Here is a 144,179-nt window from a genome sequence, read left to right on the forward strand (position 1 = left end):
CCAGGACAGCGGCATCGGCCTTCTGGCTCCTGGCTGTGCTTGGTGGACTGTGAAGTTCTAAGCAAGCAGGTCGGCACCATTGGTTCCAGAGGTACGGAAGCCTGGCGTAAGTGTCCCATGCACTTTCACCCAAGTCCAGCTAGTTTGGGACCCTTGCTGGGCCCTGGCCAGGGAACCTTTTGGCTTCTGGGTGCACTGGAGCAGCACAGCAGGACTGGGGAGCCAGCATCGGCCTCCCAGTTCCTGGATGTGCTGGGCGGACTGTGGAGTGCTAAGCAAGCAGGTGGGCACCATCAGTTAAAGAGGCCGGGCTTGACCTGGCCTGTTCCACCCCCAGTGACCCTCTATCAATCCAGGGAACTGGATGCCAGAGTCCTAGGAGCTGAGGGCATAGAAGATGATTTCCAACAGAACCTGGGGAAGCCTTAGAATAACACTCAAAACACTTGAAACACAGAAATATAGGAAAATGACAAAACGAAAGACCAAATTACAATCTCAAACCTCCAGCCTATCCAAAGAAACCTTAGGAATGATGTACATAGAAGAAAATATATGTCATATACCTGAAATATCGCACATAACAGCAACTGAAATAAAGAAGCAACACCAGGAAGTTTTAAAGGAATTCAAGCTAGAAATAATCTCCCAGGTAAAAGAAGAAATGATAAAAGAAATGAAAGAGATGCTGAATATATCTGAAGAAGACACAGTTTAAAAATTGGAGGAACTAAACAAGATAGAATCCATGGATGAACAGTATAAGAAACAAACAGAATACATAAAGCAGATGCACAGAGATATACAGGAAATCAGAAGTTCCACTGAAAGCTGTAAAATCACCCCAGTGAAAGTGAGGACAGAGTTTCAGACCTTGAAAACAAGATTTCAGCTAGTGAACAGAAAAGGAAAGATATTTTAAAAATAACAAGGAATCAGGAAATAACAATTTAACAACTGCAAGATGACACAAAATAAAATAACATAAGATTGATAAAGATTAATGAAAAAGAAGGGGACAATATAAAGTACATCAACAGGATATTTAGGGAAATAATAGCTGAAAATTTCCCAAACATGAGATAGGAAATGGACAACAGGATCAGTGAATCATATAGAACTCCAAACAGTCATAACCAAAATAAAACTACACCCAGACATATATTAATCACCATCCCAGAAATCCAACATAAGAATAGAATATTAAAAGCTGTCAGAGAGAAAAGACAGATCACTTAAAAAGGAAAACCTATCAGAATCACAACAGACTACTGAGCACAAACAATAAAGTCAAGAAGAGCATGGAGTGAAGTATTCCAGATCTGAAAGGAAAATGATTTCCAACCTAGATGGATGTACCCTGAAAAACTGTCCTGCAAAAGAGATGGTGAAATAAGATACTTCCATGACAAAGAACAGCTGAAGAACTTCATGATCACCAAGCCAACCCTGCAAAAAGTATTAAAAGATAGTTTAGATACACTTAGGAAAAAACAACTAATCAAAACAGACAAACAGAACAAAGAGATAAAGGTGCAACAGTGAACGATAACATGTCAACAATAAACCAACATATAATAGTTATAACCATTAATGTAAATGGTCTCAATGAATCAATTAAAAGAAACAGACTGGCAGAATGGATCAAGAAACAAAACTCAGCTGTACGCTGTCTACAAGAAACCCATCTAACCCAAAAGAATACTCACAGACTGAAAGTCAAAGGATGAAAAACAATACTTCATGCAACAGAACCCCCCCAAAAGCAGTAGTAGCCATTCTGTTTACAGACAATGTGAACTTTAAACTAAGAATGATCAGAAGAGATAAAGAAGGTCACTACATACTGTTTAGGGAAAAACTTCAAGAGGAAGATATAACTATCTTAAATATATATGCACCAAATTCCAGAGCACCTAGTTATATAAAACAAGTATTACAGAAATAAAAAATCAAATTATCAGTAACATCCTTGTAACAGGAGACTTTAACACACCATTGACACTGAGGGACAGATCAACCAGACAGAAAATCAGCAAAGAAATAAAAGAACTGAATCACACCTGTGAACAAATAGACTTGATAGACATATACTGAGAGTTCCATCCAACAACATCAGAATACACATTCTTCTCAAGAGTACAGGGGTCTAAAATATACTATATATTAGCTCACAAAACATACTTAAATAAGTGCAAAAGAGTTGAAATTATCCCTTGCATGTTATCAGACCATGGCAATTTGAAATTAGAAATTAATGATAAAAGATACTGTAAAAATTCCACAAACACATGGAAACTGAATAACACATTCTTGAATAATCAGTGGGTCACAGGGGAAATTAAAGAAGAAATTAAACAATATCTACAAGAAAATGAAAATACAGATACAACTTACCAGAATCTGTGGGATGCAATGAAAGGTGTCCTCAGAGGAAAATTTATTCCACTGAGTTCCCACATCAGGAAAAAGAATGAATACAAACAAATAACCTAGTGTTACACCTCAAATATCTAGAAAAAGGAGAGCAAATCAAGCTCAAAGCCAAAAGAAGAGAGGAAATTATAAAAATCAGAGCAGAAATCAATGCAATAGAGACTAAGAAAACAATCCAAAGAATCAATGAATCAAAGAGTTGGTTCTTTGAAAGAATAAATAAAATTCATAGGCCCCTAGCCAATCTTATTTTTAAAAAGGGAAGAAAAAGCTCAAATTCATGCAATAAGAAATGAAAAAGTGAAATCACTACAGACTCTATAGAAATATAGAAGATCATCAGCACCTATTTAGAAAATCTTTACTCTCAAAAGTTTGATAACACAGAAGAAATAGATTCCTAGAAAAATATGAAGTACCAAAGCTAGGTAAAGAATATGTAAAACTGCTGAATAACCTAATTTCTATTAATGAAATTGAAAATGTAATTAAGTCTTTACTTACAAAGAGCCCAGGTCCCGATAAATTCCCTGTGGAATTCTACAAGAAATACAAAAAAGACTTAATGCCGACACTCCTCAAACTCTTCAATGAAATTGATGGGAATCAATCCTTCCTAAATCATCCCTGGAAGCACATATTACTCTAGTACCAAAACCTGAGAAAGACCCAACTAAAAAAGAGAACTATAGACCAATCTCCCTAATGAACACATGTACAAAAATCCTCAATAACATATTGGCAAATGGGATACAGGAAATCATCAAGAAGATTACACATCATGACCAAGAGGGACTCCCCAGGCACGCAGGGATGGTTCAACATACGTAAATCAATAAATGTAATCCACCATATCAATAAAGCCAAAAGTAAGAATCACACAATCATTTCTATAGATGCAAAAAAAAAAAAAAAAAAAAAAAAGCTTTAGCTAAGGTCCAACATTCATTCATGATAAGAACTTTACAGAAAATTGTAATAGATGGTCTTTACCTCAATATAATAAACGCCATCTACGACAAACCAACAGCCAATAATGTACTAAATGGCCAAAAACTGAAGGCCTTTACTTTAAAATCAGACACAAGACAAGAATGTCCTTTATCACCACTCCTGTTTAATATAGTACTGGAAATACGAGCCAGAGCAATTAGACAAGAGAGAGAAATAAAAGAGGTAAAGATAGGAAAAGAAGTTAAATTATCATTGTTTGCAGATGACATGATATTCTACATAGAAGACTCCCAAAACTCCATTGAAAGACTCTTAGATATAATAAATGAATTCAGTAATGTAGCTGGATACAAAATCAATACTCAAAAATCAATAGCATTCCTATACACTAACAACAAAATCACAGAGAAATAAGAGAAGCCGCATCCTTCACTCTAGCAACCAAAAAAATGAAATATTTAGTAATTACTCTCGTGAAAGAAGTGAAAGATCTATACCAGTAAAATTATGATACACTGAAAAAAGAAATTGAAGATCATCTCAGAAAATGGAAAGACTTTCCTTGCTCAAGGATAGGAAGAATAAATATTTTGAAAATGGTGATTCTCCCAAAACTCTTATACCAATTCATGCAATCTCAATAAAAGTACCATCAACATACCTCACAGATCTCACGAAATCACTCCTAAAATTCATCTGGAGTGAGAAGAGACCTATGAGAAGAAACCTAGAATAGCAAAAACAGTTCTAAGCAACAAAGGCAAGGCAGGAGGCATCACGATCCCTGACTTGAAGTTATACTACAAAGCAACCATAGTAAAAACAACATGGTACGGGAATCAAAACAGAAGATCAATGGAATACATTAAAAGATACAACCACAACTACAAACACACTCAACCACCTTATCTTTGATAAAAGGGCCAAACAGGTTCACTGGAAGAATGACGGTCTCTTTAATAAATGGTGTTGGAAAAACTGGCTCTCCATATGCCAAAAACTAAAACTAGATCCATGTCTATCACCATGTACTAAATTAAAATCTAAATGGATCAAAGATCTGAATATTAAAAGAGAAACACTAAATCAAGGAAGACAAATTGGGTAAAAACCTTGAAGACACAGGGGTAGGTAAAGAATTCATGAACAGCACTCACACTGCATGGGAAATACCTCCCAGAATCAATAACTAGGATTATATCTTATTAAAAAGTTTCTGCATATCAAAAGAAATATCCAGTGTAGTGAAAAGAAAACCCACAAACTGGGAAAAAATCTTAGTGAACTCTCCCTCAGACAAAGGACTTCCGTCTAAAACATACAAAGAATTATAAAAAATCAAACTCCCAAAATTTAAAGATCCAATCCAAAAATGGGCATCTGAGATGAATACACATTTCTCAGATGAAGAAATACAAATGGCAAGTAAATACATGAAAAAATGTTCATCATCATTGGTCATTAGAGGAACTGCAAATTAAAACCACACTGAGATTTCATCTCACTCCTGAAAGAATGGCCAGGATCAAGAAAACCACCAACTACAAATGCTGGAGAGGCTATGGGGAAAAGGAAGTCTCCTGCATGGTTGGTGGGAGTGTAGACTGGTGCAACCCTTGTGGAGGTCAGTCTGGAGATTTCTCAAAAAGCTGGGATTGGAAGTCCCATTTGTTCCAGCCATCCCACTTCTAGGCATATTCCCAGAAGAACTGAAAGCATCTTACCACAGTGATATATGTGCACCTATGTTTATAGCAGTACAATTTGTAATCGTCAGATCTTGGAAACAACCTAATTGTCCATCAACTGAGGAATGGATAAAAAAAGTTGTGGCATTTTAATACAATGGATTACTACTCAACCATAAAGAAGGATCACATTGAGATATTTATAAATAAATGGATGCAGCTTGAGACCATACTCATCAGTGAAATAAATCAATCTCACGTGTATGAATATCAAATAGTTTCCCTATTGTAAAAAAATGATTCAAATATATAAAAGTATATGGTAATCATGATTCCCATTATTTGGCTTTGAAGCCTTGTAAATTTTTCACTCATTAATTGGAATGTTTTTTTTCTGGGCTATTTGATATTGTTGTCTGTGATGATATGAATAACTATTTTGAAGAAAACAAGACGTCATAATAGCTAGTGCTGATTTTATATCATCTTGTTTTGAAGTCCCACCAAACTGTTGTTCCTCTGTCTCCACTGGTTTTATCATGTTGTATCTTGCTGGATTTTATTATATGTGATAGTATAAACAAAAATTTTTATAGGCAAAGAGGTAACATAGAAACTATTATTTGTTTTCTGTTAGCTGGTTCTAAATACCCAATAATACTTTCATCCTCTTGAATAGTTTCACACTGGCTTGATATGTTTGATGGTATAGTATACAAAGTTATACTCACTTTATTTCAAGGAAAGACACACTATGATAACTACTATTAAGTCGGGTTATGTTGTGCTGAAACACTATGTTGCTGAAATTGTTCTGCTTTGACTTGTTATGTTGTTATGTCCTCTTTTATCTCAATATCGCCCTTTTTAAAAACATTTATTTATTGATTTATTATTATTATTTTTTAATTAAGGGAAAAAATCCAAAAAATTAGCAAGATATATTATAGTAACTTTTTTGATTTCCTATTAACTTGATTTGAAACCCTGTATTGCCCTTACCACCTTGTTTTGACTGATTTTACTCTATGCTGTTCTGTTTGATAGTATCAAGTTTGAGGGTATAAGCAGCTACTTTGAAGGCAATAAGATCCACTATGAAGGCTGTTATGGACAAAGAACTGGTGGTCAACTTAATGCCAGCGGGATTACATCAGCATGGTATTGAGCGAAGATGCTCCACCTGAGGAAAGTTGCCAGGATAAATAGGTGGAGAAGAAGGGAGGAATTGAGGATTGAGGCATTAAGGAGGCATTGTGGGTTCTACTATCAGTTGCTGTCTGAGCTGTTGGTTCTCCTGGAGAAGCTTTGGTCCTCACATCAAGCATTGGTTCCTGTCTCTGGAGGGGAAGACATGTGCTGCTTGGTCTCCAGGATGAACTCTTCACACTGCTTCCTGGCATGTACCCAACTCTGCTTGTCATCAGAGGAGCTTGGGGCCTCCCTGTCACTGGGGACGGCTGTGGTGCCTTTCAGGAGAGCCCCAGTCTTTGTTTTGCATGTGACTTCTCGGCTCCAGCGTAGAACCCTCATCACACTAGCACAGCTGCTTCACCCTGCTGGCATAGACTTTCTGGCTTCCACCGCTGACCCTTGGGACTTCCTGGCATGGATCCGTAAAAGAGACTGGCATGAGTCCTTCTTGTGGGCTCCGGGCTTCCAGTTGGATTCCTGGGAGGTACTTTCCTGAACTCTGGGTTTTTATCTGGACTCATGTGGGACATGTGCTGTGGGGTTTAGGCTCTTGACTAAATAATCTATGTCTTTGGTGTTGTGGATAGATTTTCTGCATTTTCCTGTGTTAACTTCCAGTGACCATTATAAAAATATTTTAAACTCCATGTCCTAATCCTAATTGTTCTCTGTGTCCTACCCCTGACTACAACACCCATTCTGGTTTGACTATTATCTTCTTTCGAAGTCCAGTAATGTCTCCAATGTTTAGGTTTTATTGGTCTTGTTCTGTACTATTTTCTTCAATTTTATTATACCTAATGATATAGGCAATTAGTTTTAAGGTAGCAAGAGGCATTATGGTAATGATTGTTGATTACCTTGCATTCGGTTTTTACCTTATGTACTATGTCCATCCTTTGTTTTGACTGACTGCTTTGTTTTGTCATATTGTATGTCATGATTGTATTCTCTTCCAAAAAAAGTAATAAGAACTATGGGAGTAATAAAACCCAAAATGTGTAAATATTATTGTAAAAAAGAGAGGAAAAGAAAGTGCTCTAAAGGATACAACTGCAAGTTTGTTTAGGTGTGTAAGATAGATGACTATATTACTAAGTTTTTGTTGGATCATTGAACACAACTGTTTGCAATCTCACTGTTTGAATGCCCACTTTGTATGCTTTAATCCTGTAACTTGAACAACTATTTCTAAGATGACAATGTTATCTATTAACTAGTGATTTCTTACTGTGTTTTTAAAATTCTATATTACTTGGTACCCTTATACTGTTTTTTTTTTCTTTAAATAAAATTTTTAAAAAAGAATGTCTTTGTGTGTAAAACAAAAGGAATAGGAGGTTTTTGGTGGTTCCTCTAGTTAGCATCATATCTTATGCTGTGGAGTGTGCCAAGATCTTTCCATTTCAGATTGACTCAAATAATAAAAATACCAAGGAAAATGATGCACATATTTTCATAACAATATATACAATTCCAAGATAGTTTCTTTTCTTAAAAATGAGTTAAATAAATGTTACATTTTTTATCATTAGGACTACACAATACTGATAAATAGAATTATACTTCTTTTCCTTCAACTAAATTCCTTCCTTAATTACCATAAATTTCCTGGCATGTAAATACAGGCTTTTATATGCAAATATAAAATGATTAAAGTAGTCATTTAACACTATTTAGACCAGTGGGGATGAGGAAGAACCTCTGGCACCCATGTTATCTAATTTTCTTTTAAGACAAAAGATGTTAGGGCTGGGAATTTAGCTTAAATGGCACAAACATCTGCCTACCAAATGCAAGATCATGAGTTGAATCCTTAGTACAAAAAAAAAAAAATAGATTTGGAAAAGATGTTAAGATACAAGTTTTTTTTTTTTTTTTTTTTTTTTTTTTTTTTTCCTAAACTAAACCTTAGTATTCTGGTTTAATTGCAGCGCTGGTACTTTGTGATAAATAAGTGAGTCTGGGTACCTGTCTCTAAATTGTCCACCATCACTCACTTGGACTATGCAGCATTACTTTTTCAGGTTTACACTCTCTTCCAGGTACTAGACTCTTGTACAGGAGCACTCTTCCCATATCTCACCATCAACATGTGCCAAAATGACCTTCGTACTTTTTCTATTTTGGCTCTGCTGATTTTCCACATGTTGTTTGTCATTCATACACTTATCCTACCACATGCTTGGAAATTATCCCCTGATTCTTCTTCCTCACATTTCATAGTGATAGTTCTTGAAAAGATTTGAAGTATTTGTGATATTTATCTGTTTATGTAGATTTTGAGCATTGTTTTTTTTTTTGTTTGTTTTGGTTTTTTTTTGTTTTGTTTTGTTTTGTTTTTGAGCAGGGTATCCCTAGGCAGTTCAGGCTGACTTTGAGCTCACTGTGTAACCCAAACTGGCCTCAATCTCATGACAGTTCTTCTGTCTCAGGCTCCCAAGTGCTAGGATTATAGGCTTGTGCCACCATGCCTGACTGATTTTGAGCATTTTGAGTGTAACAATTCTACCTTATTCTCCCTATAGTTCTCAATAGGATGTTTAAAACTAAGCAATGCACTTTGTGTTTGTATATTAATGTATACTTATATTATTCATTGATATATAACGGTCTCAATTAGGGATCCTAACCTCCTTGTATATTTTTTTCCAATAAACATAAGCTTAATATACAATCTTTATAGGGGACCTGGACAATATCCCCAATCTTCCAAATGAGTATACAGCAAAGACTTGAAATAAATGAAACAAGGGGTACGATTTTAGGGATCCAGGAGGATCAAAACCCCCTAGAACAGTATGAGATTCTGGGAGCAAAGACAAAGCATATCTCTGCGTGGCCCATATTTATTTAGTTTTCAAACAAGTAAGGGGTTAGAGTGGAAAATACAGAAAACCTGAGCAGTGCCTTGGGAGTGGTTCAAGACTTTTCCAACTAACAGACTATGTTAATTTAGGAGAACTATCCTAGGAGAAAGTCTCCAGGTTGACTTTCACTGCAGCAGTGAAATACCTTTCTGCAGCTACAATCTCTGTATTATTAATTGAGGTTGGATCCAGAAGTCCTAGATGTAACTTATCTTGCCCTTTGAGATGTCACATTGTTCTCAGTTCAGCCATGTCTTGGCCATGCCACAGCCCTGCATGTGTATTCAGCTTCAACAACACTGGACAAATCTTCAGTGAGTTGGTACTTCTATGGTCTGCTCAACCAATATCTATAAGTAGTTACGATGTTTTGAATAGCATAAAATATTAAGATTTTCACAAAAAAAGATACTGGTAACCATTGAACTAATCATTGATTATTTCTAATTCTACTATTAAATAATAATAGTAGCTATTCACAATCTACCAAACCTTTGACCAAATACAAAGTTATCCTTTTGATGCTATATACAAGTGTTATTGTTTCTTTTTCTTCCTCTTTTTTTTGTTAGTACATGATTTTAGTACATAATGATTATATTCATTGTGGGACCTTAGTTCTTGTGTACAACATGGCTTAATTCTCTGTCATTCCTATTTCCTTGTGTTTTGAATACAGGTTGTATGTATTTGTTTACCATTTAAATATGAAATTGTAGGATCCATGGAATATGATAATTTTCAAGCTTAAAGGCATTTTTATGTTAGTCGGACAAAACTAGGCCAGGTACAATTGTTTGTGAAAAGCACAAAAGGAACAACTACCAAACTACTGCACATTCAGAGAGACAAAGAGGTCCATAAAGCATTACTGTATGATTTGCTTCAGAGATGCAAAAGCACCATGGCCAAATTCTCTCAGAGCTTGGATCTTTCTTTCCAATGGGCCTCTGCTCTCTGCTTTCTCTTCATTGAATGGAAATATATGTATCCCTCATGGGCAGTAGTGAAGGCAGTAAGGCCCCATGTGATTGGCCCACTGCTCTTGGATAGACTTTCACCTATCAGTCAGTATTACATGGGGGAAAAAAGACCCTCAGCATCTTGGTGATGGTTACCTGAATTTTAATTTCAACAACATGAAAGTGGAACAGTGGTAGATGAGGAATGCTGGTGGCCTCTTTCCTAAGGAGTTGCCACATACCCTAGCTGGAAGTGGAGGGTCACTCATCCCTTTGGATCTGCCCCTTGGTGGAGCTTTAAACCTAAGCAGTGCACTTTGTGTTTGTATATTAATGTATATTTATATTATTTATTGATATATAACAGTCTCAATTAGGGATCCTAACCTCCTTGTATACTTTTTTTCCCAATAAACATAAGCTTAATATACAATTTTTATAGGGGACCCACTATCCCTTTGAGTTTCATATAATCATCATGCCAATTACTTTGGTATAATTAAAAATAATGAAACTTTCATAATTACTTTGTCACCTATGATCTTAAGAATAATAGACTTGTCTAAAAAGTGTAAATAGTTACATCAATTTTTGACTGTAATCTTCATAACATTGCTACATTAATAAGAGCATAGAAGTTGTCTATTTCTTTGGTGTTTATGAACCCTAACCCATGCCAACTGTGACAATATCCCCAATCTTCCAAATGGGTATACAGCAAAGACTTGAAATAAATGAAACAAGTGGTATCATTTTAGGGATCCAGGAAGATAAAAACCCCTAGAGCTTCCATCAGGCTGAGCTAGGGATGGGATAGAGGCACAAGGCTGTGCCCAAGTGGACTAGGTATTCTGATTGATAGTGTGTATTTTTGGTAACATTGGGAATTAAATTACTTGGATTGAGTTACATCACCAGATTTTTGCTATTTTATTTTGTAAGAAGGTCTTGCTAAATTGATAATTTGCCCAGACTGACCTCAAACTTGTGACCCTCACAACTTAACTTTCCAGAGTGCTGGAATTATAGGTGTTCACCAACAGGACCAGGTAGTAGAGGTCTTCGAATATACATTTCTTTGTTTGTTGTACATTGTTAGAAATTTGTTTTTTATGTAAAGTTTTACCACTGTGATGGTTTCACTAGGAAGGGGTTTGGAGCTCCCCGGGCAACAGTTCTACAAGGAACCATCACCCTCTGATCATTTTGCTGTCTGTTTATACCTTTGCTTAGATAATGTATATTAAAACACTGTCAAGTTCAAAGTCCTTTTTTGGCTGCAGTGTAAATCCAGAAAAACACTTGGAAGTGGTTTTCATTCCTCCCTTGACATATCTATCTTTAATACACACTTTCTTTCTTTTTGTCATCTTTTTATTTTCCTTTGAAGTGCTGAGAATTGAATCCAGGCCTTTGTCCACCAATTGAACTATACTCTTTCTCTTGACTTGTTCCTTCCTTAGCTATACTAGGTGAAATCCATTTATATTTGGTAACCATTCAAGGAAATTTTTCAACTAAAATATTCATCTCTTATGCAAATATGGTAACAGTGTGTCATTTGCTCTGCTGGGAACTTTAAGTTTCATATAATCATCATGCCAATTACTTTGGTATAATTAAAAATAATGAAACTTTCATAATTACTTTGTCACCTATGATCTTCAGAATAATAGGCTTGTCTAAAAAGTGTAAATAGTTACATCAATTTTTGACTGTAATCTACATAACACTGCTACATTAATAAGAGCATAGAAGTTGTCTATTTCTTTGGTGTTTATGAACCCTAACCCATGCCAACTGTGATCGGCAGGAATGTTGAACATCAGATCAAATCAATTATAAAATTACTTTTCAAGCAGTATGAACCACACATGACCTAACTGTTAAATTTTCTAAAGTATTTAATAAATGTATGGCAAATCAGCCGAGTTCCCCCAATCCTTTGATAGTTTGCAAGTATTCCTAAATTTCTACATTTAAAAAGAAAATAGAATATAACTCTTGCAGGGAGAATAATTTTTGTTCTTTTATTTTGTTTCTCATCCACAAGGATAAATGATCTAAAGACTAAATTACTTCTCAGAAATTACTGTTGGTTTTTAATAAAGATAAATAGCTATAATTTTAATAACGCATCTGCATGAAATCAGGAAAATCTACAAAGTTTATGTGGGTAATACCGAGAGTGGGTAAGTAAATCTTAAGAAAGACTCCAGAATTTAGAAAGGAATAATTTAGAATTAGGAATCCATGACCTTGTACTTAACTTATCAAGCCTATTTCAACTTAAATGTTTTATTTCATGTAAACCACCACTTTGATTTATGTCATGTTTATATTTCTGTTTTTTACTTACATATTCTGGACATAAAATTAATTATTGGATTTTTCTCCTCAAATATGAATTTCTTGTAGTGCTTTGAAAGTAAGTATCAATGGATTTGCAACACTTCTAAATTAGATTCCCTATTTTTTCATCTTCTATTTTCATGTGACATGGTCATTTTTCTGCAGCAGATTCCTAAGTATCATTTATAATCCTTTCTTTTAATAATTTTTAAAATGATAAAGGGAATAATAAACATCCTTCCATTTTCTATTTGTATTATATGCTCTTGATCTTATAGAGTTCTCTTGTAGTGTGTTTAATTTCTATTATCTGTTATTCTTCAACTTCTCAGCTTCTCTTATATGTACATTATGATATTAAGATTGATAATATTAATATTATATTCTGTTCTCATGCACAAATACACTAATTAGAAGTTGACTGGAATTAGAAGTTGATTTTAGAAGCAACGTAAGATAGAACATTTGCCTTATATTGACATAAATATAATATTCAATGAGTAAGACAGCCATTGCATCTAATAAGCAACCATAAAATGTAAATGAACTGCAAAAGTATTCTTTTCTTTTTCCAATTGTCAGGTCAGCTTGAGGCCAATAGAATAATAATCAGCCATGTGATGGATAAGGCCAGGAAAATGTTAACTATAGAGCAAAAGAAAAATTTAAGATGGGTTAAAAATAAAGTCACTTTTAATTAGCAATATATGTGTGCAAGATAGATAACTATATTACTAATTATCTGTTAATTTATCAAAAAGAACAGTATTTGCTTTCATTGTTTGATTGATCATTTCTTATGCATATATTTTGTAACCTGAAAAACTACTTCTAAGATAACAATATGCTGTATATTAACATTGATTTTTTACTGTTTTTTTAAAATTCTGTATTATATCTAACTTTTTTTTTTCATTTTATTAAATAAAAAGAAGGAAAAGATAAAAAAGAGCTCCATATCATTCAGGACATAGATAACAATTCACAGAAATGCATTCAGTTAGGTATTTTCTATATTAATTATAAATAATATAAAATTTAAAGTAGTAAGTTTGTTGTGAAGCTTATGCATAAAACTTTTCAAAGAAAACATGATGTTAGAATGTGTTTATTAACAACTTAATTCATTATACAATTGTTTAGAAATAGTTGTCCTCATAAATATTTATATAACATCTGCTTTTAGTTTTGATAAAAATATAAATTCTTTGGGTGTTCAGTAAATACACTAAATACTCATATACTGTAATTGAACTTTTAACACATAATAATCTTAACTTGAGATTAATATCCTATTGTGAAGTAAAAATAAATTTATATTAGATTTTCTTTTGTTTATTTTAATTCTTTTTAAAATCTCATGCAATTTTTGATATAGAGTCAGAGGTAGTCTGTTTGAACTTTTACTTCTCAGAGAATGGAAATGCTAAAAGATTATATTAAATTTTTAAAATATGAAGCTGTGAAATTTAAAAAAAATCAACTGATATGAAATTTAACCTAGATAAAGGTTAAATCTTTTCTGTGCCTATAATCAGAGTCAGATATCAGATTAAGTTCCCAATAAAATTACACTTAAAAGCCTTGAAATCAGGTTTGTCATATAATATGAACACAGTTTAACAGGCAAATAAGAAAACAAGATTTGAATAATCTAAAAATATTCACCGCAAAATATTTGTGAACAAAAAAGGAAAGACAGTATCATAGTAGATAAGCTTTGCAGTAATAATAAAGAATTGATCAAAATCATCATCGCAAGTAATATATAGCAGAATCATAAAACTTGAAGCACTAAGGATGATATAGCATTTTTATAATTTTGAAAAGAATAAATTTGTTCTGTTATGTAAAAACACCATTAAAAACTGGAGAAAATTTTAGCAAAATAATCAGTGTGTTTTGAATATGTCAAGCTGATAGTGACTCAAGAAATAGTATGAGTATTGGAAGATTGAGAAGAAAATAATCAAACATTCTGTATGGAATTCTAAATAATATATTGGAAAGAGATAAAAATAGCAATGAAAAAACAACATTTCTTTGGGCAGAAATGGTTGAGAGTATGTACTATTCCTGATAATTATATAAAATTATTATATCAGATATTAATCTTGGCAGAAACTAGGAATAGAATATATCAATGTCGTCTTATTATATTTATCATTTTACTTTAGTCTGTGTGTAGTTATTTTTTTAATGTATGGGTTAGAAATGGAGAATAGGGCCTATTTTTCCAGAATAGATAAAAGGAATGAGATTGATTATCAAGAATAATAGGCAATTCTTTTGGGGTGATGGAATTAGCTTTGTATTTTGATTGAGGTGGTGGTTGCATAACTGTATTTGCATATATAAAAAATGAACATAACTTTTTCCAAAATGTGAAAAGCAAATGTACAAAAGAAAAACAGCAAATAATTTCAAAAAATATTTACAATAAAACTATGACAATAATGAAAAATAAAGTCTCCAAAAGCAGTACAATACATACAGAGCAATTAACTTATCATCCTTAAGTACAGATAAGGTAGAAAAAAAAAGCAAAAAAGAAACTCAAATTTTTAAATTTACATCAGCAATGCTGTTTAAGTTATTTCTTTGATCTAAATACTTTCCTTGGGTTTCAGTGACAACGCGAATGCTTATTTTGGTAGCCCATTAACCTACATATGAACTCAAACCCTTGAATCTAAAAACAGCACATCCATAGCAAATTATGCTTAGTACAGATTAGTAGACTCTTTCCATGCACCATTTGGACTGCTTTTATTATAACAATCATCTTCTGGAATTATTTTTACTGAGAAGAAAAATGTTCTGTCTTTCTTTACAGAGACAGCCACACTCTTTAAGCAGTATTTGATGGGTGCTGGTAGATTTGAAGCTTAGCTTGGCTTACAGATGAAAATCTTAAGATTTGGTAGTGTGTCACTGTGTGTGAACTTTCCAGTACATATACTTTTAAAGTTGATGTATACATAAATGGAAACTCATGGTATTATCTCCAATGCTTGTTGTTCAGTGATTTATGGTGAGTTAGTTCATGTTGGTTGATAAAATAAAAGTAAGGATGACTTTAATATTGGTAACATTTCACATAGATTGTTGGATAATCAAGGTATTCTTTTCTTAAAATTTGTTTCATAGATTTTATGTCCATAAGCTTCTGTAAAAAACAACAGTCTTTTCTCAAGTTGCCAAGAAGAATAACCAGGAAGCTCTGTTTCCAAGACCCCTTAAAATCAAGAGCTTTTTTTCTTCTTCTTATATTTCTAATAAATACTTCTTCTTTAACCACCTTCCTGCCTGAAATTTCATTCTTTAATCTTGTATGTCTGTGAGATCAGACTGTATGACAATAGTTGTTCTAGTGCTATAGTAAAATGAAAAATTCTCAGTGCTTATTTTATTCCATACTACATGGAAAATATCATAAATTATTAGAGACTTTAGAAGGAGCATGGAAAAAATACCAAACTAAATTAATATAGCACCACTTCGTTGTACCTATGAGGTTAAAAAACGAAATTGAAACATGAAAAAGGAAAGCAACAAATGCATGTACATAATCAATTTATATTTTTATTTGGAGTTTAATATTTTAACTTTAAATACCTTGGAATCTATGCTTTTCTCACACAACAGATAAACATATAATTACTTATAACTATTTATATCAACTTAGCCCTAAAAATTGAAATTATATAACATATTACAAATTATGATACTTTATGGAATAAAATTATATTGTGCTTTATTTTCACAAGTTTTCATATAAAGTTTCACAACCACACTTTAGCTAAACATTTCATTGTAATGATAACAAAATACCATTCCTAAAAGTAAACACAAATATTTTTAAATAAACTACAAGGAAAACACTAGCCCTTGGCATTAGAAAGGATATATATCAAGTGATATTTTCAACTAGCTCGAAAATCATTCCACCAAAAAATTAGCTATCCTGTCTCACCTCCAGTAACAGAATATTATTGTTTTTGGCTTTATTGAGTTGGAGCTCAGTTCCTGGCCAGTACATGCATTTATACACAGAAGATATAATTACTTCATCAGAATTAATGAAGGATATTCTGCAGTGTTTCTTAATGTAGTTTGTTTTGCAGTGTTAGCCATTAAATGATTGCACACATTCACACAGACAAACAGTCACACACACACACACAACACACACCACACACACACACACACACACACACACACACACACACACACACACACACACATACTCCACTGGATTCTTCATATCTGTTAGTGCCGATTGCTTTAATGGAATCATAGATTCTTTAACATTTGTTCTACTCTACAATTGTTCAGCACATACTTTGAGTGGCATCGATATCCATTTCATAGTTGATTTTCAAAAGACCACTTGAAACATTTTGGATGATTCTATGCATTCTACGCTATCATCAAATGATTTATATAACCCATGCAAATGAGAAGGGCTATGACAGTGTATGACACAATGCTAGTCACAGAAAGTAATTCAGATTTAATTCAATGCATTGGAATTTTAGAAAATTTACTAGAGTTTTCTTCCTTTGTGATGCAAATTGAAATTTGAAGTTAGGATATATTATATTCTTTATGGGTGATACATACTTTGCAAATGAAGAAAAGAAAAAAAAATAGGGAAAATTAGATAACAAGAACAGAAAGGAAATGAATAATAATTCTGATTAAAGAAATAAGTGATTGAAGGAAGATTTCAGTATCTTTTGTTATTTCAATTTCTTTCAGTTGAAATATTATTTTGCCTAATGTTGAAAGCTATAATTTCATGAAACTCAAAATTTTATTATTTTTAATATAAACAAATATATGATTATCTAAGAACACTATTTCCTTCATCTTCTTAAAATATCTATTTGATTTATAAAATTTTTCTTGATTTAGAACAGAAGTTGAATATAACATTAAAAGTTGAATTTCATTTCCTCAACTGTTAATGAGTATAAAGTTTTCCTCAACAAAATAATACTTATTGATAATTTATATTAGTAAACACTATAGGAAGTTCAAAGTTGTCTGAGATGAATTTAGTTTTCATGTTGTTTAATCTATCTGAAGAAAAATGTGATTATATCCTTAAAGAGAAAGTATCCATTAATGTGATGAATATCCAATTCACAAATTCTTTATTGTTTTCCCTGTATCTATAGGTGCATGATGATATTTGTATATATATTCTAATATATTTTTATGAATGCTATCTATTATGAAAGATATTATATTACATATAATTTGCTATAATTAAAAAAATACATGAAATCATTCACCATTTAGTTTGTTTTCTTAAAAGTAAAGCTAGTATAAATATAACCATAATCTAGTCACTATTATTTATGTTAAATAAAGCTTCTCTAAATCAGAATTTCTCAAACCAGAGTAACAAAAACTATAAAATGTTTAGAGAAATTTAGTATTTTTTAGTTCTATATTTTATTGCTTCAATTGCTTCAAGCTAGAGGAAATATTTGGTAAAAATAAAAACAGTAAAGTGTGCATAACTACTTCACATAAAGCATTGTACCACAGTGTTATTCACTTACATGAAATGATGTAGAGATATTCATAATCCTCTGTAAAATTGAACTTTAAAAGATTCACAGTTCTTCATTTGAAAACCAAACTGTTTGCATAAATATTTAAATATTTTTTACGTTCTACTCACGCATTAACATTTGCATTTCAGTCAATATGTTGAACGTTGAAGTATTTATGTTATTTAAGTAAAAATCAATAAACAAATGGTTTGTATCCATTTGACTTCTACAGTCTCATCCTCTCTCCCTCATTTCTGCTTATTTGGAATAAGCTAGAGAAAGATGACTGAAACAAAAATCAATATTGTTCTTAGTCAATCACTTGCTCCATTTCTTCTATGACACAGACATTCTCTGGTGGTTTATTTGTGCAGCACAAACATAATCATCTTTAAGTTGATCTAAATGAGTTCTCTGCTCAGCATAATTCATTCAATTACTGAAGAAGCTACAAAGATACTGAATTTAATATCTAAAACAGGTTTCAAATTTTGTTAGTATCGTGGTAACTGACTGTGTTTCGATGTTATAATTGGGTTTTCCCATTTGTTTTATCATGACATTATTAATTTCTATTAGTAAAAATTTCATTCAACATTTATCAAATATTGGTCAGAGTGAAACAAAATACAATCTCTATTTTTAAAAGATTTCCCTGCTGGGATGCTATGATTTCTTTATTTTTTAAAAATTTTTTTTTATTGTTGGTACCGGGGATCAAACTCACGACCCCATGCTTGCCAGGCAGGCACTTAGGCCACTGAGCTAAATTCCCAGCCCTTATTTCTTTATTTTTTTATATTTATTTTTATCTTATTTATTTTTCATTTTTACTGTTATTAGTAAATTTATTGTTACTATATAGATATACAAAATGATAAAATTAGTTATAGAAAATTTGTACCTGTACATGATACATCTTGATTCCTTTTTCCCCATCTCCCTCCCCTCCCTTCAATTTTTCTTCCCCTCTTCTTATGTACAAAGCTTTGTTTCCATTTTATCTTTCTTTTTTCATATTTTCTTTTCCCTTTCTTTCTTTCCCACAGCCTCTCTCTCTAGTTCCCCTTTATTTTGGAACAATTTCTTCCTGTTTCACAATATCTATTATATATTTTGTTTGTTTTTTTTTTTTTTTTTTTTTTTTTTTTTTTTTTTTTTTTTTTACTGAGGATTGAACTCATGACCTTGCATTTGCCAAGCAGGTGCTTCTGCCGCTGAGCTAAATACCTGGACCTACATTTTGGTTCTTATTTACACTTTCAGTTTCTGACAGAGAGGCAGTATCATATTTACATGTGTGTCCAATTTATCCCACTTAACAGTGTGATCTCAAGGTCCATCAATTTAGTTATAAATGCCTGACATTTGTCCTTTTTTATAGCTGAATACTCCTTTCTATGAAAATAAACCACATCTTTTTTATCCATTCATCAGTGGATAGGTATTTTGGTTGTTTCCATGGTTTAGCTATTACAAACTGTGCTGCTATAAACTTGGGTGGATACACATTAGTGTGGTATGATGTTCTTAATTTCGGGGGGGAGATATCAGGAATGAGAATAGCTGGGTCAACTGAGATCTCTAGTCCTAGTTTTTTGGAGGAAATTCCACACTGATTTCCACAGTGGTTGCACCAGGCTACACTTCCACCAACAGTGAAAAAGGGTTTCTCTTACCTGAAGCCCTGCACAATTTGCTTCTCGTTGATTTGTTGAGTTGCCATTCTTTCTGAACTAGATGGAATCTCAGCATTATTTTTATTTGCATCTCTGGAATGACCAGTAGTGATGCTACTTACTTTTTATATATTTATTTGCGAGTCTACTTCTTCATCTGAGAATCGTGTATTTATCTCAGATGCCCATTTTTGGACTGGGTCTTTAAATCTGGGGAGTCTGATTCTTTTCAATTATTCATATGTTCTAGATATTAGACCTTTGTTTAGAGAACAACTGGTTAAGATTTTTTCCCACTCTGTGGGATGTCTTTTAACTCTCTTGATGATTGCTTTTGTTGTGCAAGGGCTTTCAATAAGATGAGTTCACAGTTGTTTAATTTTTGTAGTATTTTTTGTGCAGCTGTGGTTTTGTTCATGAAATTTTTGCTTACACTTGTCTTCAAGAGTTCTACCTAATTTATCTTCCAGCAGATTTAGTGTTTCTGTTTCAATATTTAGATCTTTGATCAATTTTCACTTTGGTTTAGTGCATGGTGATAGATATGGGTCTAGTTCTAGTCTTAGGCAGGTGGAAAGTGAATTTTTCTAGCATTATTTATTAAAAAGGCTGTCTTTTTCCCAGTGAATATGTTTGAGCCCTTTGTCAAATATAAGGTGATTGAATTTCTTTTTGCATCTTCTAATTTGTTATACTGATTTTCAGGTCTTTTTTCGTGTCAGTCTTTGTTTTTTGATCATGGCTATGACCCATTTATAAATGTATGATCATTAATTATAAAAATCCTGGTCTAGAGTTATTTGTCAATTTATTCTCATATTCTTCTTGCCTTCAACCCTGTTAGACAATCTATCATCCCTCTCTGTTTACATATTTTCTATACTGTAAATGTTATAATATGCCTATGGAAACAAAATACATTAAACTTTCAAAAATTCTGAATGTATATTTTATAAATACATATTTATATATTATTATTAAATAGTTACATATAACATATAACATGGCTTCAGTTACATAATGAAGAAGATATTGTCCTCTAACTGAAGATTTGGCTTAATTTTTGTTAGTGGTATTAATATATGCATCATGTAGTAAATATTTATTGAACACCTAATATGTAATCTGTCTGTGCTAGCTGCAAGCAATTTAATTTACAGTTCAAGATTTTCTTTAAAATCTCACTAGAAAATGAAATACATACTTTTGGAAAATGAATTATTATATAGATATTGACTTGCTCTACAGAGGAGTCCATTTGCCTTATTCAAATATTTTATACAGGATTGGAAGGTCTTATCTTGGTAAAAGCATATGTATTGCATATTTTCCCTCTGCTTTAAATATATTCTTTGGGATTTTCTGAATAAGTTTAGAAGTTCATTGAAATAATGCACATTTAAAAACTTGCATTTTTCCTTCCATGGTTGCTATATACAGTATTTTTTTACAAATGAGCTTACTTCTCAGAGTAGTTTTATATTCTCAGCAAAACAAAGTATAAAGTACAAAGATTTCCAAATACTCTTTTTCTCAACCCTTGATTAATCTCCCCTATTATTAATTACTCCAGTATTTGCATTTCCTACAATGACTGATGAGTTTATGCAGAAACATCACAATAGCTCAAATATCATAGTTTTCATTTGAATTCCGTTTTGATATTTTATTTTCTGGATTTGAGCAAATGCATAATCTCATATACCTACTATCATAGTATTATACTTAATAATTTGACTGCCTTAAATCCTTCTGTGCTCAATTTATTTAGTCTTCCCTCTAATCATCTCCTGAAACATTGATCTTTTAAGTGGCTTCATAATTTCAACTTTTTCAGAATGTCATTTAATTCTACATTAACCTGAATTAAGTTTCTTCCATTTCTTTTCATGGATTGAAAGCTGTTGGCCTTTTAGTACTGAATCATCATTTTCTTGATGTATCAGTTTCCTTATTCATTCACTTACTGAAGGGATCTTGGTTGCTTCCAAATCTGGACAAGTATGAAGAAAGTCAGTAAAATGAGTGTAAATTTCTATGTGGACATACATTGTCAACTGCTTCGAGCCAATCACAAGGATCATCATTGTTGGGTCACATAACAATATATTTGATTTTTAAAGAAGGTGCCAAATAATCCTCCAAAATTGTTGTAATTGTTTTCATTCCTACCAGCAACAAATGTAAGTTTCTGTCAGCATTCTGGATTTAATTTTTTTCCAGTGTAGAATGTGTAAACACACTTGTTAATGTATTGAAAGTATTGTTTTACATCGTCAAAATAATATCCCAATATTTATATTTGATATTATACTTTTAAATATTTATATGTATTTTGCATATGTGGGTTTCAATTTTTAATTCACTTTTGCATCAGTTACTCTTTAGCTTGTCTTTGGTATTGAATTGCTTTTATTTACTCTAAAATCTAAATATTCATAATCCTTCTCATTTTTATTTCCATCTATAGGTTCTGTTTTATAAAGACATGTTTAGTTTTATAAACTGTTTTACATGAAATGAACTCAGCTGAAGTAGTTAGTAAATCTCACGCTATGAGATAGGACTCTCATTCTCCATCTCTTTAATAGTACAAACAACCTAAATTGATCTTAAAATATGCAAACCTTCCCTGACAGTCTAATATTTTTTTATGGTTTCTGCACCTTCTCTGATTTCACAGAATACTCTCTGTAAACCTACTGAAATAATTTCCAAGTTCCAACCTTATCATCTTCTTTCTTTATTAAATTTATTGTGTAGTTAAGGAATGACTATGACTACTTCCATTTATTGCTAATTTGGAAATTTTAAGATTTGTTAGCAGATTTAAAAAGCACATTTGATCTGGTTGGTCATAGGGGCATGACCTTGAAAACTATCTGGTTCCTGGGTCTTTACTTTCTAGATATTTTCTACTTCTTGGTAGTCATAAAATAAACATCTTTGCTCCACAATAACGCTCAACCATTGTTTCTTCCTGTAGCCATCTTATAAGTACTGAACTCTTTAACATAGTGAGTGAAATGCAGGTATTGGTATGTTCTATTGACAATGGGAAAGCTGGCTAATGCACCAACATTGATTTCAAATGGTGTGGAAAATGCACTTATTTATGTAAGACATAGTATTTTAGGTATTATATGGAGAGAAAAAATACAAGAAGCATGGTCTTTAGCAGGCTACTATCTGGAAAGGCAAAAACAGCTTTTGTCATTCAGACATATTTACACACTGACTCTCATGCACAAACATTCAGGAAAACTGTAAGTAAAGACAGGAGAAGATCTATTCTTTAAAATTTAGCATTCATTAAGCTGTAGAAAGAACACTCCACTCCTTGTCCCCATGGTTAGATTTTCATTTTGCTGTGTCTTTGATTCTCTTTTTCTTTCTTATGTGGCACAAATAATGTGACAATTATGCCCATTCTAGTTCAATATTGCTTCATCTTAACTTGTTTACACTTACAATGATCTTACTTTCAGAAAAGTACATGGTCACAGATACTGAGAATTGAATTTCTTTATGGAGGGCAGAATTTAACCTATAACAGTATGTAATTATGTTTCCCAGGAATAAAAATTTTGGTAATTGTCCAATTCATTCAGTATCGAGAATGCCCATTGTGTTCCCTATCCATTTCTAATACTGAGCATAAAACCTGGCACACAATTAATGCTCAGTTGACATCCTTGTAAAGTTAATAAAAGAATCAGAATCTAAGATGAAGCTTTTTAAAAATTTCTTACTAACTTTAGAATATCTCCAGGGAACTGTGCATATTACTTAGTCTACTACTCAGGTTAGCCACCAGCATGAAGTTTGATGAAGAAGTAGATATTACCCTTTATTCCCTTTTGCTAGAAATCTCAATAACTGCTTATAAAAATTTTAAATCCTCAGTTGTGCTTACAAATAATGAAAAATATAAAAGACATCTCCCAGAGCAAGATAAAGATTGAACTGGAAATCAAATCAACTCACATGTACTAATGAGGTAACAGTTCAGAAGAAATGGGAGTCAATGTTCTTCCAGTTGTATGTGATTTTTAACTAAATGTCATAGAATTTACATAAAGGAACTGCATAGATCTTAAGTATACTTTTTAAAGAGCTTTGCAGATTTAAAAAATAGGATTTAAATTGTCCCTCACTTTTTAAGCAAACCCTTTGTAAATATCGACTTTGTGCTGGCCCTGAGATTCAATCAACCAAAGATTATTACAACCTGAGGTTCAAGTAGAAGCTTTAGAGAATGATTTCACTTGGAACTTATTTGTTTGCTTGCTTCTTTTGAGAATCTTGAAACTATGATTGAAAGACAAAAGGAAGGCTGGCCTGTCAGATGTTGATCAACATATAGGCAAGTCATTTCCTTTGCTCAGTTTGAAAGCTAGCATAACATGGGTATTTCATTGTAGTCATTTTAAACATATAGATCAAGCAAGTACTTAATCTGAGTTTAGGTAATGGCTCTTATGACCAATACAGAAGAATCTCCAAAGAAATAGATGGCTTTATGGCCACATACCTACATGGAACTCTAAGGCCAAATATTTACATTTTTCATGTTTGGAGTCTAAAAAATCTAAGATTCTTATTTTAAAATTTATTGTAATTTTAGCCAGGCACCATATTGCATGCCTTTAATCCAAAAACTGGGAAGGATGAGACAAGAGGATCCTTGCAAATTTAAAATCAGTCTGGGCTACAAAGCGAGCCTAAGTCCAGCCTGAACTGCATACCTAGACCTTGTCTTAAAAATATTCATTGTAATTTTATATTTGAGCTTGTAATTTGCAAATGAAGTTCTATGGATCGATGAATATTGCCCTAAAAGGTTAAATCCTTTTCTCAGTTGGTGTGCTGCTTGCTTCCTATACTGTCTCTGCATTGGAGAAGCAATCTAGGCAGCTACTTAGCTTTCATTGGGTGGTCTAGGGTCCTGTCTGATGCTCCTTCCCTTACTAGAAACTTGCCTTCATGGTCCTGAGGTACAAGCTCTGACAAGGTCAAGTCGTTGCTAGTGTACCTCCTCATTTTTCCACAAGGCATGGCTGCAGTTGTTGCTGCCCTAGGGTGAGTTGTTAGGGTATTTCTGCAGGCACTTCAGCTGGAGCAAACCTCTAGCCTTTTCTTAATCTGCTTATAAACACATCTCTACATGGAGCTTGCCATCCTCTAAAGGTCACCGCTTTAGATGGAGTAGTTATAGTAATCCCATGTGTTGGGGACATTATCCCCCCTTAACTTCCTGAGCAAGCTGTACATTTCTCTGATAGCTGGTAGGTGGCAGCTGGGAGCATGGGAAGGACTTTGTAGAATCTACGAGGCCCACATTTGCTAGTAAAAATCCACTGAGCAAGAAGGGTGCCACTCACTAACAACAATGACAGCACTACTACAGGTTGGGAGAGAAGGAAAATGTATATATACAGTTTGTCTTTAACAGAAAATTTCCTCACAAAAACCACTATTTTCAGATATAGTGTACTGAAGTTACAGCTGTAAGTGTGCTTTTCATAAATACATAATTTCCACTGAATTAGCAGTGCAATCATGCTATGCAACATTCTCATCATCACAAAGAAAGCTCTTACATTCAATTTCATTCTAAGTTACCCTGGCTTGTTTTTTTCTTTTTATAAGTAAGATGAGTTTTTTTTTTTTTTTTTTTTTTTTTTTTTTTTTTTAACTAGAGAACAGTATTTTTGAAATTCAGCCATGCTTTCATTCTTTTGCTTTGTTTTGTTTTGTTTTCAGCTGTTCTTTTGAATTTGACAAATTTTACCTTACTAGCATGACTCAACAATAACTCCACTCTCCTTGTTCTTTTCTACTGTAATGTTGGTGCTCCTTAATCAATTGGTAAACTGTATTTCCACATATTCTTGAATCTGGGTCAGTTTTGTGACTACTTTTATCAACAGAATACAATGTAAGTGACAAGTGACTTTTCCAATGATCTCTCTTAGCTGGTCAAAAAAACTCTTGCTTTTTCTCTGTGGAAAATACTTAACATTGCCTGAATTTGAGAAAGTTGTGATATGCAATAACTTGTTCAGTCTTTATCAATTGACCAAGTATATATGTGAGAAATTTCATTTTAAAAATTTCATTTAAAATGTTTCTTCCCATATTTGAGAACTTTATTATTTTCCTTTACCTATTTGTGTGAGCGTAAAACAGCAGAATATTATATCAATTGCTGTAGCTTTATTGTGATATTTGGTACCAATTTGAATATATTCAATTGTTCTTTTCTTTTTAGAGCTGTCAATACAAAATGATTTCTATGTGTTTTCCATTTTAATCATTGGATCTTTTTATTTATAAAATAGAAAAGTTTTCAAGGATTTTTATAGGATTCTGTTTCAATTTATATTGTTTTATCATGAACTGACATCTTAACAGTATTGGGTCTTCTAATAAATGAATATAGTATTTTTGCCAATTTTTAAAGTATTTCATTTATCTAAGTCAAGTTTATAATTTTCAAAATAGAAATCATACTTGAACACAAAAGAAAGGACAATTTAAAAATTACTCTCTACTTTTGCTGCTTTGAGTCCTCACTGTTATACTGGAAGACAATTTACATTGTATATAATCTTTGTATCTGAAATTTTATTAATTTATTTTACTTTCTGAATTTCTCAGGAATTTCTACCCACATAAACATGCTACCAAAAAAGCATACGTTTCTCGTTAATCAATATATCTTTACAGTATGTATAATGTTAGGTTTAAAACACTGAGAATTTAAAATAATAAAACTGACAGCATTAAAAGTGTTACTGTACACTGGAAAGTCATACAATAAAATGGAACTAGAGCAAAGCACAAGGCCTATCTCGTAGAAAGTATGAGCCTCTGGGGGGAAAACTCTTAAATAAAATTTCTACAAAAAAAAAAAAAAGAAATAAGTGATTAAGAATTGTTGATGAGTGAAATGAAACATCAGCTGTAAGGAAGACATAAAATAGACACAAAAATTATGGAATATAGAATTCATAAATGATCAGTTAAAAAAATGGAAAGTCTAAGAAAATTCCTTAAGAGGTGAAAGAGAGGACAGTTGTATTAAGGAACCTCAAATAAGCAAATAAGTCTGACAGTCTTTATAGTCAGCATCCATACACACACATGCAGTTTCAACATGTCGGTATATGAAACATAATTCCCAAATATTGAAATCTTTTCCATATTTAAATGTCTCTACTCCCTCTTTGTAAAGCAAAGGAAATTTTGCTTTCAGTTTTTAGTTTGTCAGAAGATAAAAATGATTTTAAAGATTTTTTTCCCTCTTTTGTCTCCTTTTTAATTTGCAGCAATTCTATCATCTTTCTTCCTTTTACCAAGTAGTTTCCTTGAGGGAAAATAGATCAGTGGTGTTTTAGAGCATGTATGTTTTATGTTATGAATCTGTCTAGTTAAATCTTTACGTGCAATTTACTTGTTCTGTTATCACTATTTCTTGAAAACTGGTACTTTTTAAGGCTCAATAAGGTGCAGATTAAGCACATTAGCAAGAAAAGATGACAAACAACGTTTTTTATTTTATAATGTAGATCATCAGGGCAGGTGAGATTTATTTTTCTGCTACTTATAAAGCTAAATGTAACATTCTGACTAGGTGATACTTTGTCTCATTAACAGTCAATAAACATACTAATGTAATATATACATATATATATATATATATGTATATGTATATATGAAATAATACAGAAATGAATAAAGTGAATAATTTTAGGAAAAACAAGAATGTGAGAAAGGAGGAAACTTCCCATACTACTGCTGTGTAAATAAATTACCATAAGCATTTGGGAAAATTGCAATTATTTGACAATTCCACTGACAAATGATATGTGTTCATGAGCCTTAAAATAGCAGTGTCAGTCTGTAAGCACTCCTGGCTGCTCATTTTTTTAATGAGGGAGTAAAAACATGTAAACATGTTCATTTGACATGGTTCATAATCCAACTAAGAAACCACACACATGTCCATCAACATTCTGATTTGAAAAATAACGACATGTTTTTATAACGGGATGCAATGTGGGTGATAAAGGCTCTCCTCCTTAACCCCACCTAATGGGAGTACTGTTCAGGAGATGCATGACAGCCTCATTTCATAAACAATGGTAGAGAAAGGAAGTCACTTACAAAGCAGCATTGTATTCTGTGTAAAAACATTAAAAATTTAAAAGCTATTTAATCTAGCAAATTTACAGGTCAAGTAAGATTTGGGGATGAGAGTAGAAGCCTGGGTTTTAGGGAATGGAAAATACTTTTAATTTCTCAACACTATTTCCTGAATGAATTTTCAGATACATAGGTGATTTCACTTTAAGAGAATATTTGGATTACCTATAAAAACATTAAAATATGAATGGCTATTCATCAGGAATTTTGAAAAATATCTGATATCCTAGAAAAATGTTAGCAAAATCTACTGTAAAACTACTTGAAAATTTTATTAGCTTGATGAAATTGCAGAAGTATGGTTAAAATTCTATTTTGTAGTAATACTAATACCGGATCATCTTATACAATTTTTCTGCTATTCAATAGCGCAATAATTGGGCCAGGGATATAACTCAGCAGCATCTGACCTACTTGGCAAGCTCGAGGTTGTGAGTTTGATTCCTGGTAGAAAAAAAAAAAAAGTATAATTCAAAGGAAAATAGATGGAGAGGAGGGACACACCAGGGAATTCCTATATGCCTATTATTTTATTTCAATACAAAACAAATATAAATTCACCCATATAATAATATTTTCTATAGTCCAAATTTGTACTTAATTTTATTAGTACATATTCACAGTACACAATGATTTCATTTATGATGTGGATTTGTACATGGGCTAAAATATATTAATTCTTATTATTTTTTACCCCTACTATCCCTCTCTGCTCCTCCAACTTTAATTCTCTTTCTCATTTGCAAAAACTGTACTTCAGCTTGTGACATATAACATTAAATATCCTGTGGATTCACCCATGAGAAATACAAAGTATAAATCAAGATAGATAATAGGAAGTAGGTTAATGGCTTTCAAATGGAAAGAGAAACAAAAAAGAGAGGGAGGGGAGAGGAAGGAAGGGACAGATTATTTCTGGCTCTGTGATAATCTGCAGAAACACAATGAGTGTGAGATTGCATAGTTTGAATAAGATAGATTGATCAGGGTAAGTGGATATGAATTAATATATAAAGTATATTCCAATATACAACCATAACTTGAATATTGTTTTGATAAGACTTCCATTCACAGACAGTCTGAAATGCAACTTTTTTTAAACATTGAAGAAAGCAGTGGGTTCTATATTTCTGTTTTCAATCACTGAACTATTGATAGGCTTCTGGTTTATTTTTTTATGTCATTACAAGCATTAGAAGTAAATACTCTAGTTAGAAAATCTTTTCAATCTATTCCTGGTTAGGTTAATTTTTCAATGTGTAATATGTATATATTTTTACATTTTTAAACATTTTTGATTTTACCTATGCACATTTCTTTTAATGTGTTTTTTTAATAATTTTTAACTCAGTTTAATTGAGGGAAAATGTATTTTCCAGTTTTTTATATCAAGTGATTCTGAATAATTTTCAAATTTTTATTGTATATAAATATTTCCTCAGTTAGAATTTTCTTTCAAAACAAACTAAAAAGGGGCCAGGGATTTAGCTCGGTGGCATAAGTGCCTGCCTTGCAAGCCCATGGTCGTGAGTTTGATCCCCAGGACAAAAAAAAATCTTTAAAAAAAGATGGTAAACATATTTCTGATGATACAAAGTCTTTGAAGTATTATGTTTATATTAATCATTTAACTTTCCACTTTTACTGATGATTTTGTGGTTTGTGATAGAAATATCTATTGCTGCTGTTCCATCTAAAATAATCTAAAATTATTTCATTCATGCTGCTCTAAATGCTACACTTTAAAAGATTTTTAGAGGCTGGAGATGTAACTTAGAGGCTTAGTTTAAAACAGGTCTTGTGCTCAATACTCAATACCAAAACAGAGGAAAAAGGAAAATATTTTTTATTCTTGTAATAAGTTTTTACTATTAATATTACATCTTACTTTTCTTCTTAAATATTTAATGAATTTATATTATATTGGAATATGTAGCATACTTGTAAAAGATTTCATCACTTAATAATATTCAATAAGGTTTTTTGTATTTGTAAATTTAATGCTATTTTTATGGTTCTGTTTTTAAATATATATTTAATTTCTTTCTATATTCTCTCATATTCAATTTATCTGCCTAATCTGCATATATGATGACTGTATATAAATTTCAACTTATATTTAAATTTTTTAAACATTAAAAAGATTTTCCTTTCTTTAAATAAGAGTAACTTAAAGATTTTTTTCTAGTTATAAAAAATGTCTATATTCTTTTATGTAGGACATAATATATTCTGATGGGGAACTAGATAGCCCAAGTTTTGTTTTACTTTTATTTCTAATATTTTAAAACATTTAACATTCTTTTTTTGTATTGTTGCACATTTTGTTAAAATTTGTGCTTAGTACAATTCAATCTCTGAATGGATTAAAATTGCTATATTTATTATGACAAATCACCTTCATGAACTTTGTTAACACATTTAATTATACTATCTAAATGCATTTAAAAATACTATCTAAATTTACTTTCTGATAGTTTGCTTCTTATCTTCCTGATTTCAACTACTATTTATGAAATTCTTGTTAAGTAATTCATCCACAGACCAATACAACAGTGTTTATACTACAATGGGCTTTGACAAATGCAGAAATCTAGGTAACATCACAGGCTCACTATCAATGTTTTCTTTATCAAGAAGCCAAGGCAATGTATATACTAATATCTAAGCAGACTGTGTTAGACAAAGCCACCAAAATAAATGTTGATTACACAAAAGGGTTATACCAGAATTTGTTTGTTTTTCAGGTGTAACATCTTTTGAGAAAGACTTGGTTAATATTTCATTATGGAACACTGCACTCAGCAATGTATGAGTCCGATCTTTAAAATTTATGTGAAATGAATTACTTGTAAGTTGGAATGCATTTTTTCTTCCAACTATTGTTATTATCATAGAGCAAGAAAAGTTTTAAACATTACATATTGATTTTTAGACATAATGATAAGATTTCTTAAAATTATGTCTTTCTTCTACAAATATAAGCTGTTTATCTTTTCAGTTGATAAGGATAATGTTAAATTTAGTGCATTTGAAATGAAGTTAGTATTTTACAATTAATTTCAAAGAACTACAAAAATATTTAGAGCCAGTGTACATAATGTTTGCACATAGTTCATGTAAGATATTGATAAATACATAATCATTTATATTTTTCCTTATGATGGTCACCTATGACTCATATTTAGGAATTTATGCCAGATCACCTAAAATAAATGCCATTTCATCTTATAATATAATCACTATAGTTTACTGTAAATGTACCTTCACTTGTAGAGTCAGAAACACAAATCAGAATGATTGCTGAATGTGACAAAACCTGTGGAAAAGAAAATCATGAATGACTATGGATATTTGTTATTTGATCACCGCCATGGTGGTTTCCTGCTGATTAGGTCTCAAGTGCTTTACAGTACTTTATGACTAGTAAATATTTTTCTAAACAAAGGGGATAAAGTGGAAGACAGTGACTTTTTACAGGATTAATTGTGTCAGAACTTGAAAAAACAAGCAAACATAAAAGTATTCTAAACTATCCCCAAATTCTCTCATATGGAAAGGGAGGAACCTACAAAAAATGCCACCACCTTACTATAAAAAACCTGCATGAATATATGTTCAAAGGAATAGGCAATTCTGGTTTTGGAAATCAAATGATTAGTTGTATAACTGCAAAGTTTACTTACATTTTTGAGAATTAAGACACTGAAAGAGAGTAGATCACATGGAGAGAAACTAGTGAACCATGAGTAGAGCATAAATAATATTTACTTTTCTGAGACACAGATAATTTTCAATAACTTTTTGATATATGACATATCATCAGATTCAGAAAAATATGTTTTAATTACAAAATTTGAATTCAAGCAGAGAACATAAATTGAATGTGAACTAAAGCAGGAGAAATACTGATAAAGAATAGAGCAAACACTATACTGTAGATGACAAAGAACAGTCAACAGAAAGTGTAGTGTAAGTTTTAGAAAAGGAGAAAATACTATGTCCATAAAAGTAAAGTAAAAAAAAAAAAAAATCATCCATGAGAAAATTTCCATAAATTCAGTATACAATATGGATAAAATTAAACTTGACATTTAAACACTTACAATATGATTGTAGAAATATATGCCAATGGACTTGTACATTAGTGGCAGTTTATGTCAATATATTTTTTAAAGGAATGAAAATAATCACTGTGTACTGTTTTAGTGGTGATGAGTGAAGTCTAGTTTTATACCATACTTATACTGAGGGCATTAGGGAAGGTACACAATTATCACAAAAGGCAAATACCAGGAGCAAGTATTAACCTTGACTTTTATATAGTGTCAAATAGTTTTTTTCTTCTGTTGACCTTTATTACTGATAAGAATCACAAAGTTGACAAGCCAACATGGCTTATTCAGTTTTAACTGTTACACAAAAGGAACAAATGAGCTAAAACAACATGTACTTTAAGTCTAAAGTGAAATAGTTAAATAATTTATGAGTTCATAATTTCAAATAAATGATATGAAATAATAATATCTACTATTGAACAATCATCTTTTTGGTGACAGTATTTTACAGACAAGTTACCATATAATATGCTTCCAAGTTTTCTATGAATTCATTTGTGTATTTGAATTCAGAAGACAAAGACTCAGAGAGACGTTAAATTATAACAATTAAAAAAATAAAAAAATGTGATACTGGTGATACCTAACTTAACAATTTGTACAGTTGATTAATTAATTAACAATCAACGGCTGATCAACCAAAGGCTGAAAAATTTCTTGTATATGCTGTCCCATAACATTTCAGCAGTCAGTGCTATGAAAATTGTTTCCAAATCTCCCTCTCTTTTTTAAATTTATTCAAGGAAAAAAAAGCAGAAAAAGGATACAAGTTATACAGAATTTCAGAAAAAATATACAGTAGGAAATCACTAGTTAATAGATTACATATTGTTATCTTAGAAATAGTTGTTCAAGTTACAAGATTAAAGCATATAAAGTGGACTTTCAAACAGTGAGACTGCAAACAGTTATGTTCAATGATCCAACAAAACCCAGGAATATGGTTATCTATCTTATACATTAATATATATATATATATATATATATATATATATATATATATATATGCAGTTATATCCTTTAGAGCATTTTCTTTTACTTTCTTTTGTACAATGACAAACATTTTGGGTTTTATTACTCCCACAGTTCTTATTACTTTTTTTTGAAGAGAGTAAAGCCAAATGTGACATAATAGAACAGAGTCAGTCAAATCAAAAGGATGGACATAATAGATAATGTAAAAAAAAAAATACTAGGTGATCAACAATGGTTACCTTACTGCCTCTTAAAAAGAATTGCCTATATCATCAGTTATAATGAAATTGAACAAAACAGTAAATAATAAAACCAAAACAGTGGATATATTACAGGACATTAAAAGAAGATAATAGTCAACCAGAATGGGCGTCATAATGAATCTTATTGTCTTCACAGTTGTTGCCTATTCTTTCGAACTTGGTACAATCAAGCAAAGCAGAATAGAGGAAAATCAGACAAAACAAGATAGTGAGGGCAATACAGGGTTTCAAATCAAGTTAACAGGAAATCAAAGTGGGTTACTATAATGTATCCTGCTATTTTTTATTTTTTCCTTAATTAAAAAATAAAAATAAAAAATAAATAATTTTAAAAAAAGAGATTGAGATAAAAGAGGGCCTAACAACAAAACAGCTCAGGTGAAAGCATAACCATTTAAGCAAAATAGTGTTTCACCACACGATATTCTGACATAAAAGTAGTTACCATAGTATCTCTTTTCCTTGAAATATTTGAGTATAACTTCGTATACTGTAGCACCAAACATATCAAGACAATGTAAAACCATTCAAGAGAATGACACTATTACAGGGTATTTAGAATCAACTATCAGGAAATGAACAATGGTTTCTGTATAATCTCCTTGTCTATAAAAGTCTATTATACCACATATAATAAAATCCAATAAGATACAACCTGTTAAGACAGATGGAGACAAGAATGAAAGCTTGATGGGACTTCAAAACAAGATGATACTAAATCCACACTAGCTATTATGATGTCTTGTTTTCTCCAAAATAGCTGTTCCTACCATCCAATCTTCTCTGCCTCATTTCTGTTGAGCTCTTTTTCTGTCATTAGTTGACAGTTTGTCTTCTTCATTTAGCTTTCTGCTCCATTCATTGTGGCCAACTGCCACTTTTTCTGGAATTTGGTGTTTTCCTTTTGTAGAGTGTCCTGCAGTATTCTCTGTAGAGTTGAATTAGTGGTTGCAAATTCCCCTAGTTCCTCTTTATCCTGGAAGCACCTTGTTTTTCCATCAATTTCTAGGGACAGTTGTGCAGGATATATCAATCTTGGCTGGAGGTTGTTATCATTCAAAGCTTGAATTATTTCGTCCCACGCTCTTTGTGATTTGATGGTTTGTGCCAAGAAGTCTGCTGTAATTCTGATGGGTGTTCCCTTATAAGTGATCTGTTTCTTGTCTCTGATGGCTTTTAATATTCTGTTCTTATATTGGATTTCTGGAATTTTGATTATTATATGCCTGGGTGTAGCTCTGTTTGGTTTGTAGGTGGCTGGGGTCCTGTATGCCTCATACATCTGAGTATCTTTACCTTTTGCTAAATTAGGGAAATTCTCTTCGATTATTTCTGTGAATAGCTTTTGTCATCCATTTGTTTGTGTCCCTACTTCTTCTTTTATGTTCTTAATTCTTAAGTTATAGATCCTCTATCATCTTCTAGCCTTTGCATTATTGCTGTTTGTTTTCTTATTATTTTTAAGAAGTTTTTCATTTCATTCTCCCACATCACAAATCTGTCTTCCAGTTCAGATAATCTATCCTTAGTTTCTTTCAAGCTGTTATGCCAGTTTTTGATAGGGTTTTTAGTTTCCTGGTAATCTCTTTGAACCTGCTTCACATATTCTATATTTTCTCTATTTTCTCCATCAAACAATTCTCCCCCTTTTTCTGTTCTTCCATTCAACCATCTATTTTTTCTTGGGTGGTGCGTAGCATTTCTCTAACTATTCTACTTATTTCTTGCTTTATTTCATTAAATACTTCACTTTTAAACTCATCTATGAGGCTCTGGAGATACCGCTTTATGTCTATTGGTGCTGTGTCTGATATTGCATGTTTTCTGTCTTCCTTTGCATTTCCCTTTCCTGGATCAGTGTTCTCAGGATTGGGGACTGAGGGTCCTTTCTTGTTGCTTCCTCTTCCCATACTTTTTGTTCCTCCAGGAGAACATGGCAGATTAAATAGCAGTAGCTATGGAGGCTCTCTGAGATACCCAGCTTAGAATCCAGAAATGGTGCGGTACAAGGAGTCCTAAGCAAGGGGAGATATACCCTGCCGACCCAGGAGTGAACTAAGCTAAGAGAAACCAACTGGAAATTCAATCCTGGTGCTATAACAGGAGCAGATAAAATCTCAGCATGGAAGCTGGAACCCTCGCCCCTGGAAGTCATGATTTGAATTTCCTGCTGCCATGGCTGCTTCCAAATCAGCACAGCAGGGAGAGAGACACACAAAAGCTCTGAGAGTGGGAATTGGTGAACGCAGCTGAGAGCGGGACTGGCAGGGAACCCTGCATCGACCTGTGTTGAGTGAGAGGAATGGGGACCCTTCCATAGAGTTGGAGGCTCCAGCAAGGGACATACTGGGACTAGGCAGACTTGCCAGAACAGGATGCTGCAGTGACTTTAGTCGCATAATCCCCTCTCAAGCGGGATTAGTGGGGAGTGCCTGGCCTGGGTGACGCCGCTGACTAAAACCCACTAGGCTAGCCCAAACTGGGTCCCAGCGCCTGGAGGTGCACCCTAGTGGTGAAGCCTCTGGTAGGTTGACCTGGAGGGGTGGGCCCAGAGGAGGCTGCCCAGGTCTGTGTCTTCCTAGTACACATTAGTGGGTGGGAACACCTAGCTGGAGCAATTCAAACAAACTGTAATGGACAAAGAGAAAAACAAAACAACAACAACAAAAAAAAACTGGGCTTCCTATATTCGCTTGTATGGAAGGAACAAATCTGTCTTATTGAAAATAATATCTTTACAGATTTGGATATGGATTCTTGGTAAAAAATAATTAACAACATTGTTTTCAGATTGACTGTCCAGACAATTAAGTAGATGGAAAAAATTTGAGAAGTAATTCGAATAACATACTCATCTCACTGACAAAACTAGCTGATAGAATAGAATATTTTAAACAGATTGAAATTCATCAGCAGAGGAGCATTGAAACACTTTTACTGGTATAAGATTATCTCCTAGAGTACTTTTCACTATACATTATTAAGCTGGAAAAATAAGAAGGCTATATAACGCATAATGTAGGGAATTTTGTTTGTTTTTTATTATTTCAGCAGCAACAAAGGAAAATACAATTAAAAGAAGTATAATCATTTAAAAAATCTTATGTGATTTTAAAAAATCAGGGTTACATGATTGCAAATGTTGCAGTCATGACTCAAACAGTCGCACATTTTTCTTCTTCTTCAACTCTGCCATGTTTGTATGCTGGCAGTGACGTGCTTGTCTACATGATGGTTTCAGGACATAACAGTTTTATAGCTACACAAACTTAAACATAGGAGAACAGTAAGGGAATGTGGTCTGACTTTTAATGATTAATTTGCTCTGACAAGTTTTTGAAACTGTCTAACTGTCCAAAAATAACGCAGGAAAACTAATGCAGGCATTTACTTCCACTTGTTTCCCTTCTCTGTGAAATATAAGTGCTTGATTAGTGTGGTTTTCATTATCTCCCACCTCAAAACCCTGAAAATAACATAAAAAAAAATTACATTTGCCATACAAAATAAAATTAATTAGTGCAGAGATCAGTGTGTGAAAGGGACCATTATCTTGAGGAGCCATGATATGCATTAGTAATTCTGAGATAATGCTGTGTTTTAGTGTAGCATGTTTTGTAATAGCCAAACTTGGAAACAACCATAATACCCATCAACTGGTGAATGAATAAAGAAGATATACTTTTTATGCAGTGGAGCACTACTCTGCCATAAAGAAGTACACTCCTGAGACATTTCTAGGAAAAAGCATACACGCTGAGTTCATACTCTTAAGTGAAATAAATCAAATACGCATGTGTAAATACTGCATTGCTTCTCTGGTGTGACTAACAGAAGCTGTAAATAAGGACCAAAATGTATTGTTGAAGCAGGAGGAAACTGTTCAAGTGGGAAAGGGAATACAAAGAATGCAGGGAAAGGAAAGAAGGGAAAGTTTAAAAAAATAAAAAAAAAGAAGGAAAACACAGAAACAAGGTTTGTAAATGGAGAAAGGAGAAGCTGTTAAAAGAGGTGGCAGGGGAATAGGGAAAAAAACAAGTCAGATACAGCTCTAATTCTCTATGATGCATGCGATTGTTCTCTGTATCAAAAATGTACCAGTGAAATCTAATCTAAAGCAAAGCTCAATAGCACCAATCATAAAGAAGTGCTAATCAAATACACGATGAGGAAACACCTGTCAAAATACTTATTTTTTAAAAAAAGATAACAGAAGACACCTTTTGTTGTGACTACCCAGTACACCACTGGTGGGAATGTAAATTAGTACTGCCTCTACAAAACAATACAGAAATTTCTTCAAAATCCAAAAATAGAACTACTTTAAATCCAACAATCACACTTCTAAGTACAGTATATATGGAAAGAATTGAAAATCATTATGCCCGGGAGACATTTGTGGCAGGGTCACTGAACCCATAATTGCATTGCCAAGATACAGAATCAACCTAACTGCCCATCAGTTCATGAATGGTCTACAAACATGAACTCTGCACAATGTGATATTATTTAGAGTTCAAAATGAAAAAAAATGTCATTTACAATAATTGAGATGAACATTGAGGGTCATACACCTAGTTAAACAATCCAAGCACATATACTGCATGATCTCATTTATGTGTAAGTCCTAAAAGAGTCAAACTCATGGAAGAGTAAAATGGTTGATAGAACAGGCTGGAAATGGTGTGGAAAGGAAAAAAGTGGAAGGCATTTGTTAAAGAACATGAAGTATTGGGGAGATAGGAAGAATGAGTTTTGTGAAATAGTTTGCACACCAGCATGACTACAGTTGATAATAGTATATATTTCAATACTGCCGAGAGATAATTCCAGTTTCATCATAAAAAGAGAGTAAGCAAAGAAAATGGACTGTGTTTGATTTAATAATTTTACCTGGTATACAGATATGAAAATATCAAGATTGACCAATATAGCATCCTTTGTTGTGCGATTAGTAAATTGTGTTTTCTCTTTAAGTCACTGCTGTGAGAGCTTTGTACATTTTATTTATTATTTCATGAATACTATTTTGCTTCATATGTGTTTGTTTTCTGTCTTATTTATGTGTGTGCTAACTTACAATAGTTCTTTGTTTTTGATATTCATGACTTTATACTTTTATTTTTTAAAATTTCTAATGTAAACAGGTAACTGGATTTATCACTTAATGCTATGAGCTTTATCTAACCATTCATTACCCATAATCGACAAAATATAAAGTGTTCGCAGGTGTTGTAATTGTTCTTTCTGGTTTTTTACTATAACTTGTGTTAATCAGAGGTTTGTAGATTTACTATCAAATGTGTATGGTCTATAAAACATTATTTTTATTCTTATCTAATTTATGTTAAGACAGAGTTAATTTACTCTATGGAGTTCAATATTTTTAAGTTTTTACTTAATATTTCAGCATTCAGACTAAGTTAATAACTCCTTATATATACAACAAGAAAGAATATTCAGAATTGTTAATCATAGTGCTGAGAAATGGTAACATGGACAAGGAGTAAACACAGTTCCTCATATCATCTATCCATTCACTTAACATTACCTAAAGGTTCAAAAATAAGAATCTTATCATCTACCAGCCAGGAGCAGAACTTCCTCTGGGACCCAAACTTGGAATTAATCCGAGACCTGCCACTCTCAGAACTATGATCCTTTCTGTAATATTTAACTACTTAAATCTGAGAAAGTTAAAATATATTTAAGCAAATTTGTATACTATTAGACTTAATCATTTTTACAATGTATTTATTTATCCCACATATTGATGCTTCTTATGTTTCCTTTCCCCTAGCTAATTATGGGTAGACATAATAATTTCTTTCTATTGTTTTTTCTCCATTGGTTTTCAGTTGTATTTGACAGTTTTGTCTAATGTTTTGTATTATACATCCAAAATTGTCCTGCTGCCACTTACCTTTAGTCTGAAAAATATTCCGTTATTATTCCTGCTGCTAACAGATTATCTCAATTTTTACCTAATTGATAATACCTTTTCAGCAAATAAAAATACTGTTTTGTTGACAAGAAGGCCTGCATTATTTCTAAGAGTTACTTGTCATTTGTATGGTTGATTTCCCTTATATAATAAGTGTAAATTTTTTTCTCGTGATTTCAATACTGTTACTTTTTAAAATTTAACAATCTAGCTACATCATTCATAAGCGTGTTTTGTAATTAATCACACATTTGTTGATCTTGGCATTATAAATTTAGACTTCCAATCAATGTTAAGTTTTATACTGATTCAGATTTCCATGGTTTGTACATCAACACTTTTTCCTACTGTAGCTCCAAACATCTAAATGGTATACAATGCGATATTTTCCCGTAGGTTACTACCTTATTGTAATCTATTCTTTTTTCTGTTTATTAGATAGTTGGTATTAATTTATATTCTAGTTTATCAACATTCTTTACCTTTCAAACCTGTTGTTAAATTCATTCGTTGAAATTTTCACTTTAGATGCAATTTTCACATTAATAACTTTTACTTGTTTTTATTTATTTTCCCTTTCAGTCTTTGTTTTTTTTCCATCTGTTATTCATAATGGTATTTTACTTCAGGTCCTTGGAGACTTTTATGATACTGCTTGAAAGTCGTTTTCTGCTAATTCTGAAATTTGTCTCTTTTTGGTCAACTAATATTGATTTAATTTTTTTTTGTCTACAATTCCAAAATTTCAAATACATATCTATCTATCTATCTATCTATCTATCTATCTATCTATCTATCTATCTATAGATATAGATATATATTTGTAATTTCACCATCTACTCTATTAATCATACACAGAAGGGTACCTAAATCCACCATCTTTTTTGAAGAATTTCGATGATCATCTTAGAATATCTGTTAGTGCTGCACTTTCCTTATGGGGAGACCACAGCTAAAACTTCCGCTCATCACTTTTTTGTGTGTGTCTTTTTCCTTTTTATCGGTACCGGGGATTGAACTCACAACTGCCTGCTTGCAAGGCAGGCACTTTATGCTGCTGAGCTAAATCCTCAGCCCCTTTCTTTTGCTCATCACTTTTAGTGCCTCCAGCTGCTTTCTTTTCAGACCCAACATTTTAAATTACTACACTTTTTCCCATCTTTGTCTCTCCCTCCAAGTTCCATAAGCTGTGCTACCCTAAAATATATCCACTAACGCTGGCTAATCATAGCTTTGTATAAATTTCAGCACAATAAGCTATGTGTTTCTATTATAACTAGATCACGCTGTATAGATCAGAAAATGCCCTCAGGTATTGCAAAATGCTACATAAAGGGCGAATATCTCTCAGTACAGTTTCATTTCTTTCATGAGTTCAGTCGTCAGTGCAAGTTTTGGTGGATTAGTCTGTTTTTAATCTGAGATGTGTACAACTTGCTTTACTAGTGGCACTTGGGCTTCTGTTTTTCTGGTTTTGCTTGCAGCCTTCATTTCCTTTCACTTGCAGGAAGCTGATATGCTCATCTGTAAATAAACCAATCAGGATGGTAATGGACTGCCAGACCACATCAAGTCTGAGCTCCGTGTTATGAATTGACGTTCAACTTTCTCTGTGCTCTTTGGAATGTAGAAGGCGGCCAAAGCTAATGTGGAGAAAGAAGAATGAAAAGACTTTTATTGTAATAACCTAATTTGCCATGAACTTGACCCAAGGAAATAAATAGTGGAGCTGAATCTATCAAGTTTTCCTTTTCAAACTAGGGTTGAATATATTTCTAGGATATCTGTTTACTTAAAAGATTCAAAAATACCAAATTATTCATTTTAGAATAGTCTATTATTATCTGACTGCATTTAAAAATTAAACATTACTGTGAAGTTAATCCTTGAAGCAGAATGAATATTGAATTAAAATACATACCTTCACACTGATTTAGTAGTTACTTTGAAACACATTGACCCTTGATATACATCATGAATTAATAATAGCTAACTTTCCAATAATGTCAAATATTGTACATACAGGTATCTGTATTTCTTTAAAGCAAACTAAATGGATTTGTTTTAAAATAAAATAAAATTTTCAAGTGGGCCGAGCTCCATTAAATGATTTAAAATACTTTATATTGTATTAAGATATTTTGAAGATTTTTTTCTGCTTTTCAAACAGACTATGCTGCCTGATTTAGACAGTGGTTTTTTTTTTTTTTTTCTATTTTACCTATCCCTTTCATAACGTCTAACCCTAGTGTTCTTTAATGGTGTCCATTATTAATACTGACAGGCATTTAGACAAATATAAATCTGATACTCATGTGGAAGATAAATTAGTTAAGTCAAATGATCATTATTTCGTAATTTATTACCTGGGTAAAATTCTGTCAAAAGACAGCTGGTTGATCCTTTGTAACATAGCATTAATTATCAGATACTAGTTACATGAATGAGTTTTTGAGTTATCAAGAAACTATATTGTTGACGGATAAAATGTAGAACACAGAAATAGTTTCATTGCAGCAAATGTCTGGGCTATATAAAAGTGAGGCAACTCGTGATAACTTTTGCTGATTCATTGTCTGCTGTGATCAAAGACCTAAGTGTTGTGATTTACTGAAGGAATGTATTAGAGAGACAATGCTTCCATTTTTCTCCTGGCAAACATTGGTTGCTGATAGGCTCACTAAAGCACATTTATCAATTTCTCCTCTGCTTTTGGAGAATTTCTTTGAATTACAAAGTATGCACAGATTCACTATGAATACTAGATTCACAGACACAGGATTTACTTAAACTGTAGTCTGTGTATTTCAGATTCCTCTTATTTACTTTTCTTTATTCCACTTTTTTTTTTCTGCACTTGGACTTCATGCCAAAGCAACTCTTGACTCCTCCACCTTGTAGTGTAAATATATGTACCATGATGCTCGGCCCAAGTACCTAGGATTATGCTTTACAATGTTTAGTGACCTTTCATCAATGTTAAGAGAATATTTTTTGCTTAATTCCAAAATTTTTTATTTCATCATTTACCTTCAATTTTACTTTCCAAATTTTAAGATAAGCACACATCTGTTTTGTCAATTTTAATAAAAAGAATTAAATGCATATTTTTGAGTTCTGTTTAGAGATTTTTTTTAAAGTTGGAAGCCCCTGTTTCTTTGTTGCAAACACATTTATCTAACCCCAATCAACTCATTTTATTCAGCCAGTGCCTTTTTGTGGTGAGCTATTTTTTTGTAGTTATTGGTGGTGGTAAATATAGATAATATAAAAGTTACCATTTGAACTCATGGTAGTGGCTATAGAATATTCAACTGAATGTGGTCATTTACCTTAGTGCTGCTTTAATACTTGATAATTAGTTTTGCCCATTTTTTTTAGTTCAGAAATGCCTACTATGCAGAAGACCTGAATTCTATCCCCATTACTGAAAAAATCAGAAAATAAAAGAAAGGAAGTACAAAATCAATACTGAGTATAGAACTTCTTATGTATTCAAAATTGTAGCTTTAATTAAGAGAGAAGAAATTTCATAAAAAATCCAACTTCATTGGATTAAAGTTCCTTGTCTTTCTATCCTTCCTTATACACATCAGAAAACCAGGTCACTTTCTAAAAGTAGGGATTGTTCACCAACTTTCCTTTTTTTCATAATAGGGATTGAACCCATGTTTGAGCTACAATGCTAGACTCTTGCATCTTTTGAAACAAATTTTGATTACAAATATTAAATTTCCCAGACTGGGCTCAAATCTTCCTGTAATCTTCCTGTCTTGTCCACCTAGAATGCTGGGACTACAGATAACAATATTTTTTTAACCCTTAATATATATGTTTAACCCTGCCAACTTACTAAATAGAAAATACATCTAATTTTAAATATACATTGTTTTGTTCATTTATGCTATTTTTAATTTTTTCATACTCAATTTTTCTTTTCTTTTGTGAAGTTACTCATTCCCTATATATAACCTGAGGTATTATTTGCTTTCTTTTTATTTAATGATATATTAAGAATTTCTACTATGTGTCACCTAATCTGTCAAGATATTTTACCTATCCTACGGTCTCAAGTTCCCAGAGTACTGAGATTATAGGCGTGTACCATCATACCTGGATTTATAATAATAATTTTGAGTTGGCAGGTGAGTTTGAACATCTCATGCTGGTAAGTTCAAACAGCTCACACTATTTCTAAGTAGTGTATTTTGTTCCTTATAGTACATGCACTTCTGTGATAATTCTGAAAGGGATTTCATTGTCTACATTTCAGTTCAGAGCAGAATCCAGAGGCTTTTGTTGGGGGATATATTTTTCTCACTGTTGCCTTTACTAATCTGAGCTCAATGTGGTTTATTACATTTTAATCAAATTTATTAGTCGTGATTAATGTATCAAAACCAGAATGCTATGAGTTGAATGATACCTGTTATTGTCAAAGACAATTACCATATTAGGACAATATGCTAGTAAAAGTAAAAGTGAGATATTATGTATATTTGACACGTTGGTGGAAATTCAGGACTCTGACCATAAGTTATCTTGGATAAATATGGCAGTCACAAGTGACACTGGTGAGTATTATCTGGACAGATGACAAATGGATACAATTCGGTGACATTACGTTCATTCATAGTATTGTGAAGTTATCAAAATCATCCATCCACAAATCATTTTCTTGATTCCAGACTGAACCTATGAGAACTGTAGAATAATACCTTACCTCTTTTTCCTCCCATCCCTTATTAATGGTCATTATTTTCATTAATTAGTCTAGGTAACTACATAAGTAAGATGACTGTATTTGTTCTTTCATTCTGAATTATTTCACTAGGCAAAATGTTAAAGTTTACACATGTTGTAGTATATCCCCAAACTTTATTTTAAAGGAAATAGTATTATATTTTTATACCAATTAGTGTCTCAAATTTTATCTGTCTGTGGATGTTTCATTTGTTTCCACTTTTCTCTATTGTAAATAATGCTTAGGATTCCGTTTGAGTTCTTGTTTCTAGTTGGTTATGCCGGCAATTTAAATTGCTATGTGATGTGGCAACTCTGTGCTTAAATTTATTAGGAAACACCCTAACATCTTCTGCAAAATCTATAGCATTTTATATTCCACTGGCAATGCACAACTCTTTCAATTTTTCTGCATTTTTGCCAATGTTTTTCTTGCTTGTTTTCTGTCTTTTCTTTTTTGAGACAGGTCTTGTAGTTCAGACTGTACTTGAATGACTAGAAAGCCCAGGCCAACTTTGAATTCTTTGCAGTCAGTCCTCCTGCCTCAGCTTGCAGGGCTGGAATTACAGATGTTTGCCACCACACCCAGTTCCCTCCACATTTTTAAAACAGGTATTTTCATGTGAAATGGTATCTCATTCCCAGTTTGATCCATATTCCTCAGTGAGTGGTCATCACTCATTCTAACTAATCATTGCTCAGGGTTTTACAGCTTAACACCTTATGTGGCATTTTAAACATTATTATTCTTCCTTGGTAATTTTCTGTATAAATTATGATTATTTTTAAGGATAAAACCAAGTATACTTAACAACTACTTCAAAGTTAATAATTTCAAAACATATTTCTTCCTTTCATTAAGGAAAATATGTCACACTATGAAAAGTTTAATTTGGTCATCATTAATAAATACAGTAGAATTATAAGAGGTTTTTGGTACCAATTGTATGTTAAAATAGCCCTCTGACATTTCCTAAATATAAAGAAAAAGGGAAATTATTTAATCACTTTACTATTGCTTTATTCTTTTGAAAATCAATGATTTGCAAAGTTTAAGACTGTTTAAAGCAGAAATTCTTTGAATAAATTGAAGTACTTTCAGTAAATATTACACACTTTCTTTTTCTTTTAGGTGGACTGTGCTTCTCCTCCTCACTAGTTCTGAACTGGAGATCCTTTGCCTAATGGGTTTTTTCTTTGTTTTTTAGACAGGGTCTGCCTATGCAGCTCACACTAGCCTTGAATTCACTTTGCAGTCACTTTGTAGGAAGAATGCATAGCAGGGTCAACAGGAGAATAATTGCAATGATCATGAGGTTTCCTGGAGAGATAATGCAGAGGAGCAGATAAAAAAAAAATATATATATATATATATATATATAACCAAATATGAAGAAAGTGATTGTAAGAAATCAACAAAAGAAACCATAAAAATGAAGTATGGAGGATGGATAAAACAAAATAGAGATATAGTTAAAAAATCCTAAGATAAATATTATCCCAAAAGGAGCTACTGTGAGGCAAATTAAGATTGGACATAGAAACAATTGAATTATTATGAAATGAAACTATTTTTTATCTTTTTGTTAGAGTCATTGCTGGGAAGATGGAAAAGAGAAAAGAAAGAACGAAAAAGATTTTATATATATATATATATATATATATATTATATTTTTATAAATTAAATATATATCATATATTAAATTAATTTATATCATATTGTATTATATGAAATATATATAATGTATCTTACATTATATAATATAAAATACATAATACTCAACATAAAACATGTTATCTATTTTTATATTACATATTAAATATATAAATGCATATTAAATATGCATACTTTATGTAAGTATATATATATATATATATATGTGCAAAGTAGATAATTCTACTAATCTCTTTTAGTTCATTAAAAAGAACAGCTTGGTTTGATTTTATTGTCTGTGAGGGTATGAACAACTATTTTGAAGAAAACAAGACACTATGGTAACTAGTGCTGGTTTAATATCATCTTGTTTTAAAGTTCCACCAAGCTTTTGTTCTTCTGTCTCCATCGGTTTTTATCATGTTGTATCTTTTTGGATTTTATTATATGTGATAGTATAAACAAAATTTTTTATAGACAAGGACATAACATAGTAACCGTTGTTCATTTTCTGTTAGTTGGTTCTGAATACCCTATAATATTTTATTCTCTTGAATGGTTTTATACCGCTTTGTTATGTTTGATACTATAGTGCATGAAGATATACTCAAATATTTCAAGGAAAGAGGCATTATGGTAGCTACTGTTATGTCGGGTTGTCTTGTGGGTAAACACTACATTGCTTAAATTATTCTGTTTGGACCTGTTTTGTTATGTCCTCTTTTATCTTAATCTTTTTTTAAAATAAAAGTAAAAAATAAATAAATAAAAAGAATAGTTTGTGCTTTCATGTTTTATCATTTCTTTCATGACTATAACTTGGAATCTGAGCAATTACTTTGAGGATAACAATATGCAATATATTAACCACTGTTAATTTCGTATTATGTTGCTTTGAAATTGTGTCATTGTTTTTGTTCATTTTCCACTTGAAAATGAAAAAAAAAGAGCTAAAATGCATAAAAAATGATGGGTGACTAAGAAGGGACCCAGAGGTTCAGACCGTTCCCTCTGGCTTTCCTTAATGAGACATTTCTGTGTAATCAACACAATCATGCAAACTCAACTGCCAGGACTGTGCTGAAGGCATTAAAGGAAGCAATAGCAACATAAATAAAACATAACTTAAATTCTCAAGGAGCTCACAATTTAATGGGTAGCCAATCGAGTCAGTGGGATAATAAATCTCATTTAATGTTTTAGGTTTAAATTAGCAATAGAGAAAGAACATAGTCCACTAGGGACCAAGAAGGACATTATCAGCTCAATCTAATTAAATATTCTATTGCTTTTGAAGGTAAGCAATGAATAAAGTATATCTTCCCGTATGCCAGATTTGAGCTATACTGCAAGCCTGTGTGTAATTTTCTGGGCCTGTCATTCATTCATCTAATTATTTATCTTTTGAATAAATTTCCTTTTCCCCGTTGAACTTTTAATATAAAAATTATCAACTGTATTTACTACATAATATATTTTATTTCCCTTTTTCATTGTATTATCTTCTGTTTCATTTAATTTGTCACTAAATTATATTCCCATGTATTTAGCAAGTAGATATATAAAAAGCATCAGATATACAGAAAAGCACGCAGAAAAGATATACAGAAAATAGCATCAGATATACAGAAAAGCATCTGCATAATATTTATTGGGAGAAGTAAAGACAGTGCTAGGTTGCAGACTATTTATTTACAACTACCCCAATTCAGAAGTTCATCCAAGAATTAAGAGCTTAGATAGTCTCAGCACAGGGATGATCCTAAATGATAATTCTTTCAGCTGAGGCAAGATATGGCTAGCCAGTTTTGTCTTCAATCATGTGTACTACCCAAGGAATGTGGACAGAGGGAAATTTTTTTTAAAATAATGAAACTGTACATTTCTTCTCTTTGAGCTACTGTCAGTCTATATTTTCTCTCATTGTTAGCTAAAAATTTATGAAATGGTTCAGTTCTTAATTATAATCATTCTTTCACTAATTTATTCAAGAAATATTTAAGTTTTTATTCCAGGAACTGTAAACTGTAAACACAATGGTCAAATCAGCTGCTGAAGAGATTATCTTACACTAAAACAAATGCAAAGGAAAAGTAGATAAGGAATTTCATGGGATTGATAAACACAACATTATGACTGTCAAAAATTAGCACAGAGATGACTGAGGAGTTAGGTGTAGAACTAGAGGAGACAAAGAGGAAAGCATGTCCTGTGCATATCTAGAATAGCAAAGTAGCAGAGTAAACGTTTGTCAAGGGCACAGGCTACACACCATCTCAAGTGTGCACTGATTAGTAACCTTATACCCCAAAGATCTTTCTATCCTCAAAAAGTATCAGTTAAAATATTAAAAAAGGAGTCCCAGAAGAGCTAACTTGTTTGAGGAGGATGTGCTTGAGAGAGAGATTATTAAAAATAATTATGTATGTTACTTTTTCATATGTAATTGACTGAAATCAAGCACATGCAACATCTGCAAAGTTTTTGAAAACATGCAATACTATATTGCCAGATTGGTTAGAGCACCGAAGAGCTTCAAATATTGAATTTTTACAGGTTTAAAGGAGGCTATCACATCGGTCACCCTCCCAGAAAACATATATTTTAATGGTGTATGTCGAGTTAATCAAGGGAGACATTAGAAGATTGCTATGATTTGAATATCTCTGATAATTTATGCATTAAAATTTAGTCACTAAAGTGATAATATGGAGAGATGAAAATTTTAATAGGTAAATAGATAATGAGATTAAAGACCTCATGGGTGACATTAGCAACGTAATATATGAAAAGGAAGACATCATATAGGTGCTTCTACTTTCTAGCATTTCTGCTGACCAGACAGAGTTTTTCCCAACATCCACTTGGAAGCAGCAGCAGTGCTTTCATAGAACAGCAACCTGTGGGTGGGCATGTTGATCTCAGACTCCCCAACTATCAGAACTGTGAGACATACAGTTGCTTTACTTGCAAATTACTTAATCTTGACTATTTTAAAAGGTATCACTAAGAAATTAAAGGAACGTTATTATGATCCTTCTAGGGGGAAGTATCAAGAGCCTTAGACAAATGATTAGGAACTGTTTCTAGGGAACTCAAATGGGGGCTAAACAAGGAATGTTTATTCTCGACAGTCTGTAAGAATCTTTTTCTCCAAAAAAGATTTTATAGTTTCTAGACTAATGCTTTATGTTTCACAAGGAAAATTTTACCATGGTTATCTTGAAGCTGCTGTACCATTTTCTTTTGTCTAGAATAATTAGAGCACTTGACTTTTGCATCTGTATGTCTTCAGATTTAATGAAAGATGAATTTGTGTAATACTTTTAAACAAAAGCATGTACAATAACAAGAATGAGTGGATTTTCACATATACTAGTAGAAGTTGACTGGTTTTCTTGAATGCCTGTGATCACAATGAAATTATAAAGGTAAAAATGTAAAGGAAAATAAATACATAAATCCACTGTAACTTCTATTTAACTTGGGCCCATATCAAGAAACGTGGAGCAGGCAAATGTGGAAATGAATGAAAGATAACCAAATAAGGAAAGAAGTTTCTACGGCAGAGTTTTCTAAAGCAAGGAATCAGCTTAATTGGGAAAAATCTAAAGGCAAGCAGTGGAATAAGAAAATGTTATGAGAGTGAAGGAAACTTTCAGATACGCTGATTACAGGCTGTTGACAAGGAAGCGTTAGGTGGACTAACTAAAAGGACATTCCACATGTGTGCTTGAGTTGTACTTGACTTTCTGTGACAGGTTGTGAGTTAGAAGGAGAAACAAACCTTAAACATACAAATAGTTCATTGATGTTTTAATCCTAAAAGTTGGGCATTTCGCTACATAGCAATTTTGTAAACAAGTGCATACTAAATGATGCCAACTCAATGACACCTCTTTCTATTATCACAAATACATAATCATTTGATAGAAGAGTGAATATGTGAAAAGAATATCATCCTACATGCATTTAACCAGCACAATGCAATGGTTCACACGAAAATAATAGGCTTTGAAGCTAAACTTTCTTGATTTAATATCGATTATTAGTATATATATTTTGATTATGGATTTTGGCTAATCACTAAAAATGTATCATGTTAAAACAGATAATGTCAATATTTTCTTGTTAATGTTGTCCTACAGTGTTAGAAAATACACAAGCAGAGTAAACAAAATATAAATTTTCAAATCGTGAATGGTATATGAAGAAAAATAAGGTGATTATGAGACTAACTTCCAGCCTAAGTTCTATTTTGTCTGCTTAATAGTGATTCACTTTATCTAAGACTCATTTTCCTAAAAATATGCCAAATGCCTCTCACAGATAAATCACATAAAGTATTCATAAGGCCTGGCAAACACCTAGGCTAATCAACAAGATGATCCTGGTGATGAAAGGAAGAAGAGAAAGAAAAAGAAGAGGAAAAAATAGAAAGAAAAAGAGAAAGAGGAAGAGGAAAAGGAAATGAGAGGGAAAAGTAAGACAAAGGAAATGAAAAAATGAAAACTCCAACTGTAAGAATGTGGTGAAATTCAAATCACAAAATCAAATCAGTGCAGAGTTAACTCAGATTTTCCCTATATAATACAAGATAAAAAAGTAGATCAGAACTTCTTAATAGCTATGTATATTCAGTTTGGGTATCAGCTTGATAATCTCATGAAAAAAGGTAGAATATAAAAACTTGAGAGGAAGCATGAATAAATTTGAATAATATTTAGAAGGTAAATCAGGATATCTTGGTATTTTATTAGCAGCAGATGAAGTAGTTGTGATAAAAATAAATAATTAAAACTTCCAAAAACTTATATTCAGTTTATGTTGGGACATTGATTATATTCACATAAGATATAGAGTAAAACAATAATTTATGATGGAATAGTTTTGCAAATACATTTAAATAAACTGTAAAGACATTTCAAAAATTGCAAATGAACATTTTGGGTAAAAGCTAATGAATTTTGATTATTGTATTATTGAATTTGCTGTATTATTTGATTGCTGTAGCATTTCTGTATTAATGATTACTTTGTATATTCAGTAGAAAATGTCCAAGAGGCACTTGAGAGTTTATTAGAAGTTGAGGAAAAAAATTTTTCTTCAAAGCAGTATTTCCAGAATCAGTTGGAGGTAAAATAACAGAGGACATCATAGGTGGGCATAGTACTCATGTAGGAAGTGCAGGAAGTAAGAGGAAACAATTTTGGAAATATGTCTATGCCTACAGTGTTGGATTTTTTCAATAACAACAATGAGGGAAGTTTTCCAATTAGGATAGAAAGATCAATATGAGAAAGACTGAGCCATGGAGCCTAGACTTAGGAATCAAAAGATCATCCATAACATTTGAAAGACTCATTGTATGCAGTGATGTATATGGACCATTTGGGGTTGAGAAGTAGTTCAGACATTAGCAATTAGAAAACATAGATATAAATTCCTCTTCGGGGAATGATAGCAACCCAAAGATAAAATATAGGACAAGTGAAATGGACATGGGTACTCAAGAAGAACTTTGTTTTTGTTAAGCTGAGAGGGATTTGAGTCCTCCTGGGAGAGAAAGGACCATGATCCAAGTTGCTTGGGTACTGTTGTGTGATTTCGGGGAAACTTCAGGATATGATTTGCCTGTGAGCCAGGCCACAGATCTCACTGTCCACCTTCTGTGTGGGAAAACGTCTTCTCTGAAAGATCTGACACTATCCTAAATATGACATCTATCTTTCTTTCCCTGGGACAAATCATTTCATCTTAGAACAAATTTCTACAGAGCTTCCCTTTCTGACTTCGCAGAAGTCAAAGAATGTAAGATAGTTCTTTCCTTTCCTCTTAGCAATGTAATTTATCAAGTCTTCATTTCAGAAGCTGTGCCATGTATAACTTTCAGACTCCCAAATCATATAAGACTCACCTCCATCCATACATGGACTGAGATTCATTCTGTTTACATCCTTTTTCCCTTCTCTTTTCACTGGGAATTTGTGTCATTTTATCCGTGTTGTGATGAGTAATGTCCCATCTCTTGTTCCAGATCCATTCTACTCCTTGTTTTATTTCATGAAAGTAATATTTGATTTTCTTCTATAATTTGTGTTTCGATATATATTTAATTTTAGTTATTATTAGGAATTTAAAGGTTAAATTTTATATCATTTATTAAGTGATAAATCCTAATCAAATATTTCTTCTCTGTTACCAATTTAAGGCCCTAATTCTTCAGACCTCTTAAATACTGCAGAATAAGCAGGTTGATAATCTTTTGATGTAGTATACAAAATACCCCATGAATGTGCTCATTGTTCTGCAATTTCTGATGTCCTTGTTTTGGATTCTGCTCATTGGCAAATGCCAGTTTCTGTTAACACAGAGCATTTCTTTCACACAGCTGTCTCTGAGTCCTAAAACAATAAAGAGTTTACACGGGCCTTATAGTCGGGTGGAAGAAGTAATAGTCTCTAAATGATAACTCGGCTATGAGAAGTTCTCCTAAATTAAATAGAAATAATTAATTTCATACAGTAACTTCCTTTTTGAAGAAGGAGACTGCTTGACATAACAACAGCGAGTTTGATTATACACTTACTATGATGCATCAAATACCCCACTGCGCAATCTGCCTCAGATCAAGGAGAGATTTGTTTTTGCAAACTGGTTTTAAAGAAGTTTATTTGAACTATGCCATAAGACTATTAGGATATTTGACAAAATATTTTGTCACATAAGTTTTTGTTTACTAACATTTCTCATAATACAAAGTCGACCAAAAAATGTATACATGCTTCTGGATTTTGCCATACTAATAAATGTCTGAAAGCTAATGGTCACCTCTTTAAGCATCTCATTAATTGTAGAGGCCAAAGGTAATTTGTACTAATCTCATAATGTCTCAAAAAATTTATTATTAAAATACATAGCCAAGTTTTCCTTTTATTGATGTACATATTTTTTGCTGGATGTCATATATTTTATTTTTAAATCACTCATAGCAATACATGGTTATGAGGTACACTGTAGAATTTTAATAAAGGCATGCAAAATTTAAGAATCATATTTGTGGAATTTGTATATCCATCACCTGCAACATTGGTTATTTGTATAGGAATATTCAAAAACTTAGTAGCTCTTTTAAACTATGCAGTAAACTCTTTTCAACCATAGTTATCTAACATGCCGTGGATATCAGAAGTCATTCCTACTATCCAGCTGCTCACTGTACCTGTCAACTACCCAATCCCCCTTTTCCATTTTTGAGGCAGAGTTTTGCTAGATAATTCAGAGTGGCTTTGTACTCACTATGCATCTCAGGCAGGCTTGGAAATCATGGCAATTCTGCCTCAGGCTCCCAGCGCCTGAGATTACAGGCATGTGCCACAAGGCCTAGCCAAATGTTTCCTTTCTGTCCCATATTCTTCCTCCATTATTCTATGTGCTAATTCTATGAGATAAAATATTTCATCTTCTGCATACCAGTGATAACATGAAGTGCTTATTCTTTAGTGCTTGACTTGCTTCATTGCTCAGTGCCCTCTGGGTTTATTTGTATTGTTTTATAAGTGAACACTATTCAATCGTTACTGTGTACCAGATTTTCTTCACCTGTTCATCTGGTGATGGACACTGTTAACATGAGTAGAGCTGCAATAAACACGAGCGCAGATGTCTCCTTGACATATCTAATTCATAATGCTTCAAACTGTCTGAGTTTACTATATTAAGTGCTGAGACAGATAAAAGAAAACAGTGTATTTTCTGACATTACTTTGTGCAGTTTCTGAAGGGTGAAAGACAGAAGATGTTAAAGCCTGCTAAGACAAAAAAAATGTCATTTTATAAAAGGATGAAAAGAAAGCTAATTTGATTACTCTGGCCACAAATACCAAATGGAACTGGGGATTTAACTCAGCTGCATAAGTGCCTGCGTGGCAAGCACAAGGTCTGAGTTCAATCCCAAGTTTAAAAAAAGTACCAAATGGGGGCTGGGGGTTTAGCTCAGCGGCATAAGCACCTGCCTTGAAAGCAGGCAGTCGTGAGTTCGATCCCCAGTACCGATAAAAAGGAAAAAGACAAAAAAAAAAAAAAAAAAAAAAAGTACCAAATGCAAAAAGACTCTAAAGCAGAACCCTTCAAAGTTTGGAATGGAATTACCTATTCAAATTAAAGTATTTGGTAAATGTGAAGTGCAGTCCCCTGAACAAAATGAATGACATTGCCAAGTACAGACCAACTTTGAAAAGTTATGACCTACTGCACTTTTATGAAAAAAGTGAAAACAAAATTTGCACTGTCATCAAAATACATAATACGCTCAAAATACACTCAAAATAAATAACATGTTGTCTTAGTTACTTTTCACTCATTGCTGAGACAAAATACCTGAAGCCCAAATTTGGGAAAGGAAAGGTTTATTTCTGACAGTTTTTGGAGGTTTCAGTCCATACTCAGTTGGCTCCAAGGCAGGCTGGCATGGCGGAGCTGCAGTTCATGGCAGCTGCAAACAGCAAGGCAGGAACCAGCAAGGGAGTGAGATACATCTTCTTCCTGCCATTCTTTACATCTTGGCTTCACCCCTTTGTGGGTAAGCAGTGACACCATCAATCCAGGCACTAGACAACGAACCAATCACAAATGCACATGCATACTCATGAGCCCTAGTTACCACAGACATAAACCATGACACATGCTATCTAAACCCCATTTTAAATATTAAAAACAAATTTCTTCTTGCTGTTCAATACAAGTGAGTTCAAAATAAAATATACTCTATATAATAAATGAAATAACTATGAAGATAAAAGATAATCTGTAGGCTAAAGTATTGCTTTTATTCAGGAGGAAAATTTAAAAGTCAGGGAGTTTAATTTAGAATTCAAAAAAGTCATGGTCTTAAATTTAAAACAAATTTTAAGATTTAAAAATTAGTGATTATTGTATTATCAATGGCACCGCACAAAAGAAAATTTAAACTGATGTAAATGCTAACTACAATTGCATGATGGAACTGAGGTTATGGCATTTAACCAATACAGAAGTAAAAGTAATCTTAGCTGTACTGGTGAGCTTTCTTGTTTTGGGGCAAAATAGTTAAAACTGGTAACATAACATTTCCATCTTGCTGAAAAGTTCAAGTTTAAAGTCTCTTGTGAGATTCAAGGTAAACTCTTTGACTGTGAACATTGATAAAAATTCAAAATTGAAAATAAATACAACATGCAGTGATACAGAGTAAATATTCACAAAGAATAGAAAGGAATTGGATCAAAACAAAACAGGAATCTATCAGGGTAAATATTAAATCTTCTCACTGCAAATTCAGCATACAGAATAGCTTTTGGTCAGATGTGTTCTCCAAGGGGTTTAGGCAGCCCCTTTCTATTACTGGTTGTAGCCCACATGGCTTCTCACTTGCACTGACTGTGATTTTTCACTTGAAAAACTTCATGTTCCTTAAATCTCCCACTTCTCCACTGTACCTTCAGTTTCATTTTCATTTTCACAACTTCATAGGTTGCTTTCTCAGGGGGCACATTGCCTGCTTTTATAATTTTTTTTTAACTCTGGGTGGAATCCTCCCCAATCCCCAAACCTTTGCATTCTGCATTCCTGAAAAGTCAGCATCACATGGATGATGCCAAGGTCTGCTGCTAGCTGGACCCATAAACTGGCTCACTTGAACCATGGCTTTTATAAACTCTGAGTCTGGATGGCCAAATTTAAGCAAAAACATTGCTAAGTATATCTGCATTAGCAGAGTGCCCTATCAAAGCAACACCTTTCAAAAGAATTTCCCTTTATAAAACCTTTACCTTGTGATGGATGGAATCTGAAAAATTCCTGAAAGGACTTCAAATAATTTTCCCATTTTGCTGATGCAGAGTCCTTGGCTTCTTTTAATGGCACTAACATTGTCAGCAACAATATTCATTGATCACAACTTGGTAGGCATTTGCTTCCTGTCTAACTTAATATTGTTTTCATGTTTATGCCTCTTATTTTGCTCATGCTTCTTTGTGTAAATCTGGGGCACAGTAGTAACAATGTCACAACCAAATTTTGGGCTGCCTTGAAATTTTGTGGCAAGATTACTTAGTGTGACAACTTTAAATCCAACTTCACAAAAAATCATCAGATATGGCTAAATCATAGAGCAATGCTTTGCCATAATGTAACATGAATGGCCTCTAGTGAAATTTCCAACAGACTCTTTGTTTGCAAAAGAAACCTATACCTGGTGTTTACTGTTAGAATTCCTGTTAGTAATCTGGGTTTTCTCTGCTCTGAACAAATTTTCTCACCCAGCTCTGCTTATACCATTTCTCTAAGTCTTTTTAAACTCCTCCTTCGATTGAGTTCCAAAATCTTCTGAACCGCACTGTCAAGTGTAATCACAGTCACAATTACACTTTCTCATACCAATATTCTCTGTTAGTTGCTTTCCATTACTGGGGCAAATTACCCATCACATAAGAACATAAAGGAAGAGAGGGTTATTTGTGCCCATGATTTTAATGGATTCAACTCAAAATTGACAAGCGTCAAAGCAGAAATGGCATAGCAGAAGGTCATCACAGAGGAAGGCCGCTTCAGTTTGTCAGCCAGCACATAGAAAGAGAGAAAAAATAAGCCAGGAACAATGATAAACTCTTCTAGGTCAAACCTTCAGTGACTTTCTTCAATTAGTCCGCAAATCCTAACCACATTTTCAGTACAGAACTCATCAGAAGATTAATTCACTGTTGAGTATAATGCCCTCACCGATTTCAATCACCTCTAAAAACTCATGCCTCTCAAAATCTGAAGCTTTTGGATCTAAAATGTGAACTATACATACATATATATATATATGTATATATATATATATATGTGTGTGTATTTAATGTTTGTATGTATATATGTATGCCAAAAATCAAACTCATTACTTCTCTAAGTATTAAACACTAGCTTAAAAAGGAAGATACTTACTATTTTGGGAAAAAAAAAGAAAATTATTCTGAACTATAGCAGTCCAAATGACCAAGAAACCACTTAACAATTTAGTGTGTCAATAATTAAGCCAAACTTCCCAGACTAAAAAATTAAAGCATGTGTGTATGGTTCTTTTTTTATATTTTCTCCTGAATGAGTTCATAAGAAGCTGCTATTGTTAAAGGTGAAAACCTATATTCTTATTCAAATGAGAAGCACAAAATAAACAGTTATTAATAAACTGCTTAAAATAATTGTTTGAAAATTCTATTAATTGCAATTCACAAAGAGCGGAAAGTATCCTATATAGATTTTAAAAGAAGTAAAATGTCAAACTTGTGGGTGACTTATCTATATGGAAAACCTAAGATATTACCTTGTGCCACTAGTAAATAAATAAAAACTTTCAGAAAGTGATTAGTAACAAAAATATCCACACTAAAGTCAATGACTTATATTTTTTTTTATTAGTAGATGATTCACCATAGGATTTTTGCAATTCTGCTTATCAGTGGCCATCATTTTTTTTTCAGAATGTATTTTCAAGTGTATTTGTGTAGAAAACTCTTTTGGATGATTGAGACGGCGTCTCCCTTTAGGGGGCAGGTCATATTTGTTTACTGTTAAATGTTATGAAGAAATGTTTTTCCCTTATATAATTATAGAATATTCAGAGTAACCTAAACATGGAGCTTCTAATGCAAATTCACTACACGTACACTTCTTCCTAGACTTCACCTCTTGTGCTTTGGAGTAATGGGGATCTGATACAAACGTGGAGCTCAGACTGCTTTTAACATTTTGAGAAATAAAATCCTTTTTTGTGTCCCAGGTCTTTGGTATTTTCTACCAAAATCCAAAATTATCAAACTAATTTTATCTAGCAAGAAAGTAATTTAGAATTTTCACAATTCATGACCTAAAAGCCATTGAAAAGGCACAATACCTGTAACACATATTTAATGGTAATAAATGCCATCAAACAATATATAGAAATTTAATATAAAAATGTATTTAGCAATTATAAGACAACTAAATTCTTTGATGAATGATGTTAGGAAAACTATTTTTTTGTTGCTGCTCACCTCATTTTTTTTAGATTTTCTAAATAATACATGATCAATATGATTGTAAAAGACTCTAGCAGATTTTATAGCAAAATGAACACCAAATAAAATCAAAAATCAGGTATAAACAATTTTAGAGCCTAACAACAATTTGAAAAAAAAGACAAAAATAAACATTTCAATAAAGATAAATATTCAGGTTTCAAAGGACCATGAGTCAAAAATATTATTTACAACCAAGAAATAAATACACATAAATTATCTATCATCTATCTATCTACACTTGTATATTTACACATACATGAGTGTGTACATACCAACTTTTATTTCAAAAAAAATTAAAAGACTATATTCACAAGTATGAACATGTTTAAGGACATAATTGAGAAATATGAAATCACCAGATAGTAACAACAGTAGGAGACCATGCCCAATTTTAGGTCTGAAAGGTCAAGGGTTAGCTTGGTGCCCATGGGCTTAGACTGGAACTTGACCCACGGCAATGGCAATGACAGGACAAACGTGTGCCTCATGCTCCAGGAGCCAGCTCTGCAGCAAGCTAAAGTACAGAAATGAGCAACAAACACATTTGGGGTGGGAAAGCCAGCAAATGGAAAATTACAAAACAAGTAATCAATGACCTCAAATGACATACACATCACTTACACATCAGTAATTCTGTATCCCCAATCTGTGTGGAAATAGACAATTCTATGGAACCTGAAATTTCTGACCATCTATATAAAAACATACAATATTGTTATTTCAAGTGACTGGACATATAATCACTATACAACCATAAATTACACATAACTTGTATTCAAATTGTTTACTTCTAAAAATATATACATTTGATGATCTGGACTTTTCCACAAGTGAACATTGGTACTAAATAGAAAAATAAACCCATTTTCTCCAATATAGAAAATGGAATAAATATTTTTAAATGCTTAAGATTGGATACAGTGCTAAATTATCTGGTATTAACATTTGTCTCCCCAAATAACTCTGACTCTTCCTTTGTTTTATGTTTTCTTTTAAAATATTTATTTTCATGCAGTTTGATTTAACCATAATATAGTGCCTATGAAATCTAGTTTTAGTTTTGCTTCTAAGAAACTTTTTGTCTCCACTACTCTCTTTTCCTCATGACTATGACATTCATATCTACAGTACATTTGTAGTGTACTTTATTTGGAGAAGTAAAAATTATTTATAAGTTGAACTACTGCTATAGATTTAGGAAAAGGGTGAAAGCTGAGAAAGCCTTCTCTCATTATTAATGTACATATACTTTTATTAAGGAATAGTAAACAATCAGAGTTCAAAATTATATCATTACATTAGAGACACATGAGAAACTATTCTAATAAAACAGATTCTTAATGATTGTTTATAGCTTTTTCTAGGTTTTTAAACCAGTATCTCTTGAAAAATGATGCATGACTCATAAATAATTGAGATCCAAATTAAAGTATTTCTTCAGTGGACAGAATTACACTCAATTTATAAATTCAATTTTCACATAAGAACAACCCATAATGAACAATTTGAACCTTGCTACATTATACATCACAGCCCATGAACTGGGTGACATTGTGTATGTAGTCATTCTACCTTGGAAAATGCTTAATGGAGGTTTCTAATTAGTTTCACTGATTAAAATTAACACTTCAGAAATGTGTGATCAGTTCCAGAATTATTTTTACTTATTTGAAAAACTCACTTATCCAAAGACTTCGTATATATTTCCTTTTATCGTTATTTAATAGTAAGAATTTACTAAATTAGTAATACTAAGATGATATTTTAATGAATTTTAATATGTAGCATAAAATATATTAACTGTATGAATTATATTTTGAAAGTAGGAGTAGGAAAAAAAGAACAGAGTTAGTACCCTTACTCATGATGGAGGAAACTGAATCAAACTGTCTTTAATGTTGTCATGGCTGTGGGGAAAAAGGAACAATGCTCCACTGTTGGTGGGAGTATAGACTGGTGTAGCCACTATGGAAATCACTATGGAGATTTCTCAGAAGACTAGGATTGGAAGTTACATTCAATCCAGCAATTCCCCTCATGTGTATTTTCTCAGAAAAACTGAAAAGGTCATGTAACAGTGATATATGTGCACCCATGTTCATAGAAGTACAATTTGTAATAGCTAAATCTTGGAAACAACCGAGATGCCCATCAATCATAGAGTGGATGAAAAAGATGTGGTGTTTTATACAGTGGAATATTACTCAGCTATAGAAAGGATGATCTTGAGGCCTTCATAGGTAAATGGAGGCAACTTGAGACTATCTTCATAAGTGAAATAAATAAGAATCATATTTATAAATATCACATTGTGTCTCTAATGTAAAAAGTAATAAGAACTGTAGGAGTAATGTAACCCAAAATGTGTAATTGCTATTGTAAAAAGAGAGGAAAAGAAAATTCTCTAAAGGATATAACTGCATGTACGTTTCGGTGTGTAAGATAGATAACCATATTACAAAGTTTTTGTTGGATTGTTGAACAGAACTATTTGCCATCTCACTGCTTGAATGTCCACTTTGTATAATTTAATTTTGCAACTTGAGCAACTATTTCTAAGATGACAGTACGTAATTTATCAACTAGTGATTTCTTAGTGTTTATTTTTTTAAATTCTGTATTATTTCTACCCTTTTTCTGTTTTGCTTTTTTTCACTTTAAATAAAAATTTTAAAAAATCAAACTGTCACTTAGAATTGTCACAATCATTTCTCAGTAACGATTTAATCATTTCCCCATATTTATTATTGGCAAATTAAATAAAAGACATAAGATTACATATGACCTAAAGGTGATTGTTTTTCAAGTTTCTAAAGTTCCATGAGCATTGGCATTTAATAAATTAGAAAACTGTATAGTTTCAAAAATCATCTTTTACATACTTAAAATTTAACTTGTGACTAATACTTTTCTTTTTGTCATTTTCTTCTGTTTTGACTTTAAATACAAAACAACAATTTTATTTCTAATGACACCACCAAGACAAGGTCATGTCTATTTTAGAATATATCATTAAAATGTTTCTATTTCATATATTCAAATATTTACTTCACAAATTTTACCAATCCAAGTACATGTTCCAATTCTGGTCATTACCCAACCAAGGGAGGAGGTTTCTGACAGTTTCTTTTCTTCTACTCTGATTTTGAAGAGACATTTTTTAGATTTGCAACTGTTATTTATCAGTACTAATTCTAAATCTAACACAAATATACCCTTGATCTTGACTTCCATGACCAAAATGGATGGGAGCTTGAGAATATTATTTTAAAAAATACTTCTAAAAATTCATAACTTTATTCCCTTGTTTTGCTGGGGATACTCAGAAGACAATTTGTTGACTTTGAGATAACTACATGGACATTTTTACATACTTAGCTGACTCTACATCACGTATCCCATTCTAAATGTTTTAGTTTGTATATTTATTTTGGCATTAGTCTACTAAGATAAAGTTGCACATATTTTAAATTACTACTCTGAGATAATTGTAAATGTCTATGAAAGTGTAAAAGAGCTGTAATATAAATAAATTTTATGTACCCTTTATTTAGTTTACTCTAAAGGTACTTATCCAGTTTACTCTAAAAGTAAACTCTTAACAAGTAGTGGTAAGATATCACAAGATTTTGATACCTGGTTTCATCATAGGACCCTTTCTGTTACCCTTTTACAGCTATGCCAACCTCTTATTTGTTCTTGGTCTTCCATCTTATGAAAATATCTTTACTGATATCATCTGAAGGACAACAAAATTAGAGACAAAATTCATGAATGACACTTATTTTTTAATTTTATTTTGTACCTTAGGAATCTATAGAAGTTCCTCTGGTCTCCCTTTTACCCCATGAGAAAGCTAAAACTACTTGAATTTTGCTTCCTCTATAAGCAGTTGATTTCTCTGTCATTGTTTTCAGTATATTTTTTAACCTTAGCTTTCATAACTGCAATATGTTTTATCTTTATATAAATTACATTGAATGTATTCATTTTGGATTTACTAAGTTTCTTAAACGTGTAGGTTAACATTTACCAAATTTGGGAAATTTTCAGTCATTAGTTGGTTTATTGTTTTATTTTTCCAGTTTTATTCTTTTTCCTCTCCTCCTCAGACTTTGCTAGCATAAACACTTGCTTTTTTTGTCGTCTCATTAGTCTCCAATGCTATTTGTAGTCTAATCTCAGTTCTTTGAATTGTGTCCTTCTGTCAATCTTTCCTTGTTTAGTAATTTATCCTCTGTCACCTTTATTATTCTGCTGCACATATCTCGTAATTTTTTAAAAATTCGACTCATTTCTTCAACTATTATATTTGATTTCTTTTCATGAAGTCTGTATTAGTTTTCTAGTCCCTGAAATGAAATGAAATGAAATGATCAGTTATTATGCTTATACTAGTCAAACGTGAATACAGCAGATCTAAACATGAAAACACAATGTAAACATAAATTAAGTTTTAGAATCAAAACAAGTATTTGTAAATGTGTCTCAACTCTTTAGAGTCTCATAGAATCTGAGGAAAGATTCGGCTGGATTTGAACTGTTTATGTGGTAACCATCTCTGGTAGCGGATTTTCCCTCTATTTTAGTTGATTTACATGCACTAAAATTAAAAACTTAATTTTTTCATTATAAACTTCCTATATTATATATAAAATGGAACTTAGTTATTTACATTTTGAAAGCTTGAAAATATTTATTTTATAGGAAGTAAATGAAAAGTGATATTTTCTGAGGCTTTCAAAAGTATTAAAGCTGAACAGCTTCATGAGTAACCTAAGTTCAGAGAATGATTAAGCAGTAAGACTTTTTCATTTTAGTATGCCTTTAAAATATCAGAAAAGGTCAAAATAAAAAATCAGGAAGGCAAAAACATAGCATGCTAATTATATACTATTTTAAGCATGATAGTGTTTTTCTCATATAGACTATGTTCATCAAGATAATAAATTAGTATTTTATAGCTAGGAGAGGTACATAAATTTGTTCAGTACTTAACCCAGATGCTTGACTTCAAGAACATTACAAAAATAATTATTATGCACTAGATCTTCAGAATGGAAACACAATTTATATTTTTAAATCTGAAGTATTTCATTAACACATACATATTTTTCTTGTTTCAGATTAGCATAATTTGTTAAATGTCAAATTGAATCACAATGCTAGCTTGTTGCGGCATAGTGAATTACTTTTTTCCTCTAATTGCGCTGCTTTATAATGGCATTTGCTAGAGAAACGCTATGAAGTGTTAATAAAAATAATAGTCTCATCCATCTCAAAACAAATAATTGAGGGGTATAATTTAAAATATTAGAAACTTTCTCCTAACTCCTCTTTTTCAATCAGTAAAAGAAATGATAGCTTTCCTTAGGCAAAAAGTTTTATACAATTTTCAGATTTTCAGATTACTAATTCTTCTCATTCTTCTTGCACTTTTACAGGGAAGTTTGCCTCAGTCATTAGAGCAAAAACCATTTCATTAAATCCATTTGCTCTGAGATGAATATGAAGGAACAACAATGATTCAGGAACATTTATAATTTAAAATTGAATCACTGCCAACATAGCTAAACATTACCAACTGTTCTGGTAAAGGTTTGAGAGAAATGTTTCTACTGCTCTGACAGTCCTCTCTTTTACCCAGAAGTTAATTTATGGAGTAAAAGGTTGATGCTCAATACCTCATGTTTCACTTTATGAAAGATAACAATCAGATCATAAAATAGCTTCACATTTTGTTTTCATGTATATCGGAGGGTCCTGATAGGAACATTTTACTAATTTTTGTCTTTTTGGTCACTTAGGAGTTATAGGCATTTATTGTGTCATGCAATATTTTTATATATAAAGTATATTTCACATGTGTTTGTTCTGCTTCTGAATGTAATACATTTGAAACTTAACAATGCTTCTGTATTTTTCAACTTACATTTCCTTTTCTTGCTGAGTAGTGCTCGATTGGATAGGTCTGTCAAAGTCCACCCATTGATTTACATTCATAGTGGTATTACCTAGTAATTAAACTTTTAAGTCATATGCCAATTTTAGGTTTGACTTTACTACTGAGTTTTACCTAAATAATTGTTTACATAAAATGCCAATTCAGTATTTCATCATCCTTAATAGCATGGAATACTGCCATTTTAAAAATATGTAAAATCAGTATATAGTGCCATTTAATATAGGTTTATGATACTATTTCAGTGTGCATTACATCTATGAGTAGCACTGAGATATTACATACATATTTCCCATCTTTGTATCATCTTTATTTTAGTGTTTCATAACACTGATGCTAATTTATTTCTTAATCTCTAAATTTTCTTGTTATGTCCGTCTTATACAAGTAGGATTGCATAATAGGTAATCTTTGTGTGAAAGCTAACATCTAAGCATGCTCTTCTTGGAGCTTATGTTGTAGTATGATTTAGTACATTGTCTTTTTACTGACATTCCACTGTTAATGATGCATTGAACTGTGTGTGTTAAACAACCAAAATAAAGAGGTTCTAAATACGGAAGGAGACTTATTTGAAAATATTGGAATATGCAATTAGGGAGGTTGAGAATTCCCATGATCACCTTTCTGGAGCTAGAGACCCAGGAGAAGAAGACAGAAGGAGTCAAGGCTATACATTTCAGTCTGTTGTGCAGAGCTGAGAACCAGCAGTGTGGGGAGCAGGGGAAAATGTATGTCCGGTGTCACAGAATCAGGCAGAACTAATTTAACCTTCTTCCCTATATTTGCTTTATTCCAGTTTAATGGGTTAGATGATAGCTGCACCCATTAAGGAAGGTTATCTCATTTATCCATTCAAATAATTTAAATGCAAATTGGTCCAGAAACCTCTTACAGACACAGACAGACAGAAATACTGTTTAATTATTTTGACAAGTAAAATTAATCACCACCAAAAGTACAGTGCATTTTATTTATTCATTCACAACTTTATGAACATCTGGGTTGATTTTACCTGCTGGCTAAAATGAAAAAAGCCACTATGAAGATTCAGATTTGAGAATTTGTGGGGCTGTCTTTTTATTCCTCAGAGTGGAATTGATAGGTTTTATGGTATTTTGAACTTTGAGAAACTGCTAGATTATTTAAAAAATAGTGGTAACATTTTCATCTCAACCACCAATACATGAATTCTCCAATTTTTCACATCATAAAAAATTGCCAAAATATATCTTTGTTTATAACCATTTTAGTGTCCATGAAGTGATAACTTGTGATCAAAATCATATTTTCATGATTATTAATTATGTTGAATAATCCAACTTTTATCATTAGCTATTTATTTATTATGTTTGGCTATTTGTTTATTATGTTATTAATGTCTACTCAAGTTCTCTGCCTATTTGTTGATTGAGCTGTTTACCATTTGTTTGTGAGTTATGATGACTCTTTCTCTTTTAGATAAGTTATTGGAACATTATGGTAAAGTGTTCTCCCCTCCACTCATAGATTCATGGTTTATAGTATTTTGCTTTAGTATTTCCCACTCTATTATGATCTCTATTGTTTCTGAAGAGGAATCAACTGTTAATTTGATCCAAATTCCCTCATAATTGAGTACTAGTTTTTATCCTGTGCTCTCTGGTTTCTTTGTATCCTTGCTTCCAATAATTTGAATATGATGTGTCTGGCTGCAGGTCTCTTTGTTTTTACTACACTTCCCATTTTTTGCCGTCTTTTGATTTATAGATTAATAATTTTCACCAAATTGTGTGAATACTTTTCTGCCTATGTCCCTTCTCTTCTCTGGGGACAATTTTTTCTTCATTCTTTATCCCTTTTGTTCTTTAAGTTGCATAAATGTAACAGGGCTGGAAGAGAGAGGGTAGTTCTGGTTGGAGGATTGCATTCTGGGACTATTTGGATTCCTTTACCCACTCACCACCAAGAGTACAAAGAAAATCCATGTAAACAGAAAAATCAGTCATTCGCAATTGAGCTAATTTGGGAGAGCAACCAGTTCAGCACCCTGGGGGGAATAGAAGCACCTTGATCTGTAGAAAAGCTAGGAGGAGATTCCGCTAGTCTTTGTTCTACTGATGGATCCAAAAGATTCTATAAAGTCTGGTTCTGTTCTTGGCCCTAGGCCTAGAAGTTGTACTGTAAACTCGCCAACAAATAGCTTAGCTTTAAAAATTCCAATCTGAGTTTCATCATTTTTATTAATCTTCTTTACTTTGACTAATTCTTCTGTCACTTCAACTCTAATGTAAATCCTTTTGTTAAATGCTTCATGGTAATTCTGCACTTTTCAACTCTAAAGTTTCTATTTCCCTTTTTAAGACCTTTGTTTTGCCTTTCTTCTCTTTTTAATGAGACATGGACATCACTTAGCCTTTAACTTATTATAGATCACTTCCTTTAGTTCTTCCCATATGGTTTAAAAAGGCTGCTTTGATGTCTTTGCTTAGTCATTACACCTGAGTCATTTTCTCCTCTGAACAGGTCTCACTTTTACTTTTGCTTTGCATTTCTCATAATTATGTTAAGACAGGGATTTTAGACATTATTTACAGTAAAATTAGATACTAATGCCCCTCCCTGGTGATGTTGTATGGATCATATTTTTGTGACTTAGATGGAACATTTTACTGATTTACATTCCCTTTAATACAGAGCTTTTGATGTTCTGCTCAGGGGGGTGCCTTAGATGTCCACATACTTACGTAGGCCTAGAATATCAGCAATTTTAACACTGTCTTTCCTCTTCTATAGTTTATTAACTCTTATCTCACTTGCTACTGTTTGCATCTGTTGCTATCACATCATTGGAAAAACTCCCTTAAACAAAAGTTTGTTTTTCTACTGTTTTTGACCATGTTCCCCATTTTTATTCAATTGAATTAGGCACACTTTTGGCACTTTCAGGCCAGTCTTTGATGTTTTTCTGGCTCCAAGCTTGCTACTCTAAATTGTCACTTTGCTTAGCTGTGTCTTTTGAACTAGCTGACTTACAGTCCAGCTTCATGCTATTTTGGAACTACGAAGCATCTCTTATTTGTTTACCCCTAAAATTCTCCGTAAGTTTTGAGACTGACAGTAGGTGTGTAATTTCATGCTCTTCTCTCAAGGTGATCAGTTCCTTTGGAGATGACATTGATTTTCTCTGTTCTTATAACCTATTTCTTCTCCTGGGCAAACTTCATTGTAAATGTTCCAGACATAAGATAGGAGACAGTGATCTAATAGGCTTGCACTCTGATGCTTTACATACGGAGCTTTTCGTGGGACCTGTATCCTCTTGTGCTTGGCTTCCTCTTCTGTGGAATCATCACCCAATAAGAGTGATGGGGAGGGGCAGCTCATGACCTCAGCATTCTCCCTCATCTGCATTTGTTTTACAGTCTGCACTTTACAAGTGGGATTTTATGGGGATGGAGTTACTGACTTTTGTTGCAATAAAGACAAAGTGGTCTATCCATCCTGAAGAGGCACCTTATGCCTTGCTTATTGGTTTCATTCTCATACCTTCTTATCCACTGTTAATGAGTTCATTGACTTCATCTCTCTTGCTTTCTGGTACTTTGCCTATACCTACATTACCTTTGTTAGTGTCAAAATGAGACAGATTTGATACAAATAGAGGAGATTAATATGATCATATCTGAGTACATTTTAGTAAGTTCAATTTTGGCAACTTTCCACATTTTAAATATTCACTTACCCCAAAACAGTGACAGTGTTTGCAATTTATCATAAAAATATTGAAATCTTTGTGGCTTCCTTTATTGGAGAGTTCATTCCTCACAGATGCTCCTGAAGTTTTTGACTAATAAAGTTATTATTATTATTATTATTATTATTATTAGTAGTAGTAGTAGTAGTAGTAGAGAGAGAGAGAGAGAGAGAGAGAGAGAGAGAGAGTGTGTGTGTGTGTGTGTGTGTGTGTGTGTGTGTGTTTGTGTGGTGCTGGTATCAAACTCATGACCTTGGGCATGCGAGGCAAGCACTCTACAACTGTGTTAGATTCCCAGCCCTTAACTAGTAACTGTTGTTGCACCGAGTAATAAAAAGTTGTGACTCATGTTAATTATGCCTTCAACAAATATATTTTGTTGAAATGAGAAAAAAGAAAAATAGAAGAAGTTAAGCACAAAAGATTATTCTTTGTCAAATCTGAAACATGAAACAACTACTCCCAGGATCTAAAGTTTAGTTTCACGTGATGCATCCTGGTCTGCATAATGCCCTTATATAAAAACTGCCTGTTGTTATGCACATGAACCAAATCCCCACAGTGAGTGCAATCATGATGGACTATGAGCATGTATTTATAAAAAAGTAATAACCTAATACCTGTTATGTAACACTGTAAGATAACTGAAGATATTGATCTAAGGAAAGGCTTTCAGAGTTGCACAGCTTGTCCACTTCTCCACATAAATGTACTTAGGACTATGATTATATTTCAATTTTTGTGTAAATTCATACTTTCAACTGTGGGCTTTGTTTCTGAAGCCTCCAGCCCCACTTCCTTTCTCTTTTCTCTCTGTGTGTTCTGGACTGAACCTCAGCCCTCAACCCTGAGCAACATTCCAAGCCCTCTGTCATTTTTCTTTAAAATTTTGAGTCAGTATGCCAAAGTCACTATATTGCCCATGCTTGGCTAGAACTTGCAATCTTCCAGAAAGAACCTCCCAGAAAGCTGGGTTTTTACACATATGTCGCTGTGCCTGACTCTCTTCACCCTACTATTTACAACTTCTTTATTATATAAATAAAAAATGAGTGATTATTTAAAATTTAGCTATTTTTCAAGATAAACCTGGTGTGTTTCATTTTATTAGATAAAATATTTATGGGAAGTTGTAAATTTAAGATTTGAATATATTATCAGTTCACTTCCTCTCGTTAAGCCTTTATCAGTAAATCCATCCTGCATGGAAAAGCTGTTATTTCTGTGTCTAATTCACTCAGTATGGGGCTCATATAATTTCCTTAAATGTTATCTTTTTTTGTTCAATCAATTCACAATGTTCCTCTTTTAATATATCTCAACCACAGATTAACCAACTTATTTTTGGCTTCTCATAACTATATACTAACATTGTCCTGTATTATTAGTACAAAACCTAGTTAAATTCAAATATCCAAACCAAGACAATATCTTTAAATTATGTCATCACTATGATAGAGTTGAACTCACACACTGAAATGATGTTGACCTTTAGAAGACTTCAGGGGCCAAAGGAATCAGATTTCCTCTTTAACACTGCTGGATGGAAACAGTAAAAACTAAACTAAATTGATGCAATCATGTTTTGTTAAATCATTTTGATCCACCAGACCACACAGTCCCCGTGTGAATTTTGTCATAATATGAAATTCTAGGGGCTGGGGATTTAGCTCAGCAGCATAAGAGCTTGCCTTGCAATCAGGCAGTTGTGAATTCGATCCCTGGTACCAATAAAAAGGAAAAAGACCAAAAAAAGAGAAATTCTATGTGCTGACAATGTCACTTGGGGTTTTTAGTGAAATCGAGGATAATCTCGGTTAATGTTTGATTTACCAACATTACTTGCACTGTTGTTCCAAGGTTTATCAAGGTTAAAAGCTAATAAGCCTCTTAACTTAAATTCAAATTGCGGAGGTGAATGCAGGATGATGCTAGGGTTGTACTTTAGGTGCTAAGACTTAAATGGGTCTAATAAAAATAAAAGACACCTGAGTCATTGCATATATGTTTTTATTTATATTGGGTAATACACACAAGTGTTGAATCATTGATTTATATGATAATTCTAGGTTTGATATTTTAAAGAGTTGTATATGAGAATTCTCCACACAATAGAACAACATTTTGAAGAATTGTGTATTAGAGTTCTCTAGAACTTTATTATAATATTCTATTCTACTATATATTGCATATATTAAACTTAATTTAATGTAAATATATAAAAATTAAAATTATAATCACATATTATATATATGTATATATATATATATATATATATATATATATATATATATATAGTACATAGGTAAAAATTCATAGATATATTTGTTATATGGGAGTAGCTCACAGTATTCTAGATGTTGAAAAGCCCTATGATCGCCATCCATAATCTGGAGGACCAGGACATCTCATAGTCTAATTTCTGTCCAAACCTGAAGCTTTTGGAGTGAGGAAAGACTGTGCTGATAGTCTCAAGACATGGCTGAAAGTCCAAGAATCAAGAGTGCTCAGGTCCCTGGGCAGGAAAAAATAAATGTTCCACATTAATTAAACGGAAAAATTCTCTCTTTCTTACTTTTTCTTCCCATGGACTTCGATAGATTGCATGATGCTCACCCACATTAGGGAGTGTAAGCTCTACTTAACCTAGAAACACAAATGCTCATACCTTTGGAGATATTTTCATAGATATAAGACTAAATCATGTTTGATTAATTGTCTGGATATCTCTTAACCTAGTCAAGGTTTAGCTTGACTGAAATTGCCAAACCTACTTTCCACTGCCGCTGATCCATTTCACAATCTCGCTAGCAGAGTGGGAAGGTTCCAGTATCCACACATCCTGGAATTCCTCTTCATCTTTATTGGTCTTATTACTATGCTGATCTTATTTCATCTACTACAATCAATATGAAAGGTTGACAATAGGCAAAGAAAATGTATTGACTTTATAAGATTCTGGAGGCTGGGAAATCTGAGAGCATCAAGCTAGCGTCTGGTGAGGGTTTTTTTGCTGTGATATTTCATGGTGGGAGATGGCAGAGCAACAAGGAGGTGAGAGAGAGACAGTCCAAGGGCCCACTTTTACTGCAAGCCTTCTCTCACAGTAACTATTTCAATGTCATAATTCATAACTCTTCCCATGACATGACATTAATCCATTCATGAAAGCAGGGACATCATGACCTAACCATCTCCTCCTAGATGCCTGCTTTTAAAACTGTCTCACTGGAAATTAAATTTCAATAAAAGTTTTTGACAAGACATTGTGGCCACCCCACCATCCTAGTGTGGGGATGATTTGGACTTGCCTTTCCTTAATTACCAAATGATACTGAATATCTTTTCACTTGCTGGTTATTTTATAACTTTGGAAACATGCCTGCTGAGGTTCTTTAACCGTTATTAGTTCGGTGATTTGCATTTATACTGATGAGTGTAAGAGTTTTTTATATGTGTATTTTTAACATTAGACTTTTATTAAATGTATGATAATATACTCCTCATTTTTAAGCTATTCACTTTCTTAATAACATTCTTGGATATACAAGAATTTTAAACTTTCATGAAGTTAAATGTATATATTTTTGTTCATGCATTTAGCATTAAAGTCTATTGTCTTATGTAACATGAAAAATATTCATACCTATGCTTCCATGAAATAATTTTACAATTGTCTTTTATGTTTAGAAACTCAAAAATTGATTTTATGTAGTATTTAGTATAGAATAAAGTGGTGATTCAAATTCAGGCTTTTATCCATTAGTCTTTTTTAAAAATCTTTTTGAGACAGGGTTTTACTGTGCAGTTCAAGCTGGCCTAGAAGTCACTTTGTAGCTCAGGTTGGCAGTGATCTTTTGGCCTTGACTTCCCAAAGAGTTAAGATAAAGGGTGTGCACCTTCAGGGCCAGTATCCTGTAGTCTTTAGATCACTTACTGAAATGTCTTTTTTCAATACTGGAATCCTTTGCAAAAGATAACTGACTACAAGAATATAGATTTACTATTTAATTCTTAATTGTATTCTATTGAACATGTGTACTCATAAGCTAATGAAACTATTGCTTTCATTGGTTTTTGCTATTGATTGTCTAAAATTTTCACATGTATTTTCACACTAATTTTTATTATTAATTTTCTCAGCATGACTTTAGCTTATCTTTTTAAATTACAATTATTGAATTCAAATGCCTCTTTTTTCAGTTATTGTTAGTATAAATCTTCATCAGATCACTACTTTATTTGAACTCATAAATTGTGATATGATTTTATTTAATTGGCCTTATCTACTTTCTAATTTCCATTACTATTTTTCTTTCACCATTTGTTACTTAATAGTGTTTGGTTTATTTTCTACATGCTTGTAAACTTTCAATTTTTCTTTATTTTATAGACTTATTCTATTGTGATTACAAAAGATAATTACTAAGAAACCAGTTCTTTCAAACTCACTGAAATTTCTTTTTGTGGTCCAACATGTAAAGTACCCTAGAGAATATTCTAATGAATTTATGTAAAAGTTTGTTCTGATGCTGGATGAAGAGTTTGCATGTCTCAGGTCCAATCAGTTTGGAGAAGGGTTTATTTTCATGTGCTATATTTTCCTGTTAATCTTCTGTCTGGTTGTTCTATCAGTTATTAAGGGTGTGGCATTAAATTCTCCAACTACTATCCTCAAATTATTTTCTCCTCAATTGTTAATATTTTCACTGTAGAACTTTGTATCCTTTCTTCAGTTGTATATGTATTTGAATTTTTGCTTCTTCCTCCTACATATTCCTATTTAAATAGGTTTTTATTTAAAATATCCTTGTGAAATGAGCAAAGACTCTGAGATCCATTTTGTTTGTTATTGAAGAAAACATTTTTTTTCCGTTTTTCCATTTCCAACTTATCTGTATTCTTAAGTAATTCTTTTGCAGGATTTTTTTTCCTTTTCAATCCATTTTTAAATTTTATTTAAGTGTAACTAGGTTAAGGAAAGATTTCTATTATTTTTTTATTTGCTTTCTTTCTATCATGCACTTAAATTGATAATTTCTATCACGATTACTCTTCCGTGTTTATTTTTTAAAGAACTCCCTGTTTGTTTCTTCTCAAAAAATTTTTTTTTGTGTTTTAAAGGCATTTTATTTATGATTACAACAGGGATCACAACTAACATCCTCAATTTAAATTTATAAGAATTTCATTTGAATTTTTATCAATTTAGCTTTGTTAAACACAAAAGTTGTGCCTACAAAGCTGTTTCCTTCCACTGAACTTGTTTTCACAAATGGCATTTTCACATTATGCTTTGTTAGCATTGATTATAAGTAAAAAAAAATCTATAAAACAAATATATAATTATGCTTTTGTTCAAAAGAAGATAGAATTTTTGTTTAAGAGGTTTTTAATTGTATTCTTCTTTCTTTTTCCAGTGTTTCAAAATGCCATCCCACTACTTTCAGTCTTGAGAAAACTGTTGATACAGGAATTTCCTTTATGTGATGATTCATTTTTCTTTTGTTGTTTTCATGATTCTTTGCCTTTAGCTTTTGGTATTTTGATTTATCTATAAATAAACAAGTTGCTTTTGTAGATTTCCTTGCACATATTTTTAATGGGCTGTGTTGCAACTCTTAATAGCATACATGTCTAAGGGACTTTATAACCAAATTTATGAAGTTGTAATCACTTGTTTCCAAAACTCTCTGTTTATTCATATGGTTTCTCCTAGGATTACATATATAGAGTACCAATGTAATATATATATATATATATATATATATATATAATATACATGCATATATGTAAATGTATATAATATATGTATAAATATGTATTTATGCATGTATACAATATACATGTATACAATATCTATGTAAATATATATGTCTATATAGTGGATGTGAAAGTTTGTATGGTTATATCATTTTATCCCTGGAATATACTCCTATGAGTGGAATTGATAGGTTTTATGGTACTTTGAACTTTGAGGAACTGCCAGATTATTTCCCAAAGTGGCTATAACACTTTCATCCCAACCAGCAATGCATGAATTCTCCACTTTTTCGCATGATAACTCATTGTGATTGGAATCATTTTTCATGGAAATTAATTATGTTGAACATCCTAACTTTTACTACTGGCCATTTCTTTATTATTTTTGGATTAATGTGTATATAATGTATGTATCTAGCAGTAAAATTTTATGAAGAAAAATTAATACTTGTGGAGCTGAGATAAAGAATCACAATCAATCATTTGTTAATCCTTTAAATTTCATATAATAGATAATACATTATCTCTTTTATTGTTAAGTGTGTACATACTATTTTAATGAGTATAAGCTAAAAGTTGGTGGTTATTCTTTCCTAATAATTTAAGAACTCTTTAATTTAAACCTTCTTGAAAAAGCAAAGAAACTTGGATACACTTTCAACTTCCTGGAAAGACAGTAGAAAATATGCTTAATGTAAAAGTAAACTAGCTTACAAAATAGCATGTTTTATTCAAGGAAAGAACAATAAAAAGTGTTTCTAATATCACCTCTTGACCATAGATTTAAAAATAAAGTCTTGTTCTTTAGTCTCGGATCAAAAATTATTAATACACTCATTTTATGTCAACAGGAATAATAACATCAATCAAAATTATTCTATTATAGCATATAGAAATTGAGAAATAATATAACCCTGAGAAATAGTATTAATAAGTAATTTATACAAGGGATCTAGTCCATGGACACATTATCTTGATTTATAATAATTACATAATCTAGAATTTCCCACTATATGTATTATATACATAATTACTACTTATATAAAATTAACTACTCTGTATTATGTAAAGAAGGTACACAGGTATATGTATGTATGACTAACGTAACCATGTATTGGACAGTGAAGAATCATATTGATAAACTTGGTTTTCTTCACTTGATCTTAGCGAAAAGGCCAAGAAGCAATTAAACTTGGTTTTCTTTCCACTCTCTTATTTGAAAGAACTATAAGAGTTGAAAACTAACCTTTTGTTTCTTCAATTAAGAATTTTATGTATAGAATAAGGTTTAAATAAGGATAACACATGTTAAAATGAAAAAAAAAAAAGTTAGACGGAAATTTTAGTTACCCTGATTTTTACAGTTATTGATTTCTCCAAATCGTCTTCTGTATCTTTTAAGATCTTTTAACTACTAATTAAAAATAACTTTCTATTAATTTAACACTTTTGAATACAAAATATACATCTAACGTTTAATTACTCCTGAACGACAGCAAAAGATTAACAAGAGAAGAGTGTGGGAGCAGGGGCCGTGTTTACAGTTATTCTCGAGGCTAAGAGAAGATGATTGTTTGGTTACTGGAATTTGAAGCAAGCCTGGGAAACAACTCTGGGAGAGCAGAGGTGAGGGGAAAAGAGAGGCTTTTTATTTTTTTTTTGCGTCAGCACAGTTAATGGTATCCTAATATAAACACATTTTAAATATAGTGTTCTAGGTAACAAAAGACTAACACTTCATTATTGTCCTATGGAAAAGAGACAGACATAAACAAAATGGATAACCTTTTCATGATCAATACCTTTGCAAAATATTAATTTTCCCTTAAATTCCATAAATTATGTAAACAGAATGAATTATGCTATTGCTTCTACCATCCATCTACTTAATTTTATACCCCATTTTCATGTGTGAATCATTTTAGATGATTTGCAATATATCTCCCACATATATTAAATCAGACAAAAATGTTTTTTATCACCCACAACATATTAATTATATCAATTTAGCAACACATTTGGAGCATACTGCCAGACAAAGCAAATATAGAAAAGCACTGGGTTAGATAGCATTAATAGCATTCAAAAACAGAATTGCTTATAGAGACATTATTTCATGCTTCTCTTAAAACATGAGATCAGTTTGTAATGCAAACATTATTTTTTATTTAAAGAAAGACAACAAAATAAAAACAGGCAGAAATAGTACATACTTTCAAAGAAAAGAAATAAACAGTAATAAATCACTAGTTGATGTATACATATTGTCCCCGTATAAATAGTTGTTCAAGGTACACGAGTGGAACATATAAATGGGAATTCAACCAGGGAGACTACAAACAGTTCTGTTTAACTATCCAACAAAAACTAAGTATTATAACTATCAATCCCATACACTTAGACATGTACGCATTTATCCATATCTTCATTTATGTTGAGACCTAACACAACTTATTAGACTAAAATCTTTCTGAACAAAGATTAATAATATTGCTGGATTTCACATCATAACACTCTGGAATCAGCACTGGGTACTGCAGTGCCACTTTCTTTCCTTCAAAGTTTTTGTTCATTTCATCATGCGTCATCAGATCAGTTCTCATAAACAATTTATAGGTTTTACGTAAGCATGAGTCTTAACATGTATTTCTATCCTTTCTATACTAGAGGGAGCAACATAACAAAACAGGACAGAACTAAACTTTTTTCTATAGACATATAAAACTAAAAAGACACATAAATCTGCTGTATATGGAGTTCTACCATGGTCACTGTGCTATTTCCTGTTATCATCAACAGAATTGGGTATATCATCAGATAAAGTATAATTGAACATATTAGTACATAATAGAACTAACAGAAATACAACTTTGTAGATAGTGTAGAGCTACAAAAACAGGTAGTAATCAAATCAGAATGGATATCATGGTGAATCATTGTCATTTTCAGTATAGTTGTCTATAGTCCTCAACTTGATACCATCAACTTTACAGTTTTGAATAAAATCTGTCAACAATAAGCAGCAATCAAACAAGTCAGATTTAACTAAGATTAGTCATGATACAACAGCATAAGTCATACAGGGATTGTGGTTGAGTTTAATAGGAAATTAAAGATGTCCACTGTGCTATGGACAACTGTCTGTGCCTCTCAGATCCAGTGCTTGTATACAAACTAGGATGGAACAAATTCCAACCAAGCATAGTGGTGCAAGTAATGGGGTGATACTTAATCCCTGATACACTATTAGCTATATCTTCTGCTTTTTTTTTTTTTAAGACTATTCCTCCCGTTTACTCCAATAGAATGAACTGTGTATTTTTGGGTCTCCCCCACACTCACGGTTTTGTATTGGGGGGCAACCTGCTATTTACCTAAGTGATTCTGAACTTTCTCACTCCTCGGCTGGATTTATAGTTATATTTCTTCATTTATTAAAGCCTGTCTGTTCAACCTATCCATAAATGCTGGTCTAGTTACCCCTATTACTGTCTGGTTCCCTATCACATCGAATTCCATTTTCTCATGTTTGATTTTGGTCCATATAACCTTCTTTAGGCTAATTATATTTCCTATAAAGAGCCTCTTGGTGGACCCTATATCTTGATCCACTCTTTCGGCAATTCTCTCTTTTTTCCCTTAGGTTAGTGTATCTAAGCAATCTATATTAGAAATTATATCCAATCTTCACTGCCTCATTTCTGTAGAGCACTTTTTCTGTCATTAGTTGTCAGTTTGTCTTCTTCATTCTGCTTTCTGCTCCATTCATTGTGTCTGCTCTGCCACTGTTTCTGGAATCATGGTACTTTTCTCTTTTAGAATGTCCTGTAGTATTCTCTGTAGAGTTGAATTGGTGGTTGCAAATTCCACCAGTTCCTCTTTATCCTGGAAGCACATTGTTTCTCCATTAATTTCTAGGATATATCAATTTTGGCTGGAGGTTATTGTCATTCAAAGCTTGGATTATTTCACTCCATACTCTTTGTGACTTGAGATGCTCAGAAGTATGAGGCATACAGAACTCCAGCAACCTACAATCAAAACAGAACTACACCCAGGCATATAATAATCAAAATTCCAGAAATCTAATATAATAACAGAATATCAAAAGCTGTCAGAGACAAGAAACAGATCGCTTACAAGGGAACACCCATCAGAATAACAGCAGACATCTCAGTAATTTTATTTTAAAATGTATGTAATTTTTCTTAGAGTTTTTATACAAAGTTACCTTAAGGAATTACTTCATGCTAAAACATTTTCTAGTTGTTAAACTGGAGCTTCCAGAAGAATTTGGTCAAACTTAACTCGAAGTACGCATGTGACATTATTAACCTTGAAGAGAATTGTAAGTAAATAAGAAAAATAATTTAGGATTGATAAGTATCAGCAAAAAGGCAGGGTTCAACACAAATGACATAAAAAGACTATTTACAATAATAATAGCAGATAAATACCCAAGCAAGAGAAAAGGACCTGACATACAGATAAGTGAGGTATATAGCAGGCCAACTTGCCATTAGCAAATCTACACCTAGACATATAATAATCAAGATCCCAGAAATTCACCACAAGAACACACTGTTAAATGCTGTTAGGGAAAAGAAACAGATCACCATAAAGGAAAACCCATCAGAATTATGGCAAACTTCTCAACACAAAAACATCGTCAAGAATATCTTGGAGTGAAATGTTTCAGATCATGAAAGAAAAAAATTTCCTACCCAAACTGATGTTCCCTGGAAAACTATCTTTCAAAATTAATGGAGAAATGATATTTTCATGATGAAGAACAACTGAAGGAATTAGTGACCACTAAACCAACCCTACAAAGAGTGCTAAAGGATATTCAAGAGAGAAACAAAGATGACCATGGTTCCAGGAATAGTAGCAGAGGGGGATCACTAAGCAGGGCAGACAACTTAAAGGAGGGGAAAAGTGAGGGAATAATAGCAGAATAACACCCTGGCAGAGATGAGCCAATGGATGTCAGTCATAACTATTAATGGAGATGGCCTCAACTCACCACTAAAAAGAAACATGCACAGAGTGTATCAGGAGACAGGATCCATCAATATACTGTATACAAGAGACACGTTTGACTTGAAAGAAAATTCATGGACTGAAGAGCAGAGAAGACAAGACAATTCTCTAAGTGACAGAGAATGGATAGGAAAGATACGATATTTTTATACAATGGAAAGCTACTCAGCAATAAAGAAGGATAACCTCAAGGATTTTGTAGGTGAATGGTTACAACTTGAGATATGCTCATGTGTGAAATGGTTCAGAGTCACATGGGTAAACATTGTGTTGTCTTCCTAGTATAAAACACTATAGGATTTATAGAAGTTAGTGGGATCCAAAATGTACAATACATAACATGAAATTAAAGGGGAGGAAAGGTCTAAAAAGTGAAGATGATAGCCATTGTTAAGTTCCTATTAACCTTTGAAGTCTTGTATTATTTTCATTGTTTTATTTGGCTTGGTTTTAATCTGTTTTGTTTTGTTTTGTTAGATTCTAGTATTTCTGATGGTATTGGTAGATATTTTAAAAATAACAAGATATATTATGGTGATCATTGTTTATTTCCTGTTGTCCTATTTTAGAGTTCTGTATAGCTTATTGTTTTGTTTTGATTGGCTTTCTTATGTTTCATTTTGTTTTATTTTATTCTGTTTAAAATTTAAAAAATCTACTAATTAAATAATTTCCTAAGCTATTTTAATACATCTAACCCTAGTATTTAATGCATAATTTGTAAGATTCTGTTGTTGCTTATCCAGAGAAAATAATTTTGAAGCTATAACTATAGAATGATAATATGTATTATATGTTGAGTTATCCTCCATGTTCAGTTGCTATTCTAAATAGTCACAAAGTGACCTGTAGATTTGTCAGCAAGTAAGACTTTTTTGCAATTTGACAAGAAAGAATTTAACATTGCCTAACCATGCAACAAGTGGTTCAGAAAACTGCTAGGATTATTTCCAAAAGATGAAAAATATTTCCAAAAGATGAGAAGTATAAAATAAAAAGCGGCCTTTATTCTGAGAACACGGAGAGAGATGACCGGCACCCCCACCGCTGGCATCCAGCGATCCCTCCGGCTGACACGTGGCGTGGGGGCCTGTAAATAGCCTCAGTTTGGGGTGGAACCTACCCCGGTGGGCATTAGGGATGCACAGGTAGCCCATTGGTCCTAGGTTTGGCGCCATATGTAAATTTCCAGGGGCGGGAAGATGGCGTCACAGGTAACTTCTTAGGGGCAGGGGAGATAGGGCTTCCTGCTTCCAGTTGAGTCTTTCCTGGCTACAGAGTCCTGTCTGGGCCAAAACCCTTTCAAAAACCATGCAAATAATTTTGCTTGGAGAGATTTTTGAGGACATATATGAAAACGAGTGTTCAAAACTATACATTTCTCAACAAGTGTTCTTATGAACTAATGAAAACTGTAAAAATGAACCATTTCCTTACTGTTTTATTGTCCATAATATGTATATGAATAGTTTAATTGCCATGAATTAATCCCTTAACTTTCTAGTGAACTTTAGCCTGTTTTTCACTGAAAAGTCACATAGAAAGAAACATCTAAAATCTTGTTGCATGTGAGACTTTGTAACATATATGGAAATTACGTGGCTGCCCTCTTCTGTGGAGATAATCTGATGATGATTTTGATCTAATTTTGGATAAAACCACCACACATGGTGATAGGAAACGTTGAAAAACCCTTCCAATAGAGCTCAATCTGTTTATTTACTAGGAATCATTTTTCTTTACCTTTCTCATGTCTAGAATTTTTTGAAAAGTTACTAAGTTATGTTTATGAAATTTTTGTGGAAAAATGTACTTAAAGTACAATATTTTTGAAAAAATATATAACTATTGACAATGAAAATTAAAGTAAAAACTTCAAAACTTTTGGAAGACATTTATAAAATGAAGTCCTGAATAGTTTTGGAGTTTTCTCTACTGAAAATAACATTGAATGCTGAAATAGTATAAATGGATGATTAAGAATTGAGGAAAACACTCATAAGACCACTTACCTGCATTTTAGCTATGAAATCATCTGCCATAGTTTCTCATAGCTTTAGATCACTTGAATTATCAGTGAAGAATAAACATAATTATAAGCATCAGTAAATAAATTATAACGTTATAAGTTGTCTAGTGATTCTTGATTTTGAGACACACATGGAAGCTAATGATACTTAAATCAGAGGAATAAAAGTTTCAATATATTGTGCCCAAATTACATAATAAACTACAAATTTCTAATCTTGTAATATGAGGATAATATGATATTTTAGTACTGAAATTAAGAATATATTTCTAAAAACATTACAAAATATTCTATTTTATAAAAATATTATAAAATTATAAAATCCTTTGACTTGATTTAAGCAGTTAGCATATTCTCAGTGTCAATTGTATTAAGAAAATCCTTTTTTTAAAAATGGTGTGTAATGCTTAAAATACATTCACAGTCCTTGTACTAGTCCTGTTCATTGCTCAGTGACAACTCAAGGAGTGCACAGTAAAGCTCAGCCTACTTCACTTCGAGCTGTTGATAAAATGCACCAACAGTGACTCAGAATGGAAAACGGGCTCTGTGACCTCAGTGTTGGGATCACTACCTCCTCAATGGGCAGAAAAATGAACTTCAGAAATAAACTATTCTATATGTGTTTTCTCTTCTTACGGTAAGAGCAGATACTTTCAGCTACTGAGTTATGAAACAAATTATTTTGGAAAAAACTGGCAATCAGGTAAAAACAAAAACTATATAAATAGAAATAAAGGCTATTTGAGAAAAGCCATTTATGACCAAGTCATATTAAATATGGAAAAACAGAAATGTTTCCCTCTAAAATTAATATCAAAACAAAGACATTCAGGGGCTGGGGATTTAGCTCAGCGGCATAATTCTGCAAGCAGGCAGTCATGTGTTCAATCCCTGGTACCAATAAAAAGGAAAAAGACAAAAACAAACAAACAAACAAACAAACAAAGACATTCACAATCAGTGTTTCTGTTCAACATACTGTTTGAGGCTAATTATTACACAGAGCAATCAGGTAGGAGAAACAAATACAAGGAATACATATAGAAAAGGACAAAGTCTAAGTATGAATATTTTCAGCTGACATTACCTTCTAATTATGTTTCCAAAAATTTCATGAAACTACTCTTAGAATTAATAATCATTTTAGTAAAAAAGTAGGATACAAACTAAATAGAAATCAATAGTTTACCTACTTGCTATAACAAGGAACTCACTGAGAAATTAGGTAAACACTGCTATTCACAATATCATAAAAAATTAAATACTTAGGAATTAACCCAACGAGAGAAGTGATGAACTTCTATAGTGAAAATTATTTCACTCCGAAAAACACAATTGAGTATCACATAAAGCAATAGAAATACATCTACTTTTCCTGGACAGGCAGAACCAATATAATCATAATGGTTATATTTCCAAAACTGACATACAGATTTAGCACAATTCTAGGAAAGATGCTAACAATATTTGTCACAAATCTAGAGATAGCATGATACAAAATTTGCATGCAAGCAGAAGAGACCCAAAATACAAAAAACAACCCTGGATAACAAAAGCAAAGCAAGAGACACCATGATCCCATATTTGAAGTTATGCTACAAAGTTACTGTGATTGAAGTAGCATGATACTCTGATATACAAAAATAGGCACGTGGATCAATTGGACATAACAAGGAAGCAGAAACAAACACAGGCACATTCAAGTAATTTGATCTTTGGAAAAGCCAAAAATGTACAATGGAAAAAAGATAACTTCTTTAACAAGTGTGCAGGGTAAAATGAATATCCTTATGCAGAAGATTGAGTCTAGCCCCATATACCATATCTCAGTTTGTACTAAACTAAAATCAAAATGAATCAAAGATCTAAATTAAAACATGAAAACTTAACTTGCTGGGAGACCAAACATATAAAATTGTTTGACAAACACAGGCAAGGACATTCTGAAGAGAACCACAGTGGCACAAAAGAAGTAATACTGAGAATCAACAAATGGGATCACATTAAATTAAAAAGATTATGGACAGTAAAAATGAATCATGCACAGGGAATAAACAACCTACAGAATTGGAAAAGCATTTTTTCTAGCTCTTCATTGGACAAAAACTAAAATTTATTGTATACAAAGGACATACACAAATAAAATATTTTATTTGAGTACTCTCAAAATAAAAATCTCAGTCAAAATACAAGTAACTAAAATGAATACAGACTGTTTGAAGAACAAATAACCAATAAACACATGAAAGTAATGTTCAGTATCACTAGTCACTAGAGAAATGTAAATTAAAACTGCTTTGAAATACTATATTACCACAGTAGAATAGCCATCATCAAAAATTCAAATAATAATAAATATTAGGAAATATGTGGGTAAACAATGAACTCCTATATTTTTTGTGGGAGCGTAAATTAGTTAAACTACTATGGAAATCAGTGTGGAGATTTTTTCCCAAAATTAAAAATATAAATTCCATACCATCCAGATATCATCCTTCTTGATATCAACCCGAAAAATGTTAAAGCCATCAAATTACAGGATTATATGTATTTCCATGTTTATGGCAGCACAATGTACAATAACTGGATCTCAGAAATGACCTGTATATCAACAGACAAATAGCTGAAGAAAGGATGGTATTCATGCAAGATACAATACTGCTCTACCATAAAATGAACTTGAGTCACCTGGAGGCAAATGTGTGTAATCTGAGATCACAACATTAAATAAGTCAGACACACAAGTGTCAGTATCATATGGTTCTCATGAGAAATTCCCCCCCCCCCATTTCTCTAAGAGAAAATAGCAAAAGAGAAGAGCAAATCAAAGATAGATAAAAAATAAATAGGGGTAAGCTTAGGTAACTCTCCAAATCTGTTGATTCAAAAAATTTTAAAATAAATGCTAATTTGGTCGATTCCCTATGTTCATTGAAAAAGAAGTTTTGTCTTTTTATTGGTTTTGGCTTCTTTGTATAACAGAACCTGTTTCTTTGCCTATGATTTAAACTCTAAGTGACATTTTGGTCCTTATTTTAAGATTATGATATACAATATTTTAACTACTGTTATTCTCTGATTAATTTTTAATTTTTGTTTTATTTTGTCACATAACTTAAGAAGATTGCTGTTTATATTTTCTTTATTAATATCTACTAGCGTTAGATTAAAATAAAAAATAATACAGACCACAACTTAAAAGTAAGGCCAACAATTACAAAATATCTTCCCCAACCAAAAACCAACATAAAATTGAGGAAAAAGATTTGTGCCATTAGATTGGGAAAAAATTTTGTCAGTATATGTAACAATGGAATTAGTATCTATAAAAAGTTGGTTATACAGATTTCAGCAAAACCAAGAATTTCACTTTTTAAAGCAATGAAGAAATCAGACAATATATAATTTGGAAGAAAATATTTGCAAATTATAAATGTGACAAAACTGTTAAAGGGGAACATAAAAATAATTTTCAAGCTCAAAGATAAGAAAACACAGTAAAAGTGTCCAGAATATTTAAACAGTTACTTTCAGAAGAAAAGCAATCCCTTGGGATGTTTTTATGATAGATCTTAAAAGAAAGATATTCCAGGTACCATGTGAAAGTAATCACTACCTGGAAACGATTGGTGTCTTATAGAAGTGTAGTAAATAATGTGATTAAGACTGAATTTAGGCAGAATTTAGTAGACTTACAATAAAATTATCACAAGTTTTTTTTTTTTTTTTTTTTTTTTTTGCGTTTTGCTTTAGACCTATACATTGCCTACTATTACAATGTAATTGAAATCCAAATTAGAGCTGAAAATCTGGTAAAGTAACATTTCTGTGCACCTTTTGGTAACGCCATAGTCTGAGAGAAAAAAAAAATCATATGAGTTTTGCTTTAGACTCACTGTGATCTTCAATGCTTTAAAGAGAAAATTTAAAATTATGCAAACTAGAATATTTTTTGGAAATCTGGTAGTTTTGGCATTTTGACTGTAATGGTGAACAGCCTCTGATAGTTTCTGAAAGAAATCTTTGATTTTCACTTCGTGTTAATGTACCTAGCTTAACACAGTGCATCTGCTAAAACACATGCATATGTATATTTATACACAGGCAAAGAAAACTACACAGAGGATTTCTATACAACTGATTAGCAGTTTCTGAATTTTAAAAGAAAAATCATTAGATGAAAATTCAAATGTAATATACATACTGAAAGATACTGCATAAGTCAGTTCCTAATCTTTGCTACCCTTTTGTAAATAATATAAAGATACCAGAATAAGAAGAGTGTAAAGTTGCTATTTCTGGTAATCTGAGCAACTATTTTGCAGAAAACAATCTGCAATATAATAACCATTGTTAATTTCCTCTCCTCTTGTTTTGAAAGTCTGTATCATTCTTATTGTTTTTGATTATCTTTAAAATAGAAAAAAACAATTGAGGATATCTTGTTCCTATGGTACAAACTTTAAGAATGAAAACCATAAACAATTCTTTGTAGAACAGAAAATTGATCATTTAGCTGATTTGCTAGCCATGTGTGCAGGGAGAATAGGAACAGAAAAGGAGAGTAAAGCTGAGGTAACTGAGATGAACCGACGATGTGAGAGACCACATATCTGCAGAGGGAATTCAGGGCAGCATGTTGGAGAATGAAGCAACACAGACTATCTACTAACACACGTATGCAAACTGTAAGGCTGGACGTGAGTTGTGACCCCTTGTAGTGAAATGCTGAGATAAAGCAAGCGGGGATGATATTACTGTATCCTCTTTAACAATAGATGAAAAATATTTTTCTGTGGGAAAAATTTGTGGGAAATTCAGAGAAGAAAATAGTTAACATAAAAAAGTGAATTACTTAGGAATCAATGTAACAAAGAAGTAGAAGTTTTATAAATTGAAAATTATATGTCCTGAGAAAAGGAATTGAAAAGGGATTCTGAAAATGGAAAGATGTCCCTTGCTCCTGGGTAGGAAGAGCCAACATTGTGAGAAAGACCATATTCTCAAATTGTTACACAGGTTTAATGTAATCCCAATCAAAATATCATTATAGTAGCTAACAGATCTAGAAAAAAAAAATTTCCCAAATTTTATATGGAACCACAACAGACCTAGAATAGCAAAGATAATCCTGAGCAACAGAGGCAAGGCAGGAGGCTTCTCAGTCCCAAACTTGAAATTATACTACACAGCTAATCAGAATGATACTGCATAAAAATAAAATCAGACAAAGATCAGTGGAACAGAACAGAAGATACAAACTCAGCTACAAAACACTCAATCATTTTAACAAAGAGGCCAAACATTTTTACCGGAAGAAAGATAATCTCTCTAATAAATTGTGTAGCTTTCTGCATGCCAAACACTTAAACTAGACCCATGCCTATCACCATGCTCTAAATTCAAAATGAATAAAAAATCTAAATATTAAGATAAAACAATAAACGCACTGGGAGAAAATCTCGAGGATGTAGGAATTAGGCAAAGTGTTCATGAACAAAAACCAAACTGCATGGGAAGTCCTTCAAAGGACTTCTCATTTTGTTAAAAGTTTTTGCACATCAAAAGAAATTGCCAACAGAATGACAAGAAAAGACATAGACTGTGAAAACATTTTTTCCAATAGTGCCTTAGACAAAAGACTTTTATCTAGAATGTAGAAAGTATTGAAACAAATCAGGTCCTCTAAATTTAAAGACCCAATTCAAAAATCGGCATCTGTGATGAATACACAATTCTCAGATGAAGAAATACTAATGGCAAATAGATATATGAAAAAAAAGTTCAACATCATTGGTCATTTGATACATGCAAATTAAAACAACCCTGAATTATCATCTCACTCCAGAAAGAAGGGTTAATATAAAGAAATTAATCAATAATAAATGCTGGTGTGACTGGGGAAAAAAGAACTCTTCGCCACTGTTGGTGGGAGTGTAGATTGATGCTACCACTGAGGAAACCAGTGTAGAGATTCCTTCAAACACCAGGATTAGAGGTCCCATTTGACTCAGTTCTGGGTATCTTTCCAGAAGAATTACAAACAGCACAGCAGAGCACAGCGTTATATTTGCACCCATGCTTAGAGCTGCACAAATTGTAATTGCCAGATCTTAGACACAACCCAAATGTTCATCAACTGAGGAATGGATAAAAAAGATGTGCTTTTTTTTTTTTAACAGTGGAATATTACTAAGTATAAATAATGATAAACTTGAAGATTTTATAGGTAAATGGATGGAAGTAGAAACCATACTCATTAATGAAATAAAGCAAACTTGCATGTGTAAACATTGTGTTGTCTTATTAGTGTAGGAAACTGAATGAGTAAATAAGATCCAAAAGTTACAATACATATAGTAAAAGGGAAAGAAACTGCTCAACGGGAAGTTACATTGTTCAATCTGTCTTGCATCTTGTATCTAGTAACCCGAGCAACTATTTTTAAGATAACAATATGCAATATAACAACTATTGTTAGATTCCTATCAGCTTGTTTTGATATCTTATATCCCTATTGTCTGTAGTTATTGCTGTCATTTTGCTTTTGTTTTTTTTTTTTTTTATTGTGTGCTTCTTGAGTTTTCTGTTTTTTCTCTTTAAAATAATAATTTAAAAAGCACTGAGTTGGAAGCGGAATGTAGAGCAAGAATTGTACAATTGTAAAAGCAGAATTGTAAGTATAATCAGAGAATTATAAATTTGAAATTAAAACTGTGATTTCTCAGCTAAAAAAAAAATAGAGTTAAGAGCCTCAAAAGAACTATAGATGGAAAGACTGACCAAATATTTGAAGAGTGATTTGGAGGATTTTAATTCTGTATCACGAGATCTCCCCTCAAAAAGAGTAACAGAGAGTAAAGGAAGCGGTAGGCGAGGCAGACTGGCCAGAGGGTGCTTGGCAAGCGCTGCAGGGAGGGAGGAATGATGGCCCTCGGGGGAGGGCAGAGGGGTGATGAGCATAAAATTAAGTCAGAGCCATTAGAATAGAAAGAAGGGGATTGTGGGACTAAATTAACTAAGGGTTTTAGTGATCATGTAGTACTAGGTACTGTGAACTTCACTGGATGTTAACACAGTCCTACGATATTACCCTACAAGACAGGTGCAGTGCCCTGTGATGACAGGGATAAGATTGCACCATGGATAGCAATTGGGAATGAACAGCAATTCTTTCTTTCTAATTTATTTTTTAACTGGTACATAAACTCAGAGATATGTTGCATATCAATGGGATCTGGAAAATAGGTTCAATGCATTTACATTATATTTTAAGTGCTTAAGTCAGATTAAGCAAGTTTTTCTCCTGAAACATTTACCAAAATTTTAGGGTGAAAACTTTGCAGCTCCTTTCTTTCAGCCTTTGGCGATGTACCCATAGGACTGCTTTGTGTCTTCATCATATTTTGCAGTGAACACCAGAGCTTCGCGTTCCTATCCAACGATAACATACCACACATGCATCAATATTTCCCAGTTTCTCTCCACCTACCCTGGCAACCACCATGAGTATTAACTTCTGTGAGATCATCCTCATCTATGTGAAATCGTGTGGTGTTTTTCTGTCTGTGCTGGGCTTATTACACTTAACAGAATTTTCTTCGTTTCCATATATGATGCTGCAAATGACATAATCTCAATCTTCTTATAGCTAAATTGTGTATGCCACCTTTTATTATAAATAGCAATTTCTTAGATCAGAGATTGAATTATATCATATAACTCAATAGCCAAGGCTATTTATCTGGTCTTGAGTTAAATCAAACTTAAAATCTGGTTGGAAAAGGAGAGACATGGCAGGACTGGTGCAACCACTGTGGAGGTCAGTCAGTATATTCCTTGAAAACCTGGGATTGGAAGTCCCCTTTGACCCAGCTATTCCACTTCTAGGTATAGTCCCAGAAGAACTGAAAACATCGTACCACAGTGATATAAGTCCACCCACGTTGATAGTAGCACAATTTGTAATAGCTAGTTCTTGGAAACAACCTAAATGTTCAACAACTGAGGAATGGATAAAAAAGTAGTGGTATTTTTACATAATGGGGTACTACTCAGCTATGAAAAATCCTCACACTGAGCTATTTATAAATAAATGGATGCAACTTGAGACCATACTCATAATTGAAATAAATCAAACTCACATGTATAAATATCATATAGTCTCCCTAGTGTAAGAAATGGTAAGAATACATAAAAGCATATGGTAATCATGTTTCATTATATTGCTTTGAAGCCTCATAATGTTTTCATTCATTAGTTGGAATGGGTTAATTCTGGGTTGCTTGATTTTATTCTCTGTGATGGATTGAACAGCTATTTTGAAGAAAACAAGCATTATGGCAGCCACTGCTGATTTAATATCATCTTGCTTTGAAGTCCTACCATGCTTTTGTTCTTCTGTTTCCATTGGTTCTATCATGCTGTATCTTATCGGATTTTATTATGTGTGATAGTATAAACAAATTTTTTATGGAAAATGAAATAAGACAATAGAGTATCTATTGTTCATTTTCAGTTATTTGGTTCTGAATGCCCTGTAATACTTTCATTCTCTTGAATGGCTTTATACTATCTTGTTAGGTCTGATACTATTGTATGTGAAGGTATGCTCAACTATTTCAAAGAAAGAGACACTATTAAAAGAGACTACTTTTAATATTGGGTTGTCTTGTGGTGAAGTGCTGTGTTGCTTACATTGTTCTGCTCTGATCTGCTTTGTTTTGTTCTCTTTTGTCTTAATCCCTTTAAAATAAAATAAAAATTAAAAAACTTAAAATCTGTAGATATTTATTGAATTTATAGAAGGTATTTTGTATGAAATATCTTAAACCTTTTTTCAGTAAAAGAATCTGCCTTTCCCTTAAATTTATTTTTGCTTTAAATCACCGATGTTATATTAATATATGATACTACAAATGAAATATTGAAAAAATGATAGTAGTTAAAAATATGTTTACAATATCTTGAGGTAATATTTGAAAGATCTATTTAGATTTCCTTAAACCGTTTGCTACATTCCAATGCACGAAGATGTATAAATATATGTGTACATGTAATTGTATATTAATTGTCATGTAATTTTTATTAACTTATGATTAAAGCATAATAACTTTAATACTAAAAGTCTCTATTTTTTATATTTATCTTTTTTATTTATAGAAAAAAGCAAAATTAAAGAAAAGGTAGAAGTAATACAGAATATTAAAAAAAAGTAAGAAATCACTAGATGATAAATTACAAATAAATTATGTTATTTAGAATTTCTTCCCACTTAGGAGTTTTCAAACATCATTGAGATATATAACAAGATAAACAAAATCTTCAGTCTTAGTTTATATACCTGCCTAGAACTGAAAATGAAGAATTGAGTGGAAGAAATGGCAAGTATGAATTCATTAAGCTTGTTTTTTATATAGTGGGTTTCAGTTCAGGAAAACACAGTACACAACTAGTGACTCCTATAACTGTGAGCACTACCTGTAATTCATATCATTAACCTAAACTGGATAACACTATTAAGATAACATGATTTTTTCAGAAATTTTCATAATAACTCAGAAATAAAGTTGAGATTATTTTCTCTATCTGCCATTTGACTTTGGACACACAGATGAAAATTGTTTCATTTTTAAATGAATATATTGTAAAATTTCTTCCGATTTACAAAACTATTTTGGCTGAAGGCTATTTATTCTTAGAGGTTTTTGGTACTAAGAATGATATTTAATTAATATAAGGTTGTCATTTATCCAATATTATCTTTACCTGGTTTGAATATGCTTTTTTCACAAAGCTTTGGCAGGACCTCCAGCAACTGCCTTGGTTCCATTCTGTATTTAGTTTTATTATTTTCCAAGTTGCTCACATTATACATTGGTCATACTGTTTCATGCTTGTTTCTCAGAAAATGATGCTATACCAAGCAACCCTAAAGATCAAAGAACAGACTTTAACAGAGAACTGATTATATATCACAGCTTGTCAGAAAGTCTCATGTGTTAACTGTTGTCTGAATATCAATATTCCATGTTGCAATGTCAAGTGTCTAAATTTGGATAGCAAATTTCATATTAGCTCCACTCATCTTTAACAACTACCAGGAAGCTAAGTATTTGATGATAGCTCAATGCAAATTTGTATGATTAAGAAATAAATGAACAATTAAGTAAATGAAGGCACTTTCAGAGTTACACTTAATATTTTTTCTTCTTAAAATATTTTGGAATGTCCTTTTATAAAACTTGTTCATTCACATGGCATTCAAAACAAAAAAAAAAAAAAAGCAACAGACTTAAATATTTTGTCTCAAAAATAATATATATATTCTTAAGTATTTCAAGAGAAAACTAATTCTGCATTTTATGAACAGTTATCTATTCTTCTGTTTACTTTTTCTATTTTCTTCTCTGTCTCTTTCTGATTCCTTTTTTTTTTTTTTTTTTTTTTGTCTTTTTTATTTTTATCGGTAGCAGGGATCGAACTCAGGACTGCCTGCTTCCAAGGCAGGCGCTTATGCCGCTGAGCTAAATCCCCAGCCTCTTTTGATTCCTTCTTAGTGGCTTGTGATTTTTAAAATAAGTTTTAAAGGTACTGGTGCAGGCAAAAGTTAAGAAGATCTTTATGAAGTGCTTCTGTTAAATATAAAAATATTTCATTTACAGCTTTCAGGACTTCTTATCTGTTTCCTTTTGAAGAATTTTATCATGAATTATACATACCAACATGGCATGAAATATTCATCTCATATTCTTTCATTCTAGTTCGGGTTACCAATCAAAGAGGGATCTGAGTTTAGAGTCGGTTCGTGGCTAGCAAGAAGCCACAACTACGTATTAGCACATTTCCTTGAGAGAGGACAGCTGGAAATTCCATCATAACAACATCTCATAAGTTTAACTCAACTCCCTATAAATCATTCCATTAGCTGAAACAGAAATTTTCTTTAAATTTAACGCTTCTCAGATTACTACGGTTGTTTTCTGAAGGTTGGAGAGAAATAATATTTCCATGAGATGGAATTATTCTAATATAAAACCACAGTTATAAATATTTTAGTAAATTAGAATTTAGATCTAGGGGCAATGGGGCCATGGGATATACTTAGCAACACAGTGCCTGCCTGGCAAAAGAAAGAAAAAAAAAAAAAAAAGAATTAAGCCTAGACTATTAATTAGGTCAATGACTACTTTTCAATAGTAAAGAAGATCATAATGTTGAATTTGATGTTGTTTAATTATTCTATTCAATTTGATTCTCTTTCCTTGCAAGTTAGATTTTTCTAAATCTTGAAAAAGCAAAGAGTCCTCAATTGATGGAGGAATTCTAAGATATATCTGAAAGAGTTCATGACGAGGCCAAGCATAGATCTAGAGTACTACCCGTGAATTATTAGGGGAAAATAATGCAGTACTGTACTTTACAAAGGAATCTTATGTTCAGAAAGCCGATCTTTAGTTATTCTTTCCTAATCCACCTTATCCAGTAATTTTTAAACTATTACAGAAAATACATTTTATTCACTGATGAAAAATTTCTTTATCTACAGAATGTAAAGAAATAAGTAGAAGATGGCAAAACAAGCAAAATAATAAATTTGTGAGGTTCAACTTACCTATTTATTTACTTTATATCACATAGGATCACACTATTCAAAATATTATTGAATAGAGTACAAAATTTGTATATCTCTTACAGTATCAGCTTTTTAAATTTTTATAGTCTGCAATTTATTTGAACTAAAATTGACTGGCACAATGTAAGTTCACTCAATGGGTGCTTGTTTTTAATCATCTGTTTTTGGTTTACTTAAAATGGTTTTCCAAGGTAAAACATTAATTTAGAATTGACATTCTATAGCAATATATAACCTTGGATATGCTTTAGAAACCTGGTAATAATCCTATTTTGTCCCTTTCAAATATGATGTTCCAGTCTCCAAATTTTGAAAATTAGCTGCATTTCCCTTTCTGCTTCAGTTTATTGAAATGATTTGAATATGAATTTTGCATTGGTTACATTTACAAAAAAATTAATCATTCTTCTGCCCTTACACTGCTTATATAATGTAATATGAATACACAAACTAAAATCAGGATTTAAATATTTTATTTTATCCAAATAAATATTTATGCTGACTCTGTGCCTTGTTATATAAATCTTCTTTTATATTCAGAAATAAATCTACCCCTTAATGATTATTTGTATGTCCTTGCCATAGAAGATGCAGCATATTAAGATTTAATTTAAGACTACATGGATATTAAGCAGCTAAATTTGTACTCAAACTAGAAAAGTAGATTCCGAACTCTGTTCTTATACTCCCTTCTAAGCAGCGGTCTGCCTATCCCATTTCTAGAAACATTGTAGAATATTACAATCATGTTTTAATATAATAAGAAAAAAAATTATCAAAATAACTAAGAAAATAAACATCACTGCTCGAATTTCCCCACTATTAGATTGTGAGAGATAGGTTAATTTTCAATAATTGATGTATTTACCTTCAGATATTAAAAATGCATCCTTAACAATCTATATTCTAATCCAGACTAGCGAGTCTTAGATAATGAAATATTTCAGAACTGTTTACTTATTCTTGTCCCAGATATTGCACTATTTTCTACAATATCTTAAGTCTTATTTCTAAATATATTTAGATTTAATATCAATAAATCTAATAGATGAATTGTGAATTGGCTCCACTGAATTTTCTTTCCATAGTCCTGTCAGCTGGCTTAACTGGTACAAAACTACCTCGGTTTACAAACTTAATTCTTTCCAAGATTCTGGGGAAGATGGTTGTGTTTGTGTTCATTTGAGGAAGATGGCCACAGCCTTGTTTGTCACCTGCTGTGTAGTTCATCAAAGGAAGCAAAATTTGCCTAATATTTCTGTTTGCAAATATAATTTTTCACAAAAGAAAGATTCATGAATAGAAGTCTTTACTGCATCAACACGCAATAACAACATTGTGTTAAACACTGCCAAGGGTGTATAACAGTATTGTTGTACAAACAAAAGTTATCTCTAATTCTGAAATACACAAGTGGGAGCCAGTTGCTTTACAACAAAGTGGAGTTAATCAATCTAAAGCTTAATCATTGTGAGGTCTTCCCTGTGCTGTTTCCTCCTGGGGGCAACTTTTGACAGACCTCAACTGACTTTTCTCCTTATGAAACCCTAAAATCCACTCTTTTTTTCCATGCTTAGTGAGAGAAATCTCTCAATTTTTCAGACTTCTCTGCTTACTAAATTAAGAAATCGCTCAAGAATGAGTGGTATCCAGTGTTTGTTCGTGCCTTTCTTTCTGCTGGATTCTTTGGTGCTATACCTTGACTCCTCTGGAATTTCTGCTCCTTTCTTTGGCTGTCTTATCCTTGAGAGACTTCTAAAACTGCTTAGTTTTCATAAACCTGGAGCACTTCTACCTGATTTTTGGGCCACACAATTCTGCTGAACGGACAAAAGCTTTGAAGACAAATTGGTGGAATATTGTGTTCACCAAAATACATTTCTCCCTTTGGCCTTGAATATTGAGCACCTTTGTGGTTCTGCAAATTTCAAATGGAACATTTCCTGATTTCATGCATTTATATTTTATTACTAATGTAATTGGTAGAGGACTTCTTATAAAAGCTACTCTTCCATTACAGAATGAAGCTCCCTCAACACTTTGATGACTTAAATTGTATTCATAATTAATACCATCATTTCTCTTCATCCTCAAAGTAGTTTCTTATCTATCAGCTTATGTGTTAAGCTATGTTTTATCAGCATAGGAAATGAACTTGTTTTTTCACACAAAATTCTTAGTCATCTTGTTTAGGAAGTTTAGGAAGATTTGAATGAACTGTATTTATTAGAGGAAAAAATTATAATGCAAAAAATTCTAGTAGCTTATAATACTATGCAAATGAGGTATATCCTCTTATTAAGGAAGACTATATATAACTCATTATGGTTCATTGATTCCATGCTTAACTACAGAATATTTTTAGTTAAGAAGGGAATTTTTGTTAAATAGAAGGAATCCAAATTCTAACAAAGGAACTAAGATCTATTAAGAGTTTCCAATTACCCCACCCTAAATAAAATAACCAGAGTGTTCTATATACTATTTCTATAGCCTAACTTGGAATAAAGAAAGTGGAGTCAGCAGTCAATAAATTTTATGTAAAATTTCAGAGAAATATACATTTATTCTTATATTATTTTATAAGAACTCCTCTACCAATTACATTAATAAAAAATAAATACATGAAATCAGAAAATATTCCATTTGAAATTTGCAGAATTTTGAAATTTTAAAATCACTTTTGTACATAGTTTGGTTCAACTGGCTGATTTAAAAATTATTAGTAAGAAAAAGTACTTTTGTTATGAAAAGTAAACTGTATTGCCCTGGATTAAAGCTAAGTAGGAAGAGACAAGCAAATGTTTAGAGGGTGATAGAAAACTAGAAAGCCATGCTATGTATTATGAAAATTTTGCTGCAACTATGCTCATTTGGAAATTTCAAGTAAAGAAATTGTAAATCTAAAGAGAAGTTATATGTCACTGATTGAATTTAACAGTATATTACAATAAACTGAAAAGAACAGAATTGGCTCCTTTTCTTGAATGTAGAGATGAAAGGAAATAATAGATTTTCATAGTGTTTGAGATTAAACGTTTATCCTTTCTAGAAAAAGTTATACCAGCAATTTCTAGTGATATGACTCAATTAAATCTCAGCCTCCAATAAGCACCATATTGGGAATATGATTTCTATCCCACTCCAAAATTATTAATTGAATTAGATGCCATTGAATGAATGATTTCTTTAAATAATTTCCTTAAAAAGACTAAATAGTAGAAGACTACACATATAAGATATGTTAATTTCTCATAAAAATTTAATGGGCTCAAGGCTTGCCATGTAGTCTTAAAAGAGAAAGTTATGAAGCAGTCAGAAAAAAAAAAGAAATAGAATCTAAGTTCTGGAAGAGAAATCTTACTAAAAGGCTCAATACATGTTGTAAAACAATCCTTTGACTCTTAACCTCCTACAGCTGAAGTGAGAAATCTGTTTAGCATCCAAAGATGAAAAATCTAAGCAAAATCTCCCTGAGGATGAAGCAACCAAACCAAACCAAACCAAACAAAACAAAACAAAAAAAACTTTAAATAAGAATGGGAACTAAGCCAAGGAGAAGCAGCACAGCTTTTTGAGATTATTTCCAAAGATACAGCAAGCTTGTCACACATTCCTGGTGGGATTTTCAAGTTGCTGTGGGTCGGTGTTGTGTGTACCTCTGTCTTATTCTTCCTATGCACTAGATTCTGAGGAAACATTTTAGCTGCATCCTCATGCATTATTAAGCAGTTTTCCTTGGATCCTTCCTGTTCCCAAGACCTCCCTCATCTCTTCTCCCATTTGTCCCCATTCAATTCTTCATGTCTTGCCTCTATTCTAAGCCATCTTCAACTGTTTCACTTTTTGCCTTCTGATTCTATCTCTGCACGTCTTCTGTGACAGATCTCCAGTGGACTATCTTCTGTTTTTTGATGTATTTTACTATTTTTAACCATTTATTTAGTTATTAAATTTTAAAAACTGCAATTTTTTTGCATTAGTTGTTCAATTCATTTTTAGATTTCTCATCCCCTGGTATGGTATTTTCTTTTTCCATTGTGACTTCCATGGTGCTTGTTACTTCTATAATAAGATATTTAATAAATATGAATATATACATGTAATAATATATGAAAGATCAAATTTGTTTAATATATTGATCAGTAAAATATTCACTAATTTTAAGTATCTTTGGTTGTGCTGTCATGGTTTCTTCAATGGCTTCAATCAATTCATAATGTTGACTTTTATGATTATTTTGTTTTAGGAGAAAAAGCCATAGTACATGGTTGGAAGATCCAGTGACTAAGCTGGATGAATATACACTGAAAGATTTTTAGGAGTCTGATTTTCTTTGGATGACACATAACAGCAGAGTCACCCTATTTTTTAATCGTATTTAGTGAATATACTCATGTAAGAAGGTTTCTAGAACTACTTCAGAAATCAGCAAGAATAATGGAATGAGATTGTTCAAAATCTGGGGGCATATTTTGCAGCAAATTAATGAAAATTTTATCATATTTTTTTTCTTTAAACATTCACCATGTATTATACATTTTAGAACACTCTTTGAAAGTCAAAAGAGTGCCCCAGAGTGTAAGAAGTTTACTGTGTTCTAATTACCACTTATCTGTGTCCATTTAGACAGAACAAAACAACAAACTAAAAGAAATGGGTTTATTATTTGCAGGCAGGTAGTTAGGAAAAATAAAGCCAAGAAAACTATCCAAGATAAATATATTTCATATTGCATGTTCCCTGCTCACACAGTTGAGAGCTCTGAAAGGCTATGTCATGGACATGAGCCAGCAGCTGAGAAGATACAAGAACAAAGCCTAAGATATCTTGGTCTTGAGCTGGTCTTCGCCCAACTCAAGACATTAAATTCTCTAGTGGGACAAGAACAAAGCCCAGACATTTCAGACCATTCCTCGCTATGTGCATTGCCTGCTCAATCTTCAGCTCTTTTTGAGAACCTCATGTAGGAAAAGCAGGGGTGACTGGATCCGTGTAAGCCACCAGGAACACCAGCCTGCATTGGGTTCCACTGGATTCTCCAAATGCTGAAATAGAACTGCTAAATGAACTAAACTTCTACCACGAGAGCCTGGAGAAAAACCTGGTTCTGAGCCCATTAGACCCTGTAACAGGATACAGAGCTTATGAGCCACAGAATTCAAGTATTTTATGGAATAACAATTGAGATTGTTCGCAGCCATAAGAGGCGCCTCTCATTTCTCCTTTAGTTTCCTATATCTAACAAATATTCTATCTTTATTATGCCTACAGTCTCTCTTTCTCTTCTTGTACCAAACAAAAATCTGTCTTTAAAGCGTGTAACTGTGCTAGACTTACTTAGGTAATCTTTCTAAACTCCTGCTCAGTGTTAACATTCTGTGTGTCCATAGAAATTTTATATAAGATGTGATATTCAGAATATGACGCCACAGTACATTCACAGTTGTAGAACTCTGGGGAAAAGCTTAAAGGAACTGTTTGCATATTTGTTTCCAGAGTATTTAAGGTGTTGTTAGAATATTCATCCTAGAAATGTCCTTGCCTCAAAATCCATGAAAATGGGGTGTCTGAATGTATGCTCCTCTGGATATTTATTGATTTGTCATAAAAAAGTTTACTTTCAAACAACACCTCTGCACTGAGTGCTTCCTTCTACTTCCCAGCACAAATGGATGGGACTTTTCATGTGTCTTTTCATTAAGGATAAAATTCCCAGTGTCTTTACTGTAAATAAGGGTCTAAAATTAACTTGAGAAGACAAAAGAATGTAATTTCTACCTCCAGTTCTTCATTAGAATTCCTCCAGCATCAATTCCATATGTGTCAGTCCCAAACATACGTACTCAGAGCACCTGTTATGGCAGGTCCATTGATCTTCCCTAAGTATCTTTGAGGGAATAAAGAATTTAAATACATTTTGGTTATAAGCCAGTGCTAATGGAAGCTGTATTACTTGTGCTCCTCAAATGATGAACACGATGAAATTTCCCCTCTGAATGTACTGCTCTGTGCAATACAATACTTGAGTTTGTTTAGAGTTAGACCTTTTTGTCAGTAGATATCCATAGTTGTGCCGTGTAAAAGCTTTTCCCAAGTAATTTTTCCCTTTGCTTTCTTGTGTATAGATTTACAATATTATGTGGAGCAGTGCATAGAGTTTTGCCTGTGTCATGATCTGGCTGTATTATGCTATTGCTAGAGTAGCTCAGCCAAAATCTTACTAGAGACTCTTCCATCTATGATTATGCATGGCTGTAATTAAACTGTCCTAAGAGAAACTGACAAACAGCATAGTTTTATCTGGCCTCCCACATTCTTTTAATTTCCAGAATGAGCAACCTTCGTGGCTGTGGAAATCAAAACAATTTTTTTCTGAAGTTAAGGCAGAGGTGGGTCTTGACTGAATTTGAGTATGATGGAATGATTGTTGGATAAACTATTCTGAGTATCTAAGTGATTATCTATATAAATATTTTTCACTGTAAAAGTTCGGATTTGTATCCATACTACTTATGGCTTTAAAAACTATTACATTTCCTATTAAAATCACAAAAAGAAAATACAAAGTGAATATAACTGTTAGGTATATTTATGTATTTCATTCTATTATTTATTATTTTACATGTACTGAAAATAAATAATCTTAGAATGGTTGTGAACTACCACTTCAGTATTTTATTCCATCTAGTGTTTACTATTTTATATGACTGTGTAAGTCCTTCTTATTATTAAAGTCCTACATAAAAGAACATATCTGAAAGACATGGTTTATAAAATCTTTTATTTTCTGGCAAATTATTTAAATTTAGAAGCCTATGAAATAGATTTTAACAATAAATGTTAGGTCATAAAATAATGAAAATTCTTAAAGTGATCCATTCTTTAGTGTGAAAATAAAATTCAATATTTTAGATTGAGAAAAAAATAAAATACAAAAAAAGAAAGTGTCCCAAAAAAGGAACTGTATACAAAAGTTAGTGCCTTTAATTCTTATTAACTAAAACTCACTTTATTCTCCTTTATGTTGATTCTGACTGTAATTTAAAATTTAAAACTACACAATGGCAGGGAATTATCTTACAAATTACAAACTTCCTTATATAAAATACTTAAAATTATTATATTTTACTACTGAATTTTCAAATAAAATCAGTATGTAGCCCGTTACTCTTGAAGGTAGAAAAATAAATAAAATAGCAAGTTCTGATTTTGAGTTTTTTCATTTTAGAAAGTTAGACTATCTCCAGGAGAAAATTGTTTGGATATATTTATAAATGTTTTACAGGTTTATTTGAATGAAAAATTTCTACATACCTGATATGTTGCCGTGACTCTTGGCTTTCAGTACCAATTCTCTAAAGAAATATATTGCTATTAATACACTTTAAAAGGACCATATTTTAAAATTTTTATGGGGGATTTACTATTGGCAAAATACTACAGATTTCTATTTATGAGTGATTTTGAATGATTTTTTGTGGCTACAAGATGTCTTAGGTAGAAACATTATTTGCCAAGATATAAAACTAATTGGATATCCCCATGGACTAAACATTGAAAGGTATTGAAACAAGACTTTCTAATTACCAAATGTATGTCCAGAGCAGAGTATAAGAAAAACAATTACTTCTCAAGTTATTAATAGCATGAAACTGATATCATTGTAGACATGGAAAATACTGAAAGAAAAAGAAAGAAGAAAAGGAAAGAAAAAGAATGGAAGGATATTGAGATGAATCCTAAGCAAAGTCAGCAGAAAGAATAGCCTATGTTGTAATTGTCTAGTGTTGTATGGGAAATGGACATCAAATTTTGCTAGATTCCTTTTGCCTCAGAATTATATTGAATAATTTACATATTTTTAAAATACGTAAAAATTTAAGTTTCAGTGCATTTTAAAATAGAGAATTTGCAAAATTATATCAATGTATCATCAAATATTTGTGAACAACATGTAATTTATTTCCCTTGGCAATTCGAATACTTTTTAAAGTATTATCTTATGAACTGGTTAAAATAAGAATAGCTTCCATTAGTGAATCTAAGTCACTTATCAGTCTTTCATGTTTTGTTAAAAGATAGACAACTGTTTTTACAGTTCAATGCAATTTGTTCCCTGTGGCATATTCCCAAACACAAAATAATTCATTCTCATGCATGCCATGAGTTGTTCATTTTTAATAAATAAGTTGATTCTTCTTAAACTACTATGAAACTGACTGATTCATCTCTTGATCAGCACTTTGTTCAACTTCAATATAATTACTACTCCTTTATGTGGAAGAAAGCACATTCTTAATAACCTGGAAAGAAAATTGTAGCAAGAAACATACACACCCAGGCTGAGAAAATGAAGTATTGCAAACCATAAGTATCAATCATTTTTTCAGGAATTTGGGTAATGTACCTGAAACTCATTCCCCTGAAACATGCACTTTTATGGAACTTATAAAGCAACTGTCTGGAAATAATTACTTGTAACATCAGGTATGCCTCAGTATATAATTAGGTAGTAGTTAGAAAGAGAATCTTAATCGCAATTAGTGGAATTAAACAGAAACAGCACACTTGTTCTAACAAACTTAAATTCTACTTTGTTTAATACTTGTAAAACTGAATTTTTGAAAACACTTTTTCTGATACTTCTATTGCTCTCTTGTTAATTCTAGTAGTAAAATTATTCCAGAGTGTTATTTATTATCACACATTTTGAGAGGTTAGAAGTTTAAGAATAAGTTGCAAGCAAGACCATACGCTCTTTGAAGGTATCAGAAAACTTTTGCTTCATGTCTTGTCCTAGCTTCTGGTTGCATGCCAGCAGTTTCTCAGCTTGTTGGCTTGGGGTAGTATAATTTTAATCTCACATTGCATTGTAAGTGTCCAAATTTCTTCTCTGTGCAGGGCTGGTAGTCACACTGGATTTGGGCTTCACCTTATACCAATATAAGCTTGTCTTTCACTTGCATCTTCAAAAGCTTTATTTATGATTAAACAAAACATTTTGAAGCAAGACTTCCATAGATGAATTTTGGATGACATAATTCATCTATAACAAATGTTCATATTCTTAAGCACTTTATGAAATATTTACTTGATTTTGAAAATAATATTTCATTTGAAACAAGGAATCTCAAAAATCAAACTTAAAACTGTATCAGTTTTGAAGGCATGTTTCTTGGAAATTGTTCATTGGCCCAATGTGGTCTAAGGTATTATCATGTCAAACATACAAAATTACACCTAATATGTATATCGCAGCAGCCGGCTAAATGATATAGGAGGGACAAGATGGCAAAATGCTATGAGAAGTTTTAAATTTAGCATTACAGGGGATCCATACCAACCAAAAGGCAAAGCTTAAGTGCCTTGTCTCAAGTACACTTCTGCAGAACTTTCTCATGCACTTCAGAGAGAGCATTATCTTTTATAATATAGATGGTGACTAGATCTTCAATTGCGCTTCCTTTCTTCAATGCCTTCCGTTCTCTTTATACATGTTTTATTGTATCTTTGTGCTAAAATTCATCTCACCAGGGGATTTCTTTTGCCAAACAAAAAGCAAATATTCACATAAAAGGGAAAATATTTTTTTTCAGCAACAAGAAAACGTTAGAACCTGCTGAGTATCTCCACAAGCTTCTATAAAATTCACAGATGATATTCTGCCACCTTAATAAGAAAACTAAAACAGGTTTGATCAACTAAACACAAGTAGTTTTTTTTTTTTCCAAGCACATTAAAATGTACCAAGAAATCACAGTTAAGACATTGCTTTTGGCCTTTATTCTCTTGTTTTATGAAAAAAAATTTGTAATAAAGTTAAAATAAGCATTCTAATTTAGAAAAGATCATTTAAAAGAATTGTGTGATGGGTGAGGTATTTACTTTGATTTGCTGCTGCTTTATACTGCTGTCTCCTATTTTTTTCTTGAGAAACTAAAAAGTAACATCATATTTAATCAAAAAAGCGTGTCACAATTTTAAAAATAATTGTTTTGTCATATATAGATGTAAATTCCCTTTGATAAATGTGATCATTACATATACTCAAAATGTACCAATATATATAATTAATTAAAAACATCAACTTAATAATGTAATAATTATAAATTTAATAATGTAAATTTCACAATTAAAATCATGCAAATTATTTTGGTATTGGTAAATATTTCTGGTGCTAATACTTTTATGGTAGTTAGTATTTACATTTTTTTATTTTTGCAAATTTTAATTTTTTAAGGTAATCTGATATGGGGCATTAATTCTGAATAACATTTAATATTTAAGGTAATACCATTCCATCATAAATTGAGAAAAAAATCACAAAGAATTTAAAAATAAATGGGTAAATTGACAAATATAGAGAACTACCACTTATGTGCCTTCGTTTGCTATATATATATATATATATATATATATATATATATATATATACATATATGCACATATATGTATACTGTTCATACATAGGTAAAAAATTAACACCTCATTTGTAAATAAAATCCTCTATTGTTTTACTTATGTGTTTATGCTTTGAATCTTTGTTTGATTTAAGTATAAACTCCATGATTTAGATGTATGAAAATCGACTCTACCATTTTTTAAAAATTTTTGACTATGACAGTTAAATTGTTTGTCAAACTGAGATCAATCTATCATAGGCATTTGTAAGCACACCTCTAATTGTTTCTAAGTGGCTCCTGGAGTCATGAATTTGGGTACTGTATCTGCTCCACTGACTTTCTCTGTGATGCCTTCCCCTTGATTCTCCAAACAAACCTAAGCAGCGTCTCTCCTCCATGCCCTTCCATTTTCATATTTCTGATTAGAATCAGTCCACCATAGACCGGGACCTCTAAAATGATAAGCCAAATTAAAACTCTCTTTTGTTAGGTTGCGAGTTAGGAGTATTTTGGCCATTGTTGGGAATAATGACCAGTATGTTGCCTATCTCTATTCTTAAAAATTTTGTCTGTATTTCAAATAATTTTGTTAAACAGATCATTATCACTTTTTTGCCTGTATCTAAGTTTTCAACAAATATTGACAAAATTTTTTTGTAACATTCAGATTGAATTTTAAACATTTATTATTCATACAATTTTTAGCAGAAAAGTAGGTGTGCTTTCCAAAATAATATATAAAAATTCTTCATAAGTCATAAGGATAAATAAAAGAATGGCTTATTTTGGTTTGTCAAAATTTTCAACAGTTTGAGATCAGTATTAAAATGTTTATTACTGTGTACATTATCTGCATTTTTCTTTTGTTTTCATATGTTAATTTTTTGATTTCATAAGAAAATCATTGCTAGGAATTTATACAAATATTTTATCATTGTGTCACTCTTTCTTTTTATTGGGTTTAAATGTAAACTAAGAAACCACTAGGCATTGCCAAACATTATGTAATATGTCAGTATTAATTCACTAATTTTTTATATTTTTATATTAAAGTGATTCTCTGTGGAATTAATTAAGGATCCTATATATATATATATATATATATATTTTTTTTTTTTTTTGGTCTTTTTCCTTTTTATCAGTACCGGAGATCGAACCCACGACTGCCTGCTTGCAAGGCAGGCGCTTATGCTGCTGAGCTAAATCCCCAGCCCCTGGATCCTATATTTTCAATTAGTTTTTACTCTGAAGCTAATAGTCTATAGACATTATTTTTGAAAATGTTCTGTTTCTTTGGTGATTATAGTTGATTTGGGAAAGATGGTGTCATTTGATAGTTTAGATATTTTGAATTTTTTTGTTAAGATATTTTGGGTTTTTTTGTTCTAATGTATGTGAATTTATCTATATACAGCTTTTCTATATGTACATTTTATATAGTTATGTATTTATAAATATACGGTATCTTAAAATTTGATTCATTTAACTAAATATTTTAGTGTCTATTAATGCTCTGTTGTATAAAAAATAATCCATACAGTATAGTGCAAAATGATCTGAAATTAATCTAAGTTATGCAGTTCAGAAATTCCCTAAAGCAAACCAGGGGCAGTTTGTCTCTGATTCACAATATCTGGGGCCACAATTATAAAACTTAAACATCAGAGGCCCTTCCATGTGGTTGGACTTTCTTTAAAATATGGTGACTAGTATCTAAAGCATGCACCTACAGAAAGGATAGGCCTAATAGATGTCCCATTCGATAGTAATGTAGCCTCATAATCAATCATTTCATTCTTGTAACTAGAACCAGTCACTAAGGCAGCTGTATTGAAAAGAGGATAGTCAGACTCTAATCTGTCATTTGATTGGAGGAATTTCAAGTAATTGGCATGCGTCTTTAAAACTGGCACAATTACCCATGCACATCATGTCTTATCTTTTTCGTGTGTTCACCCATATCATGTTAATAAGTGTTTCTTCATTAAGTTCTTGCACATTCATTTGTGTGGGCAAATACTTTGATTTTCCTAGGATATCAGATGATCATAGGCAGCTAAGTTTGATAAGAATTAATACCCAGTCAGAGAGGACTGGGCTGTAAGAAAATCTGTCAAAAAAGAAAAATGATGTCAGAATTGTGGTTAGAGGTGCTTCTAGAGAAAAGCAGACCATAAGATAAAGATACCTGGCCTACGTGGCCCCTAAGGGATAAGCAATAACTTGGGGTTATACTGTAGTTACCACCACACAGCCAGGAAGTCCAGATAGGCATCAGGAGCCCAGACACATGACCAAGACATCTGGACCTATCCTTTCTCAAAAATGTCTTTGTTCTTTCCATTTACCCTTGCTAGGGGACCCATTTCTCTGTTGGATCAATATTAGCTACACAGCTATAGGTTGATTGTTATTTAGACCCAAATTATGATTTTGCTGTACAAATGATCCCTGACAAATGACCTCAGTGACATCCCACTCAGGCCCCCTCCTGTGCCACAGGAGTTACGTCTCAATAAATCTTTCCTACTCTTAACCTCTGTTGACCTTTGGAATTTATTATTTGATTTCAGAGGAACTTTAGTACATTTGACATCTACTAGATTGGGAGCTATAACTTCCTATATTAAGAAAATATATTAAGAAAATAGTGTACACATCCTGACAGATACCTAGGTAATCAAGAATACTGATTTTCTTAAGAAGATTCATCCAATATTCTCATTTTACTTTATATATCAGATTTAAATTACTACTGCTCCATCATAAATTTTATTCCCCTGCAACAAACTTGCTCAGTTTAAAAGACCCTCTTTGAAAAACTTGCTTCTACACCTCAAACCTGCAAATATCCACAGTAAATTTTCCCTTGTAAGACATTAATAAGACACAATTCGTGTGGAGTTGTGCATTGATAGAGTATTTTATAAATTTAATTTTTCTAGACCTGCCAGTGATTCTCAAAGTTTTTGTGAATAATGCGTCCAATAAGAACTCTACTGAAAAGAGATTTGGCACAGAACTTTTTATCACCAGCTTAGGACTCAACCCAGAAACATTTATCTACTCTAAGAACTGGTGAATTTCCTCCGCCAGTGGTGAGTGCTCAAGACGCACTCTGCCCAAAGGCCAGACTGTTTGGGACCCTCCAGGCTTCTAGGTGCAGTGAAGTGGAGAGGCGGGTTTGAGGAGGCCACATCCGCCTCCGCATCCCAGCTGCCCTTGGAGAGCTGTGGAGCTTCAAAAGGGCAGGTGGGCACACAGTGTCCCTGAGGCCCAGCTTATCTGGAGCTGCAGAGTTCTGAACAGGCAGAGGAGGGCCATTGGTTCTGCAGGCCCAGAGGCTTGGGGTAACGGGGTGCCAGAGTCTCAGGAATTGCAAACATAGAAGGGGATTTCCAACAGACGCTGAGGAAGCTTTCAAATAACACTTGAAACATGGAAATATAGGAAAATGACAAAACGAAAGACCAAATTACAACCTGAAACCTCCAGCCCATCTCAAGAAACCCTAGGAGCAATGTATATAGAAGAAAATATATGCCATTAACCTCAAATATCATACACAATAGCTACTGAAATTAACAAGCAACTCCAGGAAGCTTTAAAGAAATTCAAACTCGAAACAATCTCCCAGGTAAAAGATGAAATGATAAAAGAAATGAAAGAGATTCTGAATATATCTAAAGAAAACACAGATAAAAAATTGGAGGAACTAAAAAAAAGATAGAATCCCTAGACGAGCAATACAAGAAACAAACAGATTACATAATGCAGATGCACAGAGATATACAGGAAATAAAACTCCACTGAAAGTTGTAAAAGCTGCCTTAATGAAAGTGAAGATAGAATTTTAGACCTTGAAGACAGGATTGCAGCTAGTGAACAGGAAAGGAAAGATCTTTTAAAAATAACAAGGAATCAGGAAACAACAATTCAACAACTTCAAGATGATGCAAAGAAGAATAACATAAGAATGATAGGGATTAATGAAAAAGAAGGAGACAACATAAAGAATGTCAAGAGGATATTTAGAGAAGTAATAGCTGAAAATTTCCCAAGCATGAGATCAGAAATTGACATCAGGATCAGTGAAGCACACAGAACTCCAAATAGTCATAACCAAAATGAGACTACACCCAGACATATAATAATAACCATCCCAGAAATCCAGCACAAGAATAGATTACTAAAAGCTGTCAGAGAGAAAAGACAGATCACTTATAAAGGAAAACCTATCAGAATCACAGCAGACTTCTCAGCACAAACAATAAAGTCAAGAAGAGCATGGAGTGAAGTATTCCAGATCCTAAAGCAAAAGGATTTCAAACCTAGACTGATGTATCCTGAAAAACTATCATTCAAAATTGATGGGGAAATATGATACTTCCATGTCAAAGAACAGCTGAAGAACTTCATGAACACAAAAACAACCCTGCAAAAAATATTTAAAGACAGTTTAGATACACAAAGGAAAAAACCACTAAGCAAAGCAGATAATTAAACAGAACAGAAAGATAAAGATGCAGCAGCAGAGAGATAACAGGTCAACAATAAACCACCATTTAACATTAATAACCATTAATATAAATGGTCTCAATGCACCAATCAAAAGAAACAGACTAGCAGAATGGATCCAGAAACAAAATCCAACCATATGCTGTTTACAGGAAACCCATCTAACCCAGAAGGATACTCACAGACTGAAAGTCAAAGGATGGAAAACAATACTTTATGCAGCAGGAATCCAAAAAAAGGCAGGAGTAGCCATTCTTTTTGCAGACAACGTGAACTTTAAACCAACAATGACCATAAAGGACAAAGAAGGTCACTACATACTCGTAAGGGGAAAAATCCAAGAGGAAGAGATAACTATCTTAAATATATATGCACTAAACTCCAGAGCACAGAGTCACATAAAACAACTATTAATAGAAATGAAAACTCAAATTATCAGTAACACAGTTGTAATAGGGGACCTCAATATGCCATTGACACCAAGGGACAAATCAACCAGACAGAAAATGAGCAAAGAAATAACAGAACGGAATCACACCTGTGAACAAATGGATTTGATAGACATATACAGAATGTTCCACCCAATAACATCAGAATACACATTCTTCTCAGCAGTACATGTATCATTCTCTAAAATAGACCATATATTAGCTCACAGAACATATTTAAACAAATGCAAAAGAGTTGAAATCATCCCTTGCATGTTATCCGATCATAGCGCTCTGAAATTAGAAATTAATGATAAAAGATACTGCAAAAATCCTGTAAACACATGGAAACTGAATAACACACTCTTGAGTAATCAGTGGGTCACAGAGAAATTAAAGAAAAAAATAAACAATACCTAAAAGAAAATGAAAATGCAGATACAACTTACCGGAATTTGTGGGATGCAATGAAAGCCGTCCTCAGAGGAAAATTTATTGCACTGAGTTCCCACATCAGGAAAACAGAACGAATACAAATAAATAACTTGATGCTACACCTCAAACAGCTAGATAAAGAAGAGCAAGTCAAGCCCAAAGCCAAAGGAAGAGAGGAAATTATAAAAATCAGAGCAGAAATCAATGCAATAGAGACTAAGAAAACAATCCAAAGAATCAACGAATCAAAGAGTTGGTTCTTTGAAAGAATAAATAAAATTGATAAGCCTCTAGCCAACCTTATTTAAAAAAGGGAAGAAAAAGCTCAAATTCATACAATAAGAAATGAAAAAGGTGAAATCACTACAGACCCAATAGAAATACAGAAGATCATCAACACCTATTTCGAAAACCTCTACTCTCAAAAGTTTGATAACACAGAAGAAATAGACAGATTCTTAGAAACATATGAAGTACCAAAGCTAGATCAGGAGGATGTAAATCTGTTGAATAACCCAATCTCTGTTAATGAAATTGAAAATGTAATTAAGTCCTTACCTACAAAGAAGAGCCCAGGCCCAGATGGATTCACTGCAGAATTCTACAAGAAATACAAAGAAGACCTAATGCCAACACTCCTCAAACTATTCAATGAAATTGAAAGGGAAGCAATCCTTCTTAAGTCATTCCTGGAAGCAAATATTACTCTAGTACCAAAACCTGAGAAAGACCCAACTAAAAAAGAGAACTATAAACCAATCTCCCTAATGAACACAGATGCAAAAATCCTCAATAAAATATTGGTAAACAGGATGCAGCAAATCATCAAGAAGATTATACACCATGACCAAGTGGGATTTATCCCAGGAATGCAAGGATGGTTCAACATACGTAAATCAATAAATGTAATCCACCGTATCAATAATGCCAAAAGTAAGAATCACATGATCATTTCTATAGATGCGGAAAAAGCCTTCGATAAGGTCCAACACTTATTCATGATAAGAACTTTACAAAAAATTGGAATAGATGGTCTTTACCTCAATATAATAAAGGCCATTTATGACAAACCAACAGCCAGCATCATACTAAATGGCCAAAAATTGAAAGCCTTTACTTTAAAATCAGGCAAAAGACAAGGATGTCCTTTATCAACACTCCTATTTAATATAGTACTGGAAGTACTAGCAAGAGCAATTAGGCAAGAGAGAGAAATAAAAGGGGTAAAGATAGGAAAAGAAGAAGTTAAATTATCATTGTTTGCAGATGACATGATACTCTACATATAAGACCCCCTAAACTCCATTGAAAGACTCTTAGATACAATAAATGAATTCAGTAAAGTGCCTGGATACAAAATCAATACTCAGAAATCAATAGCATTCCTATACACAAACAACAAAATCACAGAGAGGGAAATAAGAGAAACCACACTCTTCACACTAGCAAGCAAAAAAATGAAATATTTAGGAATTACTCTTACAAAAGAAGTGAAAGATTTATACAGTGAAAACTATAATACACTGAAAAAAGAAATTGAAGATGATCTCAGAAAATGGAAAGACATCCCTTGCTCATGGATAGGAAGAACAAACATTGTGAAAATGGCCATTCTCCCAAAACTGATATGCAGATTCAATGCAATCCCAATAAAAATACCATCAACATACTTTATAGATCTAGAGAAATCACTCCTAAATTTCATCTGGAACCAGAAGAGACCTAGAATCGCAAAGGCAATTCTAAGCAGCAAAGACAAAGCAGGAGGAATCACAATCCCTGACTTGAAGTTATACTACAAAGCAACAGTAGTAAAATCAACATGGTATTGGAATCAAAACAGAGCCGAAGATCAATGGAATAGATTAGAAGATACAACCACAACTACAAACACACTCATCCACCTTATCTTTGACAAAGGAGCCAAGCAGGTTCACTGGAAGAATGACAGTCTCTTTAATAAATGGTGCTGGAAAAACTGGCTCTCCATTTGCCAAAAACTAAAGCTAGACCCATGTCTATCACCATGTACTAAATTAAAGTGTAAATGGGTCAAAGATCTGAATATTAAAACAGAAACACTAAATCTATTGGAAGACAAATTGGGTAAAAACCTTGAAGACATAGGAGTAGGTAGAGAATTCATGAACAGGACTCAAACTGCATGGAAAATACTTCCCAGAATCAATAGCTGGGACCACTTCTTATTAAAAAGTTTCTGCATGTCAAAAAAATCTCCAGCATAGTGAAAAGAAAACTCACAAACTGGGAAAAGATTTTAGTGAACTCTCTCTCAGACAAGGGACTCTTGTCTAAAACATATAAAGAATTAAAAAAACTCAGACCCCCAAAACTCAAAGATCCAATCCAAAAATGGGCATCTGAGATGAATACGCACTTCTCAGATAAAGAAATGCAAATGGCAAATAAATACATGAAAAAATGTTCATCATCATTAGTCATTAGAGAAATGAAAATTAAAACCACACTGAGATACCATCTCACTCCTGAAAGAATGGCCAGGATCAAGAAAACCAACAACAACAAATGCTGGAGAAGCTGTGGGGGAAAAAGGAACTCTCCTACACTGTTGGTGGGAGTGTAGACTGGTGCAGCCTTTGTGGAGGTCAGTCTGGAGATTTCTCAAAAAGCTGGGATTGGAAGTCCCATTTATTCCAGCTATTCCACTTCTAGGCATATTCCCAGAAGAACTGAAAGCATCATACCACAGTGATATATGTGCAACTATGTTTATAGCAGCACAATTTGTAATTACCAGATCTTGGAAACAACCCAAGTGTCCATCAACTGAGGAATGGATAAAAAAGTTGTGGTATTTCTATACAATGGAGTATTATTCAGCTATAAAGAAGGATCATATTGAGATATTTATCAATAAATGGGCGCAGCTTGAGACCATCTTCATAAGTGAAATAAATCAATCTCACATGTGTGAATACTGAATAGTTTCCCTAATGTAAGTAATGATTCAAATATATAAAAATATGTGGTAATCATGATTCCCCATTATGTGGCCTTGACGCCTTATAAAGTTTTCACTTATTAATTGGAAAGGCTTTATTCTGGGCTTCTTGATATGGAAATACTTGAAGCTATAGTATGTGAAGTTTTATTCAAATATTTCAAGGAAAAATACAGACACTATGGGAACTACTATTAAGTTGGGTTATTTGGTGGTGAACCACTAGGTTGCTGAAACAGTCATGCTTTGACCTGTATTGGTATATTGTTATGTCCTGTTTTATCTCAATCTCTGCCTTATTCATTAAAAAATTATTTAGTTATTTTTTATGTTTTTTTAATTAATAGGAAAAATTTTAAAAAATTAGCAGGGTATATAATAGTAACTTTTTTGATTTCCTATTAACTTGTTTTGAAGTCCTGTAATACTCCCACTATCTTGTTTTGACTGATTAGACTCTGTTCCGTTCTGTATGATAGTTTCAAGTTTGAGAGTATAGGCAACTACTTTGAAGGCAATAAGATTCACTAAGTTGCCCATTCTGGTTTGACTATTGTCTCCTTTGGAAGTTCTGTAATGTTTACAATGCTTAAGTTTTATTGGTCTTGTTCTCTACTGTTTTGCTCAACTCTATAATATATAATGAGATAGACAATTCGTTTTAAGGAAACAAGAGACATTGTTGATAACCATTGTTGATAACCTTGTACTCTGTTTTACATCATGTGCTATGTCTATCCTCGGTTTGACTGACAGCTTTGTTTTGCCATATTTGACTTTATTCTCTCCCCTCCCCCCCAAAAAAGGTAATAAGAACTAAGGAGTAATAAAACCCAAAATGTCTAAATTTTGTTGTAAAAAAGAGAGGGAAAAAAAAGAGTTCTATATGATACAACAGCGAGAGTGTTTAGGGGTGTTAAATAGCTGACCATATTAATGTTTTTGGTTGGATCATTGAACACAACTGTTTGCAGTCTCATTGTTTGAGTGTCCAGTATGCTTTGATACTGTGATTTGAGCAACTATCTCTAAGATGATAATATGTAATCTATTCACCGGTGATTTCTTACTTTTTTTTTTTTTTGTAGTTCTGTATTACTTGTACCCTTACACTTGTTTTGTTTTGTTTTTTCTCTTTTTCCTTTTAAATAAAATTTTAAAAAAGAATTAAAGATTGCTTCTTTAACATATTTTTTTCATATAACCATATTTTAAATCCTTAGCCAGAACCACTTGGATTGTAACAATGCTTTTCATCTTTCCATGATGGTTTCTGTCACTTAGTTTTTTGAGTCCATGTGGAAAAATTGGGAATAGAACAGATCTAAATCTAATTATTTCTTTTGATCTTATCTGAACAGGTAAAATATTCAAAACATGTTATTGTACTGCCGTCATATGTCAGAACTACTTTGTTTTATTTATAAAAATCTTTGTGAGAACTCCTACAATATTGTTTTTGTTTCACTAGGAATTACAGTATTTAATTTCTCCTGGAAGACCAGCTTCTCTGGGTTCTCAATTGATGATGACTGTTTTGTCTAGATTGTGAAAACCCAATACTTGTAGCAGTATCATTTGAGTCTGTTTATCCTCTAAACCAGGCATCCGCTCCCATAAAATTTTAAGTTTTGTACATATTTATTTAATTAGAAAAATTCAATCAACATCAGTTTGAACTCACATTGATAATTTTGGTGTGCTTTTGCCATAAAATTATCCTTAATGTGAGATGTTTGAGTCTGAAAGAAAAAAAAAAATTGACATTTCTGTCCAAATGAAATATCACTCACATTAGTTTAATAAACTTCCACTTATTTCATATCTCTGCAACTGGCATGGTTGATTGTATGTTTTGTGGGGAGCAAGGTATCTTTAAAAATGGCTTCCAAATTCACTCTCATGTGTGTTTGTGTTTTGTATGTTTTCACCATTTTTCCAGCATGCTGAATTAGCATAATTAGTCTTTTGTAATTTCACACTTGTTCTTTGTAGTCTTTTTTGTTTTATTTTCATTTTTGTTTTGGGTCCTGGGGATCAGACTCATGAGCAGGAGCTTGCAAGGCAGCGGCTTACACCACTGAAGTGAATCTACAGCCCTGAAGTTTTGTTCCTGTTTCTCCTTTACACATTTCCTTTTCTATTCCCTCCTTTCCCTGGGAAACTCTGAACAGAAACAAATCACAGAATATGTTGTATTGCTATCTGTACAGTATCAAATGTATAATTAGGAATAATAATAAATAACTCTGAAATAAAATAAACAGGTAATTGTTATTTTGTTTTAAAAGTTTGTTCCTATTCCCCTCCACTTACCAACATTATAACTCAGAAAAGGAAAAGAAATGAAGTTTAACTATGAGTCTGAGTAGTAGTTTTTGTTTCTAAATTACAGAATTAAAAGATGCATAGATGTACCCATATATATTAGCATGATTTACAAATTTCAAACTTCTGTGCCTTAATGTAGATGTTTATAAATTTTGCTAAGTTTTCTCTATTGTTCTGATAAATTGTTAGATCTTCAGGAACATATAATTTTCAGTGTAATTATACATTTATTTTATTTTATTTTATTTTATTTGGGACTGGGGATCAATCTCATGACCTCACACTTGCGAGGAAGGCACTTGTTCCACTGAGCCAAACCCCTGGCCTCTTCAGTGGAATTTTCAAACTAGTTGTGTATTTCTTTCTGATTTTACTACTACATAAAAGTAATGTTAGAACATTATTTTGTTAGTACAAGATGAGCTATTTTCTCAGGCTTTGATTTGTTTTATAGGATACAATCTGCTACAGACCACAATAATTGTATCTGTAAGTTTCTAAGTATTCAAAAAACATAAAATGATTAACTAAAATCATGTGTACGGCTGTTTAATATTAGTGTAACTTTATAAATTCTTACGGTACTATAAATTTTCTGAAAATTGTATTTTTTAATATTTAAAGAGAAAGAAACATAAAAAATGGAGAAAAAGGGTAGAAATAATAGAGAATTAGAGAAAAATAAACAGAAATCACTAGTTGATAAGTTACATATTGTCATCTTAGAAATTGTTGTTCAATTTACAAAACTAAAGCATATAAAGTGACTTTCAAATAGTGACACTGCCAACAATTCTGCTCAATGATCCAACAAAAACAGTAATATGGTTATCAGTCCTACACACTTTTTAAAAAAATCTTAAACAGGGTGATATTAAACATATCAAAACAGAACAAAAGAATTCATAAAAAACAATTTTAAAAAATACAGATTTCAAAGCAAGTCCACTGGAGACCTTCACTGTCTATCTCATTGCCTCTCGATTTCTTCCAAATAGTTGTCCCCATCTTCACACACATTGAATGTATACTGCACATTATAGAGCTAATCAAATCATTACAGGATGATGAAGGCTTTTTAGGTCTTTCAAGACCTGACATTGGGGAAGTCAATAATGACTACCACAATGTCTCTCATTCTCTTCATAGTAGCTGTCCTTCTCTTTACGTATGCTGAAATTGAACTTAAGAGACTAGAGTAATATCACTCTGAACAGTGAATAATAGAAATTGCTAGACTTTATATCGTAATGTTACAGAGTTATCATTGGTTTCTTAGTGTCTCTTCTTCAGAGTATCTTTTCATTACATAATCTGTTCCCTTAAATAGTTTAAAAAATTCTTCCCATGTGTGAATTTCTACATGTATATCTATCCTCTCTGTATTATAGGGGAAAACAGATCATAACAAAACAGCAAAATAAATTCCCAGAAAAACATGCAATGAAAAAGACAAATAAGACCACAATATTAGGTGATCTACCATAGTTACTATGCTTTCTTTTGTTATTTTCAAAAGACTTGTCCACATCATCAGGCTTAATATAGTTAAGCATATTATTACATAGTTATTTTTGTAAAAACACAATTTTGAAAACATTGTAGGACTTGAGAGCTGTTAATAATCAAAACTGGTATAGATACCTTTTACATCTTGTCATCCTCAGAGTAGTTGCCTCTACTTGTAGACTTGATACTATCAAGCATACCAAATTCGAATAAAATCAGCCAAGGTAAAACCGTAGTCTAACAAACCAGATTCAAATAAGATCAGTCATAGTAAGATAATGTAAGTAATACAGGGTTTCAGTTTAAGTTAATAGGAATTTAAGGATAGTTACCATGGTATAACCTGCTATTTTTGGGTCAGATGTCTGTGCCCTCAAATCTGATATGAGTGGACAGACAGGAACAAAATAAAATCAAACTAAACAGAGCAATAAGATTACTGTGACTTTTAAATCCCGATATACTATTAACAATGACCTTTGTCTTCCTTTTTTAGGCTATTTTTCACCTTTCTCCTCAGGATGCTTTGTATGATTTGGGTCTCACTAGCTCCTTCAGTTTTTAGATTAGGGGGCCAGCCTATTATCTATCTGAGTGTTGCTGAACCTTTCTACCCCTGACCTTGATCTTGAGCTGTACTACTTTACTCACTAAAGTCATAGGGTTTTCTTTCCTTCCAGCTGTGTAGTTCTACACTGCCCAAAAGTGTCATAGCTTTCCAATCTATCTGCAGCTGCTGGGTGAGTTGTCCCTATTTCTCTCTGGTTTCCTGTCACATGTAGCTTTGATTTTTCATCTTTGAATTTCATTTTATTAACCCTTCTTTTGGGTTGAGTGTATTTCCCATTCAGCGCATCTCAATGGAGCCTGCCCACTAATCTACTCTGCCTGTTTTTTTTTTTTTTTTTAGTCTACCAAGGTTATCTATATTAAAGATCATAGCTTAGCATCTCTTCCTCATGTCTGCTGCTCCACTGTACTGCTATAATTTGTCCACCTTACTCCCTCATTTCACTGTCTTCCCCATTCATTGAGGCCTCTCTGCCACTGTTGCTGGAATCTTGGTATCCCTTCCTCTCTCTCTCTGGAATGTCCTTCAGCATTTTTGTAGGGTTGAGTTGATGGCCATGAACTCCCACAGTTCCTCCTTGTCTTGGAAACATCTTATTTCTTCATTAATTTTGAGAGAGAGTTTTTCTGGGTACATCGGTCTTGGATGCAAATTATTTTCTTTCAGGGCTTGGACTATTTTCCCCCAGGCCCTTTTTGATTTGAGAGTTATGTTGATAAGTCTATTGTTATTTTGATAATTTTTCATTTTAGGTAATCTGCTCCATTTCCCTGGCTACTTTTAGCATTCTGTTCTTTTGGTGGATTTCTGGAATCTTGATTATTATATGTCTGGGTGTAGATCTATTTTGGTTGTAGGTGGCTGGAGTTCTGTATGCTTCATTTCTCTGGATGTCATTTCTTTTTCCTATGCTTGAAAGATTTTCCTTTAATATATCTGTGAATATTATTTGTATTTCATTTTTAGTTACTCCTGCTTCCTCACTCACATGCTTTATTCTTAAGTTATCTATCCTTTTGTCATCTTCCAGGCTTTGAATTGTTTCTTTCTGGTTCCTCATTGTTTTTAAAAGATCTTTTCTTTTGAGATCATATATCATAAATCTCTTTTCAACTTTCAGAAGGTTAACTTTACTTTCTGTCAAGGCATTTTGCCAGTTTTCAATGGAGTTTATAGTTTCCTAGTAATCTGTTTGGATCTGTTTCATGTATTCTAGGTTATTTTTAAATTCTTCATCAGGTTTCTCTTTCTTTTCTGATTTCCTCCGTTCTTCCATTTGTGTTCTCTCAGAAGGGGCTTATCATTTCTTTAATTAATCTTTTAATATCTTTCCTCACTTGTATCAGAAGTACAGTTTTAAATTCATCTATGACATCATAAAGGTATTTCTTTATATCTGTTGATACTGTGTCTAGTATTAGATGGTTACTGCACAGGTTCTCTTTTGTATTGACTTCTCCTGGGCTTATTTTATGAGGTTTGGCACCTGGAGATTTTTTTTTTTTTTATTTCTATCTCTTGTCATGTTTCTTTCAGACTGGTGAGTCCTGGGGATCTCTGGCCCTCTCTCTTTATGCTTAGGGTCTTTCCAAAGTGTGCTGACTGGAGTTTTTGCTGCCCTCTCCAATTTGTTATTCTCTGAGGTACACTCAGGGATATAGGTACTGTGCAGGTTAGCCTCGAGCCTCTGTGCCAGTCAATCCACAAGGTAGGCTGTACCTTGTGGACATCACAGTCATGACAATTTTGTATTTGCTTATTGGGTCCCAACCAGAGGCATAGCTTGGCCCCAGCTGACCCTGCCAGTTCTCTCTGTGCCAGGGACAGCTGCTTGATGTCACTGTGGCACCAGCCTCTGCTCAGCTCCAAGATGTCCTCCACCAGTCCTCTCTGTGTCACTGACACTGCTGTAATTGGGCTCTGCCCAATTCCAAGATGTCCTCCAGCCAGTGACATCAGCCACAGGACCCAGTCCCTAGCACTCACTGGGAATCAATGCAGATTATCCTCTTGGGTCCGTGCACCATGTGTATTCACTGCGTTCCCAGCACAGCGCGGATCATTCAGAAAACTGTGCGGTGTTTGGCTTCAGAGCCCAGAAGCTTCTCACAGTGTCCTCTGGCATGGCCAGGTGGCTCTGGCTGCTTCGCTAAGCCCCAGATCCCAATTTCCAGCAGTCACAGAGAGCCAACAGAGCTCTTCCTCTTGAATCCACTGTTCACTATAGTTTCATCCATTTCCCTCCGAATGACTTGAGCTTTGTCTTCTAATCTATGCTCTGAATCTAAAGGCTCAGATGTTAATTTAAAATCAAATATTAAAATTATCAAAAACAATTTTAGCTTCTCATTTATAATTATGATGATACTCACTAGAGAATTAGAATTTGGCCTAAGGAGGAAGAAGAAAAAAATGTTTTTATACTTCTGCCATGTTTGCAATTCTAAATTTGTTTTATTGAATGTATGAATTAGCCTTTGATGAAAGCAAAATATAAAACATGATATATTTGCCACAACAAGTACCATAGACTTGTGAGTGGGATTTTTCAAAGTTAATTTTATTAAAGTTGTGGAACCTGGAAGTCAGAGATAAATATGTCAACATACATTCATTCTGAGGTTTCATCTCTTCTCCCTTGGCTTTAAATGAGCTTTTCTCCATATCTATATTTGATTCCTAATCTTCCTTAATGAGGACACCAGTCAGGTTAGGCTAAGGGTCATCCTTATTTTATCTGCATACCTCTTTAAAACATTATCTTCAAATATAGTTACATTGTCAGGTACTGGAGAGTGAATTTCAGAGGCAAGACACTACTTAGAATTTCAAGACATCTTTCCCAGGAAACAACAAATTATTTGAACTTAGTAATTAAGTTATTAACACTAATGGTTGCATGATACAGGTATCATCATCATACATATTTTTATTATACATTTCTCTAATTTCAAAATTTTCTTCAATAAAATTGTAAAAGATATAATGCTAATCACAATTATATAATTAATGTGCAGACTATGTTCTTTCCAGGATTAGCATCTATCTAAAATTTTTAATGAACTCATCAAAAAAGTTTAATCTCCATGTTGAACGTGTGAAATCCTGTCTTCTTATTTTGCCATGAGTTCTAAAAGTAAGAAAGTTAGCCTGGATAAAGAAAATATTTCATCCTTTGTTATAGGAGTATTTTTGTTATAACTTCATTATCCATACCCACTGGTAAATTACTTCTGAGTGAAAGGTTCAAGCAAAGTACAATCCTTTAAAGTTGAAATAGGTAAAAGAAATCAAACAAAGAAAAATAAAATAAATTAGCAGGAATCCACCTATTTTGAACAAGAGATATAATAAAAAAATATGTTGAGCCAGGTAAAGCAAAAATGGCATCTATAAAATTTAAACAAAAATCATCAATGAGAGAATGAAGAGAATTTAGCATGAACTCAAGTCTCACAAGACATGATAAAAAGATAGTGGGATTTCAAATAACACATAAGGGGGAGATCTTAGACTTTCTGTTCTCTAATTAGCTTTACTCAAAGCAAAAGGAAAGATTCAATTTGCAGGACAAAGTAATTTTATAATTTGGAACAAGTTTCTAGCTTAATTCATCCTAAAACTCTTCACAGAAACAGGAATATAGGATATTACATTTCCTGGTGATTAATTTTCAAAGATATGCATCCCAGGTTCTCAATAATGACAATTTTGAATTATAAAAAATAACAAAGCATTTTAAAAAATCTATTTTGAAAAATAGATATAAAAATCTTTATAATTACAATTTTCCTAAAGTAAACACACTACTGAAGTTAGAGACCAAAAGTGAGGAGGACACATTTCTAAAATTTGCTCAAGTAGAAAACAAATTTCAGTCCATCTTGGGAAACACGCCAGGGGAATTTTTTAACAGTTGCCTTTAGTAGAGTGCTTTTTTTTTTTTTTTTTTTTTTGTCTTTTTTATTTTTATCGGTACCAGGGATCGAACTCACGACTGCCTGCTTGCAAGGCAGGCACTTATGCCGCTGAGCTAAACCCCCAGCCCCTAGTAGAGTGCTTTTTTAATTTGGGAGCTGGCAGTTATTTGTGGAGTGTGTCAGGGAGACTGAGAGATGAAAGATTTAGTTTTTGAAGCACCCTACATGTCTTGCACCTGGGCACAGCCAGAAAAAGCTCAAAAAACAAAAGGACACTGATGCTGAACTGGAAATCAGGAAATTGAAACAGTAACCCCCAAATGAGGAGCCCACGCAGGATGAAGAGGCCCCAGAATCAGTAGCTCTGCCCGCTTAGTGTGAAGCATGTCTGAGACTTTAAAGATATTTTTTAATCTAAGTGTTATATTGATGAGTGTATATTCAGAGCATGCTTTAATAATTGGTTCCATATTATCTTAGGAAAACTGCCCTCTGGCAACAGCAAATCATAATTTTATCATCCATTGAAATTAATTCTAATGTATAAGGACACTATCAATAAATAACTGGTTATTTTCATTGTTGTCACTCAAAATGGCTTGTTGAGTGGTAAGATTTTTATTTATTTTTTTATAAAGTAAGAGTGCACATATGCCTTAAATCAGTGAGTTAGATAAAGAGTACATGTGCATAATGAGCCTCTGCTAGACGCTTCTTTGTGATGAAATAGAATCTCTAGAGATGTTCAATTCTCTCTAGAAGTTTTCAGCACTTGAATTTCTCACAAAAATCTTCCCATACCGAAAAGAAACTAGAGAGCAGTGAATCCATAGTGCTTTATGTTTTTGTTCTTTATTTTCACAGTCATCAAAGAGAATAAATATCATTCATATTTGTTTGGATAAAATAATCATCATTCTTTACCTTAGAGATATTTTAGGAAATTTTTCCAACCTTCAGTTTCCTACTGAGTATCAGCTAATAGCCTTTGATTTGATAGTTGTTTAGATGGCAAGCTATTGGATTAAAGGATGCCCTACAGCTAGCCCTTGGAAAAAATTAAAATCCAGCATTTTTGTTGGCAAATTGTGCTTCCTTGGCTTAATTAGAGATTCCAAAATTTCTTTTTTTAAAGACTGGTATTTATTAATTTTTAGTTAGGTAGGTTATTAATTGTAGGACCAGAATACATTTCCATATAAATAACATCAAATTCTAGTGATTAGAGGAAAATGAAAAAATAATGTTTAATTAAAGAAAGTATTAGAAATTGCAAGTGCATATCCTTCTGGCAATGGTACACAGAAATTTCAGAGTTTTTAAATGACATACTACTATTATCTAACATAAATAATGTAAAAGTTTATTTTAGTTCATTTTAAGATAAAGGTTTAAATTGGTTAAATAATGCAAATTTATTAAGAACTAAGGGCATACAAAACCATATGCATTAGACATAAGATCATTTTATTAAGATACAAACTTTATAATTAACTGTCTAAAACATGAATATAAACTCAGTTTCTTAATGATAATATTTCAAAAACACCTCACTTACACTGCCTTTTATAGCCCTTAAATATAAATGATTTTTGGAATTCGGCATTATTAAATTCTTTTAGAAAAAAAAAAGAAATAGAAAAAGCAAAATTATATCTAGGCATGCAATTTTCTATTAAAATAAATAATAACAAGCTGGTATTTTATGAAAAAATTGGCATTCTGAGGTTAATTAAAAATGTATACAAGAGACTTGGCGATCATTGTATTAAGTGAGGTAAATGAGGTACAGATCTCAATGATATTTCGCATCAAAAAGTTGATCTCATAGAAGTTAAGAAAGGAAGTACAGCAACAGATCTATACAGAATAAGGTGAAAGAGCAAAGAAGGAAGGTTGCCAGTGAATGCCAGTGCCTAAGTGGGAACAAGTAGCTCTTTCGTATGCAACTGAGCAGTAGGATGAATTTACATAGAGAGTCAGTGTATGTTTCAATAAGTCAATAGAAATTCAATATTTTAATATAAAGAAACACTAATGCATGCTTAAGGAGATGTACCTTTAGCTTGATTTAAACATTATGCAATATATGTCTGCTTTGAAACATCATACTCTTTTAAATACAATTTTTATATTTCTGTGTATTGTTTAAAAATAAGTTTGATTTAAAGCATACAAAAAGATAATTTTGAATTAAATCAACATTTAAATATGCAATGGTTAAGTTTTTCATTTGAAAAGAACTTTATCTCCTGGTTCAGAAAGTGGAAGATATTACATACATTATAAAAATCTAAAAAAAACTTCACCATATTTTATATTAAAATATAATACAGTTTTAATAACCTTCTAGATCAGTTTATTTGCAATGGAATGTTTCATTAGGAATAATAATTCACTACAATGTTAAAAATTTTTTATGTTAGTAAAATAACTTCTGTACAGAGGAACAGATAAACATGAAATATAAACACAATACATGTTGTCCATATGATAGTTTCTGTCAATCAATTTATAATGTCATTTACTTTACTCAGGAAGTTAATACGGGATGTTAGATGTTTGTCAAGATGATAAAGGGGGAGATTTTATATGGTATAGAAATAAGTATTGTATTTAGTGTCATATATTCCCTTCATTAATAACATTTATTGTCTTTTCTATGAAATACCCTAAATACACTTCTTAGTCAATCCTATAAATCACAAATTTGGCCAATAAAATAAATAAAATATGAAGTTGCTGGTGAGATTTCTTTGGTATGTTATGAAAACTGTTCTAGATACTGAGTTTCTTTAAGTTAGTATGTTATTCTTTCTGTTAACACTGAGAGCACAATAAATATTTAACATGAAACTAAAATGTACAAAATATGCCTACTAAACACATTAGTATAAAATTTGGTTTGGCTTCATAAATTGAGAAATGCATGTGTCAAGCTCAACCACTGCATTTATGCTATTTTTGGATACATTTATTTTTAAATTAGTACAGTTTTCCTCATATCTAATATTTAAATGTTGAATGAATATTTAATTAATTCAATGAATATTTAAATGAAGAAGGAACTTTAAAATCTGAAATAACAATTAGCTTATTATTCACAAAGGTACTAATATAGTCAAAGCAGACTCTATTATTTCTTTCAAAATTTATCTTTAATTTTATTTTTAACTCACACACAAAACTTTCTCTTGAAGAAAATGTCCATTTGAATCAATTGCCCCTTTTTATTTTGGAATTTATTTAATATTGTTTTCCTGATTTCTTTTAATTATAGATATTATAGCCTTTTGTCAGATATATAATTTGGAAATAATTTTCTCATTGCCTTTACTCTGTTGAGGTTGTTTCATTTGCTGAGTGGAAGGTTTTTAGTTTGGTATGGTCTATTGGATAGTTCTCAATTTGCCTTCTTTACACTTGCTGAAGCCTTCCTTGTCTCTACATGACATATAATGGGTGACCACCAAGCAATCTGTGACCATGATTTTCCTTCTGATTGCCATGCCCCATGGTTCAAGGGGCAGATATGATTCAGGCTTGGTCTATCATCATGCTGTATAGCCAAGAAATTGAAATTAGTCTTTGAATTGTTGTTTAGGTCCCAGAGTCTTCCTGGAACCTGCATACCTTTGTGAAGTTTAAGTTTTCACCTCTCTTTGATTCTGTAAAATATTTCATTTTTATTCCAAATTTTCTATTATTGTATATACTTGTATTTTCTGTTTATAACTTAAGTAACTAAAGAATATATACATCTGAATCAGATTTCAAAATAATATGTATAAGAAAATATAGCGATTAATAAGAAACTGCTATAAATATATAAATTTAGGCATAAAATATAAAAGAATCAATATAAATAATATACTAAGATACATAGTAAAAACTCAGAATAGAAATATAAATACATTACTGTAGTAGATGACATAAAATATCATTATCTTTTGGGCCAAGTCTATCTAGGTTCCTACTATAGCCCTGACCCTTTTCTTTTTTGAGATTTTGGGTCAATTATTTAAATTAAATCTTCATCATAAAATGTTGACAATAATTAGTCTCAGAAGAATTCTAGAATTCTTAAGTCCCCACAAAATGCTTATCTCTAGCTTTGTGACATAAAAGATCTTAACATATTGTGTGTATTTTATACAAAAGTTATTTGTGTATTTGGAAGTTTGTCGGAAATAGATTAAGTATAATAATTCTCTTCAGGCTAATCACTAAACTTAACAAAAATATAATCACTGCAAGCCAAAAATCATTTAAAGGATACTAGTGAATGAATTCCCACTGTGGGAAAAGCGGCTTCCCAATCAGTGTACTGTAGACAGATATTCCATTGATTTGCAGGCCCAGCTAAAAATCTCAGACCTGTTTTACAAGAAAGAGTACAGTTTTTGATAAAATAACAGTAAATAGAAATCATTTGCATATAAACTAGCTCCAGAATAATACAAAAGTACAGGGACTTATGTGTTATAATAGAAAAATAAAGGTATTTATGTCTAATTTTGTTCTAAGCAGATGAATCATAGATTGAGGCATGTAAAAAGACTCTTCACAATTTAAGGGAGAATTGCAAACATTATAGAATTGCAATTTTATCAAAATCATGCCGACACATTTTGTACATTGGTATATTCTCAAGTGACAATTGCTTTCTTCTACATCTTAAAATCTCTTTACATTCCTCATGTGTGAATGACTTTTTATTTGAATTAGTGCGTATTATATTACTTTTGCTCATCCTATCTTTTCAATTTTTAAAACCTTTTTCATGATTATATTTCATACATGTAAAATGATGGCCATCCTAGATGTCTGTGGATTTTAGGGATATGTTATAGCACATGCAAAGTGGAATTTTTAAATGATTAAATGAGGAACATTGGGTTACACAAACTGGCCTGCATTTATCTATGTTGGTTCAGTCTATGGCCTTCTCCCTTAAATTGTGAAGAATTTTACCAGGCTAGAAAAGGAAAATGAAGAACAAAGATTAAGCAGAGAGATTTTGAGTGTAAGATTTTAAGATTTTATCTTGAAGTTTTTGGCTTTAAAGATGGAGAAAGAACCACATCAGAAAGAATGTGGTTGCGTCTAGTTGCTAAAAACTACCCCTGACCAACAAACAGCAAATAAATGTCAACCTCTGTTGTGCAACTGAACGCATTAAACTCAGCCAAAAATCAAAATTATCTTGGGAACAGATTCAGTTTTAGACATTCCAGAAAGGAATTCATCCTTGCCTACACCTTGACTTTAGCTTCTTGAACCTAGAATTGATAAACAGCTGAGCCACCATGTCCTTCTGACATAAGAGTTAGGAGCTAATAAGCTTATCTTGATCTGAAGGATTGTAGTAACTTATTATAGCTAAAATAGGAACTATACAACATTAATTATTTGTAATATTATATAATTGTTTTTTCTAAATTGTTTTGGAAAGATGGGAAAGTTACTGATTCATGAAATAGTAGTATTATGTTACAGGTCAGCATTCAGATTTTTTTTTTTTTTTCTTTCTTTCTTTCTTTTGATAGGGGATTGAATTTACGACCTTGCACTTGACAGGCAGGCACTTATGCTCCTGAACTAAACCCCCCAGCCCTAGCACTGAATCTTAAAAAACCAAGTTTGTGTAAAAAAGTGAAATATAAATGTTTTATTTAAATATGTCATTTAGTTTTATACTACAAGTAACAAAGTATCCGTTTTATTTAGAGTTAAAGTAGATAGAGGATGGTAGCTATAAAGCTTATGATACTAGAATTGTAACAAAAAATGTTCCCCCAGCCAGCATACTTCAGCTTGTTAGTTGTCAAGGTGATAGTTTCTGTTCCAGATCTGTTTGCTCTTGTCTCTTAGAAATGACGGGTCACTCTGATGCACAGCTGGTCACAATCATGCACACTGTATAAACCAATCCCCAACTGACAAGTCATTCTGCCTCTGTGCTTCTTAATTGCTTATCAAATATAAGCATTAGACCACCAGAGATCAGGGCTTGATATTTTGGGAGTGATCTTGATAAATACTCACTTATATAAAGAAATCTGCCTCCAATTCCTGGGTATCATTCAGGTCTGCCTACATTTGTATCTGGTGACTCAATGGGGAAGACTGTGTTGACTTCTTCCATCACTGATAGTGGCCGTCATGAAAGAGCAAGGACCTCTGCAGGTCCAGACCATAATGCACTCCTCTAAGATTTTTTGAGCTCCCTAGGAGGTCTGGAAGAGCATTCCCGGCTTCCTATTTGAATGGCTTACAGCAGACCCCAAAGGGAGGAGGATGCACTCTGGCTGTTTCTCAGACTGCCTGCCTGCTCACCATTCTTTCTGAGTTCCTCATTTTGACTGAGGAAAACCGGACTGTCAGCTTCGACTGATGAGTGGCACCCTGTCAGGCCTGGACCCCCAAGAGCCCATGGGCATTGCAAAAATCGGGGACAAACTAGTGACTTTCCTGGTAGACAATAAAACAGAACTCTTTGCCTTCAAATGTCCCATGTCAAAATGTTGCCATCATTGGAGCAACTGCAACTCTTGTCTCTCACCTCTTCATCCAGGCACAAGCTTGCAGCCTGGGAGGACATCTCCTTTACATCGAGCCACTCAACCTCACTCTTGTTTAACTCTGCACGTTCAACTTTGACTGTTCCCCCAGAGAAAAATAATGCCTACATCAGTTCTAAAACATGTCCTCCTAGAGGTACAGACTAAAGATTTGCCTCTCGGCCTGGATATCAACATGCCATCTCACCATGGCTCCCAGTGCTAGTAGATGTCATAAAAAGCACAAACAGGCATCCAGCCATGTATCAGTCTGATGGACTGTTGATCACCTTGGGCAAGATATCTGTGCTGTCAACAATGCAGTACAGATGCCTTCTCCTGCTTGTGAGTTGATCCCATAAGCCCCTTCAACTGGGAAAATCCTGAGACAAAAGACCAGTTAACTTGGATTCAGTTTCTGTAAGGGGTTAAGAAATCTCCCTCTTTGGTTCTTCACTCGTGTTCTGCATGACAAAAAAGCCATCCTAGTCTTCAAACAAAACCCACAAGGCTCTCTGAGAGGCTCTCGGATTCAGCTCAAGCCAGAAAAGCTTTATCCTGTTGTGCTCAAGGACTCTGAGTTCAATCTCTATCCTCCTTACATCCATCAACTCTAAGCTCTTCAGTCAGCCATGATACCACCACCACAGGCAGTTCTGTCTCAACTTATAGCCTCTTGCCCTACTGTTAGCTGATCCTCCAGATTCTGTTTAAGAATGCCACTGTATTTTAGATGGGGTCCAAGCCTGGTTAAAGTCAAAAGTCCCACCTCTGTTGCCTGATGCTTTGGTGAACACAGACTTTCACTGAGCATGTCCAAACTGGGAATATAATGCAACAGAGGTCACGAAGCCTTAGATCAGTACCATATTACTCTCCTGGTAGACCTCAAGGAGGAAGACAAGAAGCCAATAAACATGTGTAAAGTTCACTGGAGCCCTCATTGAAAAGAAATTTTGCCAAAGCAGATCCTCTGAAATTGATGGGCATTTTACCAAATATGAATTCCTGTACATGCATGAGTGCCCTTTATCTCTCCTGGGACATGACCAACTTCTGTCACATTCAGGTGCACTGTTCTGGACTTGATATTAACTCTGACTGTATCACAGGAAGAATAATAGTGCCTATACCAACCCCAAATGCCTGATGATCATAACTGAAATTTTGAGAGACTCCTTTTCACAAATATGGACAAAGAACTCACCTCGGGGGCTTGCTATTAATCATGTACCTTTGGCGATAGAGCTCTGTCTTAAGGTAACCCCTGCCTGCATCAAACACCTCTCCTACCTGTAAAGCCAGGTCAAGATATTCAAGCTTCCAATACTTCTGTGATTGTCCTCCATATGTGTTCCCTCACACTTCCATCATCCACATCTTCTGAAACTGCCTAGAACATGTCTTCTTCTGCATTTAGTTGACTTCTGTTACCCAGTGCCTATTCACAACTGAACTGGACTCCACTTCCCAGATGTTCAAAAACCTGTTCCCTTTTTAAAAAAGCAATTCGAGGGGCTGGGGATTTAGGGTTAGGGTTAGGGTAAGCGCCTGCCTGGCAAGCATGAGGTCATGAGTTTGATCCCTGGTACCAAAATAAACAAATAAATAAATAAAATTAAAAAATATAAAAGCACTTCTAATTAGTGAAACTTCCGAGATACCTGCCCAAAAGGCTCAAAAGCTCTGCTCCAATATCTTGCAGAAATTGCTTACAATAAATAAACTGCAAATATCTTGGAGCTGTTGGCTTCTGTAAAATCTGGATCCTTAAGTTCACAAAAACGGTAATAGTTACTCAGACTGTTAGACCCTGAGAGAGACCAGTGCTTGGTTTCAGTCACCAAGGGCTGTCTTACCTTAGAATGAGACCTAAGTGTCCAGGTGCCACGTGCTGTATCAGTGTAATCTGTTCTAAAAATGGTTCCCTTACAGATGCTGAATAAACCCTGTTAATGGGTAGAAGTAGGCTGTTGGGAATGAAGCCTGATGGGCTAGACATGCTATAGTTACCTTGGACAAAATTATTTTGGCCAAAACTCTCCTGCAGGGATGACCTGCACAGAAAACTGCTGTTTGAAAAGCTGCCACCAATGGTATAAAATAATCCAGTCCAGAGGTCTAAGGTCCCTTTGGGGACCTGACTGACTGCAACACCAACCCCAGCCACCAGCCCTGCCTCCAATGTATGTTTTGCAAACTCAAACCACTGCTCTGGCACCCATAACCCTGCAGCCTGCTCAGACTTCAGCACTCTGTCACCATCCCTGACCTCCCATTCCCTACTCATACTGAAAAGAGGAGAAAAGTCTGCAAGGTCCTGCTGTTAAAAAAAAAAAAAAAAAAATGTCATTCCTACATATGGCCCACCTTTGGTCACTGGCTGTGATAACAGCCCTACATTTGTAGCAGATAAAACTAAAAAAGTAGATTAAATAACAACTACATTCAGCAAACAAGCCACAAATCTCTAGGAAAGTGAAAAACAACAACAGCAAAGCTTTTAACAAGTTAAAGATCAGCTGTATTTGTAGATATTCTTGCTCATACATACAGCCCAGTTATATACTAACTACCTCTATAGATTTCAAAATCCAGCCTGAGATCTGCTGGAAATTTCCCAGCTCCTCTAAGACCCAGTCTGAAGAAATAATGCGCACAGGACTGAAGCCTGAAGATATCGTTCACAGGGTTGCTCCGTACCCATCCCCTTAGCTTGTTTTGTCTTTTCAGGCTGCGTACCCCAATCCCTTGCTCTTCTGCCCTCCGATAACTGTATTTTTTTTAATTGACCTGGATTCTGATTACCACAGTCCTTGCTATCCCACCTCCTGCTAGGTGTGATTTTTCTGCCGGAATTCCATAGATTGCTATTTCAAGAGCATAGAACAACCATTCAAACACTTGAACAAGATTTGATGAATGTCCAAAGTACTTTGGACGCTTCCCTAGATCAGATTCGCTCCCTCACCAGAGTAATATTACAGACAGGCCAAAATTCCAGTCAGGACTTTTCTTAGGTCATGTGTACAATGCCAAGGAAAGATTTTCTGAGGAAATTAAAAGAGCAACAAAATGTAACAAAAAATGCCCCTCACAGCCAGTATACTTCAGTTTGCTCAGTACCCAGGTAATAGTTTCTGTTACGGATCTGATTGTCCCTGTGTCCTAGAAAGGCTGGTCTATGATGCACTGCTGGTCACCATAATGCACATTATATAAAGTAATCCCAGTTGACAAGCCATTCTGTCTTTGTGTTTCCTATTTGCTTACCCAGTATAAGCCCTAGACCACCAGAAGTCAGGGCCTGGTATTTTGAGCATGATCTCGAATGGAACCTGTCAATTTAAATAAATCTGCCTCCAAATCCTGGGTTCATTTAGGTGCTTATGCTTGTCATTGCAGAATAAGGAAAATTAGCAGCTGTTTTAGAGAGTTTTCCTTTAGTCTGTGAAATGACACACAATATATTCGTTGTGTTTGTGATTGATAGAGTTGAATGAATTGAAGTATTCACTTCTGGTTCTATAAAATTACACCTAAATCAATTAAAATTCTTAAATTTTCCCAAGAGGTCTTTATGGCAGATAGAGATGATAATCAGCTAAGTGAATTATACAACTGTCTGTCCTGAAAAATATCCTTGAATTAAGAATTTGATATTACTGTACAGGAAAAACTAAAAGATGTTCATCATTTAAAACTAAATGATTAATTGATAATATATCAAAATAAGATGAAAAACAATGGGATATAAAAGTATCAAGGCTCATCTCAAATGACATCAAGGGCAGCAATACCATGTCCATCCTACAGATGGTTAAATTGATCTTTTTGCATTTACTTTATTGAGGAAAAATATCAGCATTGCCGTATAAATGCAAAGATAAAGTAGCACATCAATTTACTTTACATATAAAATTGTTTTAAAAGTATTTAGGATTCTTCTTTGTTTTTCCAATGGAATTATCTCACTTTCCTTTTAGTTAAATACTTCATAATTGGATTTTATATTTTGTATCACTAGTTCAACAATTCATTGTGCCTATCAAGTCACCAGTAAAAGTACAAATTCTTTTGGAAAAGATGAATGACAAAGTCTTTTCCTGATGTTCTGATGAGGTATTGTTCTTGTTCTTCAGAAGGAGTAAAACACTAGGACAAACTTCTTTGAAATTATTTGAATTTTTGAAAAACACATGATCCAAAAACAGATATGATGGAGCATACACTAAATCTTGTAATATATTCTTTGATTTTAATTTCTTGTTCTTTTTCCTACACATGCTGAAAGAATATTGCAAGGGAACAAAAGAGGAGTGAGGAAGAAGATTAAAATACTTTTAAAGCCTTTGAAATTGTCCACGTATTTTTATCACATTTGAAAAGGAGATAGCACTGTTTTCTACACCAGCTATAGTGAACTAACTTTCTTGTGAGCCTAGGGTGGAATCAGTCTGCTATCCTAGATAATAATGATTGTGACTGTCTCACTGGCAAAATCAAAAGCAGCTCTTTTACTGTTTCAAAGAAAAAAGTTAGAATTTAATGATTTAGAAAGAGGTTTGTATCCATTTCCATATGATCCCTAAATATTTCTGATGATGAATATTAATTTCATTGTTAATTCTGCTGTTGAAGTACAGAAGTTCGGTAAAAGTATTATGCCAAATCAAATAATTTATCACCCATTTACTTTAATCTCTCAAAGTGACAGCATAAACAATTAGACTGGAAAAAAGTTCATCTAACATAACTGACCAGCTATGATAAATAAATGTAAATAAGTGAGGAAGACATCCATGGTATTCACTATGACTGCCTTTAATGCACATTGAAAACCAGAAACTAATAATAGTTTTCTTGAGAGTAAAATTAGCTAGCAATCAAGAACCAGTTGCTTTGATATTATTTGCAAATCCTTAACCACAATGTTATTAAAACTTTCATTTAAGGACAACACATTAAAAGTTTCCAATTTTTATCAAATCCAAAATTAAATATATTTTATTGCATTTCATACACTAATGTTTTGATTATATACACTTCATAAGTACTCCTAAATTTAGGATGCTAACATGCAAAGATACAAGTGAAGTTTTTAAAATTAAAGAAAATGAAAAGCAAAGTATAAAATGAATACAACAATGGAAAAGAATAATTTAAAAAGTATAAATTCACCTGACACTTCCTATAGAACTATTTTTAAAAACCCAGTGTTTCATATGGAACAATAAAAATTCCTAGCATTAGCTAACATGAAAGAGAAAGAAGCCAGAGTCATCACATTCATGATTTCAAAGCTACAATAATTAAGAGTGTGATGCTGGCATAAAGACAGGAGAATTGGTCCGTGAAAAAACATCCAAGAAATAAACCCAAACATGTATAATGAACTAATCTTTAACAAAAGCACCAAAACTGCAATAGAGGAAAATATATGATCTTCAGAACTGATACTTATGAAAACAAGGTAATTACATGAAAAAAAAAAAAAAAAACTGGATCTTTATCCAACAGTCTATTCAAAAATCAGTTCAAAATGTAGTTGATACTTAAGTTTAAAGATCTACAACTATAAAACTCCCAGAAGAGATAGGAGAAAAAATTCATGACATCAGTCTTCACAATAATTTTATGAATGTAATGCCTAAAAGTTGGGAACCAAAATCAAAAGTGAAAATTCACATTATAAAATACTATTCTGCCTAAGAAAGAGTATAATCTTGAAATCTGTGACAACATGGATGGATATGAACAGCATTGTGATAAGTGTCATAATTTAATTAGGAAAAGCAGATACTATAGGTCACCAATTATATGAAGGACCTAAAATAATGAAACTTACAGACACATACAATGAAACAGTAGTTGCCAAGGAATGGGTCAAGGGGAAATGAGAAATTTGTATTTTGAGTATAAAGTCTGAGTTATGCAAATGAAAATATATTAGGTATCTACTTTATGGCACAGTGTCCAACATGTACAATATTTTGTTGGTTACTTTAAAATTATAGATATTATATCTCATGCTACAAGTTCTTAACACACATACACACACAATGGAGAACAAGGACATTTTTGGTTTTGTATTTGTTTTTTTTTTTTTTTTTTTTATTTAAGGAGAAAAAAGAAAAAAAAAGAACAAGGATACAAGTTATACAGAATTTCAGAAATATAAACAGTAAGAAATCCCTAGTTAATTACATATTGTCATCTTAGAAATAGTTGTTGAAGTTACAAAATTAAAGCATATAGAGGGGACTTTCAAACAGTGAGACTGCAAACAGTTTTGTTCAATGATCCAACAAAACTCAGTAATATGGTTATCTATCTTATATACTTAAATATATATGCAGTTATATCTTTTAGAGAACTTTCTTTTCCTTTCTTTTGTACAATGACAATTACACATTTTGGGTTTTATTGCTCCCACAGTTCTTATTACTTTTTTTTTAAGAAAGTAAAACCAAATGTGACATACCAGGACAGAGTCAGTCAAATCAAAAGGATGGACATAATACATAATGTAAAAACAAAACACAAGGTGATCAACAGTGGTTACCATAATGTCTCTTGTTATCTTAAAAAGAATTGCCTATATCATCAGTTATAATAAAATTGAACAAAACAGTAAAGAATAAGACCAATAAAACCAAAACATTGGAGACATTAGAGGACTTCAAAAGAAGATAATACTCAACCAGAATGGGTATCCAATGAATCTTATTGTCTTCATAGTTGTTGCCTATACTTTCAAAATTGGTACTATCAAGCATAACAGAATAGAGGAAAATCAGTCACAACAAGATGGTGAGAGCAATACAGAGTTTCAAATCAAGTTAATAGGAAATCAAAGTGGGTTACTGTAATATATCCTGCTATTTTTTATTTATTTTTCCCTTAGTTAAAAGGATAAAAATGAAAAAGTAGATAATAAAAAGGAGAATGAGATTAAAAAAAAGAGGGCATAACAACAAAACAGCGCAGGTCAAAACATAGCCATTTAAGCAAAATAGTGTTTCACCACAAGATAATCTTGACATAATAGTAGTTACCATAGTGTTTCTTCCCTTAAAATCTTTGGGTATAACTTTGTATACTGTAGCATCAAACATATCAAGACAATCATAAAACCATTCAAGAGAATGACAGTATTACAGGGTATTTAGAATCAACTAACAGAAAATGAACAATGGTTTCTGTATAATCTCCTTGTCTATAAGAGTTTTTGTTTATATTATCACATATAATAAGATACAACACGTTAAAACCGATGGAGACAGAAGAACAAAAGCTTGATGGGACTTCAAAACAAGAGGATATTAAATCAGCACTACCTATTATGATGTCTTGTTTTCTCCAAAATGGCTGTTCCTACCATCCAACCTTCTCTGCCTCATTTCTGTTGAGCTCTTTTTCTGTCATTAGTTGTCAGTTTATCCTCTTCATTTCACTTTCTGCTCCAATCATTGTGGCCTCTCTGCCACTGTTTCTGGAATCTTGGTATTTTTCATTTTTAGAATATCCTGCAGTAATCTCTCTAGAGTTGAATTGATGGTTGCAAATTCCCCTAGTTCCTCTTTATCCTGGAAGCACCTTGTTTTTCCATCAGTTTCTAGGGACAGTTGTGCAGGATATATCAATCTTGGCTGGAGGTTATTATGTTTCAAAGCTTGAATTATTTCCCCCCATGCTCTTCATGATTTGATGGTTTGTGCCAAGAAGTCTGCTGTAATTCTGATGGGTGTTCCCTTGTAAGTGATCTGTTTCTTGTCTCTGATGGCTTTTAATATTCTGTTCTTATATTGGATTTCTGGAACTTTATTATATGCCTGAGTGTAGCTCTGTTTGGGTTGTAGGTGGCTGGGGTCCTGTATGCCTCATACATCTGAGTATCTTTACCTTTTGCTAAAATAGGGAAATTCTCTTGGATTATTGCTGTGAATAGCTTTTGTAGTCCATTTGTTTGTGTCCCTATATCTTCTTTTTATGTTCTTACTTCTTTAGTTATAGATCCTCTTATCATCTTCTAGCCTTTGTATTATTGCTGTTTGTTTTCTTGTTATTTTTAAGAAGTTTTTCATTTCATGCTCCCACATCACAAATCTGTCTTCCAGTTCAAATAATCTATCCTTAGTTTCTTTCAAGCTGTTATGCCAGTTTTTGATAGGGTTTTTAGTTTCCTGGTAATCTCTTTGAACCTGCTTCACGTATTCTATGTTTTCTCTATTTTCTCCATCAAACAATTCTCCCCTTTTTTTCTGTTCTTCCATTCAACCATCTGTTTTTTCTTGGGTGGTGCTTAGCATTTCTCTAACTATTCTACTTATTTCTTGCTTTATTTCATTAAATACTGTTGGGAGCCTGCCATGTTATTCATGAGAGCATATTCATAAGATGGCACCCGCCTGCCGCCTCCGCTGCTCCCCCGCCCATCGTGTGCCCAAGATGGCACAAACATCCTGCTTCCTGGTTCTTGCTCGGCTTACTGTCCCCGCCATATATGGTAATGATTGATTGCTTCCTTGTTGCTGCCCAATCGCCTGTCCCCACGTGTAATCCCATGATTGGATAACATTAGCTATATAAGCCCAAGTATAGGAAGTGCCCGACGCACAACACGGAAGAAGCTGTCTAGGACGGACATGTATTGAGGTTGCTGCCCAGTCAATAAAGGTGCTTGCAGAGGCTGAGTGTTCGTGTGCTCCATTCCGCGGGACGGAAGCGGCTCCGGACAAAATACTTCATTTTTGAACTCATCTATGAGGCTACAGAAATACTGCTTTATGTCCATAGGTGCCATGTCTGATATTGCATGTTTTCTGTCTTCATTCTCTTTTGCATTTACCTTTCCTGGATCAGTGTTCTCAGGATTGGGGACTGAAGACCCTTTCTTGTTGCTCCCTTTTTCCATACTTTTGTTCCTTCATTACAAGCCTCTGTAGGAGGCCCAGTTTTTTTTTTTTTTCTCTTTGTCTATTACAGTTTGTTTGAATCCCCCAGGTAGGTGTTCCTGCCCACTGCAGTGTACTAGGGAGACACAGACCTGGGCAGCCTCTGCTGGGCCCACCCCTCCAGGTCAACCTACTGAATGCTTCACTGCTAGGTTGCACCACCAGACGCAGGGACCTGATTTGGGCTAGCCTACTGGGTCTTAGTCAGCGGCGTCACCAGGCCAAGTGCTCCCCACCACTCCCGCTTGAGAGGGGAATATGCGACTAAAGTCACTGCAGGGCCCTGTTCCCGCTAGTCTGCTCATTCCCAGAATGTCCTCTGTTGGAGCCTCCTAGTCTATGAAAGGGTCCCCATTTCACTCACTCACCGCAGATCGATTCAGAGCTCCCTGCCAGTGCCGCTCTCAATGCCAGCACATCTCTTTCCCTGCTGTGCGGATTGGGAAGCGGTATTGGCAGCAGGAAATTCAAATCGCGGCTTCCAATGGCGCGGGATCCAGCTTCCGCACTGAGATTTTGTCTGTTCCTATTATAGCATCAGGATTGCATTTCCAGTTGGTTTTTCTCAGCTTAGTTCGTTCCTGGGTCGGCAGGGTACATCTCCCCTCGCATAGGACTTCTCACACAGCACCGCGCCTGGATTCTAAACTGGTAATCTCAGAGAGCCTCCGTGGCTGCTGTTACTTGTCTGCCATGTTCTCCTGGAAGTCCACTTCATATTTCTTATCTCTTTAGCCACAACAAAAACTCTGTCAACTAGCTTCATCAATGAATCCCCTGTGCCAAATTATGGCTCTTATTTCACTCTTCAGATTTTAAGACAGGTTATTTTTTAAATTTTTCTTTCTTTCATTGCATGGCTTCAGGGTCTCGTGGAGTCCTTTCCATGCAGCATGCAGCCAGAAGAACTCACAAAAGGTAACCTAGCCAGCAAGAGGAACTCGGAACAACTTGTTCTGGACTCAACAAGGACATTTTTGAAAATGATAGATAGTTTTATTGGTTCAGCTTATCATCACATGTCAGATGTATGCATGTCCAGAATAATCAGTTTGCAAGTGCTATATGGACACTGTGATTTGTGTATGTGTTATCTCTCAGTGAAGCAATAAAACAACTTTAAAGCATGAACATGACAAAGGTAAATCATAAACACTATCTGTAAATGAATTTGCTTTTTCAGCATAAAACAGCACAGCTGGACCTGGTGGCACATGGGCACGATCCCAGCGGGGTCTGAAGCTGTAGGATCAGAAGTTTGAGATCAGTCAGGGCAGTTTATGGACTTGTAGAGGTGCTGGACTAACATGAAAAAATAAAATAAAAGGACTGTGAATGTAGTCAGTCTAAAAGCCCCATATTTAATCCCCAGTGCCACAAAAACAAACAAGCAAGCTTATTAATTGCTCATAGTTTTGTGGGTTCGCACCAAAATCACGGCAGCAATAGGGTTGATATCTTGTGATGCAACACTTTCTTTCATCAATGGTTATTGTTTCTATATAACATCGCATGGAAATATGGAGTCTCAGCTCTCTAGACATACAGTCCCACTTACAAGGACACAGCTCTCCTGAAATAATCATCTCCTCATACCATCCTGTTGAAGACTTTTGCAGTTTTTAAAACATAGATTAGGAAATTGGATTAAAATCAACTTACCCATTTTCAGAAAAATTTTGTGAAAGTATTAAATATTGAAAAAAATAACTGGCATGAAATAAGTACTACAAAAGAAGTGAAAAGCTGAGGGCATCAATCTTGCTTTCATAATCTACTTAGCCTAGCAAAAAAAGATGATTGGAACAAAAATGTGGACAAAGTAATCAATAAATATGACTATAAAGATAAAATTGAAAGGTAATTTATAATACTGGAAAATATATTTTATATAAAAATGGTAAACAAGGGGCCGGGGACTTAGCTCAATGGCATAAGCACCTGCCTAGCAAGAGCCTGCATAGCAAGTATGAGGTCATGAGTTTGATCCCCAGTACAAAAAAAAAAAAAAAAAAAAAAACAGTAAATAATTCTTGAGTGAGTCCTAAAAGTGAAAAATCAAGCAATTTGAAAATAGCACAGATAGTGGATATTTGCTCAATATAATTATTAATTTCAAGATATCTATATTTTTGTAAAGATGTTCTTGTTTATAACTATTATTTTATGTATCAACAAAAACACAAAAATTAGACAATATGTTTCATCACTTAAAATGTATTGTTCCATTTTATTGAAAAGTATTATTTTAGTTTGGTATCATTATATTTTTAAAAAGATGACTGTGTTTGTGTGGTAGTGTAAAAACTACATAGTTCACTAATTACTTGCCAACAAATCTTCATTAACATGCCTATATTCTTCTGATGTATGCATAGGTCTTTTCTTGCTATGCATTAAAGTAAAGAAATCACAGAAAAATACTGTATCAAAAGATAAACTCAAGTAACATACCTTCACTAATTATAATAAACTGCTTTCTAGCTCTGATATAAGGGTTTAACCAATCCTTAGGAGCAATCATTTTTCCATGAAGGCAGTTTCAACATATTTTTATTATTTTATTATGGTAAAACACATAAGCTTTTTCTTGTTAACAAATCATTTTGAGTACATGACACATTATGGCTAACTCTTATTTAAGTCATGACACAAGATTGCGGAGCACATTTATAGAACCTATTTATCTTGCTAGATGGAAGCTTTGTGCTCTGATGAGTAAGCACTTCCTTCTTCCCCAAGTTGTGGCAGCCTCTGTTCTACTCTGATTCTGTAAATTTGTCTTAAATACATCACATAAGTGGTGTCGTGCAGTATTTATATTTCTCAGCATGATTTATTTCTTCTAGTATAAAGTCTTCTAATTTCATCCACATTATTTCATATTGCAAGATTTCCTTCTTTTCAAGACTGTATAAAAATAGGTAAAAACCTGCACACACTGCTATATATGGTCGTCCTTGAAAGGTGATATTTCATTCTGATTTTGATTTATACTTCCTTGATGATTAATGACGTTGGGGACTTTCTCATTTATTTGTTTATTTTGTTTGGAGAAATGTTTCCTCAAGACAGTTCCCAATTGTTAATGGCATATATATATATATATATATATATATATATATATATATATATTTTTTTTTTTTTTTTTTAACCATTGTGTAGGCTACTGTCAAACTCAGGAAATCAAGTGATTCTTCTATTTTAGCCTCCTATGTACTTGGGCTGCTGGTTTGTGTCACTCCATCTGGCTAGTACTTTGAACTTTAGATCAAGTGTTTCAAAAGGAAACATGGTTTCTTTTTCTGAGGTACTCTCTATAACTAATTTGATAAGAATATGTATTTATTTCTTACTTATTATATTGATCCCACTGTCTGTTGCTAGAGCAAATTGTCTGACTCTCACAACTTAAACCTGCTTCCAGTTCTCCCCAAGAATCTTTGCTGGCAGTATTACAATTGCAGCATCCACACTGAGATAACTCACAGATTACAACTCTAACCTGAACCTCTGTTGCTCATGTTACACATTTCTGTAAATGCACCAATTCCTCACAATGTATGAAGTCATTCAGTACTGCAAATATATATTACTAAAAATAAAATTTTAAAAAATGAATCAGAAATGAGCAATTATTTATTAATCACTCAACACTTCTATTAAATATGAATTAATTGAAATTTAATACATCAAATACATAAGATAAATAACAACTTTTGTATGTTTATTATTCCCTATCTGCAAGGTCAGAATGGTTCCTCACCTGAACCACATTTCAGTCAGTGAAAAGGCTTTCAGATGGGGAGAAGACATGCTTTTTTTCATTATGTGTAAGAGTTCTGTGTATGCTTCTTTCATAGTAACTGCTTATTCACCTATCAATATATTGAAATATTTTCCTCATTATTTCACCTCTTAAGTTTTCAGGAGGATTCATAATATTTTTTTTAAATATTCTATAATTCATGGAGTATGCTACATATGAATGTACAATGTAATATAAATTAGAAATAAGGTTCTAATAATCACTTAATTACACTATTAACACGATTTATATTTTTCTGCCATATTTTAGCATCATAATTAGCTAACATAAGTTTCCCAGGTCAAAATACAATTCTTTCAGAATACTTTTCTTCTGATTTTAGCACGTAGAAACTGAGTACTATGCAATACACCATTTTCTTAGTTTTAAGCAAAATTATTATTATTTTTTTTTACCTTCTGTCTTTCTTTCTTTTTTTTTCTTTCTCTTTTATTTTCTTTGTTTTTTTGTTCTTTCCCTCTATGGTTCAGACACACAGTTTTCTGCCTAAGCACATGCTTTACAATTGAACTACATTCTGCAACTTCTATTCTCATTTTTTTAAAGATAAAAGCTATTATAAAATTATTATATTTATTATCTTGATTAAAAATGAAATATATTTTTATTCAACACTTTAGGAATATGTTGATATTTATTAAATATCAAAAAAGAAAAAAGAATAGAAAGGCAAATATCAAAATAAAAATTTAAAAATTGCCTGAATACATATATATATATATATATATGTATATATATATATATATATATATATATACTCACAAATATATACACACAAAATACATGTAATATTCATAATGTGTATTTTATATACATGTACACTAATATTGCAATGCAGCATGAGGCTTATCTTCACGATCAATTTAATATACATTACCAAACAATACTAACAAATCTATAAAGAGAAAGAAAATTATTGATATGAATAACTTTACAAAGTGAGTGTATTGTATTCAACATAATGAGTAAATGGTTAAAAAACTTCTAAGAAACATTTTATAATGATACATAAATTAATACATAAATGACTGTTTTCTTATAAGGTCAACTATACTCTAAACGGTGCAAGAGCATAGTTGTGAAATTCTTAGGTGACCCAGGTAGTTATATTTTCTATTGTCCATTGAATTGGAAGACAGGAAAAGTATCTCTAATAGAAGAACCAGGAGCAAAAGTCTCAGAACCTCCAAAAAGTTTTTGCTGGACATGTGAGGCACTGACCCAGATGAAGAACCTGGCATTTTGGCCTTGACGGGCTGACTTCATGCTTTCAATAAGAAGGATGTGCACAGACACTTTGTACTTAAAGGGAAAAAACATGAAAAATATTTCATAAAACTGAAAATTTATTTTCAATTTGCATCTTGAATACAGTTCCTTTGTTAATCTTATACAACTAATTCCCTTCTTTATATAGTAAACCAACACATGTTGGTATAACATGTAAGTTTTAGCCTTACCTTGTGAATTTGCTTATTTTCATTATGTTTTTTCAATAAATGACCATAAGAAAATGGACCAAAAAATAAATAAAATGAGGATGAAAAATCAAAGACAAATTTTAAAATGACATACATAATCACAACAGCGGTAATAATAACTAATATTTACTGGTACTTATGATGTACTATAAGTGTAATGAGCTATTTGCAACTGATACATTAAAACATTCCCTTAGAGTTTACACAAACAAGTTTACACTGTGAATTAACCCACAACAGTAGGTTGCAGTGCATCACACAATGCAAAATACCCACAAAGAAGAACAAATACATCCTTAGTGGCAAAGTTGTGAATTATACATGCATTTAGATTTTAAATCAAGAAGAAGAGATATATTCAAAGTTGTTTTAAATTTATGGAAATTTTGGGTAATGTTCTTGAGATATTATAGCGTTTGAAGGATATGATTCTGATAGTCCTTAGATAGTAAACTTTGCTCTGTAAAATGTCAGAATGTTAGAACTGGGACTTCAGAAGTCTTTCAGTTTGGTATATTCTGGAGTGATCTGGTAAGAATCTATTTTTGATGTTCTTTATAGTTACTTCTAAGAATTGCATTGCATGGCATTTATTTTCTCATTCCTCTAATCCATGCAATGGCAAAGTTACCTGAAATTAATATTAATATATTATAAATGATTATTAATATAATCATTTAATAGATAAGGAAAAATAGAAACATTAACTGAGTTGGTTATTGGCCTTTTCAGGATAAGATCTGGCTGGTTTGAAGGCTTTGTAATATGAGTCAAAATAATGTAACTGATCATATCGCAGTTCCCCAGCACTTAGTTGTAAAGTGTTCTGTATGATGATGGGTCATTCTAGTGAAACTGTGGATAAAGATTTAGGAACCCATACTTGATTTTTACAGTAATGTAATTGAGTAATTTTAAATTCAGTTTAGATATAATGTGTCAAGTGTGAAATAATTCTGAAGTTGAACACTGTAATATGCATCATTAGGCAGAGAAGGTTTTCTTAATAAAGACTCATTATTGCCATTAAATAAGAAATGAATTTTCAGTCACACCTGAAAACATTAACTGGCAACTGTTTAGTCTCTCTCCTTCCCTTTGCCATATCCTCCTTTAAATAAATCTCAGAAAATAATCCAATCTTTGTAAAAGAAAGTAAACATCAAGGAACTGTTTCCAGAAACCTAGGAAACATTTAATGTTCATAAAAACAAGTAGCAGAGCTAAGGTGGGAAATAGGTTGATGCTCAGACGGTCACTTCTTTCCACTTGTCATATATGTCTATGCCTGGGGAATTACGAGGTAAAATATAACCACTACTGTTGTGCAAAGAATTGATAGGTCCTATTGGATGTGTTTGGAGAAGTGAAATATGAAGGAGAAAGTGCAAGAGAGGCTCTTAGGGTGTTCACTATATGATTTTTGAGGACAGGAAAATCCTAATAATGCAGTGTTTTCTTTGTTGTCCCTGTTATTGCAATTATTTGCTACTGTTTTTATTTTGTGCACCCATTATACATGATTAAGAACTGAACACTCCTCCTAAATATACATTGCCATCCAAATATTAGAGGAGAAACAAAAGAAACAGAAATAAAATACCACCACCACTAGAAAAGGCTCATAAAATAAATGCCCAAAATGTTTTCTTAGGAGTGATTCTGTCTGAAGTGAAAGATTTTGATGATACCCAATTGTATACTAAAAATAAGGAAAGGGAATCCTCTTCTCTCTCTACCAGAAAATCCCAGAATAAATGTTTTTTCAATTACATATACTCTGTGAAAATATTTTGCAACATAAGAAACATAGAAAAGTTGTCAGTGAAAATTTCACTTTTATAAATGGTTTACCTCCAGAGAATGAAGCAAGCTTCACCGACAATAATTTTTGTCTTTTTAAACTACGTTTTTTAGAATCTGTGCTATTCTTTTATGGTTGCAATATATCTAAAAATACTTTCAAGCAACATTTCCTGCTCTTTATTGTTCTGTACACATAAAATATTTATTAGAAGAATTGTTTTGACTAGTTTTTCAAAAATAAAAATACTAAGTATCTCACTAAATGAGTAACATAGACATTTCTTTCACAATTTTGTTGTTTAGTTTAATTTGTTTTATAGTTTCACTTTTACAGCATGTAAAACAATGATAGAGGAATCAGATGTAAAGAGTGACCCTAGATAGCCTCTGTGGGCATACTTAAGATCTCAAAAACTGACAAACAAAGTATTATGGGAAAAAATAAATACAAAGTAAGTCAGAAAACAAGACAGATGGCATTGGAAGATCCAAACTTGGAAAAATTAAAAAATAGGATGCATTGGGGTAAAAATTTTAAATAAAAAACTACAACCAAAAATGTTAATTCAGTAATATTTATAAAGATAAATTTAAGTAACACTTTGTCCTTTTTGGGAAAGACAAAGCCTAGAGACAAAAAGATGCAATGATTTGCTAAGAGTTAGGGTCAATATTTGGAACAGTTGAAAATTACCTAAATTTACGTCAGTAGTGAATGAACAGTACTTCTAGAGAGTTTTAATATCATGTTAATAACATATTCCTAAAAAGTTAATAATATATTTATCTTTAAAGCAATTAGATACATGCTTTAAAGCCATGAAGATTGAGAATTATGTCTTAGAATTAGAAATCAGAAAATTTTGATCCTAGAACTAAATATGATCAACAGGCTAAAGTCATTTTGTATTTTTAAAAGATTAAAAAACAAAGGAAGTGTAACATTTTAAGAATGAAATTTATTTAAAATTCAAATGTCAATATAAATAAATGAAATCTTATTGTAATGTAGCCCTTCTCAACCCTGGCTTATTTTCTGATTGGTTTTTACAAAATAAATGACAGAGTTGTATCCTTGTGATAAAGTTTAGATGCCAGACAAGATATTTCTTACGTACCACTATGAAGATTGTAGATCATGCTTTAGAGTATAAAATTATGTTTTCTGAATCTTCCTGGTCATATAATTGAAAATAAAAATAATGTAGGAAGTAATTCAGAGGCCCACCCTGGAAATCAGAATTCTGCACCAAAAACCTCACTCTATCAAGACACCCTAAGTATTAAGATGATGCTTTCAAAATCAAGGGTACTTGTCAAAATCCCAGAATGGCCACAGAATGCAAGTATAGACATCAGAGTTTCTGGAGTAAAACTTCAATAAAGCTGTATGTGACTGTGGTCACAGAAAGATAATTAATGTAAAATTGCAGTTAAAACTGAACTTTCAAATAAAGGAAGTTGTAAACAATAAACTACACACCCTAAAACAAATGAGTAATTTGAGAAATTCATTCAGATTACACATTTCAGATTATGCAATTAATTCAGTGTACTGTTAGAGAGATCACGACAGACACATTCGAAAATTTGATAGCAAATTTGAGATATGTAATAGTTATATCAATTGTTTATAAAGCATAAGATGAGAATTGGTGATTAGATTGAAAACTAAAAAGTTAATGACTAAGACAGAAATCAATGAATTGAAAGAACATATTTAATAACTAGTAGGATGAATGAAAATTAATTAGTAAATAGATAATTGAATGAATGTATCGCTACCTAATAAGAATGAGTATTCTCCGCCCAGGAAGCAGTAAAAGCTTCTAGAGAAATGTACACATTTGTTTTAAACTATGCCTAAATTGAAAGCTATTAAATTTTTAAACCATTAATTTAAAAATTAATTTTAAATTAAATTTAACTCATTGTGATTATAGGTTATTACATTGAAATTTCTCAGTTCCACACTTTAGTTACTCAAAGGCCAAACATATATATAATATATATATATATATATATATATATATATATATTGTCTTTTTTTCAGACAGGGTCTCACTATACAGTTCAGGCTGGCTTTGAGCTCACTTTGTAGCTTAGGCTGGTCTTGAACTCACAACGATTCTCCCACCTCAGCCTCCTGAGTGGCATGAGCCACCACATCCGGATTGAGGCCAAATATATTCTTTCTGTGTTGCCAAGATACTCGTTACTTATCAATTCTTCCTAGGTTCTCCCAGCATACTCTTCTGTTTAAGTAACATGCTTTACATTAAGTTACACTTCTATAGAGATGCCATAAATAAGAACATGCAAACAAATTTCAGATGCAGGTTCATTCTACATACTAAGTGACACAGAACTCTCTGTAGCTCATTTTAAAATTCTCAAGCAAAGCAAATTCTCATCATATGAATAAACACCAACTTTTATAATTTATCTTGATATTTTATAAGGAGAAAAAGCAAACTTAAAATATGTGTAGGCCAGATTTAATTTCCATTTCTTTTCTTAAATAGCTGTGCAAACTTGAGAAAAGTACTTCAGTTACATGCATTGCAACATCTTTTTG

This window comes from Cavia porcellus, unplaced genomic scaffold, assembly GCF_034190915.1.
Source record: "Cavia porcellus strain 051 isolate PalLab524CR breed Dunkin Hartley unplaced genomic scaffold, mCavPor4.1 scaffold_1, whole genome shotgun sequence".
Taxonomy (NCBI): domain Eukaryota; kingdom Metazoa; phylum Chordata; class Mammalia; order Rodentia; family Caviidae; genus Cavia; species Cavia porcellus.